This window comes from Arachis ipaensis, chromosome B9 (genome assembly GCF_059453495.1).
Source record: "Arachis ipaensis isolate K30076 ecotype BB chromosome B9, ASM5945349v1, whole genome shotgun sequence".
Taxonomy (NCBI): Eukaryota; Viridiplantae; Streptophyta; class Magnoliopsida; order Fabales; family Fabaceae; genus Arachis; species Arachis ipaensis.
In genome coordinates this window covers 155329211-155472607 of record NC_142444.1, presented here as the reverse complement: position 1 = coordinate 155472607, position 143397 = coordinate 155329211, and the positions used below count along the sequence as shown (strand labels likewise).

The window sequence follows — 143397 nt, the reverse complement described above, 5'->3', positions numbered from 1 at the left end:
ATCAAAATCCGATTCCTTCTGCAGTACATAAGGTCAATAATATCATCAGGCCACTATTTTGAAAAAGAATGCAAGGTGAAAATCTTCATAATATAGGTCATTTAACCACCTCGTCTTTGGGATCAAACATATTCTTTAACAGTAAGCATTCACTTGGAACACCAATTGTATCAATAGAGGAAATGGTAGGTGTGGGAACTTGAAGGCCTCCACCTGGCAATCCAGGTACCGTAGGAATAGAAGAAAGGGGAGAACCGACCATTGCAGGCATATTAAGGCCAGTGACGTTGACAGCAGCATTACCAGCTGAACCAGTCATGCTACAAACAAAAGCAAAAGAAGTGAGACTAAAGTGATATCAAAATATGACGAGCCAAATTGGAATGTACAACAAACCTAGGTGCAGTGCCACTGCGGTTCAACTTCTGCATGAGTAATGCTCGAGAACTGGCATTCAGGGACTGAAAAATATAAGAAAGGTCAGCTAAGAACCAGTACAAGTGCCACTTGCACTTGGGACAGAAGAGTGGGGGTTATTGTTAACTGCATTCAATTAAATAATAACCACAAATCCACAATAAAATACTAGCGAAATATGATTATATTTATACTAAATGTGGTGGCTCCGATGCAATCATGGAGAAGCAGCCTTTATGGGAAAGCTGAGAAACATAGTAACATTTAAAGATATTATACGCAAATCTTCAGACAAAATATATCACTTACCAAGCCACCACCTTCATCATCATCAAGATCACCAGTATTTCCTCCAACTTCTTGCATTCCAGATTGATCAGTAATAGCGGACACCTAATCCATAAATAAATAAATAAATGCAATCAGGTCATTCTATTTAGATCCTCTACACACAAAGATCATAAACAGAATATCCATTTTGTAGCAGTCATTAGCATCCAACTTTTATTAATTTATGGACACTGAAGATCATATTTAGTTGTCTATTTTCCTGAAAATTAAGTAATATTCCACAAGCTGAGTGCTCATTTTGATATTTTAGTAATGCACATTCTCCAAATATAAAACCTAACTTGAGTCAAACAAGGACCACTAAACTCAGATCTAAGGACAAAACAATAGTACGTACCTTGATTGTCCTGCCACCAATTTCCAATTGACCATTCAAGCTCTGTGCATTTCTCGCATCTTCAAGGCGTGCAAACTACAATAAACAATGGTTCAATCAACTGACACTGCTAGAAAAAATTGCAATTTTATAGAAGACTAGTCTCTCAAGTCCTGCAGACTGCAGTTCAATACAATCAAAGCTTCCGCATAGAATATGGGCAACCTCTTCAAATATTACTATAACATATAATTTTAGAAAAGGAAGTTATAAAAACATAAAGGAAGAGGCAACCAAAATTGAATGCATTTAACCAGACAAAAAAGTCATGATTAATCACCTGCACAAAGCCAAAACCTTTGCAGTTCCCACTTTCATCAAGGGGCAGCTGGACAAGCTCAACCTGACCAAATGCTTCAAACACCTAAAAAATGAGACCAAGGAAGACAAGAGAATAACATAGGCAATTAGAAGGGAAAGATTGGACTCAAAAATAATAAATCAATAAACTGTGAAGGAAAAACAAGATCCTAAGTTCAACTAATTGACAAAGAAAGGGAAGAGAAACAAAAACACTAGATACATTCTAAGTACATGAGTCTAGCTCATTCTACAATCAGAATTGCATCATATCATGACGACCCCTTGCGGTCTATTAAATCTAGAGACTCATTTAGAAGTGACGAATTGTACATAGGCCAAAAGAAAAATAAGTGCTCACCGTCCGAAGATCAGTTTCGGTCATATTGAAATGCAGATTGCCTACATATAGCCTTCTTGCTCCCCCTGAATATGGGCCTATAGCTCCAGCAGGTCCAGTAGCAACAGATGTTGTGGACTGAACCAAATTTTTTTCTGCTTCTGATGGCTTCACCATCACTGGTTGACCAAGAAGAAATTGGCCAGAAAGTGCTATTGCCATGGGGACAGACATGACATCATAGAACTCAATATACCTGTAAACATAAACAAAAAAATATTAATTATATAAACATAAAAAGCCATTGAAAGAGCAGAGTTATAAAATGTAATTTTTAATTACAAATGCACTGATGGCCCATTAATTGAGATGGTGAAAGTTTTGTAAAATCACTGTACATAGAGAAACAGATTTCGATACATATAGAAAGGGGGAAAAGATAATAGACCATTATTACAATGAAAACTTGGCAAAAACTATGCTTGTTAATTCCACAGTTCCCTCGCATCATAAATATATCAGTATGTATATTTGTCAACCCCTATGGTGGTGTTCGGTGTTCATAAAACTAGCACACAATTTTTAAGTTGTACAAATTCACTTGAATCAAACATGATATACAAATTCTCAAGATATAATGCCATCCTTCATTCATTTATTTAACAGCCAACAGCACCTGTTTCATGCTACTCCCCAGTTTCCATAACTATAAACAGAAGTTAGCATTCAAGATTCTTAAATGGGAAAAGTATGATAGTCATTAATGGCAACTACATGGCATAACTGAGAAGAGAAACAATGATTTAGTTCTGTGCACAGGGATGTAATGCATACCCAACACCCTTAGAGCGTCTTGAATTGCGGTCCATAATTAACCGAACATCTCGCACCTGAATTTGATAAAAGAGAGATGTCAGGAAGACCTAGATTAAAATAAATGGGACCTTGAAACCAAAAAGACCAAAATAAGAAAGTAGAAATGCATAGCAATTGAGATATTATAAGTTAGAATTTTGTCCAAGCATCACTGCAGACTTCTATATACTATTGGCGTTAGGCAAGAAGGTGCAACATCAATCATGAACGTTACACTTTTAGTAAAAGTTCTTAAATTACTTGGCAGCTCACAATTTACTACAGTGTAAATCTATTCATCTCTTCATAATGATCTTTAAATTATGTTAAGTTATTAATAAGAATGGATGTAGTCACACTGACAGCAAACAATCTATACGTTTACAATCTATATTTCATCAGGTAACGTTGTTTTTTAAGGGAAACAGAGATATACTAGATTCAAAGGTCAGAAGGAAACAGAATCTAATCCATTTAGAAGGTATTTCTTCACATTTATATATTATACTACATGGTTCCATTCAAACTAACAGAAGAAAGCAACTCTAACGTTACATAAGAAAGTATATGGAGTATCATGACCTTGCCCGCCCTTGAGAAGAACTCATACACATCTCTTTCATCTGCTTTCAGAGAAATCTGGGGAAATGGGGAAATGCTTTGACATATTAGTGCTTGCGATAAATGATGTCAGCAAATAGAACATCTGGTTGCATTCCAGATATATCTGGATTACCTGATAAGCAAACACAGTTCTTTGATCTCTTTCAGGATCAACCTCAGGTTCTGCTGCCTCTTCCTTTTTCTCTTTATGTCTTCTGCAGCACAAGAAAAGTGCAAAATTATGGCCCATGTTATTCGAATATGTGCATCTCTTCATAGCAATTCAGATATGAAAAAAACAATAACATATGGATAACAAACTATTGCATCAACCATATTTTCCCGACACAAAAATTTCATAATCCTTAAATTTGAAAAGGAGCAGATAATTGGCCTTAAATGTATAAAGTCCAATTCCACGTTACAAAGGCCTGCAGGGAACTAGATTAAGTTAACATGAAATCCTTAGGTAACAAGTTTGAATTCATCACTTTGCTTGTTTAACTCAAAAAGAACCAGACCTAGAGATTAATGGAAATGGTAATTAATGCTACTGACACAAGATTTGTACCTTCTACAAATAAAACAAAATCTTATATTGAAACAGCATCGCCAATTTGGATTGATAGCAGTACGAAGGTTTGAGGGACCTAATTGCATTAAGTTGAAACCTGTTAAAAGCTTATATATACTTGGTAAGAGAAACCACACAAGCATAAAGAATGAAATTACTTTCATATATAGTTTATAGTTTTATAAAAGATGTCCCTAGTGACGAGACTAAATTAAAGGTACTAATCACCAATAACACGATGGAACATAGCACAAAAAATCCATCATATCCATGCTGTATAGAAATGACAAGAATCAAAGTGTACTGAATTTGGTTTCATATTTATCACGTTAAACAAAACTTAGGTGTCAAAGATGTTATCATCTGAGAGTCGCAAAAGTCATTCACTCAGAACCCATGAACCAATTGATATACAAGACCTGGACATTAATTATAGAATAGCCTAGAAGTATGATATTTCTTGAATTAATAACAACTACACCCATTACAAAAACTGTGACTAACATGCAGAACATTGTTTTTGCCCAAAGGCATCAGAAGATGAGATAGCTTCTCTTAAGCATAGCCCATTACTCCCTCACCAGCATTTCTGCAACATAATAAATGCAATTAAGCAACTAAGCTCAAAAGGGAAGATAAATAACATGCATCACTGCAGCTATAACAAACATTCAAACCCCCAAAAGCTTGCAATGCACTCTTTCCATATACACTCCAGAAGAGAGAAACTTTTGAAACCCAGAGCTGAGGTTCCAGTGTCTGGCCCAATTGCCAGAAAGACCATCTGTAACTGCTCTACCATATCTGCGAGTTCCCAGAATCTAATATTCAATATTCAGAAGCTTAAAAACTGGATAACAACAAAACTAACTATATAGAACGCAGAATCACTATTTCCATCTAGCTTAGAAAATAATTTAATACTACCTTTAAGCAAATTTACAATGAGTTTCACAGTACAAAGGAAGGCAAGCATGCCATAGTCACAGACAAGGGTAATTTAGTTAGATATAAAGTCATTCGTGTATATTTGTCCAACAACTTAAATTCTAGGACAAATGATTCATAACATGATGTCAAAGCATTAAACCAAACAATCCAATCATCCTAGCTCCCTTCCGCTCTTTCAACTATATATTAAATTTCAGCACAAAGTAAGGTCAAGCCATATTTGTTCATGCTACCTAAGAGGATAATGTCTTTCCTGTCATCTAAGCTTAACAGAATTATGAATGGAAATATATCTGGTTTTGTAGTAAGTTTGCAACTCCTATTACTAGCTGAATTTTGACAACGATTTAATTTTAAAATGACACAAGTATAGAGACTAGAAATCCAGGAGTCACATTTTGAAAGCAAATATGACAAACATCAACATCCCCAAAGGATTTTTTATATATAAAAACAGAGGCAGTTTAGTCATATAACAAGTAACTTTCAAGTGGAAAGCATATCTAATCCTTTCCATATCCAATGCTTTGCTAAAGCACCAGCTTATAGTCTTATATGAATAATCATCCACTGTTCTCAATAGATGTTGCAAGTTTAAAAGAACCAACAAACCAGCCATCTAGGTAGGCAGCTAAACAATTAAACACTGCCAAAAAGTATAAAATTGAAACAACAGAAGGATACCTGCTTTCTCTATCCCGTTCCCTGGATTCCCTTGCCCTTTCCCTGTCTCTGTAATCCTTATCCCGGCTCCTTTCACTGTCTCTATGCTCCCTGTCACGACTCCTCTCTCTTTCTCTGTCATCAGGATCACTCTTACGCCTTTCGGATTGACTTCTGCTTCGCCGTGAGCTCTCTTTCTCCCTGTCCCTTTCACGGTCACGTTCTCTGTCTCGCTCCCTTCCATACTTGTCCTCATCATCTCTGTCCCTATCTCTCTTCCCATCCCTGCTGCTCCTAGAGCTTCTATGCTCATCCTTCTCCTTGTTTCCATCTCTGGACCGGGAGTGACGACGCGACGAGCCTCTTTCCTTGTGCTTATCGTAATCACCACGAGAACCATCGCCAGATTTTGAATGCTTAGAGCGGTGATCCACATCATTATCATTATCATCATCACCATCATGATCATCCTTATGCCTGGAACTCCTACTATACCCTTTCTCTTCTGATTTGAAACCTCCACTCCTGCCATTAGCGGCTTCCTTCTCCTTCTTAAGCTCGGGATTCTCAACTTCTTTCTCTAAGTACTCATATTCATCGAAATCCATCATAACTCCAACACTGCGATTACAAAATGCTCTTAGTTTGGAGTTTTGAGGCGTTAATATTGTACGGGAACGTTGCAGCGACGGAAATCGAAAATTGAACGTTGAAATTAATATGAAAAGTGAATGATTGTAAGAAGAGAATCAGAATCAGAATCAGAATCACCTTGCTCTTTCTTTGACTTAGGAGGCGTTAGGGTTTGCGGTTGAATCTAGAAAATGAAAATCAGGTCCAAGAATTTACCAGTTACCACTTACCACTATCAAATCAATGCTTTTGCTCACACTCACACTCACTCTCAAAAAGCTGCCTCGTCCTTCAAACCAAAACCATAGCTTAGACGATGTTTTTTCTTTCTTTTCTGTTTTGGTGTAGAGATGGGCCTATTTGGATAAAATTAATCCAAAGCCCAAAGTTATTGAGGAATTGGGAGCAGCCAGCTTACTAGCATATTGTGATCAGCACGTCCAAAAAAAAAAAAAAAGAGCATATTGTGATCAGTGATCACAGACCCTACAAAAAGAAGTATTTACATTACGGTCCAAATAAAAAAAGAGAGTTAAGTACATTTATCTACGGGGAGAACCAACTTGGGTTGGTCTCACTTGTCTACCTAACTAAGGGTTTGTTTAGATGCTATTTTCAAAAAAAAAAATTAATGATATTTTTTTTTTAATTTTATAAAAGTAAAAGTGATTTTATGTTTGGATATCTTATGTAAAAAAATTTTTTTATTTATCAATTATGTTTGAGTAAAATAAGATAAAAGTATTTTTTTGTTTATTTATTATGTGAAAAATATATTTTTTTAAGAAAAAATATCTTTTAAAAAAAGATGTAAATTGTAATTTCTCAAAAAAATATTTTTTTATTTTTATTGTTTTTTACTTTTATTATTAGAAATTTGCCAAACACACTAAAAAATAAAAAAGATCTTTTTTTATTAAAAAAAATTATTTATTGATCTAATAGTGCCCAAACAAGCACTAAGTGTCGGAAATTCAAATATCATTTTATGTATGCAGCAATTTATTGGTCAGTAATAAACTTTTAAATGAAGTTTAAATTTGCGGTGAATTAATTTTAACCTGTCGAATTGAAAAATACTGTAAAAAAGTTCTTAGAGGTAAGATCCAAAGCTTCTTGAAATTGGAAAATTCTTATTTATGGTGTAAATTGATTTATTTTCTTACTCTATCATCTATCAGTTTTTCTCTCTCTTATTTTTTTTTTCTTTTCTACATTATTGAAATTCTTTTGAATAAATAGATATAATTACTCGATAAAATGCAAAAAAATTACTCCATAAAATATGAAAGATGTCTGACTCCTTGAAATTTTCGTGCAAGAAAAAAAAAACACTTGTTTTGTTAGGATAATGTATAACAAAGAATCAGAAATGTTTGTTATATATTTCATATTGACTATTATTGTCCATAAAGTAGGAATCTATAAGCTAGATTACAATATAATAATAAGTTTATAGGAGATTTATATATAGCAATTTTTCATGTTAATCTATCAAACACAATAGTCAATATATATATATCCAGGATGCTACGCATCTATGTAACTATGTAACCAAGTTGGTCCAATATAAAAAAAAATCCAATACCATTAAATGAAATGTGAAATACACGTGCCCAACACATACAAAATCGCTCTTGGCTAATACTTTTTCTCCCCCACTTCTTCTTCTTCTTCTCTTTTCACGCTCGTTTACACACGGAGCGTCTTCTTCTTCGCGTTCCTCCTTCTCCTTCTTTTTCGCGTTCCTTCTTCTTCACATGTTTTCTCTTTATCGTCATTCTTTTGTTGTTGTTGCTGCTGTATTTTTTTGTCTTTTCCTCCTTCTTTCTGGTGAAAAAGCAGTAGAAGGTGAGGAATAAGAGTTTTAAATAGTGCAGAATGAACCGAACACAGTACTCATAGTGAACCGAACATAGTACTTATGGTGAACCGAACACAATACAATTGTATAGTACTGAGTGAACGAAATATAATCCATTATATAAAATCAAATTCAAATAACCCTGCCTATAATTTACATATTATCAATTCAATTCAATTCAATTCAGTACACCTCCGTCCATTTAATTCAATTCAAATTAGCAATTGCATTTCATTCAATTCGATTCAAAATTTAATAATCCAAACTTTGTCAGTTTGATTCGTTTCAGAAGAGTAATCCAAATCGCTCTCCTGATTTGAAGTTGAGTCATTTATTGTTTCGATTCAGAAGTACAGATCGAAGAAGAAAACGAAGAAGAATAGGAAGAAGATAAATGTAACCAGATCGAAATAAGAAAACGAGAAGATGAACGCGACCAAAGGAGAACAACGAAGGTAATGCAGATCAATAAGAAAGAACGCGAGTAGAGAAGGAGAAGAAGAAGAAGGTTTGCGTTGCAGCAAAAAGTTTACGTTGAGCAAAACTTTAGGTTGCAGCACATTATATGTAGCGTGTGTATGACAAATGAGTGAGGAGTGAGAGACGCGCGTGTGGAGAAAATTACTTAGTTAACAACTATGTAAAAAATACATGAATACATAATTTTTCCGATATATATTATATAAAGCGATTCTTGTTGTGGAACTACTAGTGATAGATAAACCACCGGGCGAGTTAATTATTTCTTTCTCAAGTCGTATAAAGCATACATATTCCAATATATTTATTTAATTTCATTATTACTTATTACTTATTATAGTATCAGTATAAGTAGTCTCGTTCTCATTCTCGTCCTGGGTTGAACGTAAAGGAAATATGCATGGTTACTAGATTGCCACCAATGCTGGAGTAATAATACAGCACATACGGTACTGAGTTAGGTATTTTCAGCTAGCTAGAAATTAAAACACTTCTAGAATCAGCAGATATATAATTTATTTAAAATTCTTAGTCTTCTTTGGTCAGTCACTCAGCAGTTCAAACTACGTGTTATATATATGTAATAATTTATTGACGAAGCACACTCATATAGCATTTGTTTTTGGGACTAGGATTAGAGAATTAAGATTTAATATTGTATTTGATAGTTAAAAATTGTAATTAAATTTTAGTCTTAAAATATAAAATTTTAGTCTCTTTAATACTTTTGAAAGTAGAGATACAGTAAATCAAAATTTTTTTAGATAGAGATTGAAATTTTAATAATATATTTTTTTAAAAAAACTACCCTCATTTAATTTTTCAAATTCTAAATCTATCCCTTAATTTTTGTATTTATCTTAAATTAAACATAATACTGAGATATAATTCAGTATATTTTATATCAAACACAATACAGATCAGTTTCAATCTTTTTTCCAAACGCAATCTTAAAAAACACTTAATAACTACGAGTCTAACATTCATTATTAATAAGGTGAATCTTCAATAAGTATTTTCTTATAAGAATCTTTTATAAAGATAAATAACTTTTTTTTTACCAAAGATATGAGACTCGAACCCGCAACCTCTTAATTGAGTATGGGAAGACTATGTCATTTGAGCTATTACTCATTGGCATAAAGATAAATAACTTATTATAATAAATGTATGATATAATATTAGAATTTTATAATCATAAAATTTAGAATTTAATATTTATTTACTTTAAAAAATTAAAATTTTAGTAAAAATTAAATAAAAAAAGAGTAATTCTTGTCTGAAAATTTTAAACGTATTAAAATATATAATTATTTATATGTTCTTTCCAATTATTTTTGAGACAAGTAATTTCAACACATCCATCCATAAAAAATACTAAAGTATAAGTAGTTATCACGACTATTTTATAAGCTTCGAAACTAAGAAAAATTAGATGAAACGTCCCTAGTAAAACCCAATTAAAGAGTGCTAAACACTTGCATTATATATATTGTTACACAGATACACACGTATATTAAATTTAAATGCATGCCATCATCTTTAATTGATAATGATTGTTTTCAGGTTTATATATCTCTCTCTCTTACCAATGCAATAACCTTTCCTAAATATAGAATAGAATCCATTCAATATTATAGATTCAACTTTTAATTTGAACAATCAAAAGCACCCTTTTGAGGAGCTAAAAGAATAATTGATCATTGCATTATTCAAAATGGACCAAATTAAATAGTGAGAGAGAAGCAGCATAGCATATATATCGTTGTTCGTCTTTTTCTTATATCGTCATTGCCAACATCATTAGGATATATATTGCGATCATCATGTATGTAATTTAATTTGACCATTATTTAGACCATTTTGGATCCCTTCTACTCTTGCAATGCTTACAATATCAAGAAATTTATTGTTATATGTATAAAAAATCAATCATTAAATAAGATATTTAATTATAATATATATTAAAAATAAATTAAATAATATACATATTCATATACAAATACACAACATTTTTATTATAAAGGCTTAATTATTCTGTTGGCCCTGTAGTTTTATTAAATTTTTAATTAGGTTCTTATATTTTTTTTCCTTTCGATTGGGTCCTTATATATACTGCTTTAATTTTGTAATTTAGTCCTTCTTAATGTAAAAAATATTAGAGTTAACTACATATTTTGTTCGCAAATTAAAGGTATATTTATAATTAAAAGCTTAATTAAATCTTTGGCCGCATGTATTTTGGTAAAAATATTACGTTAATTTTAACATTTTTAACATAAAAAGAACGTAGTTACAAAATTAAAAGCAATGTAGGAACCAATTGAAAGAAAAACAAATATAGGGACTTAATTAAAAATTTGATGAAACTATAAGGACCAACAGAATAATTAAACCTATTATAAACACACATACACACACATATATATATATATATATATATATATATATATATATATATATATATATATATTCTCTAGTAGTAAATTAAATGTTAGATTATAAGAACGTTTTCATGTAATAAATAAATATATGTATTAATTCGATATAATTTGAATAAATAACTCACATTACTAGAATAAATTAATAGTTATATAATTAAAGATAAAATATATTTTTTCGTAATATTTGTAATTTTTTTTAATATTTCTAACAATTAATTATATTCAAAATTTTTAAATATTTTTTATTTATTTATTTTTGTTTTTATATAATATTTTTAACTTGTGTCAAAATGATCTGATCTTTAGACGGTTTTAATTTTGTTGTTAACGTTTTAGATGGAGTTAATATTCATATATAATAATTTTAATATAAATAAAAAATATTAAGTATAAAATTAAATTATAAAAATATATTTTAAACAAATCACAAATATTATGGAAAAAAAAAAATTTTACTTTGCTTATTAATTAATACATGTATGATGTATCCCTGCCCATGTCCTTAAGACTCACATGGAATGGGCTCCAAAACTTAGCTTTCAGTGAAGCTGTGATCTAATGCGTGCAAATCCTTCTGTGGCCAATTTCATATATTATTATTAATAGTTAATCATAAATTGTCACTTTCTTTTTTCTTGAATACATGCAACATCATAATATAATTCCAACTTAATTAGTGGTATCTAGCAAGCTAAGTGTGAACTGAAAACATTGCCGGCTAGCAAGCTAAGCTACCCAAAATAATATTCAAAAACACATAAATAAATAAAGGTTGAACCGTTGAAGTGATGAAAACATTGAAAACTAACCTAGCTAGCTAGAGATAGCTTATTATTAATGTGAAAGGTTGGGTTTCGGAACTATCTATATATCTAGAAATAAGAGGTTGATTTTTGTAGAAATAAAAGAAAATTGTGTGTAATACACTGGGATGATAACGTGATGTGTGTTTTTTTTTTAATATAGATGTTAATTTTTTAAAATTTTAATGAAAAATTTAACTCTCAAATTTAAAAAATAGTAAAATTATTAAATAAATTTGACTCTCAGATTTCATAAACACAAAATTTTAAAATTTTGTAATTCGATTTGTATATCTTTACTATAAAAAAATGTTGAGTACCGTTAAATTTAATATCGTATAATAGCGACGAATTTACCGGCAATAAAGGTGTCGAATTCGACATGTTAAATTATTATCGGCAAATTTACGGTTCTGACGGTAAATTCATCGATAATAATTGGAGGAAAACAAACAAAAATAGGCACATAAATTAATATCGGATTTACCATCGGATAAATTGGTCGATAAACTCATTTAGTAAAAACGTTATGTTTTGGTGACCCCCAAAAATCGACGGTAATTTTGTCCTAAATTCAAAGTGCGAACGATTTCCCCCTTCATTTCGAATTTCTCTCTCTCTCTCTCTCAACTATTTCTTCTCCCTTTCTCTCTCTAACCCTCTCCCTTCCTGCCGCTCCATCAGCCCCCTCTACCGCCTCCTCAATTCGTCTTTCTCTCTTTTCTTTCTTCTTCCACTCTCTCTCTAACCCTCTCCTCCCCGTCGCTCCATTAGCTCCGCTGCATGCCAGCCCCGCCACCGCATCCTCTCTAGTAGCCCCTCTCCCTCTTGCTACCATCCAATTCTGGCAGCCGCCACCAATAGCGCCGACCACCATCAATATTCTCCCGTATGCTTATGGATTTGCATTCTTTGGTAAATAATTTATATTTTTGTTTTTGTTACATTTATGATTAATTTAGGTTTTAGTTGTTAATTAGTATAATAATTTAATTAGAAATAATTTTTTTATTTAGTGAATTTACGTGGTTAAGATAGGATTAGGTTAGGTTATTAGACTTTTGTGAGTTCTAATGCTGTAATAATGTGATATTGTTGTTGTGTTGTTGATTTTGAATTGGAATTGAATTTACTAAATTGGTGATGCTCAAACTTGAATACATATACTTCACATAGTTCAAGTTATTCTGTTCAAATAGGCATATTGCTAAATATTTATGAAGTTGGTTAAACTTACTTTTATAGGGGTCAATGTTTGGTTAAACTAATTTTATCTATGTAATTAAATAATTAATTCTCTATCATTCTAGTAGTTCTTTATTTTATGCATAGTCAGTGTAATTAATTATATTATATTATTCGTTATGATGTATATATTATTATTATTATTATTATTATTATTATTATTATTATTATTATTATTATTATTTCCTGCATGAGTCAACAGTCAACAAGTTGATTAAAGACTCCAATAATAAGTCACATTAATTTTCAATATGTTTTAAGAGTGAAATGACAATAAATTAAAAAAAAATTAAATATGAGATCATTTTAAATGACTCATGGATGATTTCTTATTTGCACACGGACAAAATTATACATGTAGTAATATATATTGCTAAATGTTTGTGAAGTTGGAATGTGACTTACCTCTTTTGTTTTATTTGATTTTAACGGATAATATATTTCTTTAATTAAGTTTAACATCATTTATTTTGATTAAGCATTTTGAATGTTGTTGTGAATATGTTTAGCACATTTTTAAATGGTATGCTCTTTGCAGACATGACAATAGGTAGAGGTATTGCAGATCAGCCTAGTGGTCGTGGTCGTGGTAGAGGGAGGGTTTCTGGCAGTGCTCTTGGAAATTTTGGATTCCTCTCCCTCTAATAATCCGACTACCCCGGTGTCGTTATAGATTGTGGGGGCATCGGAACAACCGTTCATCATGGTCATGGTGCCTAATCCTAACTACGTCCCTGCGCCTACGACGATGAAGCCGCCTCTAGTCGCTTAGCAGCCCACTGTCTCGGCGATGCTGCCTCCAACAACGGACATCGCGACGCAAAAATCCTCTCACAAAAGCCATCCAGTTGATGCCCCATCATCACCTCCCATCGTACGGTTGACGATTTGGCCTGATGGCGGAACGGCGCAAGTACTACTTTAAGTCTTTTATATCCTGAATATTTGATATATCTTGATTGTTGATTCTTGATTATTGATTCTATTTTCAATGGATTTAGGATTGTAGGTTTGAACTGTTGAAAATGTTTGATATATTTTGATTATTTATTCTTCATTATTGATCATAGTTTAGTGGATTTATGGATGTTGCTTCTTGATTATTGACTGTTATTCATTTATTGTTGACAATTGATGCTATTTAAGTTCATTGTTGATGGATAGAGTTTGTGGCGCATTCCAGTTAGATGAAACTCTACCAAAATTTCTAAAAAAATCTCTATATATTATGGTTATTTACTTCTGAAGTTTTAATTTATATTGTCATATTAGTTTGTTTGTGAATTGTTGATAGGTTTGCACCAAATAACAACGCATGTACTCAGGAGATAACCAACGTCATCAAACTGATGTATGACTATTCATGGCCGAGCTACAAGAAAATCTCTCTGAGACTAGAGAGCGATGGTTTCAGAAGTGGACGGTAAAAACTTAATATAGTCAAATCTTATTAACTAGTTTATAGCTTATATTTTGTTTAATACGATATATTTTGATTAACTAATTTTAAAGTTTCTTTGTGCAGCTGAACTTTATATGGGACAAAGAGCACGATGCCCTCATCAGGAAGATATACGACCAACGAATGGGTAGACGGCTGCAACAGATGCTGGAGGATCTACATGAGAGGTGCAACCACCTCATTTTCTAGCTCCACCCAGAAATTAAGAAAGCTCTGTGCGTTTATTGGGAGACCGATGGGTTCAGGCATCAACGTCTCACAAACATAACAAACAGGAAATCAACCATGTCGTCCAAGTATACCAGCGGCTCAACAACCTTCATGAAGACTAAGGTTAGGCTGGTATGTAACTTCTCTAAGTTTCTTATTAACTTAGTTAAATTATTTGACATATCATTAATAAGCATCCTAACATATTGTTTTAATACAACATGCGTAGTTGAAATCGTTGGATTACGATGCAACATTGGCAAAGACTTTTAAATACACCCACACTTTGAAGGAGAACAAAGAGAGATTTACTGATAAGTGGTCTACGAATCATTATGTGAATAAACATCTGATCTTATGATATACAATTTTTAATTAACTGTACAATTGTCGTCGTAATAATAATAACATGTGTTACACAAGAGTCTTACACACAGAGATCGGAGGCTGCAACTCAGCAATTTCGACAAAGTGGGAAGGATGCCAGTAGCTCTGCTGCTTCAGTCGTTGATTTCGATGCGGTTTGGCGCGAGACTATCTCAATGATGTACAAAAATTGCGTATACTTAATTTATCATCAAATTTTATTCGTTTTTTCAATGATACTCACCATTTTTTTTTTCGTAACACCTAAAATTTGACCATTCGATTTGTTGATATTCGAGTTTACACCATGGTACGTAAACCACACTAATAAATTCCAATAACACTAGAAAATATTATTGTTGGTCCAATATTAAAATTAAAAAGTAAAAATGGGACAATATGATACAAAATTTATAAATTAATTAATTAAGACTGTTCATGTGAAGGTGGGTGCTGGCTGGATTCACAATTTGGTCATGGAATTGAATGTTATTTATGCGAGTGCTTTGAAACTTCAACAACTTATTAACCTTTCGCTTTCTCATGCCAAGCAGGTCTTGATCTATAACTAATTAAGCTAGGCACCATATATAGACGACGAAGACGATGATGATGATTATAAAATAATACTAAAAAATAATATTGGATTGACATGTGCCTCCTTAATTTGACTGAATTATCGATAATGACAAATAAATTCGCTTTTTATAATATATATAAGATTGTAGATTTGACATTTCAAATCTATTATTATGTGTAGTACAACTTTATTATAATTATTTGAACCTCACATCACATATGCAATCGTTGGGTTACGGTCACACACATGCACATGCACACTCATTATTAACTCATAACTAATAATAACTGCGTTTAATTAAAAATACTAGTATAATTATATATATCTAATAATCAAGAGAAACTATAATAACCGAAAGGCAAATTAGTTAATCTTATATAAGACATGCTTAATTAGATAGTATGTAGCATCTGATAACGTAACTTATTTACTTCATGTATATGTTCCTAATCATATCGATCGTTAAAAATCACCAATTTAATTATAAGTGTTAAACATGATATTATCCTTATTCTTGCATGCGTGTGGACCATATATTTTTTCATGAATACAGAAAAAAAAATGACAAACCTAGGCTAAATACATTGGTTCTGAATAGAGACATGACTACCTGATATTATTATTATTATTAGAGGAGTGTCGAGAATCTAACAAATTTTGTAATTTATAGTCATTAATTAATTATTATTGATATTTTTAATAGTATAAAATTTTATTTAATAGTATAAAATTATTCATTTTTTTTATTTGATTAAGTGCTGATCAAATTTTAATAAAAATGCTGATCTTTTAAATTTATTATTATTATTATTATTAGCTGAAAAGATATATCGACAGATTGAGTTCCCATTCTTGTGACGGTGGTTGCCTATGACAAGAAGTCTCAACGAACCTTCCTTATGTATATATTACATTCCAAGCTCAAATTAAAACTAGACTCAAGTATTAAAATTTAATTTTATGATACTGATAAATTTAATTATAAAAAAAATTAAAATTAATTTGTGATTATAAAAAATAAATTTTGATAAAAAAATTTAAATTATTCTCCTAAATTATCTTAACTATTTTTAAACTTTAACTCTAATTCATTTTTAATCTCTAATGTTTTTTTACTGTCATTCTTAATATTTTAATTTCTTTTTCAAACTCTCTCTTTTGTAGTCTTCTTTTACTCTAATATTTTAGAAAACTTGTTTAAAATGTTAGGAATTAAAATTCATTCAAAAGTTATTTTTTTTTTCTTTTAGAACTAAAAATAATTTTTTTTTTAAATTCTAATTCTTATTTTTTCCATTGTAAATCTATCAGATAAAGAAAAGGCTATTTTCCAAAACAATTCTCGCATCTTTTAAACTTAATAAATCAAATGTCAAAATATTTTTGTTTATAATTAATAAAATAATTTTACCAAATATAAAATTGTAAACAAAATTTTTAATTCATCTAAAAATTATTCTAACCTAAAAAATTAAATTTATTTTTATTAATATATTGTAGTCATTTTAAATTATAAAATTAAATTTTAAATAAAAATAATTAAAAAAATAAAATGCTTTTTCCATATCAAATATCAAATGGTTTTTTAAACAAGTTCTTACTCCCAATCCGTCTCTCTTTTACAAAATTCAAATTGCCAACGAATTAATGAATTGTCACTCCATATGACATTCAATTTACACGTGATCTTCTCTGAAATGGTGACTAATATTTTCATGTCCTTTTCCCTCCCTAATATGAAGACTCAAAAACAGTGACTCGTTCACCGAGTCAAATCGAAAAAGGTGGAAACTCAGGTGCAGTCGACTTCACGTGAAGTTAATATTTGAAAGCCATTAGATGATTTGACTAAATTTTTATCTAACAACTCTCGTATATCAACTTCACATAAAGTCGATTTCACTTGAGTTTTCACCATAAAAAAAAAAAATTTCTTTCCAAGTCATTTCACTCCTTTCCCTTTTTACATGGCTGTGGCGTTCGGTGTTGGTTTTGATTTTAAGAACGATATATATTTACAAAACTTCTGAATTTTTGATATTATACTATAAAATTATGTATCTCAAAAATTTAAGTGAATAAAAAAATATATATATAATTAATCATATTTTTAATCCTTTAAAAATTTGCTTATTATATTTGAAAAACTTAAATTAAATGTATATCAAAATTTGTACAACTTGCATTGCTATCATACACACATGATATTAATTGCGAATCTTATATATCTATACAACTACATATATAACATTTGTGCGCACGTGTGATCGCACGCACGCACGCATTCATAATTAGAATATTCCAAATTAAATATCACTCATCAACTTTTCCAATTTCCGAAATCACTTAGCCACTTACCTTATTATTATTATTATTATTATTATTATTATTATTTATTGTGTTGCAAGTGTGAGTATGGGATTATCCACTAAGAAAAAGAGCCATATATATAATATACATAGTAATATAGTATAGTAATAACAATAATAATATACAGGGAGGCTAAGGGAACATAATGAAATAAAAGGGATGTCTTATTCTATTCACGTGGCGCACTTGAAGTTAAAGGGCATTCAATAGGGGTAGGGTGCCTCTGCCTCAATCCAAATCCAATTCCAATAATGCATGTTAACATAAGAATTCTAAGTGTATCAGATATATTACTAATTTAATAATTTTAATAGTTAATTATAATTATAATAAATATATATTAATTAAAATTAACAGTTAAAATTATTAAAATATTAATATTTTAAATATATTTAAAAACCTAAGCTGCAAAATTTTTGAAATTGTCCTTGATTGTCTTTTTATTATTTAGTTTAGGGGTATAATTGTCATTTTGATGCTCATTACAGGACAAAATGAAAGGTTGCAACCAGAATCATACATGACACAATCGTAAAAGTGGAGCACCTGAAATGCTTCCAATATTATTACCCCACCACTACATACACCTTCATTCTTCGTTTTTTTTTATATGGAAGTAAAAGTGGTGATATACTTTAATATTGTAAGTTTTAGTATTTTTTAAAATTATAAAAGATATACAAATTAGAGAATCTGATTGGGTAAAGTATATTTTTTGTCCCTGAAGTTTGATAAAAGTTTCAAAAATACTCCTAAGTTTTATTTTGTTTTAATTTTGTCCTAAAAATTTTCGATTTGCATCAAATATACCCCAAACGGCTAATTTTTCAAAAAATTTAAGACCAATTCAACAACAATTTCATAAGAACAACCCTCAATACAAGCAAATCAAGCATAGTTTTTATGCATTATTATTAGATCGGTCTTAATTTTTTTGAAAATTTAGCCGTTAAGGGTATATTTGACGCAAATCGAAAACTTTTAGGACAAAATTGAAACAAAATAAAACTTAAGGATATTTTTGAAATTTTTACTAAACTTCAGTGATAAAAAATATACTTTTACCAATCTGATTTTTACACTTTAAATTTTTTAATTTTTTTAAACAGAAATCTCTCGGTTTGATTTCTGTTCTTTCACAAATTCTTCGATCTGATTTCACAAATTCTTCGGTCTGACTTTACAAATTTCTCAGTCCGATTTCTGTATCCTCACAAATCGGACGGTCCAATTTCTGTACTTCTCACAAATCGAACGATATAATTTTTATTTATCTAATTAAATGGTGAAAATAACACCTCATCAATCCACATTTTAAAAAAATACTGTTGCTACTCCAATATCAAAAACAAAATCCGTCATTCTTCAGCGCTTTTAATTTTTTTTAATTTATATATATCATGCTGCAACAAAATGACAATTGAGTTTTTATTATGATGAGATTGGGTTGTCACAATGTGACACACATTTAATTTTTATATAATGTTAGGTAAAAGATGCATATCTGTTCCTGCTCCTTCTGCGTCCCATTTTTTTTTTCTTTTAAATTTATTATTTTTTCCCTTTCACTTATCATTATCCATTCATGCTCTCAAAATCAATAACAATAATAATATAGTAGCCAACAATATAATTTATAAAATATATATGGTCGATAGAAAATTATTAATATGATGTACTAGATAGAAATGGCATGCTCGCTCATTATTATATAATTTTGTAACACATAACGTACGTGTAACACAACACACCCCAAAAATTAAATTAAATTAAATTAGGATTAAACCTTCCCCAGAAAATGTTGTATGTATATATATGATTGATATGGATAAAGGAAGGTCATTGGAAGCTAGGGCGTGCAGGTTTCCTAAATATGATGGCATGCATGTCAAGTTTAAATGATTAGGTTTTTGAATTGTGGAAAAAGTACTATACATGATTCATATATAGTCAAGTCTATATATATAGGAAGATCCAATTAAAGAAAGATACATATGTCATGGTAACACTATATATATGATTTTTACTGCATGGGTGTAGTTGTAATTTCACATGTTTAATAATAATATTAAAATTAAAAGTTAAAATATCGCAAAAACTTTGTAGCTTGGTTTGCATTGACACTTTGTTTGGGGTAGAAAGAAATAGGAAGGAGAGAAATTGAGTGAAGAAAAATAGAAAAAAAAGAAATTAAAGTGAAATTTAATTTTTATAGGTGTGTTTGGATGGAAGGAAAATACGATAGAAATATATTGAAAGATAAATAATTTATGTTGTTTGTTTGGAAAGAAAAATAGAAAAAAAAATAAATTAAGTTATATAATGATAATATTATCCTCTATATTATATAGTTATGTTATTATGTATACAATTATGTAAATATTCATAAATGTGATTAAATAATAACAACAAAATTTAATTATATTTATAATATAACAAGTTAGGAATATAAATTTTATATAATAATAATAATAATAATAATAATAATAATAATAAAAAAGTTAGCGTGATCTAATTAGATAAAATATAAATTTTATTTTTGTTTATTATTCATCTCAATACATAAACTGGAAATAATTTTAAGAAGAAGAAATATCTAAATCAATAATTATATGTACATGATTTTAAAGAGGCTAACCAATCACATTATATCATTTGATTAATATATTATGCCTTATATTACACTTACAAATACACATAAAAAAAGTCTTACACGATCAAGTCATTACATATGAAACTAACAAACTTAATACAGGGACCTCTTTGATCAAGTCATTACTAATAGCATAGACTTTTTTGACTAACTCATTACTAATAGCATAGTTAACAATAGTTATAGTTATGAAAGTCACAAAATATAAAGACATGAGGTATTATTATTATAAGCCTTAATTAAGTCATAGATATGTTACCCACAAAATATGAAGATACTTGTACCTATCTTGATCTTAAAGTTATATTTGTGCCAGTCTCAAAATATTAGCCACATTATTAGGACTATTGTTCCTAGAGTGCACCTGCTTCTTTCATCAATTTATATAATGTGGCAAGACGTACGTCAGCCGGAACACCAAAAAATTCCCTCTTAGTTCTATCTTCTCTGCATAAAAAGTGGTAACACCTCATGCGCAATTCTGGCATCACACCTAAATTCTCTAACTCAGTTCACACGTCATTTTCAGAGTAAATGCGAGGCCTAATTTGCTCAAGAATCACAAGACCATTTTCAGCTATTCGCACTTGTTGTTTAGCAATTTGAACTTGCTCCTTAGCTACCTACACTTGTTCTTCAGCTGTTAATACTTGCTTTTCAGCAATATTAATTGATCTCTCATAAAAATGATTCCCATCTTTCATCATGTCAGTCAATGCTTGAATGCCTTTACTCATTGTTTCCATTTCTGATTCTAATCTATCACTCATGGTTGTTTTGCGTTTAGTACCTCTTGATGATGTTCCTTGAGAGCCAGTTGATTGGTTAGATAAACCAATTTCAGGACTATGACCCATTGAAAAACTAGTAGCATGAGGAGTAATTGGATCCTCGTTCCACTCCTCTTCCATATTTAAGAAACTATCATCATCATTCAAGTTAATTGTTTCTTTATTCTTTTCCCACCTCTTCACTTTTTCTTTGGCACTTTCAACATGTTTTTCTGTTGCCCTGTCTGTACCATATATCTCAAATAGTTTATCATAGTGTTTGATTGGAGTACACATCCATTTTTTTACTTCTGATTTTGCCTAAATTAAATAGAAGAATATTTACTATGATTGTGTTTATATGTAAATATATATTATTGAGATACTACTTCAATAATTACTACTGACATTTAATACCAAAAAAGAGAGTAAATGCATAAAGTATACCTTAATCAATTCTTTCCAAACTTCAGCTTCAGCCTCAAACATCTTTGTAATTGGATTCCAGGAAAATCCACTAAGCCCATGAAAATTATTATAACAAACTCCAAAATGATCCTTTAAAGTCTTTGAGTCTATTCTTAAGATTCTCTTTGCGGATGTGGTTACCATAGATAGATCTCAAAAGTGAAAGTATGTTGTCCTATGCCATTGTAGTAAATGTGCCATCCACTCTATTACTTTTGCGACATTCTTCAATCAAAGTATTAATGAAGGTTGTATCCATTTCGTCGGTCCATCTTAGGGTATCCCGACTAGTGGCCTCACCTTGGCATGATGCTCTCTTTGCCATTAACACTTCTCAATCTACAAAACAAGTGGATAGAAATAACATCTATAATCTTAAATCAAACTATTTTTGTAAACTATCTTATCAATTATTCAACAAATAAAGATTCAATACACTCCATAAGTACAACATGTGACAGAGTGATTCAATAATTGCACACCAAATTTCTCAAACAGAATATGATAACACTTCAAGAGGTAACATGAATTCAATAATAACAAATCATAGTTATAAAATCAACTCAGCGCACAGATAATACAACTAATAACATTATTTGCAAAATTTTGTAAATGAGTGATTAAAGCCCTAGTTGATAGTCAGCCCACATTTGAGCAGCTATTTCATCCCTTAACATGGCCCCCCGCCTATAGTCTTCATCTTGTTCATGTCGAACTACTTCATCCTCTTCTGGATTATTTTCTTGTAGTTCTCGGTCAACTTGAGCTATGAGATGTGGATCAGGATCTACACCCATTAAAAAGTTATGTAATATGCAACAAGCTAGAACAATTTCAGTCATAGTCTCAAAGTCATAATGTGGTTCAGTGCCACTTGTGATTATTGCAAATCTTTTCTTTAAAACTCCAAATGACCTTTCGAAAACATTTCTCAATGAAGCATGACGAAGATTAAATAATTCCTTTCCATTTTTTGGGCCACGTCTTGCATACTCTTTTAAGTGATACCTTACACTTCGATATGGGGTAATTAATCCATACTTCAGCATAAATACAGCATCTCCAAGGTAAAAATTTCCTACAAAATCCATCATTAAAAATGATTAAATTAGTATAAACACACAAACTACTAATCTTTACCTACTAATGAGACAATATAGTTTTATGTACATGCTAACCTCGTGGAAGTTTAAGATTATCATCCCTCGATAATGCATTCTTAAGAACTTTTGAGTCAGATACTATTCCTTTCCAACCCGTTAATACATAAGTGAACTTCATATCAAAATCACATGCAGCTAATACATTCTGTGTCGGCCAGTCTTTTCTCCCTCGAAATTTAGGTTGATCCGCTATGGGTACTTTGACACGAAAGTATGTTCCATCTATAACTCCAATACAGTCCTAAATAATAGTCCATTATTTAATAAAGTAACATGAAATTGTATATATCAATCAAAATTATTTATTCATGTAATTGTACATGTCTATACCTTGAAATAAGGATAAAATCTATGATTGTGAAGGATCGCCGGAGAAATAATGGATGCAGATGGTTGTCGAAGAAATTCATCTTCTAGTAAAATAATTGCCCGTAACACAGCATGGAAGTGGCGGCTAACAGTTTCTCCAGACCGGTGGTAGAAAAAAGAAACGGTTCTAGTTTTCACATTATGAGCTATTATATACAAGAACCTAGCAACTTGCTCCTCTACTATAACATGTTTTGTATCCCTCACTTGACGTGTTGCTCTTAATTTCTCACACAATTGAAGAAATGCATCAGGGCCCATGCGTAGGATGTCACGACACCTATGAGTTTCTCTTAACTATTGCATTAAAGTAGCTCGAATTTGTTCTCGCCCAACCAATGTATGGGAGATGGATTTGTCAACCCGCGTAGACATAAATCTCAATAAATATAACATGTGCACAATGTAATATATCAGTATTATTGTGCATAATTTCTGTCGTCTTTTCCAATCCTTCCTCAAAATTGTTAATATATGTTCTTGGTTTTCAAGGGTTAACATATTTTCCTGATTATCGACCCCGAACTTAAAGGAAAGGTTTAGTGGGAAATCACAATTAAAGATGTCTTTCATATTGGGGACCAAAAAACTTTCTTCATGATCAGCCTTATCCATTTAACAAGCACTTTGTAGTTTCAAATGTACATATTGTAGATTTACAGCACCACAAAAACAAAAAAAATATAGCATCATATGTAAAACATAAGCAATGCAGTTAAATAACTAGTATTCATATATATGACCTCCTAATTGAAGAATATAATTAAGTGTAAAAGAATCTCAACCAATTAAAAGATAACAATTTTTTATACCTTTCAAAAAATTTAAACATAAACTACATATGAAAGAAAAAATAAAAAAATAAAAAACACAGAAAATGAAAGCAAGTAATAGGTGTTAATGTGGTTTTGGGTATAAATTTACATAAAAAAAAAACTTATGGATATATAGAAAACAGTATTTTAGAAGAAAAGTATTAAACAAGAGACCATATTGAAGATCTTATCTTAGTGGAAAACAAGCAGAAAAATCTAAGCTAAACTTGAATTTGGACAGAGACGGCATATGCAAAGTGTCTTGCAACTTTCCAAAGTTATTTGTTGAACTTGAAACAGATAAAGTAATGGACTCTTTGATAGTCATCCCGAAAAAGGATATTTTTTTTTTTAAATATAAATACTATTCACATGAAGATAATAATTAATTTGTTATATGTTATATCATAAATTAACTTAATCAAATCTTTTAAAATTGCTTAACGTTTTTTTAGTTGTCCTTTTTAGATTAAAAAATTATTTTAATCAACTTCAACACCTATCCATGTGAGAATTAGTTATGAATTTTGTGTACAAGTAAAGAAAATAGCTGAATAATTATAAAAGTGTAGATTATAGAGCAAATTTGCGAACAAGTGCGGTGGAACAAGTTTACTTTGCGGTGAAAGGTAAGTTGTTAATTTCTATCGTTTTTAATAACTGAGCTCCGAAATAATAATAATTTCTGTGTGTCCTACGAAATCAATTAGTTTACCTAAACCAAGTTTACTTTAGCAGTTATATTTCGATTGGAGCATTTTATCAGACAGTTCATAGACATAAAAGTTAACAAAGTATGAATCAGCATTTTTTCATTGGAGCATTTGATCAAGCAGTTTATATACATAAAAATTAACAAAGTAATAAATCAAACCAAAATATAATCTCTGTCCATATATTGCAAAATTAAATCACAAACACAGATCCATCAATATATAACGTCAAATGGGAAATAAGAGCAACATAAAAAACTTATCTATAGTATATACACACATTAATTTTTTCAACTCTGATTAACTTATAAATAAGTACCTTTGCATGTTTTCACTGGAGCATTTTATCAAACAGTTTACAGGCATAAAAATTAACAAACTCATAATTCAAACTAAAATGTAATCTTTGTTCCTATACTGCAAAATTGAACCTGAGACCCACAGATCTATGAATGTAATAAAGAATGAAAGGTGAAATAAGAGCAACATAGAAAACTTACCAGATTTGACCCATAGATGCAAGATGTCGTGACCAGAATGATTGAGAAGTGGTGGAGGAATGGACTGTTAGTAACACTTGCACTGGTTGATAGTGTTAGAAGTGGGTAGCATGCACAGCTGAATCTCAGGTTGAAGAAGAGTCTTCAGAAAAAGAGGAGGGTAGGGTTTGGAAATGATGCAGTGGAACGAGTTTTCTTTCCATTTTCTCACCTTAGTTGGAGAGAAAAATTTTTAGTGGGTCCCTTTCACTTTTTGCTACTGTTGTATTTTTCCTTTACATTTTCTTTCATTTCCAAACATGTGAAACTTTAGATTTCTTTTCTTTTTCTTTCCGTTCATGTTCAATTCCCCCTAATTTCCATCTAAATAAACACAGCGTGAGAGCTAGAATCCTGCTAGTGAGGGATATATTATTGAAGCTTCAGGTGACTCCATCTTTGTTGATAGGAGTTTCTCCACAAAACATCATACTAATGATGCTATATATTTTTTGAAATGAGTTTTGTATCATATTGTTAATGTTATTATAGTATTATAACACTCTCCTTAAATAAGAGATTTTTTTTTTAGTTTATGTGAATTTTTTATAGGATTTTTTTATTGTTAATTTTATGTTAAATTTGTTTTTTAAAATCAGCATAAATCAAATTCTAAATTTTTAAGTTATAGAAACTCTAATATTATGTTATATACTATTTTTTTTTAAATTTAAACTAATTTTTGGGCAACAATACAAAACTTATTATTTATTTGTTAGAGGATGGCATCACAAAAACGATAAAAATAAGTGTCAAAGAGACTATAGTACTTTTTCCTGGTAGATAGATCATAATGAAGTTTAATATAGAGTTATAATCGATCGGTTAAGTAACTAGTTTGTTAAGTGGATTTTTAGGGAGTTTGGGTGCTGACTTTTAATATTTTTCTATTAATAAAAAAAGTTGGAAGACAATGGACATTGCTATGAAGAAACATGCATACGACACAATTAAGGTATAATCTTAACTTTTGTAGCTTTTTATGTTATTTAAAATGATATTTATGTCCTTATTTTTTGTTACCTTCATATTCATCACATTATGTCTGAAATTTATACCAGACCTTTCAGTATGAGGAGGATGAGAACAAAAAAATAAAGCGAGTAAGATTCAAATGATAGAAAAAATCTGAAAGGAAACAAGAAATAACTTATTTTATAAGTTTTATGACGAGAGAAAGAATTTAGAAGAAAATGTTAAGTGTAAACCATTAGAAATAATCGAATAAATGGACAGCAGTAAAAATGGTACTTTCAATATCGTTTGAAGGAGTCTACAAAAGTAATTAATATTAAATTGGTATTTTATTTAACATACAATTTTAAATATTGTGAATACCTGAATAAAATGATTAATTAACTGTGATAGCATTAAAAACCCAAAATATCCGTCCATTATGTTTCTAAACTTTAAAAAAATAAGGGTACTATTAAGGAGTCACAAGTTGTAAAATTTATTACATGCTCAATTGTATTGTATCTTTATTTATAGAAAAAATGTAGACAAAATGCTTTAAATTAGTTGAAGCAACTTTATACACATATTGGGAGCTCCAAGATATTGGCAAGATAAAAGGATGAAGAAGTAATTATGTGTCTATTATTTTTCACATATTTTTCGTATTTTGTGATATTCATTTTTTAGATGTATGATTGTGAAAATATTTAATGTGGTTATAGGAGAAAGCACAACAAAGACATATTGGTAGAGGAGAGGTATGGACTATGGTTCATAAAAAATGATGGCTCGTATATGAATGATGATACGCATGTTGTTGGAGTAAGTATTGTGTTATAATTATTTACACCTGTTGTTCTATTCATGTTGCTAATTTTGAAATCACAATAACCCAATTCTAGTATATCTGTAGGAAGTAATTGCGAATATCGAGAGTCAAGATGGTTCCTCGAAGGAATTTTCACATAATGATTCGTTTGCACGAGTCCTTGGAAATGAGCATTCAGGAGGAATTTGGGGATAGGTTTTGGACCATGTCTAACTGAAATTATGAGTTATACTACAAAACAAACGGATTCTGGAGTGCAAATTAAGGAGTATCAGAAGGAGATTACAGAATTGAAGGCAGCAACAGTAAAACTAAAGGCAAAAATAGCAAAAGAGAAGACAATGAGACAGATCACGAAGAATATGTTGAGATACATAATCCAACAGTAAGAAGATATTTTGTCATCTGATGTCGCTGCAGAACTGAAATCTTTTGAGAACGCAACAAAATAGATAAAGATCTTTTAACAATTTAATTTTTTTGGTTTACTTTATGAATAGTGCACTTTAAAGACAAATTGCTATTAACTTTTTTTTTGGCAGTTATATATATAATTTAGATTATTCTAGCCTTGTTTTTTACTTGAATTATGTTTTTATTATAATTGAATACATAATCAGTTAAATTAGTATATAACTTCTCAAACTAAAAGATAGAAAAATGGTAATTGTGATTTGAAATGAAAATTCAAATAAACGGAATAAATAGAAAACGAAAATAAGAAGTTTAGCGGCAGATTTTCTAAAACCGCCACAAAAACTACTAAATTCGAGACATATATAGCGGCTGTTAATTAACCTGCTGCGAGATGGGCATCAATCAGTTTTGGACAATAACAACGGCCGTTAATCGCCACAAAATTTTTTTATCGTAAAATACAGTTTAACAACGATTATTTCTACTGTCATATAAAACCACCATTAAGAATTTACTTGCGTCATATTTTTTAGTGGTCAATTAACCGTTGCTATATGCTTAGCGACGATAGAAAAACTGCCGCTATCTGAATAATCAATTGAAACTATCTGCCGATAATGTTGTAGTGTTATATTGACGCATAAGTGAAAAAATTTTCTTTTAAACAAAATTTATTGAACTATACGTAAATTGGCGTAAAAAAAGCAAACACCTTGATCGGCACTTATCTAATAAATATGTGTAAAATTTATATATAAATAATATGGCCGTGTGATGATAGTAACAATTAGCCTAGCTTCTGATTTACTGAGCCAACTATTTTCTTCTTCTTCTTTATTTTTTTTAATAGTCTGATAGTCATTGTCATGTGGTGCTAACAAGTCCAATAAGCTAATTAAGGGTGGGTTCCTAATAGCCTCGTTGATTTCATCATTTGTTTGTAATAATATAATTATACACATATTAAGTTTGAATTTGGATATTTGCATATATACATCCATTGACAAAATTATGCTTTTAAGATTATATATATATTTTATTCTACATCAAATGAAATTAAATATGTCTTAATCTTGTGTGGAGAAAAAGCATTACCCTAATAATAAATGCATGAAACTATTAGGTACCAAAAGATTAAGGATGAAGAGAATAAAGATTGATGATGAAAGATGATGCAGAGAGGGTGTAGCAGTAAAAAAAAAATGTAGCAAAAAAATGTAACATATTATACAGGATCATTTTAGTATAACTATATTATGATAATAATACTATAATTATAATATTTTAAAAAATACGATTAAAATTAAAATAATAATTTTATTATTAAATAATATTTTTTTTAAATATTACCAAAAAACAGAATTATAACTATATGGATCTTGACTTTCTTGCTGCTCAAGTTATCTCATTAACTCTATTACTACTATATTCAACAGAAACAAAGCAAGAAAAGTCACTAGAAGCTCGATTACGTGTGTTCTTATGAGCCAATTAAGTTATTCATCCTTTTAAAACTCTATTTAATTTTTTGTATCATTATGTTTTCGTTATTTATTTATTTATAATATTACATGGTGTGTTCCACAAAAATTAGACATTATCTACCTGAGCACATCTTTCTATTATGTGTATTTGCGTTGTTTTTTTATTATGACGTGAATATAAAAAAAATCATTAAATCAGTAATTTGTACATAATATATATTAAAATATAAAATATATATAAATATATACAATTAATTTAATGAGTTTTTTTTAATATGCACAATATTTTTTTATTTTTTCAATGTTTTATTTAATTATGTGGTCTTTGATCAAGGAAAATTCAAAAAAATTGACAAACTAGATGGAATGTGAATTATATTGTTATCACTACAAGAGAACCGGCAGATAGTAGCGGTTATTTAGTTGGTTAGCAGCGATTTTTAGCCGCTACAGAAGAGATAGCAGCGGTTGTAAATCTGCTAGAAGATAGCGTGCGGCTAAACGGTTAGCAGCGGTTAATTGTAACCGCTGAAATAACTGCTGTTAGATGGTATTTTGCCGCGAAATATTTTTGCGGCGGTTATAACCGCTACTAAACAGTAAACTAGAGTACTTGGAGATGGCAGCGGTTAGTAACTGTTGCAAAATGCCATCTTCCAAAAATCAGTTGTTCTAATATAGCAGCGCACTTTTAACCGCTGCTAAATGTGTTATTATGGTTTTGTTTTTGTTTAAATCCGAATTACCATATATAATCGTTATTTTAATTCCTGTTACGTTCTTCCACTACGTAAGTTGTTTTGATTTATTAAAACAACAAAGAACTAATCAAATTAAAAAACACAAAATAGTTAAAAAATATTTACACAAAAAACAAATATTATAAGAAAAATTTGTCTTCAGTACATCAATGTCTGTAAACTAGAAATTAAAAACTTAAAAGTCATTAAACAACAAACAATAAAAAAAGTTTGTAAACTATAAATTAAGAACTCAAAAGTCATTACACAACAAACAATAAAAAAGTGTTCAGATTCAAAATTTTTCTATTTCAATTGATTTGACTCTATGATATTTCATTCAGATTATTAGTGCTAGAATATATTCGAGAATTATTATGGTTGCTATTGTGATTTAAGTGTGTTTGGTCTGATAATTATTATAAACATATATTTATTATTTAGAACTTAAAAGAAATAACCATCGTCATGAATTTACTTATTATAATGTTATCTAGAAATAAAAATAAAAGAAAGAATGTTGGCTGATCCGTCAACCACCAGTCCACTCTTTGATGGGGTGGAGTAATAAATTCAGCTTATATTAATTTGGCGGAACAAATTGGCCCGTCTCATTTTGTGACGGACTTTGGTGGAAGAGTTAATATATTTTGTCACTCCTAAATTTAAGTGAATTCTATAAATTTACTTAGATTCACGAATTTAACAACTTTATCCCTAACCAACTATACTAGATTAAGCTACTTCTTTAAGAAGTGTAGACTAATTTTACTGTTTTTGTTTTTTTATTAGATTTTTTTCTAATTTTTTACCTATCATAATTAAATTGAAAATAGACAAATAATAAAATTTGTGTATAACAATATACAAGAATAGAGTTAGAAAAATTCTTAAGAGGAGGCTATATAAAAATATAACTTTAAAAAAAATTAAAAACTTTTTTATACATTAAAAATTTTAATTTGAGGTCTATTATCCCGCTTAGCTTACCCTAGCCTCTGTGCCTGACAATGTAATAAAAACTTAATATATATATTTTTTATTTATATACATAAAGGATTAATTGTGTCTAATTTTTTATATATACATAATATAATTAAGAGTATATATTTAAATAAGTTCTTAAGAAATTTTTAATATATCGAGATCTACTTTATAAAAATAGGATATATAATTTTTTATTTTAGTTAAATTTATTATTTTATTTTTATAAAGTTTAAAGATTGTAATAAAAAAATTTTAGAAACAAAAACGTTTGATAAAAAAATTTTTAGGAATCTATTTAAATATAAACTCTATAATTAATTAATTTTTTTTTCGTTTTAAAACAATTTAATTATGGTATCGAGAGTTGTTAACCCGGGAATCTTATCAACTAACTATCAATGTCGAAGGTGAATTCATCAACTCAAAACTTAGCCCCACTTCATCTTCCAATTAATCGGTTAGTTTGTCAATACTTTAATCAAATCCAAGGCGAGAATATAATTATATAATACTTCCCCTTTTGTGATACCATGATCCCAGTCTAAAGAAAACAATAGTTTGGTCAAAACGAATATTTCATTATTTTCTAATTATGAACTTCATTCCACACGAGATGCCAAGTGGGGAAACAAACCTATAATATATTTGTATGCCAAGACAAGCAATTTACTAGTTTTCATCTTATTTTTTTAAATATAAGTAAACTACAAAAAATATCTCTAAATTATTGTTAACGATAAAAATATTTTCAAAATATTTTTAAATTAAGACAAGATTAAAAAAAGTATATAATTTTTGTAATCATATTTACAAAAAATTATATTAAAATTTGACCTTTAAATAATCTTTTTTCAAAATATGTTTAGTGATTGGATATTTTTATCGTGCTTTAAGATATTTCGAAGATATTTTTGTTGTTTAAAATTTTTAAGGATATTGTTCTCAGCAATTTGATAATTCAAAAGTATTTTTTGGTGATCTACTAATTATATTTAGTTAAAAAGATGTATTTTAAAGACACATATTCAAAGTATATAATAATAAAAATTGTTTAAATTTTTATATATTTAATTTCAAAAATAAAAAATATTTTTTAAAAAGTTACTTAAATATATATATATTTTATTTATAATATTTTTTAAATATATTCTTCTTATGACACAACTTAATCATTTCTCTTGGAACAAATTGTAGTATGTTGGATGTTAAACTGATTTCATCTTAGAGTATGTTTCTTTTCGAACAAGTAAAATATTTTAATTTAAAATCCTTTAATTGTATGTTATTGATTAGAAGATAAGATAATATACAAACAAAAAATATATATATATATATATATATATGTCAAAATTATGTTCCAGCCATTTTATCCGTACAACTGAGATCTAATTTCAACATAAAAACTGTGAAACCTTTGACTAAATAAAACTCTTTCTCAAGAAAATGACCAAACATATTTTCGTAAAATAGAAGTAAAAATCATTAATAGAGTTACGTGATATCATACTAATTATTGTTGCTTAATTATACAAGGTATAGGTAGAAAAAGGAGAAGAAAAAGATAATCCCGTGATTAATTTTGGTGCCATTAGTCAATAATCAATCCGAAACCACAAATTTATTTCAAACATAATTCGTAGTAGTAGATGTAAGCATGCATTTTTATTTATTAATTATTATAAAGAGTCATTTATTACAATGTTAAATTCAACGAGAAGATTTTAATTTCTCACCAAATAAACCTTTTGGTTAGACTTTTTGTTACCAAATACACAAATATTAGGAGTTAATATTTTTTATTAATATTAATTGTCATTTTGGATTAATATATTATTTTTATAATATTAGTGTTATGAGGATTATCTAAAATATTGTCTGAGGTCTAGACTCCTTTTAAAGCAGCATCCGACTTGTTCTTTCGTTGAGGTGCTGCCGTTTGAGTTTTTCGTGAGAAGGTGGGAAATGGTATCTACAAGAGACTCCGATACTTAAGTTAACAAATATTTTATGTCGGTTTTTAGTAGATTAGAACATGAATATATCTGAGATGTCAAGTAGGGTTGTTGACCATCTTTATTGAAGTAGTTTCACTTTTATTGATGTATAATTGTTCTACTTATCTTGGAAATTTGTTAGGATCTATCTTTCAGGGGAGATAGAGATAATTGGGAAAATTCGCAGAGACAGTTACTTGCTTGGACAAGTAAGGCTGAGCTCCTTTTACGATGTCTGAAGAGGTCGGGTATACGATAGAGGTGTTCAAATTCAAACCGATCTAAATTAAACCGTTCATTCAATCCAATCCAAACCGAAAACCGATTAAAACCGCACTAATTCAGATTTGATTGGATTCTATTTTTTACAAACTGCTGGATCGGATCGGATTTCGGATCTACTTTTCATAACCGATTCAATCCAATCCAAACCGCATAATGTACTATAATATTATTTTATTATTATATTTACAATTATACTTATAACATGTTCAATTTGTTATATATTTTTATATTATTCAGTATTATTATTATTTAATAAATATTTTATGTTCAAAATGTTATTTATTTATTTATTTATTTTAACTAACCTATAATTTTATTTCTATTATTATGTTATCGTTGGCTTTTAAAAATATTGTTGAGACTTGTTATGTTATTGTTGATTATTTAAAATTTGATGTTAAGACTTGTTATATGTATTTAATTTTTTTAATTTACAAAACCCAAATCCAATCTAATCCAAACCGCTTGAAATTGGATTGAATCGGATCGAATGAGTTTTTGACTCAAAACCGATCCAAACCGTACCGCGAACACCCATAATATACGATAAAGACCACCTCTTTTAGTTGGATTTTTTATCCTTATTCATCCTAACTTTATTTGTTGGATGAAGATATGAATAATTAGAATATAAAATTTAATATTTAAAATTTAAAATTTAATTTTTAGTATTTAAAATTAACTAAATATTTATTAATCATGTATAATTATTATAGTAGTGAAAAATTATTTTGTACGTGTAACTTTTATTTTTAATTTTTTTTTGTTTGGGTGACAAAGTCAGTACAATCGAATTTTGTTCATTTATCGTTGTGAGTTTGACTTTAAGTAATAATTGTTTCACCAACATTAATTAGTAATTACTACTCAATTTAAAAATATATTTACATGTGTTTTTTACTGTGTGGTCAACTGGTGATTGATTAAGATATGTTTGATTGTGTTTTCTTCTTTCATTTGAGGCTTTGGTTTAACAAGTGCTTAAGGACATTTATTGTGGAAGCAATAATATATCTTTTAAATTTAATTTCATATTATATATTACAATTTTAAAAGTTGTTATTTATTTTTTATCTATTTAACAAGTATTCTAAAGATAACTATCAAAATTCCTTTATGCTAATTTTTCATAATTTTGTAACAAGTGAAAATAAGTAAACAAAAATATATGAACGATAATTTAAATAAATGAATCGTTAATCAACTATATATTAGGTGTATAGTAAAATGACTAAAATCAAATATCAAATTTAATTATTAATAAAATATATATTAAAATATAAAATACACATTAAAAATAACATAAATAACATATATTTATATATAAATATATCGTAATTAATTTTAATATACACATCGTATTTTTGTTTTTATTTATTTGATAATAAATTATTATCCAATTATCAATATTTATATAAGTAAAACAAATTATTTTTTATTCTAATTTTTTAAATAATTATTTAAATAAATGAATAACAATCAGACAATAGTATCATTTTTGTCAATAACTTATAATTCAAATGACATATTCATTTTATATTTATTTAGAAATCGTAGATTTAACTCTCACTCTTAACTTTAAAAAAATTAATTTTTTCTTACTTTATAAAACATTAAAACTCTTTATACAATTAATGCATTATAATTAAACTCCAAAATAAGTATTTAAAAGAGAAAATTATCAAAAAAGAAAAAGAAAATGTGAATAGTAAAATGACCAAAGAACCCCTGAAGTATTTGATTGACCCCTCACTCTTTGTCCATTGTAAAGTTTAGTTGAAGAGTGAAGTGATGTGGACCCCATTACTGGACCTTTGCTTTGCTGGCTTCAAACCCCTCTCTTTTTATGCCCTCTTCTCTCTTTCTCTCATTTCTTCAGAAAAAATAGGATTTCACTTCCTCCAATCTCAAAAGTCTTAATCTTTTTCTCTTTCTATTTAAAAAGAGAAGAGAAAAATCCAATCTTTTTTTATTTTCATGCACCTCTTATTGCACAACAATTTCATCATCTTCATATACCATTCCACCACTCATCTTTGATGGATCCATATAGATTGAGATAGATCTAATGCTCTTAACACACCCTTGATTACCCTTTTTCTTCTTTCTAGATCCTTCTTGTTCTTCTTCTGTGGCGGCTAATACCTTTCAATCATTAGTCAAAATTACTGGGTGAGATCTCTCTTTCCAAATTCCAATTTTTTTCTCTTAACTCCTGCTTTGTAGATATGTTATGGTTTTTCCTAAATATGCTTTGTGCTTGTTGAAAAAGTTAACTTTGTTGCCATTTTTGGATAAGATGGATACTAATTATCCGTGTGAACTTCAGGGGTACCTACGATTTTCCAAGGAACTTACTTATCTTAGAAAAACTGGGTTTTGAACATTTGGAAGAAAAACAGAACAGAAAAGAAAAATTTCTAACCGCCTTTTGTTGAGTTGAACTTTTCCATCCTTAGCGGCTGCACATGGTTGTAATTTTTGTTTGATTGTGTTGTTCATTTCCTATAAAGTGGTAATAAGCCTCTTGTAGGAGTTATATTTTGGAGTTGGAACTTGGAACATTATTGATTTAGTTTTATGTGTTTATTGATGTTGTTGTTGTGGTTTGTAGTGGAGCATCATCATTGTGGTGTGATTGGTGGAGAGTGTAGGACTGTTGTTACTTCAGTGGATGAAAGATCTTGGGGTGGAGTTGTTCTTGGGGAGGTTGATAGATGTGGAAATCCTCGAAGGTTGTTTGGTGAGATGAGGGATGTTATCGGAGTTGATGAGCTTTCTGAGGGCCTGCTTTCGGCCGAGTTCGGAAGGATACACGCGTGGAGGTGCTGATGCTGGAGGCAGACAGGATGGACTATTGTGGTACAAAGACTTGGGGCAGCAGTCGAATGGTGAATTTTCGATGGCGGTAGTACAAGCCAATAACCTGCTGGAGGATCAGAGTCAGCTTGAATCAGGAACTTTGAGCTCCAATGAGTCTGGCCCTTATGGTACCTTTGTTGGCGTCTATGATGGTCATGGAGGGCCCGAGACATCACGATTTATCAATAATCACCTGTTTCACCATCTCAAGAGTAAGATACTACATTAGTCGTGCATTTTCTTGTTAGTTTCATATATTTTCCTTGGCATTCCAATTTGAAGCATGTTCTAAGTTGTAACTAACATTTGTTTTCGAACTTAGCGACTAGCATACAGTGGGATTGCCTTAGGAAGATTAAAAATAGATGTGTTCTGCTGCTTGTTTTTCATATGTGAGAGATAAGATTTTTGCTACTTGTCTACAAAATTGCCTTGTTTATACCTATTTATCTGCATATTTGCCTTTTATGGATTCATCTGCACTGAAATTTTACTCTCTACATGATAATTGATCCAAATATTATGTTCTTATTTAAATTTCAGGATTTACAGCAGAGCAACAATCGATGTCACCAGATGTAATTCGCAAGGCATTCCAGGCAACAGAAGAGGGATTTGTGTCACTTGTTGCCAGACAGTGGCCATTGAACCCACAAATAGCAGCTGTCGGTTCATGCTGTCTAGTTGGTGTTATTTGTAATGGAACCCTTTATGTAGCGAATCTTGGTGATTCCCGGGCTGTTTTGGGAAGAGTAGTCAAGGCAACTGGTGAGGTTTTGGCCATGCAGTTATCATCAGAACACAATGCATCTATAGAGTCTGTAAGACAGGAGCTGCAATCTTTGCACCCCGATGATTCGAATATCGTTGTTTTAAAGCATAATGTATGGCGCGTGAAGGGCCTCATTCAAGTAAGTCACTTGTATTTCATAATATTCATTTTCCTGTTGCTAAAGCAAGTTTATATATATAGCCTTTTCTAGCCGAAACATAACGCCTTGTCGGATATTTCATTTCTATTCTCGATGCTACCTCTTAGCTTGTCATGTCTTGTTATTATTTATCATGCCGAACAAAACTGGAAATATTGTTGTCTGTTGAATTGGACTACATCATAACTTCTAAAGCTATTCACCTTGCAGGTTTCGAGATCTATTGGTGATGTATATTTGAAAAAGGCTGAGTTCAATAGAGAACCTCTATATGCTAAGTTTCGACTCCGTGATCCAATCAAGAGGCCAATTCTGAGCTCAGAACCATCAATATCTGTGCATCAATTGCTTCCACAAGATCAGTTTGTGATATTCGCATCGGATGGTCTCTGGGAGCACCTTAGCAATCAGGAAGCAGTTGATATAGTTCAAAATAATCCCCGCAATGTAAGACTACATGTTCAGATTCTACCATTTAGTGTCATACCATTGTTAGTAAGACTAAAGGGAAAAATTCATATGCAGTTGTTTTTATGTGAAGTTGATAATTGAGAATTGTTAAATGATAATTTAGTCAAACATGTCAAATCATCTAACAGATCTCAACTATCAACTTTATATAAAAATAACTATATGTGAGCTTCCGCCAAGACTAAAATGGATGCATTTTTATGGCTATTTAAGACTGAATTTTTTGTTTGATTAGATATTTCAAGTTCCTCAAGAATCTTGAGTTCCTTATTTCAGGGAATTGCAAGGAGGCTGGTCAAAACTGCGCTACAAGAAGCAGCAAAGAAAAGAGAAATGAGATATTCGGACTTAAAGAAGATCGACCGTGGAGTTCGCCGGCATTTCCACGACGATATCACCGTGATTGTTGTCTACCTGGATTCGAATCTCGCTAGTAGGGCAAGCGCCGGCAAGTTTCCTAGTGTTTCTATCAGAGGGGGTGGAATTAACTTGCCCCCTAACACACTGGCACCTTGTACTACACCAACAGAGAATGGTGGTGCCTGAACTAAGAAGAAGAAGTTGCATCCATCTTTTTTATCTTCTTTCTTTGTTGTGTGAATACCAACCAGTTTATCTTGAAATAGCAATGAGAGGAGCAGCACTTCAATTCTTTTGAATGTGAACTGTAACTTGGTAGAAAACTAATATACACTCATGTTTAGGTTCTCTCTCAAAACCAAAAAGGGCAGAAGAGATTTGATAATGATGATGACCATTGTATGTAAGAGTTTCATTTTGTCAAATGTTGTTAAGTCCAGTAATGCTTTCATTTTAGCTATAGATAATTGTTTCAGGTCCTAGATATGATATGATATATATATATATATAGAGAGAGAGAGATGAAAATCACCATGTAAATATCAAGCATGTTTTCATGGTCAAATGACTATCTTACACTCCTCAAGGAATTGCATCTATTTCAAACTACTATTTTATATATAGTCAAAGATATAGGAATACCTGTTAATAATTATAATAACATAAAACTATAAAAAAAAACAGGTAAATGAGGTCCATTTAGTTTGTTGGGCTAGTCTGTTTAAAACTATAAAAATGAGTTCATTGTTAAAAAAAGATACAAATTTAAGTTTTTTTTTTTTTTAAATTTAAAAATGCTTGGCTGTTTAAAAGTAACAACTTTTTCTAAAAGCTAAATCTATATGATAAAATCTTAATTTTAAATTAAATTGATCAAATGGATTTGACCAATTTCTGATGGGGCCTAATAAATAAGAAGGTTATGAACTAAGTTAGCATTGATTACATTTAATCCTAGCCCTTGGCATTTGGCAAAAGCCCAAAGGGCTCTCACCCTCTATCTTATTATTATTATTATTGGAAATTGTTATCTTGGTTTGTGGGAAAGCCTTCCGATTGTTTGGTTTAGTTAGCATTGAATTAAATGAAATAAAAATAACTACTGGCCATTAAGGAAAGAAAACAGATTCACCCCAATTTAAATATGGATAAAAGAACATGAAGTTGTTATTATTAGAAGAGAGAAAAAAATAATATGGAATGTTTTTTTTTTTTTTTTTTTCAATTAAAAATGATAATTTTAGTTATTTTTACATGTCCTTATCTTTTATCCTATCTAAATACAAAACATAAATATATAAAAAAAAGTTCTATTTCTATCTCTATTATCTTAACCCTAAAACCAAACATATCTTATAATGTATCAAATCTAAGATCACACCTGAAAAAACTAGTGACAAAATCTAGTGGCAATGGCATAAGGCATATAGTGGGGCAGGAAAGGAGGTAAATTTGTGACAGTTCTGACACTGGCATTATCTACTTACTACTAACTACTCAACCCAAACAGAATTTAGTTTATGATTAAATATACAATTATTCTCTCATTATATGATTAGAAGACAAAGACTACCTTAATTAAAAAAAAAAAAAATCAAGATAGAGTGAGAGAGACACAGACACCATTTACGGACAAAACCATCCTGTGGTTAAGTGGAAAATGACTTTTTTTTAATGTGTTTGACTCCTCTTTTTACTCACAAGTCACAACCTCTTCCTCCATCTTCATCCAAACAATTTTTTTTCCCACTATTCTTTTTAAGATAAGTTTTCTTAACATTTTTAATATGATATTAACCTTTTTATTACTACTCCAAAATTGATCTCTAATAATTTATATGGTAATCTAACATTTAAAATAATAATTTATCTAAATTCAATATACATCCAAAAAATATTGTGTGTTAGAGAAAGATAAGCTAATGTAATTTTAATAAGCTAATTTCTCAGTCCAACTAATCAAGTGTATCCAACAATATTATTTCAGTCTAACTTCACCCTTGTTTTTAATCTCTCTGTGCTTCTGATGCTTTTAAACCCCCAGATCTTTATTAGTATTTATTGTTTAGAAACTTAAAAAATAATTTTACTATTTTTATATCATTTTAATTTTTAACTTACACCTTTTCTTTTCTCCCCTTCATTCATTTAGTATCCAAATATTGCTCTTTTAATTCTAAAGCTTAAATTGTCGCTTTTTACATAAAAAAAATTGATAAAATCTAACTAAAATAAGAATTAATCATAAAAAAAATTCACAATTTTTTCAAAGTTTGAAATTAGAAATTTAAAATAAATAAAAATATATTCTTAAAATATTTTGCGCCGGATATTTTTATCCTTAAAAAAATTTATTATGTTAAAGTTTTTAAACTTTATAAAAATAATACATGTAATTCATTCTATTATATATTCTAAGACCTGTTTGTTTAAATAAAAATAATAAATTTGACTAAAATGAAAACTTATATATATTATTTTTGAAAAATTAAAAAAATTTAATGTAATAAAAAAAAATTTATAGACAAAAGCGTTAAATGTCTAACACAAAATTCTTTAAGAATCTATTTGAGTATATACTAAAAAATATTATTGAATGAGTTAATGATAAAAACTAATTCTTAAAATAAAAAATATAAAATAAAAAATATTTAGTTATTTTCAAATTAAAATAATGAAACTTATAATATAAAATACAAATTTAACGATTTTTAAATTATACTTTCTTATCATATAAATATTTGAAAAAAAAAATTTCATTGGATGGTTTAGTATAGTAGGCAAGTGATCAAGTGCAAAATCTGCAAATTGCCAAACACTAGAAGCCTGTCTTTATGTCATTCTTTCTCTTTCTCGAGCCCCTACCTTCTTTTCTCTCTCTCTCTCTCTCTCTCTCTCTCTCTCTCTCAACTCACACACTTGCACTTCTTCCTTTTATTAATCATATTTGCTGTTAATGCTACTCTTTTCAAGGATTACATTATTTCATTGATAAGCTAAGTCACTAATATCTAATAAACTCTCATTTTACTATTTTTTTGTGTGTATTTTCCTTTTGCTTTTCTTGTTGTTCCTTGTAGCTCCATGCTATTGTTGTTAATGTTAACAAGTAAGAAGAAGAAGTGAAATAGCTGCTGAAAAAACTGGAGAGATAGATAGATGAAAAGGGTTGTAAGTTGTAACTATCTGCATTATTTTTTTTTTTTGCTTTTTTAATTGTTTGGCATGAACAAAAAGAGGAATGTAATGGTTTTATTGTCACACGTTAAACTAGGCAAAAGAAAAGAAAAAAGCACTTTTTTTTGTTTCTTTGAACTTGCTCCTTTTCTTTCTCCTTCTCCTTCTTCATATCTGGGAAAGCTCTCTCCTTTTCTCTGTCAGAGAAAACAACACCACATTTCATAAAGCAAAAACCTTTCTCCCTCCATCTTCCAAAAGTAGTGTTCTAAGAAAACACTTCAAACACCCCCCATCTTCTTTTTTCACATTAAGAGAGAGAGAATGGGGTGTGTAGCATCAAAACTAGAGGAAGAAGAAGAAGTGGTGTCCATGTGTAGAGAGAGAAAGAAGCAGTTAAAGTTAGCAGTGGACAAAAGATATGAACTTGCTGAGGCACATTGCAAGTACTTTCATTCTCTCTATGCTGTTGCTGCTTCCATTAAACTCTTTGTTGCACGCCATTCTTCTCCTTCTTCACCTTTCCTCATAACTTTCCCTCCTTCTTCTCCTCCTCCTCCTCCTCCTCCCTCTCAGAATGTGATAACCAACCCCATGTTCCTTCAACAGACTCCATCAGAGACAAAGCATGTTGAAGCCATTGCTGCTTCACCACCTTGTGGCTCATGCAATACTTCTTGTTCTGAGGAAGAGAGGGAGGACAAGGTTGAAGAAGAAGAAGCTCAATGTAAGAGAGAACAAGTGCAAGATGAACAACAGCAGCAGCAACAAGAACAAGAACAAGAACAGCAGCCATGTGAGTACTACTACATGCACATGCCTATGCCTATGTCTATGCCTATGGCAGCTTCAATGCCATCACCACAGAGGGATTTTGGGTGGGATTTCTTCAACCCTTTTGATGTTATGAGAACCAATGAGGTTATCAGTGGATACCGGGGGAACTCAGATGATGATTTGAGGGTGGTGAGGGAGGAGGAAGGGATTCCAGAATTAGAAGAAGAAGTACTAGAAAGAGAAGAAGAGGAAGAAGGAGAAGAGGAGGTTGTTGATGTGAGCAAGGTGGTGGTGAATGTTTTTGAAGAGAAGAAGAATAAGAAAAAGAAGAAGAGGAATAGTGCACGTGAGGAGCACGTGGTGAGTGAGAGTGTGAAGGGTGTGGATGAAGGTGAGCAGAGAGGGCTTGCTGTTCTTGAGACAGAAGGTGAAGGGAGAGAACTTCTTGAGGCTTTGAAGGACATTGAAGATCATTTTGTGAGGGCTTATGATTCTGGAAAGGATCTAACAAAGATGCTTGAGGCTAATAGGATTCCACTTCATTCTAGTTTGGATGAAATAAAAGGTGCCTCCTTCTCTTCACTGTGTCTTCTTTCTGTTATCTCAGAAAAATTTATGTGATTTGTTTATAGGAATATTTACAAAATACTGGGGTATGATTTATAGGGTATGATTTGTGCACTTTAGTTGCTTATTTCATCTCTATGATTCTTGAAAATGATACATTGATGCACTTTTTATGATCCTCTTTCACTTGCACTTCACTGTTATTTATGCCTTGAGAAAGTTTAAACAACATGTGATGTTAATGCAGAAAGTTCGACCAAACTTATTCAGGCAATAACATGGAAGTCCATGTCATCTAGGCCATCCTCATGCAAGAGTCTTGTGGTTTCGGATACGAAAAATTCATCAACTTGGGTGGAATATAAGAATGATCTCTTTGATGATTATGGTGGAATGGATTCAGGAAGTCATTTATTAACCTTAGGAAGGTTATATGAATGGGAAAAGAAGTTGTTTGAGGAGGTTAAGGTATGGTACTACTTCTGCTTGAAGTTATACTTTCTGTTTTACAATGATGATATCGCTTATAGTTGAATCATCTGCATTATTTATCATGTTCTGCTTCCTCAGAAGCATACTTAGAAAGGTGATGAAAACATATCCACAATAATTACTAGTTGGAATATTATAGCTTGTGTTAATATTTTGTGATCGATACTTTGGAATATGTAATAGATTTTACAATCCTGCTTCCTGGCCTTGTTTTCCTCTTTTGTCCCATCTTGCATTCGAGTTGACACCGAGAAATTTTCATTAGGCTGGAGATAACATCAGGAAAAATTATGAGAAAAAGTGTGCACAGTTGAGAAACAAAAATGTTAAAGGAGATGATGAAACTAGTATGGACAAAACGAAAGCTGCTGCGAAAGATCTATATGCTGGTATCTTGGTTGCAATACGTCGTGCAGAATCGATCTCAAAAAGAATTCAGAAAATGAGAGATGAAGAGTTACAGCCTCAAATTGTTGAACTATTGAAAGGGTGAGATAATATATACTACTGGAAACTAATGGACTCAACAATTTTGAGACTGGTTGGTTTCTTATTTTCCGTTTTCCTAATGCAATGTATGCAGTTTGACACAATCGTGGAAAGTTATGTTGGAATCCCATGAAACTCAGAAGATGATTCTTTCTGAAGTGAAGTCTTTCACATGTCCCACATTCGGGAAATTCTGCAATCAATCTCACCGGTTGGCGACTCTTCAGCTCGAAACACAGCTTCAAAACTGGCGAATGTGTTTTAGAGAGTACACTGCTGCTCAAAAGGCATATGTTGAAGCTCTTCACAGTTGGCTGAGCAAGTTTATAGTCCCAGAAGTTGAATTCTACTCGAGAAGCAAAGATGTACCCATGCCATATCATCAAGCCAATGGGCCACCACTACTTGTGATATGCAGCAATTGGTTAAATTCCCTGCAAAAGTTACCCGACAAAATGGTATCGCTTGCATTGAAAAGCGTGGCGAAGGATGTGAGAGCTCTTTGGCATCAGCAGGGTGAAGAGTTGCAGCAGAAAAGGAAAGTAGATAGCCTAGCCAAAGACTTGGAAAGAAGGTCGTTAAGTTTGCATAAAGATTCAAAGATGAAGTTGCTTGAGTTGCAAGTAATGGACCCGAAACCAGAGGCGGGAAGTAATCATGATCAAGATCAAGAAGAAAGCTTGATGGAGAAGAATGATGATCAGTTGGAGACACTGAGAAGAAAACTGGAGGTAGAGAAAGAGAAGCATCAAAGTTGCATGCAAGAAACACAAAGGATAACACTACGTGGATTGCAATCTGGATTCTCTTTGGTGTTTGAATCCCTAACCGAGTTCTCCAAAGCATCACAGAGAATGTACAATGAGCTTGTTGCTTGCAGTGAAAATGGTGACAAGGTTGGGAACATTGGGTATATAGAGGGTGATGGCTGCAATGCTGAAAATTGCAACAAAAATGGACAATAACTGCATTAGATTAGTGAGTAGTGAGGTTGAGATATATTTGTGTTGTAATGGTTTATGTAATTATGATACTATTATTTGTGTGGTGTTTGTGTCGAAGCAGCTCGCTGAGACATCAATTTTATTATTTAAGGTATTAGTTGGCACTTGGCATTTTTTTCTAGTTTAAATATTTGTATTATATTGTTCCCGTATTCACCATTAGAAGGTAAGAGATCAAGAAAATGCAGATTGTATGGGATTAAAAGGGTGGATATCTTTGAAATCTGTAGTAGCCAAGGTAGCATAGAAGCTCAAGTATAAAATATTATGAATAGTAGTGTTCTCCAGGAACCATATTTTTGCCATCTTTTTAAGTTACTAATCCAATTTCGCACCATCTACAAAGCTAACTTTCCTTTTGTTTGCTTGGGCCATTATAACATATTTTTGCTCATTTCTTTGATTGTTCATAAAAGATTAAAAGGTAATATTTAACGCTCCTTTCTGCCTAGAAAAACACTTCATACGTGAGGCATTATTGGAAACCAAATAATACATTTCAATTTCAAAAGATTATGTAAATACCAACACAAATTTTCAACCCACACCCAAACAAAATATGCCCCATATATATAAGTTTGCAAAATGCTTATTAAACAATAAAGAAATCAATATGGAATTGCAAAATGCTTACTAAACAATAATGATCATACATCTCCCTCCATCCAATATAAGTTTCATGGTTGCTAATTGCCAAGATAAGCAGCTACATTCTATTCAAAGTTTTGTACATATTCAATGATTTCACATCCTAAGGGGAGGGAAAAAGATTAAAGAAAAAAACTTTGGGTATGATCATGCTGCAAGCAAATAAATAATTACAATTTCACATTTTAATACATGGTCATGTGTTTTTCTATCTCTACCTTAGGTACAGAGAAACCAAGAATTGAGAAATAATTATGATTTCACTAACAACAGCAGCAGGGGAGTGAATGCCCATAAATGGGACAATATCTACCTGCAACCAGTTCTCTACAGCCGATCCTACTACTGCACCAGCTATGAGCCCTCCTATGGTAATAACTGTAGCCTTCCCTGCAAAAAATAGATAAGAACAATGTAAAAAAGAGCAAATTGAGAATTCAAAGAATAGTGGTTATGATAATCCATAAGAATTAAACAGAGTTGGAAGAAAGAGGCAAAAGGTCTGACAGGATCACCCACAGCTAGAAGCAACCATTTGTCATTTGTCAAGGTGATCACCTTTTTCAACTACATTAACTGCCACATTTATTTGATAGTTCTAACTTCTAAGTCCTCCAGAGACAACCATTTTCATTGGCATAATCTTCATGTTTAGTAAATAATGCCCTCCTCATGTGACATACTCTAAACAGGAGTAACCAACATTAAGATTAGCAGCACCAAAATTACAATCTTTTTCCTGTAAACCCAGTCTCTTTTACATTCAATACTGGAAAGCTGGAAGAACATATAAAATGAAGTCAAAACAATAGGTTGGTCTCATTCTTCGGATAAGGTCTGATGTAATAGCCACACTAACATGGCAGTTATTGATTGTGTATTCCAGGACTCATTACAATGCAAGAGGAAGTTCAGCACAGAAGGTGCTTTTATGGATAACTATAAGCTTAACTTATAACTTTCTCTAAATATTTTATCACGGATGATTATATTATGTAAAAAATAGTTGCATTAGGTCAGAAAGTAACCTAGACAACAAGCAGAACAAAATCCTACATCAAAAAACTGTTTTCAGAAAATCCAAGAGATGGAGTTAATTCATAGCCCTCATTGGTTTCATCTGCATATCAGTCTTCATTTTACAGTTTAAACAAAGTAAAGAAGGTAATAAAACTCAGAATTTTTCCTTTCCTCTTGTTTTCCCACACATTTTGGCCTTCCAACATTCAAGTCAATAGGAAATACTTATGAAACAGAAATTATTTTGCAATGTAACAACCTGACAATCAGTCTCCTTACCTAACTTAACATTCTTTTTGGTCATGAAGTACAGAGAAGCTCCAAAGCTACCAGCCAAGATAAGTCCAGGAACATCAGCCCCAGCATAACCAGCAGAGGGTGTAGAAGTCCCGTTGATATAGGTTAAACCCATCAATGCACCATATACTCCAGCTTGTAAGCCTAAATCACTAGTGGAAGGTGACACAATTGAAACAGGGGAATTCTTCATGGTGGATTGCAACCATTGAGGCATTGATCCCACAGCTGGGGACTTAACACGTTTGACATCAGCATAGCGAACACTGCTGTTCACTACTTTTCCTGCTCGCCGCTGGCTTAGGCTCTGCATAAGCAACATGTCATACGCGGCCTCAACCTAGAAAAAGAAAATCCCACCAAATGCATCGATAAGGGAGTACACTTCATCTAGATTCATAAGAGAGTAAACCATAACCGAAAAAGCGAGATATTAACAAATTCGATGCCAACCCGCGGCATAACAACACAAAAGTACTGACCTTATAATAAAAAAAAAAAAAATCAAAGGCAAACAGAATAGTGCATGGCTTCATGTTCATATAAACTGTAAGATGGAGTAATCCCCATCATTCCTTTAGGCCTCTTATTACACACATAACCCAAACACAGAGATTACAACGTGGAAAAAGAACGCCACAAAATAAAAATCACATTCATTTATGATATAGCTGCATAGAGACATTGTGTACTGATACTTCACATACATGTATTCAACCAAATTATTGAACTAACTCAACTATTAATCATTGGGCAATTGATTAACCATATAAATCAGCTGAATTATTCACATAAATTACACACTACCTAACTTAAAGAGTAAAGTTCCCTAATCCCTAGTAAATCTAAAATCAGTTAAAGCCGTTAACCACTCATCCATCCAATTTTTTAACTCCCTTATCATGACAACATAATCTAACGCAATTTAAACCACTGCAAGCAAATTCAGACCTATAAACCAAAATCTATAGTTTTCTAATATATACCACACAATAGGAGGTGATTATTAAAATGCGAATGAGAATCACCGAATAACCGTTTCGAATTATCCTAAACTCGCGAGAAAATTAAAAACAATCAAATAAATCGAAGAAAGAAGAAGAAGAGAACCTGCTTGATAGTTTCGTGGTCGCCCTTGCAGGAAGCGACGATGGAGTTCTTGGCGCGGAGTATGTCCTCGAAGGAAGCTCCCTCCGACACTCCGAGCAGCTTCAGCGCGCTCTCCACCGACATCTCGAACGGCGCCGACGAGTCGTCCGCTCTCGACCCGGCCTGCACCGGCGCCACCGTCCTCGCCGGCCGCGCTAGCCTCCTCCAGTACCTCGTCTGCAGGGGAGCGGCGCCACGCCATGGTTCGGTGACGATCGGCTTTCCGAGTGGAACTCCGTCGAGTCGGCGAACCGGATGTCCGGGGAAGGATGAACCGGATGAGAGGCGGTCGGGCCGGACGGAAAGTGTGGCAGCCATTTATTTTTATTTTATTTTAATTTTATTTTTGTGAAAGAAATTGAATTGAGAGTGTGAGGCTTTAACTTAATCTGAGTGAGAAAGAAAGAGAAGAAGAAAAAAAAAAAAAGAGGTGAAGTGTTGAAAACTTGAAATAGTTTTAAGTTTAACGGAGACGGAACGGAAGCATGTAGCGCCACATTTGGTTTGTTTGTGACCGTTGATGCTAATTAATATCTTCGTCATCATTATCGTCTTATTAAACGTTAACGCAAGTGGCGTCTTGTCTGTTATATCCACTTCTTTTGCTTCTACGTTACATGAATTTTGGTGTGTAGGAATATTGGCTTGTTTTTGTTTTGATGAATTTTTGGTTTTATATATATGTCATGGAAAAAGACTTTTAAGACGAGTGCTTCTACGGAAGAGAGCTCTACTATGAGGCGGACTTGGTGCAAAGGAGTACTAAGAAGGTTAAGGATCGGGAAGGGATAGATTTGAATGAGAGTGGGGACTATGGATACTACCATGGAGGAGCCAAATGGATCAACAAAAAACAGGTCAGTCTCGTACAAGGACTCGCTTTTATCTTCTCTGGGTATGATGGTCAGAAGTATCCCAAGAGAGGAGTAAACCCTTCGATCTGTGTCCGGTGATTCCTGTGTTTAAGGATGAATTTGACGAATGGTGTAAGACTGTAAGTCATGGAAGACGGTTTTAATGATGAAACTCCTTGAAAAGAGAGTAGGTCTTGCATTCATGGAGTAACGTTTTCATAGGGATTGGGTGAATAACGATACGATAAAAGCCACATACATATGGATCGTGACTATTTTTTGGTGCACTTTTTAAAAGAAAAGGATTATTCTCATACTCTCTTTAGAGGTCTATGAATAATTGTTATGTATTATCTAATCGTCCAACGTTAAAGGTCTTTTTCCTATCCGCGAAGAGTATGGTGAGAAAACTTGCGGTATAGGTCAGAATCCCTAATCTGCCAATTGAGTTGTATAACCACTGCTTTTTATGGAGGATTGGTTCTGTTATTGGTTATATGCTAAAGATTGATCAAACTACGTCCATTCACTCTAGAGGCAGGTTTGCAAGGATTTGCGTTGAAATCAATCTGACAGGGAAGTTAGTTCCTAGATCTCTGTTCTGGGAAATAATCTTACATTAAATATAAAAGTTTGCACCTTATATGCTTTTCATGTGGCAAATATGGCCACAAGGCGGATCAGTGCTCTGAAGTCGTCGTCATTGAGACCCAGCAACCGAGTTTGGTCGCTGCATCCAACCAAGGAGGGGATAGACCAGCGAAGGGATGGACTAGCTCTCTGATGGAAAACATCATTCAGAAAAGTCCCGATTTGGGGGAGAAAGTTAAGGCCAATCAAAGTCCTCCCGATTTTGGGCCTTGGATGATGTCAAACGACTAATCAGGAAGAAGCAAGAAAAGATTTTGACTAAAAATTGAAGGAGTAATTTCGGAAAAGAATCACACTCGAATAAGGCAAGTGCTAAAGAAAATTCGATCAATAGTAAAGAGAGGGATCGTGTTTTGATATTCTGAACGAAGAAAGAGGTGAATCTCGTAGTGACAAGGACATACGTGTACAAGGTACTCATATTGAAACCATGCAAGATGGGCCGCACCCAAAACAAACCCAAATAAAAGACCAAACAAGTAAGCCTGAAGTTAGAAAAACCTTATGCCTTGGTGCGGAAAAAAAATTCCAAGGTTCCAAAAAGGCTTGTTCCATAAAAAAAAATGCCAAATCCCAAAAAATGAATGAGAACTCCTCTTTGAAACTCAAGAACTCATACCTGATGGAGATGGAGATGGACATGCTTGCCAGAATGAGGAATCTCGAGAAGAAACAATAGGAAGCCTTCAACTTTATGAAGAAGAATCAAGCCGTCAAAATTAGCCACATGGACAATAACCGCCCCTCCCCCCTCCCCATCTAATGCCCTAACTCTTTTTTGGAAAGCTCTGCAAGACTTATGGATGGAGTTACCATTGGGCCACCAGACAAACCACTGGATGAGAGTGTTGGAGTGAGTAGAAAAAAGGCGAAAGGAAAGGAACTGATGTTCTCGGAAGATGCCTCCATGGAAATTGAATGCTTTTGCTTCGGTCTAATTTTGGGTCTTTAGTGGCTCGTCTTTACTTTCGGATAACCATGAATATTGTCTCTTTGAATTTTCGGGGAGCAAAAGGTAAAGGTTTTTCTACCCTAATTAGAGATTTGAGAAAGAATTATGATGTTAAGTTACTGATTCTGGTTGAAACGCACATTAGTGGTTTTCAAGGCAAAGCTGTGAAGGATAATATGGGGTTCAATGAGAGTTTTGTGGAAGAGGATAGGGTCAATCGGGTGGTATTTGGGTGCTTTGCGACAAAACTTTTTGAGATATTGAGATTCTTTACCATGGCTCTCAATTTGTGCATATAAAAGTTAAAGAGAAGAATTCTATTCAATGGCTCTTAATAACGGAGAACTTTGTTAGCCCACATATACATCTTAGAATTATTTATGGGAGAGCTTGCATGTCCTGAGAGGTAGTAGTAATCTCCCATGGTGTACCATAGGGGACTTCAATGCTCTATTGCATGACTTTGAGAGGACTGGTGGTGTTCCTAATTAGTTTGGAGGAGCATGTTATGAGTTTATTTCTTGTATTTCTAACTGTGGACTCATCAATTTGGGGTATTCAGGTTCGCCTTTCACCTGAAAGAGAGGAAGCTTAATGGAGAGGCTTGATTAGGGGTTAGCAGCGCTTGAGTGGCAAATTGCTTTTCCTAGTGCGTTCGTTCACCATTTTCCCATGCTTAAATTGGACCATTCTCCCCTCTGTTTGCAGTTACAGGTTCCTCCCTTACCCAATCGGGATAAACGACCATTCAGGTTTTTAGCAGCTTGGTTTAGTCATCCAGAGTTTGATAATATGGTTAAAAGTATCTTAAATAATCATTTACCTTGGAATGCGTGCTTAGAAGAGTTTCATAATTCTTTAAAAGTTAGGAATTCCCATGTGTTTAGGCACATACATAAGAGAAAGTATACTATTCTCAGAAGACTACAATGTATTCAGAATAGTCTCAGTGGAAGTCCTAATCGCTTTCTTTAAGACTTGCAAGGAAGGTTAGGGGATCAGTATGGGGAGATTCTTATGCAAGAGGAGCTTCTATGGTTTCAAAACTCAATGCTTAATTGGATTGAATATGGGGACCATAATACTAAATATTTCCACGGCACAATGATGGCTCGCAGATGGATAAATAATACTGAGAAGTTGTAAGATGATTAAGGGAATTGGATGCTAGAGCAAACACCTTTAGAAAATATCGTTACCAATTTTTATCAGAGACTTTACATGGATGACGCTCCGGACAGACCTTTTGAGATTAATTAAGCTTTTCCCAAGCTTAGTCCAGAAGAGCTTCTTAGTGTTGGAGCTAATTTCACTCATCTGAGATCAAAGACTCCTTCTTTAGTATGGGTCCACTTAAAGCCCATGGAAAGGCGACTTACAAGCTATTTTTTATCGACGAAATTGGGATGTTGTTGGATCTGATTTATGTCGTATGGTTGGTAAAATCATTGAGAATATGTCAGATGTCCGTAACATTAATGATACGCCGATCACATTAATTCCTGAAGTGGAGCTGGTGTCTCACCCATAGTTTTTGATTGCGGATGGCGGCTAATGGCGGTGAGCCAAAAATCCGCCATAAAGTTATAGCAGATGGCGTTACGGAAAATGGCGAAAATGGCGGATTACCTAAAATACACATATATATGCAAAAAAACATGCAGAAAAATTGCAAATATAATAAACTATAAAATCTATCTATATAAGCAACTTTCTAGTCATAAAACATCTAATTAATATAGCAAATATAGTAGCAAATTTAGCAAATAAATATAACATCAAGTTCAAATCATAACTCAAAAGTCATAAGCAAGCCATAAAATAGAAGACATAAAACATAATAACTATAAACCATCTACATTCTAGCTCTCATCAAATTCATCCAAATTAACACGATTATTATCGTGTCCCTCTACCCCCTCATCATCCTCTGATTCAGTATCATTGAATTGAATCTCCTCTTCTTGTTCTTCTTCATTTTCAGAATCCTCTTCATCTTCAAATTCTGGTTCTTCTTCCTCTTCCACAATTACTGCTTTTCTTTTTCCTTTTTTGAAGCCTTAGACCCACTTGGTCCACCCTTTGCACCACCTCTTGCAGTTGCAGGTTCTTTTCTTTTTTTATTTTGTTGTCTTCTAGTATATGTTGTAGGCTCATGTCCTCCCATTGCTTCAAAAACAAGGTTCCAACTCAAAGTGTTGTCATCTTGATGAACCAAATCAGCATCATCATCCATATTATCGTCATCTCGAAAGGTGGCAGTCCCAATTTCTCCCACTAACCACTCATTACACTCATCAATGTCATTGAATGCAATAGGGTCAACTTCATCTTTAAGGTTGTACCTCTCGATGAGTTGTTGGTTATACTTTATGAAGACCAAACTCTCCATCCTTTCATGATCAAGCCTATTTCTTTTCTTAGTATGAATATGCTCAAATATACTCCAATTGCGCCCACATCCAGAAGCACTACAAGTCAAGCTCAAGATCTTGATAGCAAGGTCTCGCATGTTTGGAGCCTCATGCCCATATGTCCGCCACCAAAATGCTATAAAATTAAAATAAATTTGTCTAAGCCTTTAATCGAACTAAATTTATAAAGTTTTGTAAAATTTATAACAATCTTACCGGGTGAAATCTTTTTCCTCTGAGATTTTGCAAAGGATGATCCAAAAAGTCCATAGCCGGCCTTATATAGTGTTTGCTCCTCCAATATCTTCTCTTGCACAGCTATACTTGGCACCAATCTAGTGATGCACTAAAACCATCCCTTTGTAACTTCTAAATCCAATTCAATGCGAGGATTATCATAAAACAACTCTGGATTCAGAAAATGACCATCTGCATGCAACGGACGATGAAGTTGGCAATTCCATCTGTTGTCAACGATTTTAAAAACTTCAGAATATTTGCTCACATCATTAGAAAATATTTTCATGATGCATTCCTTTGCCTTCTCCATTGCTTCATATATATAACCCATTGGCGGCTTCTTCTCCCCATCAACAAGTCGAAGCACCCGAACAAGAGGCCCCATGATCTTAAGGGTGTACTTGACATGATTCCAAAAGGAGGGCCTAATAACAATCTTTGTTGCCTCCCTCCCCTTTGCCTCCCTTGACAACTTATTCCTTACCCACTCATCCGAAGTGAACATTCTTCTTAGATTTCCTTTCTCCTCATAAAGCCTTTCCAAAGAGAGAAATGAAGTGGCAAATCGGGTGACTGCATGCCTCACCAATTCCTTGCCATTTGTGAATTGTCTCAACATGGATAAAGTGCTAGAATGGCTATAAGTGAAGCTAACCAAAGAAATAGCACTTTTTATGGTTTTTTGGATTAATGGTAACTTCCCAATGTCTTCAAGCATCAAATCCAAACAATGGGCAGCACACGGGGTCCAAAACAAATTCGGTCTTTTCTCCATCAGCAACTTACCGGCTAGAACATAGTTGCTCCCGTTGTCAGTTACAACTTGAACAACATTTTGTTCCCCAATTTCCTCAACAATACCATCAAGAAGCTCAAACATTTTTTCACCCGTCTTCACATAATCAGAGGCATCAATAGACTTCAAAAACATTGTCCCAGCAGGAGAGTTTACAAGAAAATTGATAATGCTCCGTTGTCTCTTATCCGTCCAAGCATCTGACATAATAGAGCAACCATAACTTTTCCATTGTTCCTTATGACCCTTCAACAAGTCTTTGGTGTATTCTAATTCCTCATTAAGGAGTGGCACCCTTAGAGCATGATAAGTGGGAGCAGGTAAATTAGGACCAAAGCTTCCAACAGCCCACAACATTTCTTGAAAACTCTTCAACCTTACTGGATTCAATGGAATCTCAGCTTGCTAGAACCATCGGGCTATGTATCGATGAACTCTACGAACCGCTTCCTTATTACATGCTTCCTTGATATTCTGTTGCCTCTGTTTCTCCTTTTTGTTTCTTGCAATGGCAGTTTCGGGTCTTTTCATAAACAAGTCCATTGGACCTCTCATAGAACTTGCCCCCCCTCTAGCTGCTGCCATTGGAGTTGGATTTGGAATTTCATCAATTCCTTGAGCATCTTCCTCGGACAATCCAAAACCCAAACTATCTAAATCAAGCTCCCTAGCATTGACACTATGTTCCTCAGTGCTTACCGGCATAGAACTTTGTCTTCCTCGATTTTTTTCTGGTTGTAGAACTCCCATAATTCAGCAATAACATCCTTTGGGACCATTTTACATCCAGCAACATTCCCAGGCTTAATCATTAAGTGCTCCTTTGCCCGTGTAATTCCTTCTCTCATAATTTTTCCACAAAAATTACATATGGTGTCATTGTTATTTCCCTCTTCTACAGCACTAACATATTTCCACCCTAAATCAATCCTAGTGGCACGGACAGCAGCTGTAGGACGAGCAGCAGTTCCAGCAGCATGGCCAGCAGAGGCAGAGGCAAGGGCAGGGGCAGGGGCAGGGGCAGGGACAGGGGTAGAGGCAGGGGCATCAGAATTACGGGCTGGTCTAGAAGTTGACATGGTGAAGGTGAACTGAGCTGAAAGGAAAAAAAAATTGGAGGAAGAGAGGTTTATGAGGGAAGAGAAGGAGAAGGAGACAGTGAAGTGAGTGAACTGAATGGAAAAAAAAGGGAACGGTAACTTCTACAAACCAGAAAAAAGAGGAAATTGTGGTGATGTGCGGTGGTGACCACCAGCGGTGACGGTCGGCGACGAACGGCAACAGGCGGCGGCGACGGGCGGCGACGAACGGTGACGGGCGGTGGCTAGGATCTGCGGTGCTGGGAGGCAGAGAGAAGAGAGAAAGAGAACAGAGAGAAATAGCCGTTTTGGACGTTTAGAGAGGAAGGCTCATTTTTGAACTGCAGCGGCTGAACGTGGGTTACTCTTTCATTTAGGGTTTTGCAAAATTACCCAATTACCCTCGAATTTTTTTGAAAAATCCGAAAAAACCCGCCATTTTCCGCCATTCTCATGGCAGACCACCATGGCGCCACCTCAATTGCGGCGCCTTTTGCCCCGCTGTGATAAGCACGTCGCGGTGGCCTACGTATGGCGGCGAGGCCAAATCCCGCCACGCCATTCCGCCATAGCGCCGCCATGGCCACTATTTTAAAACACTGGCCTCACCTCAAGCATATGTGCGTCCGATTAGCCTTTGTAACGTCTCATATGAGGTCATCATTAAGGCCCTGGCTAGGAGAATTAGAAAGGTGATGGAAAAGTTGGTGGCACCAATGCAAAGCAGCTTTATGCCGATGAGACATAGCTCGGATAATATAATTATTACCCAAGAATTCGTGCATTCTACGAGAATCAAGAAAGGCGAGAAAGGATGGATGACCATTAAGATTGGTCTTGAGAAAGCTTATGACAGGCTCAAGTGGAACTTCATTAAAGACACTCTTTAGAACATTGACTTTCCTTAGAACACGATTGACCTTGTCCATGCTTGTATATCCACTGCCAATATGAGAATCCTCTTGAACAGTGAAGCTTTGGATGAATTCCTTCTGACCAGAGGTATTAGGCAGGGAGACCCTCGCTCGCCTTACCTATTTGTGCTTTGTATGGAACACCTCTCTCATCTCATTCGTGCAGCTGTGGATATAAAGTTCTGGAAGCCTATAAAGCTCAATAACGAAGGACTTTATCTTTCCCACCTCTATTTTGCGAACAACCTCATTCTTTTTGCAGAGGCCACTGTAGAGCAAACAGAGCTAATAACGAGAGTTCTTGAAGTTTTCGGTGTTAGTTCTAAGTAGAAAGTTAGTAACGAAAAGACTCATGTCTACTTTTTTAACAATGTGGGAGCATAATGTGAAAGAAGAAATAAGCTCGGCTCTTGGTTTCTCTATCACTGATGATCTAGGAAAGTATCTCAGAGTCCCTATTCTGCACTTTGGAACCACCCAAGAGACCTATAAGGGGTTAATCAACAAGCTGCAATCCAGGCTTAATAATTGGAAAGCGTCCTCCCTCTCCCTTGCAGGAATAGCAACCTTGGTAAGATCTGTCCTTACTGTTTTACCTTCTTATACCATGCAAAATGCTTTTATTCCATCACATTCTTGTAATCTGCTTGATGCTCATTGTAGGAAATTCCTTTGGGGAGGTACAGACAATATACGAAAGATGCATCTTATAAGTTGGAACGTTTGTAAAGCCAAATCTTCAAGGGGCTTGGAGATCCATCATGCCAGAGACTTGAACCATGCATTTATGATCAAAACTAGTTGCGGCCTCATAGAAAAGAAGGAGAATCTTTGGGTTAAGGTCCTTCAATCCAAGTATAAGTGTGGCACATACATTATCTCAGAAATTCTGAGGAGAAACACGGATTCGAATCTCTAGAAAGGGGTGTGCAATGCTTGGAAGGATGTTGAGACTAACATCATTTGACGGGTAAAGAGTGGCTCAAGCATACGCTTTTGGAACCACAATTGGGTCCCAAACTCAAGAAGGCTCAAGCAATACTCCAGTCAGGTAATTAATGACACAGAATTGTCTTCGACTCTAAATGATTTTCTTTTGGTTTCTGGGCAATGGGATGAAGCTAAGCTTAGGAAGAGGCTCTCGGAAGAGGTAGTGAAGTAGATCCTTGCAATGGCTCCCCCGTCGCCCTGGAAGGCAAATGACTAGATTGCTTGGGCTCTCTCCTCCGGTGGCACCTTCGATTTGAAGACTACATACGCCTCCATCATAAAGACTATTCTCCTCCTTATCAAGTGTTTTGGTTAATTTGGAAGTGGAGGGTCGTGAGAGGGTTCACACCTTCCTTTGATTAGCTGCGAAAGAGGCTCTACTCACTAATGGTACCAAAAGTAGGAGATGCATGACCAACATCTCTTTCTATCTGAGGTGTCAAGATGCAGAGGAAACTGTCCTTCATCTCTTAATGGACTGTCCTTTTGCACGCTTGAATTGGAATCTCTTACTCCCCAACTATGTGGATTGAAATCTCTTCTTCAACTTGTCGAAACATAAATGATTGATTTATATTTTTTCCTCTACTAACGAGTGACCGATGGTTTTTGGGGTGAGTTTTTCATCACTGTTATTCTTTCGCATTAGGATGGTTTTCAAAAGTATTCACGTGAGGTCTAGAGTTGCAGTGTTCCATCACAGCGCGGTCTAATGATATTTTAAAGTTGGCTAGACATTCTTTAAATTCTCCAAGAACATATGGAAGCACAGGGGCTTAGTTTAGGTGGTTGCCGCCAGTTGAGAACACCATTAAATTAAATGTGAATGGCTCTTTCTTCGGTGTCAATAATAATGCTGCTTGTGGTGGGATCTTTTGTGATCATATGGGCCAATTCATTAAAGGCTTCTCCTGTAATTTGAAAAATTGTTCAATCATGCATGCTAAATTCTAGGACATCGTTAGAGAGTTACAAATAGCTGTTGCAAATGAAATGCATGATTTGATAATAGAGACAGATTTCTAAATGGCTGTTAACTTGATTAGAGATAGTTGTGCTATATTCTACTCCTGTTCAACCCTGATTCAAGACATTAATGTTCTTAAGAACTAAGTGATAAATCTCAGACGGAACTACACTCTTAGGTAGCGTTTAGTAATGAGATCTAGAGACAGAGACTAAGAGACAAAGATTGAAATAAATCTCAGTATTCTGTTTGGTGCAAAGTGAGAGACAAAAATTGAAACAAGAATGAAATTCTAATTTAATTTGTACAAAGGATAAAATTGAAATTAATTAATTGAAATGAAGGTATTTTAAGTATAAAATGTTATTAAAGTTTCAGTCTCCATCTCTAAAAATTTTAGTCCCCTGTGTCTCCACTTTTTGGAGGTACTGAAATATTGAAATTTTGAAAACAGAGACAAAAATTTTAGTACCAGTCTCTAAACCAACAAACATGATACTAAGTCTCAATCTTCCAATCTCTATCTCAGTACCTCAAAACAAACGCTACCTTAGAGAAGTCAATATCTGTGCAAATTTGCTTGAGAAGAAAGGTTAAGAGTTTTCGCTTGGTCTTCATATTTTCAACTCCTTCCTCGTGATATTTCTTATGCCTTGTTACTTGATTGTAGTAGCACTCTCAGGTTGAGAGGTGCTAATTATTTTTTTTTTTTTTTAATTTTCGGGATCTTACCCTTTTTTCCTCATAAAAAAAATATGTTATGAATTGAATAGATATAATTTTTGTCTTAATTCAATACATTATAAATTATTTTTCATATGTTTATCATTTTTTCTAATGGTATTTCATTTTCTGTTATCATTGTATTGTAATATGACTAATATCCATTCCTATGTCAAAGGAATTCTTTATTATTCATTCGTAATAATTGTATAATCATTCGGAATTCGGATGAGTTCATTAAAATTAAAATGATAATTAGGATAGCACTTGTTGTAGACACATTCGTTCTTTGAAGGAAACTTAATGGGACAAAATTGATAAAGACAATTTAATGTGCCTATTTATTTTAGGTTAGGTTTAATTATTCTCTTAGTTTTTATATTTTTATTAAATTTTTATTAATTTTTTATATTTTTTAATTAAATTTTTAGATTATTTTTTAATTTTATAATGAGATTTTTTATATTAAAATTAATCAAATATTTGTCTCAAAATATATACATTTAAAAATTTAGTTTAGTTTTTAATTATGAATATCTTCGATTTATAAAAAAAATATTTAATTAATTCTAACATTTTTCATACTAGAAAGGATCTAATTATAAAATTAAAAAAATAATATAAAGACTTAATTAAAAGAAAAAAAAGTATAAAAACCTAATTAAAAATTTGATAAAAACATAAAGACTAACAGAATAATTAAATATTTATTTTATTACCAAACTAAATAAAGTTAGAACAAGTTTGAATAAACAATTGAATTAAGTTATTTAAAAAAATTAAAATATTTTAAATCACTTTTTAAAAGGTCAAAAATTAATTTTAAAAATTATACTAAATATTAATATTATAATTTTTCATAAATTAAAAGGTAAAAAAGTCATTATGAGTCTATCTGTTCTGAGGTGCTAATTAGAACAAAGATAAATTTGGACTTCTTTAAATTAAGGTTTTGGTTTATTCGTTGAGATGATGGATTATTTGACGTCCTCACTTCGATGGTGGTAGAAAGTACCTACAAGGGACTCTAATACTTAAGTTAGTAAGAGTTTTAAGGACTTAAATGAATTTGGATTAAAAATACTTGAATTTAATGGAATATTTATAGAAGTAGATAATAACTTGGCTATCATTTTTGAGTTTCTCCACTTATAATAGTGGACAATTTCTTCCTCAGTATTTAAAAGGTTATCCTATGTTGTGGTGTGAACTGAATTGAGAATAATATTTGATATAGTGGATGCGTGATAAAGTCTTACTTACTATACAAGTCAAGTCAGTCATGGGTTACAACACCCGTATGGCTTCCTGGATTGATCTTGTGGGCTCCTATGGGTCTTCTGTGAAATTAGATTAGCTTTATTTGGACCATAACTTTATTTATGGGCAATGATATGCACGCTATCTAAACTATTCTTTAGTCCCTTAACAAAGTTGACAAATTTTTAATATGATAGAAACAAACAGAATATCAGAAAATTTGACTACTTAATATAGATTATCTCAAATAGAGAATATTTGATTATTTCAAATAAGTTTATGTGCCCTAAAAAGAGTAATTTTGAGACAATCATTATTTTTAAACCTGCTAATGAATTATTCTCTAACAAATTAATATAGAATATAGAATATTATTATTATCCAGAAGGATTATCTAAAACTAAATAAATGTGAGCCTAGACGTGAGGTCTAAATATTTTTGGGTTGAAGTCTCTAAACTTTTCACTGAATAGGAGTAATCATCTGTAGTTCTCGTGGGAATGAGAATAAGAGATACCTGTAAGAGATTTTGATACTTAAGTTGGCAAGAGTTTTTACAGGTTTAAAGTGAATCAGGATTAAGAAATACTTGAAGTTTGATGAGATATTTATAAGAGATAAAAATGACTTGGACATCACTTCTATATTTTGCACTTATAGTAGTGGATGGTATTTTTCTGGTTCTTAGGGAGATTATTCCACGTTGTAGTGGATGATGATCATCAGAGAATAATATCTGAACTAGTGCAGTGACAATGCCTACTTGCTGCGTAAGTCGATTTGTATATGGAATTAATACTTAAAATGGTCTCTGGAATTTGGAGATAGACTCAATTTAACTTCCAAAATTTCAATTGACTCAATTTGAACCCTCAAATTTGAATAAGTGACTCACGTTAGTCCTTCTGTTAATCTCCATTAACGGCACGCTTACCTGGAACATTAAGTGACACGTGAACTTGACAGGTGGCCTTATTAAACGATGTCGTTTTCTCCTTAGCGCATAATCTCTCTTCAAACGACAGCATTTTCCATTATGAGGTTAAAATTCAACAACACCAATGATCAAACCACTCAAAACAGGGAAACTCTTCTTCTTCTTCTTCTTCATTCTCTCGCATGCACCATACTGTGGAAGATTAATAGCGCTGCTAGTATAGGGCGCCGGCAAAGCTTGTCGCACGCGTTCTCGTTTGCTAGCACGAGGAAGAAGAAGCTGCGCACCACTGTTTTTCCAAAAAAGGTTAGTAACGCAAGCATTCTATGTTTGGGTTCAATGTTATGTTTTGTGTCTTCTCTTGGTTGGAGTTTAAAGGCCATTAATTTGTACTCTATTTGATGCTCAAATGGATTGGCTCCATTGTGAAAGAAGATAGTTTTAGTTATTGATCCTTTTCTGTTAGGATTTTTTTAAAGACTAATTATGATTAACGTTAACTGTGTTACAGAGAAGAAAGCACATCTAAATTAGTGAAGTCTATCACTTATTTATGTACCAGTAGATGATTTTAATAGCTGAGTTTTTTTCTAAAAATATAAAATGAGAAATTCATAAATGAGTAAATAGATTATGCTTATCAATGTGATAATGCGGAGCTGTTAATTATGGATAACAGAAAATTATGTAACTGTTGTTACACGGATAAATTTTATATATAAATTTTTATATTTTCTGTTCTGAAAAAATATTGATTGGCATGTTAATGTAGAATCATCTGATGCATGATATAACATGTCCAACATGATATCTTAATTAACATTTTTAACTTATGGCATTTAAGAGTTATAGATTATGACTAATTAAAATTTGAATCTGTAGGCATGCCGTGTGTCCATGCATGTGCAGCAATTTCAAGGATAAATAAAAATTCTGAAGACTTTTGTCATCATTGGTTGACTATGGAGGCATATAGGGCTACATACATGCATTTCCTAAATTCAATACCGGGTGAGAAACTATGGAAAAAATCTGAATACAACAGACCTCAAGCACCTAAAATTAGGAGAAGGCCAAAAAATTTTAAGAAGAAAAGGAGAAAGGACGCTGATGAGGAGCCTTCGAGTAGTAAGAAGTCTAAAACTGCAATAAAGTTAAAGAGAATCTACAAAGAATTTACTTGTACCTACTGCGGTGTTAAAGGACACACTAAAAAAAGTTGTGCTCATAAAAAAGCTGATGATATTGCATGTGCTCTTGCTGCTGCTGCAGCAGCTGTTGTAGCTAAATCCAAATCCCAAGATGGAGCTAATACAAATGCACCCGATGATGCTGCGACAACTGCTGGTATACAAACTGTGGATACTCCACAGACTTCGGAAATTGACATCACTCAACCCACTGTTTCACAGTCACAAATTATAGAGCAGGTACTATTATATAACATAATACTTAATTACATTTATGAAAATATCATGTGTTTATTCATTATCTATAAAATATTTCAAATTACATTTAGGTGCCTCCACCTCCACCTCCACCTCCACCTCCACCTCCACTCACAAGGCTGGATAAGCTGCCGCATAAAAGAAGAACAACTCCCGGTGTGAAACCAATGGAAAGAGTTAGTTCTGGAACAGCGTCAAAGTTTACAGAATTTATGAAATTTGTCCCACTCCGGGCTTCAAAGCACCAAGGAAGAAATAGAGATTAAATTATGTCTTTTGTGGATGAATTGATAAATGTAATCCAAAGTTATGTGTTTTGAGGTTATTTTGTGGCTATTTTGTGGCTGAAATTTGTGTCAGTGGCTGTTTATGTCTTTTGTCATGCCTTGTATAGGGCTTTGTTTTGGAACCTTTTAAAGAGCCTTTTTTATTTTGTGACTGTAATGATCACATTCTAAACATCACTCTTGGTTTATCATGTGTTACAATGGTCATTGTCATGACTATGGTTGACCTATGAAATCAGATTCAAGGTTTATTATTATAACTTATTTTGCAATTTAGATATTTGGTAGATAAATTACAAGTTAGTTTATTATTGATATTTGCAGATTTGTAATCAGTCTCTTGTTTATTCTTACCATTTTACTTTTTACAGGTTTAGTCACAACTTTTAATTTACAGAATCATACCTATTTGTAATATCCTCACTGAATTTGTAGGTTTAGTCAAAATTTACAATTTACAAAATAAATTTGTATTGAAAGAAATATAATTGTAGTGACATTAATTCAATTTTATTCATCACTTTCCTACACTCAAGGCATAGCCAATGGCTACAACTACAAACAAAACAAGAAAAAAACTCAAAATACTATTCCATACTTTTAAAATCCTAATTTCAGCTTCTATTGCACTAATCTTCCAACCCACGTTCATCTTCCAATACTCAATGCTATTTTCAGTTTCATGTCTGCCAGTCATGTCTTCTTCTTCCATGTTATTTGTCCACACAAAAAATCCACACCATCTATTTTCAGAGGTCTATCACAACAAGAATCACAAAATAAATTATGCATGTATTACAAAAAGAAGATGTAAATTCAAGAAGGAAGCAATTTAAGAACTCACATTATAGTTTGGACATCCAAAAATAGTCTCTCTGGATTTGCTTCTGTTCCAGACCAACGAAGAATGGGACGCATTTCACAACGACACCAGTGTGGAACCTTTCCAGATCTAGTTCGATTTGGATTCCTATCTAAACTTCCAAGTTCCATGTGAATGAGATCTGTTGCAGCTTCCCTTGGCAAGTGCTCCTCATCATCTTCTCCAACACTCAAACAATGATATCAATTTGGGAATTTGGCATTTGTTAGTGTTTTATATTTATTAAAAGGGGGCTAAATTGAGTCTAAAAATTTTTTTCCTATGTCAGCAAGGTTTAATAAGGCCACGTATCAAGTCACGTGTCACTTAACGTTCCAGGTAAGCGTGCCGTTAATGGAGATTAACAGAAGGGTCAATTTGAGTCACTTATTCAAATTTGGGAGTTCAAATTGAGTCAATTAAAATTTTGAGAGTCAAATTGAGTCTGTCTCCAAATTTTAGGGACCATTTTGAATATTACCTCTTTGTATATGGGTAGTGAAATTGATATCCTAAACAACTTGAGCTGACATATCTGGAATCTAGTTGGATTGAACGAATTAGTGGGTTTTCTAGGAGTGATCCAATCTTTGTAGAGCTCTTGGTCCAGAACTATTTGGGTCAAGGTATAAATAATTATATATCAATAAAAGAAAAATTAATTATTTTTTTACTATAAAAAATTCAGATATTAATAATACTGACCATGAAAAATTTAAAAAAATTACAAATGATAAAAAAAAGCAACTAAGATTATTATTATTGTAAGACTAAGGAGATAAATAAACTCCTTCGAATTTACATTTCACATAGATTAATCCTTAAAAAAAATAATACGAATAAAATTTTTTAAAATAATAAATATAAACACACTACCTTTAAATTAATTCATATAAATAGGTCAAAAATTTTTAATTTAAACTATTATTATCTTAAAAAAATTTATTAGTATTTTTGTTTTTTGAAAACTAATATATTCAAAATATAAATTTTCAAACTTTATTTGTGACTTTACTTTTATTACAATATTAATCTCCTAAAACTATGCTGAAAATAATATAGTCACGCAAAACACCCAACTAAAAGCATCACACCAACATTAATATTTGGTTATGCTTGGATTTTTATGATCATAAAGGGTAATTATAAAAAAAAAAGCTAATGACACTTGAATTATGATTTGTGCCAATATATATATATTTTTTTAAAATTCCACACATCAAATATAGAGATGTGATTCTTCATCCATAAACAAAAATTGGTTAAATCTCAAATGTCAAAAAGATAAATAAATAAAAGAAGGTTAAATCAATTATGTAGCAATCCATAGAAGACCATAGTGTATAAGCTGGTCCCTATTTGCTATTAAAGACACGTTGACTACTTATTAGAGGTGCTCGCATTCTATTCTAGCTTTCTCCAGAGGGTTAATAAGAGTAGCACTTGTCCCTCTCTTAACAACAATGATTGGCACTCCAATCATAAATTATTTAACCACAAGTTTAATGGCAAAAACGTGTCATCCTTAATCACCATAAAGAAAATCTCTCAATGCACCATCCTTTTATTATTATTATTATTATTATTATTATTATTATTATTATTATTATTATTATAAAAACATATTTTAAAAATATAGTAATAATAATTTCTATAAATATTTTATGCATTTAGACTGTATTTATTTTTTGGAATTAGAACATAATTTAATTAGAGAGTGAAATTAAACTTTCAGACATAAAATACAAAATTTTAATTTCTTTAACAAAAAATAAAAATATAATTAAAATTTGTTGAGACAAAAACTAAAATTTTTAAAATATTTTTTGTAATATTTTTATTTAAGTTTTTAAATTTTAAATTTATCACTTAATTTTTATATTTATTTTAAACTAAACATAATATTGAGACATAAAACATCTCCATCGGTGAGTGCCTTGTTAACTTTTTCTGATACAAATGAGTTTCTCACTGTTGGAGCAAAATGGAATGGGTCCTTGCACAAGGACCCATGAAACAAAGTCCCTCTGAATAGGGACTTGGAGTAACAAATAATAACTTGTCATTTGGCAAGCTTTTATTTAAATAAGTAATTATATAAAATTTTAATTAATTATATTGAATAATTATATTTTTATTTAATTAATGATTTATATTAATTATTTAAATAATAATTAAATCATAATTAATTTATTAATAATTATAATAATTAATTAGATTATATAATTAATTTTTATTTAATTAATAATTTATAATAATTATTTATGTCATAATTAATATTGAATATTATTTATATTATTATATTAAATTAGTCGTTGTAAAACTAGCTGTTGCAAAATTAGTCGTTGGAAACTAGTCGTTATTATGGTACTGTTATTATTAATAAATTAATATTTTGTTACTCTATATATACTAGTTAGATACACTTCTATTCTCACACTTTCTACTACTCTTTTTCATCTTCTTCCAAGTTTACGAAATCAAAGTTCTGGTAATATTATTTTTTGTTCGAAAAAATGGATCCAAACCAACTCAACTCTTTCTTCAATTACTTACGAAACTTTTCTCAAATTCCAAATGCCCAACCATCTCAAACCTCAAACTCTCAATTTCTAAATCAAAACTTTACACTACCGAATACATTTCAAAATTCAAATACACAAAATGTTTCTAATTTCAATTTTCAAACTCCTTATAATAATCAATTTCCTATATTACAACCGCAAAATCAAAATTCACAAACACTACATTTTCTATTTTCTTCCATATTTAACCCTTCTATTGGAAATGTTAGTCCAACTTCCTTGCCGTTTCCAACTCAATTTAGTGCATCAAGAAATAACTCATGGTGTTGGTGGCTCTTCTAACCCATCCTCTCAGACTCCTATACAATCTAGTCCAAATTCGTAATATTCAGATTTTGCCAACCCTCGTGGATTAGATGCTATCGACCTCAATGATAATGATACTAAAGATCGGAGGCAGGATAGTATTCAACACTGGCAGTGGAAAGAGGATGAGATGCTGATCAGTGCATGGTTAAATGTTTTAACTGACCCTATATTTGGTACCGATCAAAAGAGAGAAACATTTTGGAGTCGAATTCATAGCTATTGTATAGAATTTTGCTCCGACATGACAAGGGGGGTAGTTGCATGTAAGAAACGATGGTATAAGATCAACAAGACTATTGCACAATTTGCTGGTTGCTACGATCAAGCTAGTTGAAATATAAGGAGTGGTTCGAACGCTGATGATATAAAGGAGTTTGCCTATAAACTTTATTCCACAAATTATGGTCAAAAATTTACTTTTGAGAGGCATTGAAACATGCTTCGGTTGGAGCAAAAATGGAGAAACCAACTACCTACACAGAGTGGCGGCTCAAAGAGAACCAAGGTTAGTGCAACTGGAGCATACTCATCCTCATCAAACCCAGAAACATCGTTGGCTGACGAACCCGGTGTGGACTCTCCCGTTCGCCCACAAGGATCAAAGAAGAGCAAGCGAAAAGGTAAGGAAAAAGCACAAATGTCTGAAGATTTTAGCGAAAAAAATAATCGGTGGTTAAAAAAGTTATCTCTCATGGAAGAAATTAAGAATGTTAGAGAAAAGGAACTAATGGATAGGGAAAAAGAAAGAGAAGAGGAGAGGGAACATAAAGCAAAGATTATGGCAATCAAAGAGAAGGAGTTACAAATTCAAGCGGCAATGCGTGGTTATTGTGGGGTTGCAACCATAGTACTTGAGGTTGTAGCATCTTCAGACCTTTGGATATGGCATGCGTTCTTTGGAGTTTCTGGTTCAAATAACGATATCAACGTGTTAGATCATTTTCCAGTGCTCGATGATATTCTAAATGACCGTGCTCCGGAGGTAAATTATACTATTAATGGTAATAATTATACCATGGGATACTATTTAGCAGATGATATTTATCCTGAATGGGCCACATTTGTCAAATCAATCTCAAAGCCACAAGGAGAGAAACGCAAGTTATTTGCACAATACCAAGAAGGGCAAAGAAAAGATGTAGAGCGAGCATTCGGAGTGTTGCAAGCACGCTTTGCAATTATACGTGGTCCAGCTCGCTTTTGGAAAAAGAAGAAGCTTGCCAACATAATGAGAGCTTGTATTATATTACATAATATGATTGTTGAGGATGAAAGAGACACTTATGCAGGAAATTTTGCTCAAGGCTTAGAGTATGATGATGTCGAAAATGGCTTATCACAACCTCAGTTGAGAGAAGAAGATTTTGCACCATACCATCAATTTCTCCAAAGAAATGCCAAACTTCGAAATAGGCAGCAACATAGACAATTGACAAAGGACTTGATTGAACACATATGGCAATTTCACAATGCTCGTCGTCAACTATAGAGCTTAATTATATTTTTCTTTGTATTAAGTAATTTTACAAATTAGTGTAATTCCGAATTATATATTGTGTATTATTGTTATATATGAATTATTTAATATTAATATCTTTTAATAGTGAATTATTTTTAAATTTATAAATTTAAATTATATTATTGAAAAAAATTAATTACATTAATTTTAAGTATTTTAATTAATTAATTATGTGGGACCACAACAGGGACTAAAGTTAGTTCCTCTTAATAGAGAAGAGAGATGCTTTGAATTCCTATTTACTGTTTATGACGCAAAAGCTGATGTAGAGTTACTTTTTATGACAGGTGGACCACAAATAAAAATTGGGATGAGTTCCCTACTGGAGATGGTCTAATTCAATATCAATCTCTGTCTCTCAATTTTTATTTTTTTAGTTTCTATCTCTCAATTTCAATCTCCTTTTCAAAGAAACCTTTATGTACTAAAAATATAAAAACTTTATATTTTTCATAATAAATTTTAATCAAATATATTTATTATGATATTTTTAGCAAGAATTTTTTAATACTTTAAATTAATCCTAAAAAAATTGTAGTTAGACATTACAAAAAAAATCGTTAGACGTTTTAAATTTTAATAATTTTTTACTATTAAACCAATTTTTTATTTTTTATTTTGCGACCTAAATGAATCTTTATATTAAATTTTAGTTAAAAAAAAGTTTTTATTGATATTTAACAAAAATATAATAATTTTTTTAAAAAATCAAAATGATCAGATCAATTTATACAGATAAATAATTTGATATAAAAATTAGTTTATAATAAAAATTGATGATTAAAATTTGTTAAAACTAGACTAAAAATGTCTTAACACTGATTTGTATGGTAAAAACTCAGGTGCAGACGACTTTATGTAAAGTTGATACCTGAGAGTTATTAGATGATTTGACTGTTTTGACTAAATTTTTATTTAATAGTTCTCAGATATCAACTTCATATTAAGTCGACTTCACCTGAATTTTCACCAATTTGTATATTATTATTATTTTTTCACCCCTGAAATTTACAGTTACTACTCCTTTCGAAACTTCCAACTCGGCACGTAAGTACGTAACTATTACTATCATCCATTAAAAAAAAAAAAACAAAAAAAAAAGGTTTATTAACTAAATAAAAAATAAAATTAATATAAAATAATTATATTATTTCCCGTGTATTGTTAAAATTTTTTTGGCAAATTAGATCTGTGTCCCTCACTCATTCGCCCTCACACAAATCTCTTCTGCTTCAGATCAGAAGAAAAATTTTCGAAAAGCTCGTAACACAACTGGTATGATTGTCTTATTTCGGATCCATTTTCTTCTTCTTCTTCTTCTTCTGATTCTCTGATTCCATAGTCATGTCACTGTCTTAGCTTCTGTTAACTTCGATCCCACACTTTTTTCTAATCGATTTTCGCGTTTATCGATCTAATTTTCCCCCATTTGCTACGAGGTTTGAGTAATGAAATTGTATAACTTGCTCACGTTTTGATCATTTACCAAGCGGATTAAGACCCGTGGTGCGTTCGATTTTCAAGATTAAATCTGTTAGCTGTTCTTATGTGAACGGGGATTTTTTTATTTGTTATTTTAATTTGATTAATTTACTGGCGTTTGGCTTGGATTTTTGTATTATTTTGGGCACACAATTGAATTGTAATCTTGATGGTTCAAGTTAGATTTAAGTAAACTGTTGAAGCTTATTAAGATGGTTTTAGTGTTTATGTTTGTTAATGTCACTATCATTTTAAATTCATCTTTTGTGCGTTTGCTGTATCGGAATCATAAAGTGGAAACAGTGCATACTATGAAGTGAATTTAGTCTTCTGTATTTGGTTTGATACTTTGGCATGTATTGACTTTTGTATGATATGCCTTTTGTCTACTTGTTTGAAGTTCCAAAATGGGAGTGGATCAGAACTTTCAGGATGAGGAGGGCACCTTGGAGATAGGAATGGGTATGTATCTTGTCTAATTTACCCATCTTGTTAATTTTCTTTTGTGATAGGATTTCCTGTGTGTGTCTATACACACTGGTATTCATATAATGCTTGCCATCTTTAGGAAAAGATACAGTTTGCAAGCTATGCGAATGGATTGATTTATCGATCAGTATTGGTAACTTGGAGTTTCCCTCTAAATTGTATGTTTGTTGACTAACTTTGCAGAATACAGAACTGTATCTGGAGTCGCTGGACCGTTGGTTATCCTTGATAAAGTTAAGGTAATATGACTGTGTGGTGTCCATTATGCGTATTGAACATTGTTTTCTCTTTTATGTTTGCCGCTGAGGATGTCCTGATTTTAGTTCGGCATGACTAGTAAGTTTTTTATTGATCAACTGCATTAGGGACCCAAATTTCAAGAGATTGTTAATATTCGCTTGGGAGATGGGAGTACTCGTCGTGGACAAGTTCTGGAGGTTGATGGCGAAAAGGCTGTGGTTCAGGTGAGTGCTTCCTAATCATCTGTTGAACTTGTCTCTTATCTTTGACTTGATGCCTTTAACTGTACTTCTTCATTCTTTTATACATAACCTAAATATTTTAGGATTCCCTTGCCCGCTTTATCTTGCTGGGTAGTTTTCTTTTTAAGGAATGCCTCTTTCAACGAAAAATGCTTATGTATGCCAGCAAGTTAATGTTTATTAAACTCTTTTTCTTAATCTGTTTACCAGGTTTTTGAAGGTACATCTGGAATCGACAATAAATTTACAACAGTGCAATTTACTGGAGAGGTATAAACTATATTTGCTATTAATATTCACAAGGTTTGCCTGCTGAGTACTTTTGCAATGATTTGTTCTGGAGGGTTAATTTTTCATGTTATTAATCTTATATGTTACATGATCACTTTTTCTTGCCCTTTTTTATAAGTCTCAAACATTATTATTCGTGAGTATTGGATATTGAATTGGAACTATAAAAGTTTTGCTTCTAAATTTGTTCTCTAAATTTCTTTTGTGTGTTACTTTTATTGCATTGGAGTCAGTTCTTCCCTATTGTTTTTCCAGGTGTTGAAAACTCCCGTCTCACTAGACATGCTTGGGCGCATATTTAATGGTTCTGGAAAACCAATTGATAATGGCCCACCAATATTACCCGAAGCTTACTTGGACATATCAGGTATTTTCTTCCAGGGTGCTCTGCAGTTGGTGTTGATATCTGATCTTTTTCCCTAATATTTTCTATTAATGCAGGAAGTTCTATCAATCCTAGTGAGAGAACCTATCCTGAAGAAATGATACAGACAGGAATATCTACAATTGATGTCATGAATTCTATTGCTAGAGGTCAAAAGATCCCCCTGTTCTCAGCTGCTGGTCTCCCCCATAATGAAATTGCTGCACAGATTTGCCGTCAGGCTGGCTTAGTCAAGCGATTGGAGAAAACAGATAATCTTCTTGAGGTATATCTGATTTACATAAGTGCATTGCATCCAATATATTAATGTTGTTCAATTATAAATTTTGAAAAATTATGACGCTTTGTGCTCCAGCCGGGCATACCTATTTTTATTTCTCCCTTAACCAATGAACTTGTTAATGTCATTCCTTATTGAAGGTGGTCTTTTTTCTCACAAATTTTGTCTTGTGCAGCATGGAGGAGAAGATGACAATTTTGCTATTGTGTTTGCTGCTATGGGAGTTAACATGGAGACTGCACAATTTTTTAAACGTGACTTTGAGGAAAATGGCTCAATGGAGAGAGTGACCCTTTTCCTTAATTTGGTAATCTTAACAATTAGTATATTGTTGTTATATAACTCTCCTTAAATGAGGCATCTAGTGATAATTTTTGTACTTTTCTAGGAGGAGCTTATTCTTAGAATGTTTGTTCTGTTTTTACCATCTTTTACTGCAGGCAAATGATCCTACAATTGAGCGTATTATCACTCCTCGTATTGCTCTTACTACTGCTGAATATTTGGCCTATGAGTGTGGCAAGCATGTTCTTGTGATACTCACAGATATGAGTTCTTATGCTGATGCTCTTCGTGAGGTAATGTATCTTTACCTTTAATTTATTAGGAAGCAGAAGGAAGCAAAATGAGATACTGTTTTCCTTTTTTCTTTTGGGTAATTCTGTATGTATATAACAATCCTTAGAGGCTTTGGTACAACCATTTGCTCATCTCTTTCGTTTACTCGTGGACTATATGAGAAGTAATTGTAAAATGCCGATGTATCTCTCAATCAACTCGCCAGACACAAGCTATTGATCACTTGTTGATTATATAGGTATCTGCTGCCAGAGAAGAGGTACCAGGAAGACGTGGTTATCCGGGTTACATGTATACCGATCTTGCAACAATTTATGAACGTGCTGGAAGAATTGAGGGTCGGAAAGGCTCTATTACACAAATTCCAATTCTAACCATGCCAAATGATGGTAATGAAAAATCAGAATTTATTGGTCAACTTGCATAATGAATCCTCAACACTAACTGATGGTATTTCTTGAATTCTTCCATACAGATATTACGCATCCAACTCCTGATCTTACAGGATATATCACTGAGGGACAGATTTACATTGACAGGCAGTTGCATAACAGACAGGTAGGTTGTGTATAAGCTTTTGGCTGTAATGAATATTGTAGATGAAGGTTAATTAATTGTGAAGTTATAATTCTCTATGTCAGACACTTATTAGTTTCTCTCAACTAAATTCTATTTCTATCCTTTTCATTTGTCTTACAGTCTTAACTCTAAAATTATTTGGCTTATTTTGATATTGACACGTCAAGGTGGAATTCTGTAAAATAGACTTCACTTGTTAGGTTTACAGGAATTTTCGTTAAAAATTGTCGTTGCATTACTGCATAGAAGCAAAACACCGTTAACCTTATTTCAATTTCCAATGATCTACATTTATTGTTTGATTTGGTTTTGTGAATTCAATGTTGAAACCAAGACTAGACATTCTAATTCCTTTTAAAACTGAGCAGATATACCCACCAATCAATGTGCTTCCATCACTATCTCGGTTGATGAAGGTAATTTGATGTTTTATCTTTTGTTATCAAGGTGCTACCAAGGGATAAATTTTATGTTCCTTAAATAGAAAGCCAGTTTAGTAGTTTGCACCTAATGATTGAACATTGGTAACCTCTGTAGAGTGCCATTGGTGAGGGAATGACTAGAAAGGATCATTCTGATGTGTCCAACCAGGTCTGTTTATTATTTTTTGTCCAACTCTAATTACGCTTTTTTATAGCCATGGAGACATGTAGTTGTTTTAATGTTTATAGTTTACCTAATTGCCATTTCTTGGTTCTTTTCAGCTATATGCAAATTATGCCATTGGAAAGGATGTCCAGGCAATGAAAGCCGTGGTTGGAGAAGAAGCACTTTCATCCGAGGATCTGGTATCTACTATTTTCCCTCTCTAACTTCATTTTGATTAAGTGAAATTTTCATTGAAGTGGTACCAATGATATTCCTTTCAATGCCTCTTTTTATTAACAGCTGTATCTGGAATTCTTGGACAAATTTGAGAAGAAGTTTGTCACCCAGGGAGCCTATGACACTCGCAATATCTTCCAGTCCCTAGATCTCGCATGGACTTTGCTGCGGATCTTCCCCCGAGAGCTTCTTCATCGTATTCCAGCCAAGACCCTCGATGCTTATTACAGCCGTGATGCCGGTAACTGATGAGATATATCAAATTCCTAGACCTTGTTCTCCTGCAGAATCAGCTCCTTATGCTATCATCGGCAATTAATTTGTTTATTTGCTTTCTCGCCCAGAAGTCCATATTTCTCTCTAGCCTGCTTAAAATAATAAGAGGATGAGTCTGTTTGAGTGCCTCATATTTCGAGTCCGTTGAGTTAGTCAGAAAGAAAGACCCCATAGATACTGTGATTCCTATGCCATTTTTTCTATGGTGGGGGAAATATTAGTTTGGGATGGCGCGTTGATTGAATTGTGGGATGTTCACCGTCGTTGGTTGGTTCTTTTTTGTGTAGACTGCTTTCCCAATGTATGTTGCATGTTTTAGAATCTCATTTATATCTTGTAATTTGATGATTATTTAGGGTATTTGTTTGTAATGAGGATAGTTGTCAGCTGGACATGTATTTATCTATTTTTTGTTGATTAATAAGGGAAACCAACCTTCGTAGTTTCGGAATATTTGAAAGTCACCATCAGTTGTGTGTGATGCCACAATGGGATTGGGAGCCATATATGCTGCTAATTTTTACCGGACTCAATCAGTTTCACTTAGATTGTTTCTTTCTGTTTGTGTTAATGTACTCGCATGGAACGGAATTCAAACGGCTTATGCCCAAGCTTCTTAAAATTTGGACACTGAAGACTGCTTTAGAATGGAAATGGAGTGTGAATTTTAGAATTTACATTATCATGGGAAAAAAGCAGAAAAGAATCGTTAACAAATTTAGATTGATATTGAATAATAGTTAACAAAATTAATATGGGCTCTAAAGTTGTAGATATGTAGAATTCTACAAAATGGTTCAATAGGGTGAATTTCAGCGTTTATTTTTCTAGATATTGGTAAAACTCTGGTATAATACCCAGTTATTTTATGGTGTTTTTCAAATTATGGAAGGGACGGAATGAAATTCAATAATTGAGTGTAATATGGACATGGTTAAAAATGACTAAAATCTAGTGATTATAGGGAGACCAAAATTGTTAATAGCGATTTTGAGAGTTCAAAATCTCACGAGACAGCTTGAAAGTAATGTGACAATTCATGATTTTCTAGGTGCCAAAATCGCTATTTGTAACTTTTAGATATATTCCACATTTTTGTGACGCAAAATACATCTGTCGACGTAGTTTATTTGACTGTCGTATTCTTCGTAACCCCAACTGGCCAACTCACAAACGAACCCCAATAGGGTTAGGGTTTGGAGCTCCGTTAGGGTTTGCAAAAGCAGAGAAACCCACATTCCATCAGAGAATCCGCTCGGGAATCGGCAACAATGGACGCAAACGTGGACCACTACCATGTGCTGGGGCTTCCATCGGGCGAAGAAGGCGCCAAACTCACCGAAAAGGACATCTCAAAAGCTTACAGGAACAAGGCGCGTGAGCTTCACCCTGACAAGAGACCCGACGACCCCAACGCCCACTCCGATTTCCAGAACCTCAAAGCTTCCTACGAGATTCTCAAGGACGATAAGGCTCGCAAGTTATTCGATGATCTCTTGCGCGTTAAGCGCGACCAGCAGCGCCGCCAGGAGCAGCGCGACGGTAAGCGCCGCAAGATGGTCTCCGATCTCGAGCAGAGGGAACGCGATGCCTTTGCTCCTGATCCTGCCGCGAAGGCCAGGGAAGAGGAGGAGAGGATCGCGAGGCAGCTCAAGGAAGAGATTGCGAGGATTAGGGCTATGCTTGCGAAGAAAGGGGCGCCGGAAGCTGCTGCTTCTCCGGCGGCTAAGAAGACGGAGGCGAAGAGTGGCGGTGTTGGGTTGGAACATGAGAAGATTCTGAAGGTTTCGTGGGAGAAAACGGGCGAGGATTATTCGGCGAGTAAGCTGAGGGAGTTGTTTAGCAAGTTTGGTGAAGTGGAAGATGTGGTCATCAAGGGTGGTAAGAAGAAGGGTTCTGCTCTTGTTGTCATGGCCAATAAAGAAGGAGCTGTAAGTTTCTATTCCATTGATCAAGTTTCTTTCTTTCTTTTCTTAAAATGTTTTGGAATACTTCTAATTGTGATTAGAGAAGAGTTAGAGTATGAAGAATTCATGGGGAATTGTGAGAAAAAGACCTCATGATTGATCCATGTATGTTGGGAGGTATAAGCCTTGATTGTTGTTGCTGTTTCTTTTTTTGTGTGTTCCAATCTCTCTCTCTCTCTCTCTCTCTCGTGTGGAAATTTATTGTAGTTTTTATTTTTAGATAGTGTTTAACGGCTTGAATGTTGTTTGCTTTCTGTTTATGTTTTAATGCTTGTATTATTTATTTATTTATTTTCTTGTCTGTAATTCCTGCTCTACTCAGGTTAATGCAACAGGAAGTATGATTGGTCACCTCGCTAATCCATTGCTGGTCGTACCGCTCAAACCCATAACCAAAGCAGATTCTTCAAGTGCACCAAAGGCCGTGGAAGTTGATAGAATCAATAATCTGGTTGGGGCTGGGCATCAAGCTTTCGAGAATTCTGTTCTTCAGAAACTGCAGAAGGTCTGGCATTTTCATTCTCATTGTTCATTTGAATTGTGGTAGACTCTGGGATTTCTTCTATTTAGCTACTACTAGCATGTATTTCATCTACTGAGTTGCAACTTACAACTTCTTGAGTGGATATTGTCGTCTAAGATTCTATTTTATGGTCTGTGTTTTGAAGTCTCTAGTAACTGATGCTGTTGTGGAATTTATAGTAGTTTTCTTTTAAGTGGTTTTGGTTACTTGAATAATGGATTGCTTCATTGATTGATCCTTTATCTGGTCTCCTAAATTTGGTGTTTGCTTGCTTTCATCATTGTAATTGCTAGTCGGTATATGTGAAGACATAACTAATGCTACCATGGATATTGTTTTTTGAAGTTCTTAGCTTGACTGCCTGAAGCTTTTATTAGGCTTAACCTGAGAATTACAGCTCTTATGATGTTTCATAAATGGGTTTTCTGGTGATAAAATCTTATATTTCACACGTGTCTTTAATTTAATTTTATCAGGAGTTGCCATTGTACTGCTATTGACTATTGAAATTCCATTGAATTTTATCCTAAAAAAGATGTGATGAATGCTGATAAATAGCTTCGATGTAGAATTCTTCAAGCTTGGTGTTATATGTAGCCTGGATGACTGGATGCATTTCCTTTAGTTTTGTTCAGTTACCTGCTTTTCTATGCATTGTGTGCTCAGTGTCTCATAAATGCTTTTCTATGCATTTCCTTACTGGTATCGACATATTTCTGTATGCAGGCTGCGGAGAAACAAAAAGGATGATTTTGGATGTTAAACTTTGGGAATGGACTGTATGGCTCATGGTCATCCTGAACTCTAAACTTTAGGTACTGAACTACAGTTATCGCGATACAATGATGTATCATTTGTTGATATGTCAACATGCAACATTGTATCTAGATAGGCCGAATGTGGAAAAATACACCATAACAACCATAAAGAACACTTGTACTGTTTTAGCTTAGCCGAATGGCAAATTGGCAATACTATATTCAGTTGTTTTCATATGAATTGAGATGTGTAAAAGGATTAGTGAATTTCTCTGTCCAAAATCAAAATATTTACTTTTTGTTGTATTTTTGGAATTGGGAACTGTTGATTGCTCTAAATTAAATAGCATGATAGATTATGCACTGCAGAAACAGAAGCTATGCTATTCTGTGATTTGCGTTTACTGCATGCACTCTATTGATTAAACCTTCTATTGTGAACATTACCAATATAAGGGAACTGTGCCTAATAGCTAACCTTCTCATCTTATTTCTTAAACATTACGAATATATGTTTAATATATCTGGTTGTTTTCTGTCTCTTCTTTTGGGGATTTTTTTTCCCTATCAATGTTAAAGCACAATAGGGGGAAAAAAAGGTTTGACAAGCAGTGCATATTTTGGTAACTGATTCATTAACTGATGTATTCTACTTGATTGATTCTCAGGACTATGCAACCTATGGTGATATAATTCAAGGAATTTTCCTTTTAATGAAACCATAAACTTAAAGAGTTTTTGAAGCAGCTGTGGTTTTTTTTTCATGTTTGAGTCCATGACTCATGCTGTTGCTGCTGGGATGTGAACAGAAAGCAATTGCCGGTACATACAAAATCAGGGTCCTGCATCTTTCATGGTGATTTGTATGTTGGTGTCATTCCACTGTCTTTATTCAACAGTACATTGGGAATGGAGCTTAAAAGAGATTTAAAAGAATGGTATCAACATGGTGGACAAAGATGTTATGAAATGTACCTATGACAGTCGACATGGAATTGGAAGAAAAATATCCATTGATGATGATGGTTCTCTTACTCCCGATTTCCGAGAACAAGCAATAAGTTGTATTGACAGAGTGGGGTCTCTCGATAGAATAGTGCCTTTTGCTCCAAACGTTGTAATGCATGTTCAACTCTGTATATTCCATGTTTTAGTGTTGTTCATAGTGAATGATTACCGTTGCCTTTAATCAAGACACTTACTTCTTTTACCAATGAGTTAGTTACTTGTTTGTGTGGGGACTATCAATTTGATTTTAATTTCTTTATTTTCCATTTAGCTGAGACTCGGTTTCTATGGTGATTATTACAAAATAGTGATGCTCATGGATAAGTGTTTTTATAACTTCTTTTTCCGTGTTTTTGCAGTACAAAAATTTTTGGAGAGCATAGAAATTTATTGATATAGCACAAAACATAATACAAATTTATTAATATAGTACAGAAAGTTTTGATTTTGCATAGTACATAAATTTTTGCCGCAAACAGATTTTATTAGTTAAGTGAGTCAATGTTATAAATATGTAGTCTTTTAAAAATTGTTGCATACCAAAATTTTTGTGATATGGAGAAGGCTATGACAACGATATCGAAGGAGGAGTTAGAAGGAGAAGGGGAAGAAGTAGCAGCATGAAGAGGCAGCTGCGTCCGCACAGCGCGTTTGGATGCCTAGCTTGACTGATTACAAAAGTATTATAATGATCCATAAAGCCTTGATTTTGGGTGCCGACATCATTAATTATTATACCAGTTAATAAAGCCTTGATTTTGGGTATTGAATTTGGTCTTTAGCCCTCTGGATCATGTAACACACGTTGCTCACAATAACGATATATCTACTGCCCCGTAAGGTTTGTGAATGAGTGCCACAGTATCATTCTTAATGTTAATATTCACTCAAGAATCAAGATCTAGCCAGCATAGATAGAATAGAATATATATACTAAAATAATTCTGATAGCATATATAATATTATTTTTTGTGACAAGGATGAAGCAATTATTGATGGGCATATGAAAGCCCAAACAAAGAAGCAATGAAGCAAAGTGAAGGGCTCCATACCAAAATAACACAAAAACATAATGGAGCTTCGATAATTGAGAGACCGAAAGAAAGAGGTACTAGTAACCAGTAAGTAACTAAGTATAGTAGTAAGTGTTGTAGTAATAGTAGTAGTAGCCAGAGAATAAGAGAGTGATAGACCCTGATCTGACCCCTCTTCTTTGCTGGCAGAAACAAAAAGGTTTTGAGATTATTTTTGTGTTTTGCAACAAACAAAACAAGCGAAAGGGGTGGCGTTGCGTTTTATTTAAAAACTCGTGTCGTTTTTCTGCCCTCGTTTTTGCGTTGCGTTGCGCCAGCTAATTCCTCTTCCATTCCTTCTCCGCAGCCTCCACCAAACGCCACCACCGCGCCGCCCTCCCCGTTCTCTCCTTATTCCGGTAGCGATGGCGGCGACTGCCACGTGGCAGCCACAGGAGCAAGGGTTCAAGGAGATCTGCGGCCTCCTCGAGCAGCAGATTTCGCATTCTTCTTCCGCTGACAAGGCTCAGATTTGGCAGCACCTTCAGCACTACTCTCAGTTCCCCGACTTCAACAATTACCTCGCCTTCATCTTCTCTCGTGCTGAGGTTTCCATCAATTCTCACTTCTCAGCTCTTTTTTTTTAAATTTAATTTTTTGGTGTTAACTATGGTTTTTGTTTCCAATGCTCAGCTGGACTCAGTTCTAATTTTTGTGGTGCTTAATTTCGCATTGGTATTGAAAATACTAGGGTTTATTGTATTGTTTCTTTTGTGACCTTTTATCTTTTTTTGAATGATTCGTTGCTTTTTTTTTATGCCTTCAATTTTGACTGGTGGATGCACTTTGGATTTCACTGATATGCTTTGATTTTGGTGTGAATGGATGATGAGGATCGCCTGCTGTTGTTTTTGGGATGAGGGAACTTTTATATATGTTTGTGATGGCATAGGCTGTTTGTGTTGGAATCTTTTCAATTTGAACGTTCTAAATAAGCTCTAGTAGCGTTGGAACTCGTTGATGAATGTGATTATTTGGTTTTCAATAGGGAACATCAGTGGAGGTTAGGCAAGCTGCGGGTCTTTATCTGAAGAATAACCTCAGAAGCACATATAAATCGTTGCTACCTGCATACCAACAGTATGTGAAATCCGAGTTGCTGCCGTGTCTTGGAGCAGCAGATAGGCACATAAGGTCCACTGCTGGAACTATTATTAGTGTTGTCGTTCAATTAGGTGGAGTTTCAGGCTGGCCTGAATTGTTGCAAGCCCTTGTAACTTGCTTGGACAGTAATGATTTGAGTCACATGGAAGGTGCAATGGATGCATTATCCAAGGTATGTTCTTCATTTTAGATTCAGGATAATGTATCTTCAAAAAAAATTGAGGTATTTCTATTGTGTAGTTACCAGAAGTTGGACTTCAGTGAAACTATAGAGATGATTTAGTCATTTTTGAAGAATCTAAGAATGACTTTGTTATAGTCTAAACTGACCAAAAGTTGGACATCAGTGAAACTGAAGAGATGAAAAGTGTAAATAAAACCTATAACTAAAGTGAGAGTATGTCCATCCAGTTTCTCTTTAGCTGATCATTTTCCTTCCTGCTACCCATAATGTTGAATCACATATGAGATTTAGTCTTAGAAGCTTGATAACAGAGATGTCCTGTCATTTCTTGAGATTTCCTGCAAATTAAGTTCTTGCAATTTTGCCTTCAGCTTTTCATTTTTGCTATAGGCTAATGCCATACATAAAATTAGAATATTAAACTTGTGAGCAGAGAGGTTGTGTATGTACTGACTACTGAGTTTTTAACTAGTTGGAGATGTTCCAGTTTCAGCAACTAATACCTCAAATTTCATAAACATTTATATCCAATAACACCTGTGTCTGTCCGTTGCAGATCTGTGAGGATATTCCCCAAGTACTTGATGCTGAAGTACCTGGGTTAGCAGAGCGCCCTATTAACATATTTCTCCCCAGATTATTTCGGGTAACATCAGTATTTTATTCTTTATGTTTTGTTTTTGTGTACTTTCTGTACCTTTATCCTCAATCCTCTTATTTACCCTTTTTTTAATAGTTTTTCCAGTCACCTCATGCTTCATTAAGAAAGCTGTCATTGGGTTCTGTAAATCAATACATTATGTTAATGCCTACTGTAAGTATATTAAGAGACTTTATCACCTCAGTTATGTGGTTATTAAATATAGTATTGGTGTTTAAAATTGTATTAATGATCTAATCACTCTTTTATAGGCCTTGTACGTATCCATGGACCAATATCTCCAAGGTTTATTTATCCTTTCAAATGACCCTAATTCTGAAGTGCGGAAATTGGTTAGTTCTTACCAAAGATATATATTTTAATTTTTCAATTTCGTTATTGCTGAATTATCTAATGCTTCCTCTCTATCCAGTATATTTTTGTTTGTCATCAACTTTCACTCTGTTTGCTGCATATTCTACTTTGTTGTATGTGAATTTTATATTTATGACCAAGGAGTGTCAAGACTAGCACTAGACCCTGTTAATTTTTTTTTATGTTGCTATCCTTTTAATTTTTTACTGCTTATTGCAAGGAGTTGTTTGATTTTTTCTCTTATTTGTTGTGGATTTTTACTGTTACTGATCAATGTTAGAAACAATGAATCAATCCGAGTTTACATTGATGTTCAGGTTTGTGCAGCGTTTGTCCAGCTAATTGAAGTTCGTCCATCTTTCTTAGAGGTGAGCATCTTGTTTTGATTCCCTGAAGTTTTACTAGCTAAATAAGAATATGTTAGAAGATAACGTGGGGAATTTGTTATTTGCTTAAAATTTATGAGTGTTAACGTAGCATTTATGAGACTTCACTTAATATATTAAACTTTTGGGGTAGGTGTTATATGACAGAAATAATGTATTTCATTTGGAAAGGTTAATGTCTAACTATGTAGCCATGTTTTTACATTCTTATGTTGCATCTATGCTTTATTTTCCTTAAGTACATTTCTAATCTTCTCTTCGTCTCAGTGATATTCTTCTTTTATCAAAAGATACAAAAATTCACCCCACTTGAACAAGCAAGGACTAAATGTCTTGCCTATAGCCAGATGTTTTCCACTTTTCCTTAAAATTAATACTACCTGTATCATCTCCTTTTCTGATACAATTGTCCTCTGCACTGCAGCCACATTTAAGGAATGTGATTGAGTACATGTTGCAAGTCAACAAGGACACAGATGATGAAGTCGCCCTTGAAGCCTGTGAATTCTGGTACTCTTTTATTTGTGGTTGTTATTTTCTCAAGTAAATTTCTGCCCTTTAAATATTTGGACGTTTGGTTCCTTTTCTTTTTAACAATTCATATTGCAGGTCTGCATATTGTGACGCTCAACTGCCACCTGAAAATTTACGAGAATTCTTGCCTCGTTTAATTCCGGTAAAAGTGGTTACACTTGTTTCCTTAATAACTGCTTTACTGCCTGTCTTTGAGTTTGGTCATTAACTTTATCTGTTGCATCATGTAGATTTTGTTGTCAAACATGGCTTATGCAGATGACGACGAATCTCTTGTTGAAGCTGAGGTTCTCTCCTTTCCTTCTCATTAATAAGTCTTTTTTCTCAATATATTAAAGAACGATTTTTGGTTAACTTTATCATTCTTTTTGCCATGGATTAGTTTTTATTTCTACTTTTTTTTGTTTCCTTTTAGGAAGAAGGATCTCAACCAGATCGAGACCAGGTATAATTGCTTATTGATTGAGTTACCGGATCTTCTTTGGTTTGAAACTATCTTTTTTCCTCATTTAATGGGTTAATATCACAGGATCTTAAACCGCGATTTCATGTATCAAGGTTTCATGGATCAGATGAAATCGATGATGATGTACGTTTTATCTGATTCTTCACTTTCCTTTTCTCGGTATTTGATTAATATTTTCAATTCTAACTCTACATTTCCCTCATCTAAATATGTATTTTCTTTCTCTCATGTTTACAGGATGATGACGTTGTCAATACATGGAATCTACGGAAATGCAGTGCTGCCGCTCTAGATATTCTCTCAAATGTGTTTGGAGATGAGATCCTTCCAACTTTGATGCCTATTGTTCAGGTTATATACATCTTGTCATCGTGATTTTGGAACAGGTTCAAATTCTCATAATGGCTAGAGAATGAGTTGTCCTGCTAAACTGGTAGTCATCAATCCAGAATATGCATGATGTAATAAATCCAATATGAAAGTAATTATGTATGTGAGATATTGATAGCCACCACTTTTGTTGGTTAGTCTCTATGTGGACATCGTAGTAACTAATAGAGTTACTTCTTGACGTGGAGGCACTATTTTAGTAATTCTGTACAATGTATGACTCCATTCTGAGATATACTAAGTTGGCAAAGAATATGTGGCTATGTGCAGGCCAAGTTGTCAACTGGTGGTGATGATGCTTGGAAAGAAAGGGAAGCTGCTGTCTTGGCTCTTGGGGCGATAGGAGAGGGTTGCATCAATGGTCTTTATCCTCATTTGGCTGAGGTATTCTGTTGTTTGGTTCTGATGACTTTAATCCTTGGCAGAATACTTTGTTTGAAGTTTGATTAAATCATGCTATCATCAGTTTGTGTAATTTTTGTTTCAATACTTTGGTAGTGTTTGGATTGTCTCTGAGATAGAAATACAGACACAAATGGATAATTTTTTGTTTCTACTTTTAGAAAGTATAGTAAATATAAGAATTTGGACAGAAAAAGTGTCTTTGTCCCTATATCCACAACCGAATGAGCTTATGAGTCCAATGTTTCTGTATTTTCTGTCTACAGTATTTGTAGCTTACTGTTGTTTCGATAGGTTGTCTCCTGACTTGCTGACTAAGACTTTTGCTGCATTCTAGATAAATTTACCCTCTTAGCAGAGCTGCTCCTATCCAAAAACTAAAAATTACAACTTGCACTCTGAAAAACTCTTTGTGCTGTTGTTTCTTCTTTCATGCTACCTGATTTACACACAATTATGCTGCTGTGTGTGAGTTTCTGTATGTTAGTTTTCTGAATTTTATTCATTTGCTAAAAAGAGGTAAAACATTTTTTTGATGCTGGTTAAATTCCAGCTCTTAACTGGCATTCATATCTGATGTCTGATGGACCCTTGTTTTATTTTATGATCTAATTTATTTATTTCTTATGCTTATTCACTCATGAAAGCTTTTCAATTTATTCTCTTAAGTTTATCACTTATTTCTTGCTCACTGATGCAAAGCATTAAAATAATTCATTATACTGCATTTGTAGATTGTGGCATTTCTAATCCCCCTTCTTGATGATAAGTTTCCTTTGATACGAAGTATTTCATGCTGGACACTCTCTCGGTTTAGCAAATTTATTGTTCAGGTATGAATAAGTTTCTGTTCCCTCCCCTGCAGTTACCCAACTCTGTTCCTTGGCACTTTTTATTATTGTTATTATTATCAATTATCATTATTATTATTATTATTATAGTTAAATAGTTTCTGGATTGAAATCAGAAAACTACTTTCTACAAGGATCCTTAAGTGCTATTGGTTAGCCAACTTATTAAAAAATAGAAACAAGATGAATACTTGGCGAATTGATATCCAATGTTTGTTGATACATAAATGGATAGATATAATGGAACCTGTTATATGTGTATTTAGTTGTTATTTTTCTTATTGTTTGAATTCTTACATGTGCCTATGTTAGGGTATTGGACACCCAAAAGGCTATGACCAATTTGATAGTGTTCTTATGGGTCTTCTTCGAAGAATTTTGGATGATAATAAGCGGGTGCAAGAGGCTGCTTGTTCAGCTTTTGCAACACTTGAAGAGGTTCTGACTACAATATCTGTTTGTTTTCGCCTAATGAATCATATTCAGTTATCCAATTTACTTAATTTTATGTATGACCCACATTTGGTTTACTTCAAACAGGAGGCTGCAGAAGAGTTGGCACCACGATTAGAAATTATATTGAAGCACCTGATGCTAGCGTTTGGGAAATATCAGGTTATTTTCTGACATTCGTCTTTTCATTGCAATGACGATACACAATTCTTGTTTACGTTTCTTGCAAACTGAACTTCATTGGGATGAACACCACTTAATTGTTACTGTATCGTATCACTTTCCTCTTCTCATCGCATGCATGCTCATACATCTTCAATTGTGATTTCTTGTTCTAAACTTTAGAGACGAAATCTCAGAATTGTATATGATGCCATTGGAACTCTAGCTGAAGCTGTTGGTGGGGAGCTGAATCAGGTATGTTATTTTTAATAGCTTCCCATGGAAGGATAAGCAACCTTCGCTAAGTAGAAGTTTCTCTTTTTCTCTTAGATTATTTTTCTTAATTTATTATCGAGATATTTGAATTCTTGTGTGTCTAATGCATTTCCATATGAACTTGCTTCTTTCCTTGTTTTGCAGCCTGTTTATCTTGACATTCTCATGCCACCATTAATAGAGAAATGGCAGCAACTTTCAAATTCAGACAAAGATCTCTTTCCTCTCTTGGAATGCTTTACATCTATAGCACATGTATGCACCCCACTTTTTCTTATGTTTTATTTGTTAGGAGATGTCTTATCTCGTCTATGATATGTACTTTGAAAACATTTATTTCACATTTTGATGTCTCGGTATAGGTCTTCTGTTTTCTGTCAATTTTGTAACTTCTACGGTATGCTTTGATTTCCAGTTCTCACATGCATCTCTGAATATTTTCATGATTTGGTTGTAATAAATCAAAATAATTAAATTGGCAATTTCAGTACTTTCCTTTACTGCCATCATTACTAGCATGATCCAAGCAGCTTCAGAATTACAATTTTTGGTTTAAGTTTCAGTTGCTTTGAAAGTTGTGGCCACATTTGATTCATCTTATTAGTGCTATTTATGTTGATAATAAGCTCCAGTATTACACCTTTGCTTTTTGCATACAAGGTTCTACTACAGTCAACTTAATGATATGGTTTCTGCTGCATTTTATAATGATTTATTTCTCATACTGAAAGTTTAGTCCATATATTTTGTCTAAATATGTGTTTTCTGCTAGAAGTTGTAAGATATCATTCTCAAGAGCTATTTATACCTGCTTTAAGGAAATTTTCCTATAATTCTTAAAGGTTTATATGGGATATCTTTGTGGCATCAATGCATTTCCTTGCATCTGATATAAATTATTGTGTTTTGTTTGGAACAGGCATTGGGCACAGGATTCTCTCAATTTGCTGAACCAGTATTTAAGAGGTGCATAAATATAATCCAGACCCAACAATTTGCAAAGGTTATGGTCGCTTTGATTGATTCAATCAATTAATATTCAGTTTAATGTGAAGGTAATGGGTGCGATTTATATTTTCTCCTAACATGTCCAGTGTATACTTCTATTTTCAGGCTGATCCTGTTGCAGCTGGTGTTCAGTATGACAAGGAGTTCATTGTATGCTCTCTTGATCTGCTATCAGGACTAGCAGAGGGTCTTGGCAGTGGAATAGAGAGTCTGGTAACCATGAAAAAATCTATATATTGCTGAATTACTTCTGTAAATTTATTACAAAAACAGCCATATACATGGCGCCAATATGATATAGTGCTTTTTAGATATTTAACTTCACCTGTTCACTTCTTGTTCTGAGCATCAGGATTTACATTCAAAATAATTATGTTATTTTGTAATCTTGTTTCAGTTTTTAATGATCAGAAATTCTGCATCTTCTGGACTTTCCCATCTTATGCTGTTTGACACCTTGACATGTACACTTCTGCAGGTTTCACAATGTTCCTTGAGGGACCTACTTCTGCATTGCTGTGTGGATGACGCTCCTGATGTTCGACAAAGTGCCTTTGCATTGCTTGGAGACCTTGCTCGAGTAAGACCTTTGCATTACTCAAGCTACCAACAGGATTGGCTTTTTGGTCCTTATATTTTGTTTGACACACTTGAAAGGCTCAAATTATCTTCTTTATTATTATTAGTATTATTATTTTTTAAAAAAGGGTTGTTGGTTGGGATGGAACAGTTTTATTCTGTATCTTTGTTGACGATATTATTCTACTGTAATTTGATTAGGTATGCCCAATTCATTTGCACCCTCGTTTGTCTGAGTTTCTTGAGGCTGCAGCCAAGCAGCTGGTATGTGTATTTCTGGTATTAGTTTAGGGTTCAGCTGAGTGGTTGTATTTTTTCAATTATTTTACTAATGTACTATGTTATCTATACAGGAAATTTCTAAGGTTAAAGAGGCTATTTCAGTAGCAAATAATGCATGCTGGGCTATTGGAGAACTTGCAGTTAAGGTATGCTAATGTTATATGCTACACTCTAACTAAAGTTTGTAGAACTGTATCGTAGCTGGAATCTAATTGGCTTAGTCAGAGTTATGTGCATAATGTAGTTTTAAACTGTTTGTTTCAAAAGCCAATTAGGACAAATGGCTCTGCTCTTTGTGACTGCTATTTGGCTGTTATCTTTAATTTTCCACTTATGTATTTTTGTCTTATGAAATTTCATAGCAATATGATTGTTTTAGTTCTGGAGAGTATTTCAATTTATTTATATATTTAATAGGCATTTTTTAGATGGTTGGGATTATCTAGGTCCTGTCAGAGTTTTATGCATTCACTAAATTTTCTGTGATATGCGACAATTTCGGAAAGCATGTTATTTATCTAAACTGACCAAGAGTTGAATGGCACTCTTGTTAGACATTAGCCTTTGGATATCTTTGAAGAAATCACTATTGCTCCAGCTCCTTGTTTTGGAATAGATTCCTATAACTTGGCATTGGAGTCTCAGCTCAAATATTCTGCAAATTTTGTTATCTGATATTTATGTCTATGTGGTTTCTTTTTTCGACCATGAGTTTCCATTTTTTGTTTCTGATACTCTGTTATTAGAGTGAATAGCTTTTGACATTAATTATTTCATAGTTATTTATCTTTTAGATAGATCTGTTGACATAAATTATGATCTTTATGTCAGGTTCGTCAGGAAGTTTCTCCCATTGTTTTAACTGTAATTTCATGCCTTGTCCCAATTCTTCAGCATGCAGAGGTAATTTTCTAATCATACTCTTTAATAAACCTTGCATTCATGTATAGTTTCTGATTGTCTTCTTGTTTATTAGGGACTCAACAAGTCACTCATAGAAAACAGCGCAATAACACTAGGGAGGCTTGCATGGGTCTGTCCAGAACTTGTATCTCCACATATGGAGCATTTCATGCAACCTTGGTGCACTGCTCTGTCAATGTAAGTCATTGAAATTCCGTTGCCCATGACTTGCATCCATGATCCCCCTAACAAATATCTTTTGTTTTTTCTGTGTGCTATAACTTTAACTGACAAAGGTGTAATCACTATATAGAGAATATAGATGCTATGGTTGTATTTCTTTCTTGAGCTGGGCATTTAGCTTTATTTGTTTGTCTTAAGATCTGATATTGAATTATTGATGCTTTAGAAACTGGTAAATGGTGGCACCTTGGTCCTTTCTTGATATATAGTTTCTTGGTATATAGAGCGCCACAACATATAAAAGAGAGTAAAAGTGTGTCTACAGAATATCTTTACTTTAGGAATTGGGCATGCTTTTGCTTAATTTTCCACTGTTTCTCTGTAAGATATCATGTTTGTTGATTTAGCTCCCTGGATTTGTTGCAGGATACGGGATGATGTTGAGAAAGAAGACGCTTTTAGAGGTCTATGTGCTATGGTATGTTCCTCCTATTTGCAGTGAATGTTTTACATGTAGATTGCGAAAGTTAATATTTGAGCTCTCTGTTTGTTTTCAGGTCAAAGCTAATCCTTCTGGAGCTCTAAGTTCACTTGTGAATATGTGTACAGCCATAGCAAGTTGGCATGTATGTATTGCATGCTAATCTTAAAATTCAAAGTTTTCCAGGGTTTCTGGGTGTGTATAATAAAACTCTATTTCTTTCTGTAGGAAATAAGGAGTGAAGATTTACACAATGAAGTCTGCCAGGTTTTGCATGGATATAAACAGGTTAGTGTTGCGTATCTGAAAAGAACCCATCTGCTTAGGAATAAATTCATGGAAGCTGCAGTTTTTATTTTATAAAAAATGAAGATATAAATTTATGGAGTAGCACTTTTCACCATCTTGGTAGAGTTCTTTGTCTGTGGCCCTCTGGTGTAAAATTTGCTATTTTTAACAGTTTCATTCTTTAATCCTGATTTCCTAAATGGAATTTACATATCAAGAGGATATGAACTAACTGGTAAGGAATGTTCCATCTTATATGCTATAGATGCTGCGTAACGGAGCATGGGACCAGTGTATGTCTGCTTTGGAGCCCCCGATAAAAGAAAAGCTTTCGAAATATCAAGTATAATTTACGTCTGCATTGACATTGTTGGTCGTGTGTTGTCGAGCTATATATTGCTGTCATGAATCATGTTAAGCAGGAGCTTATTCTCAGTCCAAGTTTTCAGTCAGGGGTCTCAGTATTTATACAATTCGTTTTGAGGTTTGATGATTATTGCCGTTTCGAAGGCCTTGAAGACCTCATTGGATGGTGTTTCCCACGGGAAATGTACAGGGGATGACTTTCAACCTTTCGGAAATGCTTGATTCTTTGTTGTCTTTATAGTTAAAAGCCTTAATTAAAAAAGGCTAGGATTTTTACTAGACCCTCGTGTTCGTCATCACAGTTTTTCAAATGTTTTAGTTTGAGTTAATAGGTTTTCTTTTGTGCCTTTGTTACACAGTTTTGTACCACCAAAGAGAGGAGGGGGATGGGGCTTAAGAGGAGAGGGTTGGGGGGTTATTATGTGATCTGGCTACAGTAGTTTTCAACGTCTTTAGTTATTACATTTTTTGTAATGTGTAACTCAATTTGAAAAAGATTTCAGCTGTGTTGCCTTAGGCAACTCAGCATTTGATTTTTGATTTGAGACAATAAATATCTGAACTTATGTATATACTTCGTTGAACAATTTTTAACCTTCAGCGAAGAGGACCAAAATTTTGACATTAGAGATTGAATTTTGTGTCACGTAACTGAATAAGTATTATGTACTAAATAGCTTAATTTCTCTTGTTCAATGGACCATAATCATGTGATTTATATTGTGACTATATGATTTCATTTGATAACAGCAATTGTATTGAAATTGGATCAAAAGATAAATCTACTAGACTGTAAAGTTTATTTAACCGTTTTTGTATCTGTGGACAGGATTTTTCTGTTTCTAGAGAGGGATCATTGGAAAATTGTGAAAACTGAGAATGAATACCATCTTTCTTTGTATACTATTATGTGAAAAAAATAGAGGAATGAGAATGATTAGAAAAAAACTCAAAAAAGAAATTCTCACGTTGCTAGCACGAGTCAAAAGTTGTATATTATGTTTACATAATAAAAGTGGGTTTTGGCAGCACAAAGTTGCATACTAGTGAGAGACACATATAGAACGTTGTGGATTGAGAAATTTGTTCTTTGCAGCTTCCAATTCTAGGATCTCCCATCTCTTTTTTCTCCTGATATCAAGTTGGTGTGCCTCTGCTTGTTTATTTTGCATGTCAATGAGACCCTTTGTATAAAGTTCTGGGTCCATCTCTTCCAGCATCACCTTCACACTTTCTGTTAATTGCCTTACATTCTTGCTCCAGTGCCACTTGAGGTTCCTCTCCATCCCCTCTACTATCACCGGAAACACTTCCACCATCCCAATTGTCGCCATCTTCACAAACTGTTCGTTGTTCCATACATACAGCGCTCGCTCTGCCACCTATACAACATTCATTCATTAGCAAAAAACATTGGAACAACACCAAGTAATATGTAGTTTGTGGATCAAACCTGTGAATTCCAGCTGTTAATGCATTTAGTAATCTGTGTACAGAATGGCAAGGCCAACTTCCTATACTGATCAGGGTCAATATTGTCAACAAGATCCTCCAACTCCCCAATGAACAAGATCTCTTTTTGAGTGTTGGTTACAGGCCAATACCTGAGGATCCCTCTAACAACAACTGCACCAAGCATTGGCTCCTTCTGCACAAACTGCGAAACGCAATAAGCGAGTTGCCTATGGTACACCTGCATCCCCTTTGTCTTATGCAGGGGAATCAGAACTCTCATCAAGAACAGCTTGTGCTCTTCCTTGAGTGGCACGGTAAATCCATTTATGATGGTTCCCCATATCTCAAGCAACTCTGCAATCCCCGGATGCCTTTCTATCTCGAAAACATGGTTCAGCAACACATCTTTCATTGACTTCCTCATGAAGGAACGATCCGTGATGAATTTTGTGTATATCTTGTGGTAAACATTCTTCAAGCTCTCGCGTTCCCTCGGATCTTCTGATTGGAAGAGTGATAGGAGCTTGAGGAGGAAAGACTGATCCATGTACACTCTCAAGGCTTCATAGTCTATGGTGATGACAAGCCTGAGCAGAATTTCGTATACTATTTGGAGATGTGACCAAACTGGTGAGAATATGGAGACAGGATCTTCGTCGTCGGCGAGTTCACAGACGGAAGAAGAGGAAGAGGAGGAAGAAGAAGAACAAGAAGGGTTGTTGGCAGGTGGAGGGAGTGGCCTAAAGAGATTAGCTTGAATCATTGAGATCAATGGGGCCAAGATTCTGTGCTGCAATGGCTTCTTGGAAGATTTGAGTATGGAAATGATCCTTGAAAGTTGGATCCTCTTGGAATCTCTTTGTGCTGGAGATTCAAGAGGGTCAGTGAAGGTGAAGACAAAGGTGCAGTAAGAGATAGCAGAGAGAAGATCTTCATTCATGGGTGAAGTTGGAGAGTGTTGAATAATGGGGAAGAGAGGCTTCTCTTGCACAAACAAGTCATGGAGTGTCTTTGAGTTTCTCAAGCTACCCATCTTTTCTGATGGATGAACCCAATGTTCTTGCTTTCTTCTTTTATCACCTCAAAGAACCTTCATTCTTGAAACCTTGCTTTTAATATAATGACTTGGTTCTTTCTGTTTCTATGCAAAAGCCTCGGAAACTCCGGTAATGTAATCAGGCCATATGGACTGTGAAATCTTAGGTTAGTTTTATTTTATATATATATATATATTTTGGTATAGATGTAAGTCTAAAATTTCATCGTTAAATCCATGTAATAAAAGTAGTGCAATTTATAAATAATAAAGATAGACCCATTAGTATGCATTTCTAAATATAGGATTTGTATCCTCTCTAAAATGAAAAGAATTAATAAAGAGATAAGGTGAGAGTTAATTGCTATTAAATTTGTAAATTTGTGAATCCTACTGTCTTAATTTAAAGATGATTTAATATTTATTTTTTTACTTTATCAATTTTCTTACTTTATAGGAATTCAAATGTAATGTGTTAGGTTTTATGTTAACAAAAAATACTGCTGCAATAAAAATAAATTTTTTTTATATCAAATATAAGTTAGGTTTACATGACGCATGCTTATGCGTTTCGAACAAAAAATAGAGTCCAATTCCTTAAGAAATTAATTACCTACTATTAGAAGTAACAAACAAATTAACCTGACTTATATTTTTATCTATGATATTACAAAAAAATAATGGTTAACCTAATTAGCAAGTTACTCTTTTAGTAGGGGTGTACATGGGCCGAGCCATATCGGGTTTGGCTTAATCTAGACCCGGTCTAAAATATAGATCGTGTCTAAACTTTAGATTCTAACTCGATCCTAGACCCGATGAAACCTACGCACTTTCGGACCGGGTGAAAACTGGGTAAAAACCGAGTGAAAACCGAATTTTTAGTATGTAAAAATCACTTAATCTCCAACTATTATTTCACAATTCACATAGTAAAATTCACTTAAAAAAATACAACAAGAATCAATCCTTCTCTAAAATTAAAGCATAACCATAATCAATACTAATATTGTCTAATAACATCAAATATTTAAATAAATACAAATAACACAATATTATGCATTAATCTAAAGTCTTATGCATTTTAAACATAAAACATTAACTTATAATCTTATAATGACTAATAACACAAAATATTAAGGTTTACAATATTTAAATTCCACATGAGAATAGTAATCATCCATCACTAATAACACAAAATATTAATTGTGTATGATGACCGGGCCACCGGGTCGAATTCGGGTGACCCGAGCTATGGCCCGGACCCGACCCAAAATAATAACCGAGTCTATTTTTGAGACCCTTACCCGACCCTAAACCCGATAAAATCACACTAAATTAACCCCTAAAGTGTTCGGGACCAGACCGGGTCTTCGCGTCGGGTCGGGCCATGTACACCCCTACCTTTTAGATACGAATTATTGATATAAAATATAATAAATAAAGAGTTAAAATGTGTTTAACCTAATTTAGTATTTAAATACGAAAAAAGTTTAAGAGCTAGCAGAATTTATTGTTTTTAGACAGCACTTTTAGTTATAGTTCAATTTCTTTAGTTTAATTATCTAATAACATATTTTTAACTATAATTTTAAGCATTATTAACACGGTTGATAAAAAATAATAAATTCTAATAATTCTCCAACATTCTTATTTAAATATTTAGAGCCCTCATCATTCATCAACAAGGCTGTGGCATTTTTCAAAGAGGAGTTGAACAAGAGACAAACCTGCTTATAAATGTATTCATCAGCCACAAGAATAGACACCTGAAATTATTCTCTCACTTAGAGAATGGAGAGATTTTAACGATCTTGTTTCCATTGAGAATATGTTGTTCCCATAATGAAAAGGACACAAATATTTCTAGTGCTTATTAGCTCACGAATCCTAGTTGTTTCTTTGTCTATGTATAATGAAAAACAATGGATCTAAATCCAAGAATTGAGAGTAGCAATGCTTTAAAACTCTTAATTCAAGAATCAAGAATGATGTATTGGGTAAATATAAAAGCAGGCACTAAGCCGGAATTTGAATAAATAAGAGTGAACACAAGACTTGATAATTACTTAGTAGATCGTAAACTACTATGAAGTCAAAACTTGATAATTAGATCACATCCAAATTTAATATTTAATAATAGTTAGAGAAACTTTGTGCACCCAAATTGACATGTAATTTTATATGTTTGTTTTAAACTTAAGATTGTATTAGTGTTGTAATGCACATAATACAAGTATTTAGTGCTACAGAATTAGTAATTCAATTTGCTAATAATATATAAATAATATTGGATATTATAAAATATAAAAAAATTAAATATTATATTTGAGTAAAAAAATTTAAACCTTTATTAGAATTAGAATGGAGTTTAAATTTAGTATGTCCATTACTATCCCTAAACATAGAAAGAAGGAGCCACTCACATAAAGACATTAAAATATTTTTTAAAAATATTTTTTAATAATTAAAATTTAATACATGTAATTGATTAAATCGTATTATTTTTATTAAAATTAGACCGGACAAATCGATTTGACTAAAAAATTGATAAACCAAATTTTAAATTGGTCTAAATTAATATTTTTTATTTTTTTATAAAAGAATGACTACAATACTCTTATTATAAAAATAACTAATATATATATATTGAGAACTCTAAATCCCAACCCCTCTCTTCTCTCTATGCCGTCATAGTTTCTTTTTTAATATATATATTTTAGTTATTTTTTTATAATAAGAATATTATAATAATTTTTTTAAAAAAAATATTAATTTAAATCAGTTCAAGATTTGATTTACTGATTTTTCGATCAAACTAATTTATCTGGAATAATTTTGACAAAAATAACACAGTTTAATCGATTATATATATAGAGAATTTTAATTATTAGAAAACGTCTTAAAAAAAGACGTTTTAAGCGTTTTTATCGGAGTGACTCCCAAAATATATGAATACTAAGAGACAGAAAATAACAAAAAAAACTTGACATTTTTACAAACAATGGTTGATATGTAAATAAAACTAGTGTAAGGTGGTTTGAATATCTGGAAGATCAGAATTAACAGAGAATTCAAGCCATCTTTTGTGCTCCACATATTTCAAACAAGGCCTCAACACAAGCCCTACCATCACAGCTGAAATGCTGATAACAAAAACCTTGAATGTTGTAAATGCCAAAACCACAAATATTAGCAATGATGGCACCAAACACATCAAAATTGCTCCTTTACTCCCAACAGGCACCTTATAAGGCCTATTGAGAGTTGGAAACTTCATCCTCAACTTCACAAATGCAACAAGCTCCATAAGCATGCCAAAACAGTACAAGAAGTTCTCAGCAGCAACAATTTCTTGGAAGCTCAACCATGAAAGCAAGATCACCCCAGAAGCTGAGAACAGAATCCCAATAAGGGGTGTCCCAAAACTTGATCTTTTTGCAAAGAACTCAGGAAGCATTCCCCTTTCTGCCATCCCAAGAAGCTGGAATGAGTCACTACTCATCTCAGCCATAAACATTCCCATATTTGACAATGCAGATGCTGCTTGCACCCAAATTCTCAACCAAACTCCTCCAATCGATCTTGCAACATCCGAGAAGTAACCATCGGACCATAACTCGGGGTTCACCGGAACGGCGCCGGTACCAATCAAAAGAGGAAAAAGGTATCCAAAGACAACCAACAACACAGCATAGAATAGTGCTCTTGGGAGAGTTTTTTCAGGATCATCCACTTCTCCTGCCAAAGTACTAATTGAGTCCCAATAGTTCAAATTCCAGAACAATGTGTTCAAGTACAAACCCCAATTCACATTCTTCAAATCCACCATGATCCACCTTCTTGGCTTCAATCTTGGAACTGCTATAACTCCCATAACCATGAAAGGAAGCAGCGAAAAGATTCCGAGAAATATAGCAATCCAACCCACAATTGTTAAACCTCTATAGTTCATGTAAGTGAGTGCTAAAGTTAAGATTAACACTGCTATGATTCTTGGAAAACCAGATTCCAAAGCTGGAATAGCTGATTTGAGATAATCCAAGAACAAAACTGGGTATAAAGCATTGTCAATGACACCACTTAGCCATTTCATCCAACCCAATTGGAAACCCCAATAAGGACCCAATGCAGATGAAACCCAAACTACATAGCCACCATTTTCTGGAAACATTGTTCCCATTTCTGCAGTGATTAGTGCCTCAGGAACACTCCATATAAATGGGAACACCAAGAAACCAATGAGTGCTAACAATGGACCAGCTGCTCTTACTGTGTCTTCCACACCAAAGGGTCCACCTGATACCTCATAGAAGATCAAGAAGATTAGTGGTATGATTGGAACCTTCTGGAACTTCTCTAGATTTACACTGGAACCTTCTCCTCCTAGAGCTACATATTCAATAGAACCATTGGACTCCATTTCATGTGACATTTGTTACAACTCTGCAGCAAAATTCATAGAAATCAAGCTATAGTAAGAAAAGGAACCTAGTTTTTTCAAACTAAAGAAGCTCATTCCCACTTTGAATTTCACACAAATTTAGTAACTATTTAACAGATTCATGTATTCACCATAAGACTTAACATTTGAACATATACTGATTTATGTTCTACACTTCTACATTGTCTCTCTCTCTCTCCCAATCTTGTGCAAGAAAATTAGAGAACAGAAAAGAGAATACATATTACAGAATTTCATTCTTAAGCATATTGTTCTGATAAAATTAACACTGTAAAACAAAAGAAAAGAAAAAAGAAGTAAGAGTACATTGAATTCACCTTTTCATCCGTTGCATGAAAAAGAGAACAACATAAATGATCCGATGAGATAAAAGAGAAAAGGTGTTACTAAACAAAAGAGATGTTAATGCATGTAATGTAAGATAATGACTAACTAAACACGTGTCAAGATATTAATTAGCAAGGTATGAGTAAGCATAACACTTTAATGTGGTTCGGAATCTGAAAAGTTTTCATCTTTGTCTTGTTCCGACAACCCCACAACCATGATCATGAAAATTATGCCAAGTTAGCTACAAGTGTTGGAATGTAATTTCATTTTGTTTAATATGTAATATTCAAATATTAGTTTAATTGGATATCATTGTCACTTTTGGTGATTAGGGGTGAATAAAAAGAGATTTAATTTGCAAATCCAATACGAATTTTGCATATAATATCCGATTAGCAGAATTGTTGCTAATTTATCGTAGCTAGAGATAAAGATATTTATATGAGTAAGATTAAGAATAAAAAAGAAAATTATCAATTATGTAACAAATTGAGAAATAATATATATTATTAATTATTAAAATAAAAAATATGTCAAATATTTTATATAATTAAAAAATATTAAAAAATTAATTTATATTTTGAATTATTATAATTTATTTATAAAATACTTTATATTTTATATATATGTCGTATTTTCGTGTCTTATAAAAATTCTAAACTTAAGTATTCGTATGTCCTGTGTTGTGTTATATCCTGTGTCTGTGTATGTGTTTGTGTAATTTTATCTATGTTTGTGTATTATAGGTAATAAGTTTTAAGTATTTTTGTAGTAACAATAATAATAAACTCGATTAAAATTTGTATTAAAGGCTTAGAATAGTATCAAAGAAAATAATAAATATGTATTGAAATTATATTTTATAATTTATATGATACAAGAGTCATGCTATTTATAAGAATATTATCAACTAATTTTATAAATGTTCATCTATTAACTCTCAATTATTTATTAAATATTTTTTGTGTTGTTAATATGTTGGATTGATGGATATTGGTTTAATAATGTGACTGTCCTATATATATAAAATCTGACAACTATAAATCAAGAAGTCAAATTTAAGTGATATTTACCATGGAAAAAGATCAAATTCAAAATCATGATCAATTGAGCAAATGAGGGTTTTTTTTTTTTTTTCTTTTAAAATCTTAAAAAGGACATTTTTTAAGTACTTTGTTGTATAGAGATAAAGTTATAACTCTCCTTCAAAGTGATTTGATTTAAAGGGTTATGGTAGGTAATTAATAATTTGTTTTGAATAATATGAATAATCATCTGTGTACTAGTGAAATGAACATTTGATATATCTATTGTTCATATTGTTTAGTATTTTTATTGTCTACCTATACTTTTCCTGATTTAAATTCTTAAAAGTGAATTTAAATGTTAATCGTTTTGTTTTTTAAGATTTTAAAATGTTAGAATTAGTGATCATGAGATATTTTTATCCTATTTTTATTAGCATATCTTTTATTTTCCTTGTTACTTTATTAATAGTTTGTCAAAATCAAATTTACTTTCATCTTATGAGAGTTTAAATATTTTTCTCAATTAATGCTTATTTATTCTACTCGTAGAATATATATATATACGCTATATATATAATAATATTTCTATCATTAGATTTGCAATAAAAATTATAAAAATTTAACTGTACTCAATAATGAGTATTCTATCTTTTCAATTTTAAAAAATAAAAGATATTATTTTGAAAATAAATTATTAATTATTTATTTCTTTTATGATGAATTTTTAATATGAATAATCTTATCTTATTTAAATTAAATTATAGTTTGATTCATAAAATTTTAATTTAAAATAAGATAAGATAAAATTTAAAAATTTAAACCAATTATCAATCTCACACTCTATATATATGTCATACCATACATCCATTATTATTATTATTTATTACTATTATTATTATTATTAATCGTTGAGGAGTTGTTAGTATTAGGGTCATCTAAAATTAAACTTCAATGGAAGCTGCTTCATTAATAAGAAACAAGAAGCCTAATCATGGTGCCCCACTGAACCATGATTTTAAAGAGCCGAAGTTAGAGGATTCAGGCACAGATAGAGAGATGATGAAGACAAATGTGTTAATGCCAAAGGTCTCTCATTCTTATACAAGCCTAAGGGACATCATGCCAGTGCTGCAAAAAAATAACAGGAACAGTAATGGCAACACTGTTAGCTGGAATGAGATACCATTAAAGATCAAGAACCCTCTTGTGAAGCAAGCAGCCATGTATTATATAAAACCAATGTACACACCCTATAGCAGAATCTCCCACAGAGGCTTCTGTCATGTCTTCTTTGGTTGCTTTGGCTCCCTCCGTTCCCTTTTCCATGCCCTTTCCGGCTCTTCTCTTTGCTGCTTTTGTGGAACAAGTAGGACTCAAAATGCCAGGCGACGACGACGAGGACCACCATTAACATCAACACCACCACCGTCATAATGATGATGATAGAGGAGAAGAAGAGAAGGAAGATAACATTGACTCTTAGATTGACCAGTAGATATGCAATGTTATTATTATTATTTTAGTTAGTTTACCATCCTAGCCAAGTTGTAAATATTGCAATCATTTACTCTTCTCAATAACTTGCACATTAAAACACTGTTTGCTTCTTCATTAACTAAGGTTTAAGTGAGTAGAATCTTTCATTTAACCTTGCTTTGTTTTTTGAATGTCATGCATTATAGTAACTAATATACAGTTCAGTGGAAAAACTACAAAACTATAGATAGAGCCTAGAGGATCATAATGCTAGTATGCTAAGCACCGTTGACAGTTTTTAATCTCAAGACATTTAGTTGACAATGGACATAAAATTATATTATACATCATAGAGGACATAAAAACAATACGTGATAACTTCAATTTTTCATTCTTATCCAACTAATTGTTTTCTTTGAATAGTGTTGTATATACATATGTTCATTGGTAATTCTACTTTTCCCTATTTACACACACAAATGATTTCGTTGAATGGTGATATATGAGAGACCATCTACATGAAATTGATCATAGATTTTGTAGCACATCTGGAAAAGTATATACAAACTGCAATTACCAGTAGTCACCACAGGAGCAGTAGCCATCTCTGAAGTGGTGGAAGACTTTGGGGTCTCCCACTATAATTTCTCTCTTAGATATATGAGAGATCCTCTTTGCAGCAACATGACAATCTTCACATATTCTTGTGTTTTTTCTTACAAGAACAGGATCTCCAAGTTTCGTGGAGATGAGTCCAAAACATATGGCCAATCGTACACTGTGGTTCTCAGGCGAGTTTGCCTTTTTCCTAGCCAACTCTGATGGCTTGAATTTTGTAGCACTATGGATGCATTTTCCATGACCCATGTTCCTTGAAATGATATCTAGAATTTCATAAACCATTGCTGATTCATCATGAGATCTCTGTTTATTAGTAAACCTGTGCAGCCTAAATTTGGTTTCAACTGTGCTGCAAGGCAGGGTTTTCTCTAATCCTTTTTTCTTCATAATAGACTTTATGTGTTCCACCTTCTCCCATCTCCCAGCTTCAGCATACATGTTTGAAAGCAAGATGTAACATCCAGTATTGTCATGCTTTATTGACAATATCCTTTCGGCAGCGAGTTCAGCCAATTCTATGTTTCCTTTGTTTCTGCTAGCATTTAGCAGGGATCCCCATATGCGCGCTGTAGGCAACAGTGGCATTTCTTCTATAAAACTCAGGGCTTGATCCAAGTTGCCAGTTCTACCAATAAGATCAAGCATACATCCATAATGCTCTATTTTAGGCTCTATTCCGTAGTCTAATTTCATCGAGTTGTAGTATGCCCAACCTTCGTTTACCAGGCCAGAATTGCTACAAGCAGATAACAGGGAAACAAAGGTGCTATCATTAGGCTCAATTCCTCTACTCTTCATCTCGGAAAATAGTTCAATAGACATTCTCCCCATACCATGAATCGCATAAGCCATTATGATGGTGTTCCATGATATTATATCTCTACAAGCCATTCCACGAAAAATCCTGCATGCTAACGCTAGATCTCCACAACTTGCATACATATACATAATTGAATTTGAAACAAAAGTATTCAAGTGAAAATTCAATTTCATGATATAACCATGAATTTGTCTGCACTCCCTTAATGATGCTAAATTTGCATAGGCAGGAAGGATGCTTGCGATAGTAACTGTATCCGGTTTAAGATACCCACTCAAAAGTTCTTCAAATAGCTTTAAGGCCTTCCTGTACCAATCATTCTGCACATATGCAGCAATCATGGCATTCCATGTTATCAAGTTCTTATCCATCATTTGATCGAAGGTTACCTCTGCCAACTTCAGTATTCCAAACTCGCCATACATGTCGAGCAGAGCTGTTTCCAATACCGGATGAGGTAGAAAGCTTTTCCTTATGGCAAGTCCATGGATAGTCTTACCCTGCAAAACAGCTCCTAGTTGTGCACAGGAAGGAAGCAGGTTTATGAGTGTGACATTATCAACAGCCAATTTATCATCCTTGAGTATATTCTCCAAAGAATCAAAGGCCTGAATTGGTTGACCGTTCAGAGCATAAGCACCAATCATTGCATTCCAAGCAACAATGTTCCTCGAAGATATACTATCGAAAATCCTCTCTGCATAACTTAACAACCTACACTTGCTGTACATGTCAAGAAGCGATGTCTGGATCATAACATCTGATTCAAAACCAATCTTGAGCGCATAGCAATGCACTTCTCTTCCCCATAAATTATAAAAACAGTGAGAACATGCCTCCAGCGCATTGATTAAGCTGAACTTATTGGGGCAAATCCCAGCCTGGAGCATCGTCCTAAACCACTTCAAAGAGGTGAAATATTGTTGGACCATCAAATACGCGCCAACCATTGAGTTCCAAGAAACCAAGTCTGGAAGAGGCATTTCCTCAAACACCTTGACTGCAGAATCAATGTGACCAAACTTGCCATACATCCCAATGAGTGAATTGCAAACATAAAGATCCTCGGCCAAACCCATTTTAAACAAGCTCCCATGAACCTTTTCGCCTTCTCGGAAATCCAACAAGCCACCACAAGCTTTGAGGACAAAAGGGTATGTAAAATGATCGGCGGGAACCCCTTGAAAGCGCATTGTGAGATACAAGTTGAGAGCATGTAGAAAGAAGCCGTTATCCGTATAGCCTCTTATCATGAGGTTCCAATGAAAGGTGTTTGAGTGAGACATTTTGTCGAACAGGGAGTGTGCATGTTGCATAGACCCAGATGACACAGTATCAACTAGAGCCCTTGAAAGCCGAGACAAAGAAGAAGATGATGAAGCTCTGGAATGGTTGTGGGGGTGAGCAAAGGCGGTGGTGGGTTTCTTGGAGCGTTTATGGTGAATAGGGGGAGTGTTGTTGGTGGAGCTGAGGAAAATGGTGTGATGATGATGGTGACACAAGCCACCCATATTCACCATGCTCTCTTATTTTCTTCTATTCAACAGATATTAATAAAACCAATTCCTAAAGTGGTTTTGGAGAATTAGGTTTAGGCATCGTATTAGTCCCCAAATTCTTTTTGAGCATTGAGTCGGGAAATAGAGTACTGAACATACTCTCATGACATTTATTAAGCTGGACACTAGCGCCGTCAAAATGGGGGTGAATTCATGGAAGAGTCTGTTTATCTATTTAAATAGGTAGATTTTGTCTTTTAAATTAAGTTCGTTAAAATTTTAGATTAAATGAGTTGAACTCAATTAACTTACAAAAATAATAGGTTAAATGGATTAATATGTGATCTAAAGTGATTCGTTTATTTCTTTTTTATATTTAAAAAAAAAAAAGTAGTACTTTTAATCAATATTTTTTTTATTCGATTCAAAAATTCGACCCATCAACTACAAAAAAAGTAAACATTTTTTTTAAAAGATTTTTTATCTAAAAATAATTTTTTGTCAAAACATATTTTTTAAAAAATAAAATAAAAAGATTAACTGTCTGTTTAACCCATCAGACTGACCATAAAAAATTCAAATTAAAAAATTATAGCTCGTAAATAAAAAAGACTTAAACAGTCCAATCTATTTAATTTAAGGGTTTAACAGACCGCACTTAAATTGACCGGATTAGTATGTTTAATAATTTTATTGGACACTAAATTAAATAATGTTGTTTTTTTTGTGTTTAAATAAGATAAAAAAAATAAAATCTTTTTTTAAGAAAGAAACTAAGAGAAATAAAATGATTTATACATTATATAAATTCTTTTTTATTTTTTCAATTTTACTTTATGTAAGCACCAAAACCAATCAGCATTATTTAGTTATCTGTCTAATAACAATAAAAATCATAAATTTAAAAGACTACGTGAGAATTTAATCTAATTTTAATATGGTAAAAATTTATAGACTAACAAATAAAACTAATAATTAAGAATTTATTTTATATGTTTAATTAAATTAATATATATAAAAAAAAAGATGAGTTTCTATGTATTAATACACACACATGCAAGTGTACATTATTATTGTGCTTATTTTATTTTAGACTAAAAAGTCATTTCACTTTTTTCCTAAATAAAATAATAATAATATTGTGTTAGCAATAAGATTAAAATAACGATAAAATTACAAAATTATGGCAATAGCTAGAATAAATTTTCAATTATGCTAATTTATTACATGACTACCCTTTTAAAAAATCATGTTATTATTATTTAAAAGTGTTATATATACTAAAGTCTATTAAATTATGTATTTATATATAAATATATATTATTTAATATATTTTTATATATTTTATATTTTAATTGATTTAATAATTGACTTTTTTTTGTATACACACATAACTTTGTTAATTGTTATTAAAGGTAACAAATAAATTAGTAAATTGTCGAGTTTTATTTTTGTTTTGATTTTATTCAAAAAACTGTTAACTTAATTAGTTTTTAATTTATATATATATATAATTAACAAAAATTATAATATCCTTTGCTTAATAAGAAACTGTGTTTAAAGATAAGCAGTTACTCTTACATTTGTGTATATTAATAAATAGGTGAATTCTAATCTATTATTTTTAAAATAAAAGGTAAATTATCTCTTGTGATATATACAGTAATTATTCATAAATTATTTTTTTATCAGAGTTTCAAGATTCACGTTATCTTTTCTTTTCTTTTCAATTGATCGCGATGTTTCTCTTGAAACTTGATAGTAGTGTCATTTTATAATCCCACCAAATACACATCTTCTTCTCCAATTTTAAAACCATAATTCCTCTCAAATTCAATCACCATTTCTAATCAATTAGGTTAGGATTTTGAACTTGTTCATATGCTTTCAATCTCCCATTTCAACGAGCACATCTATTAATTTTTTAACTCTCTCCTTCTTAAGATTTTCTTTCTAATATTTTTCTTAAAATTCAGTTGGATCAACAATGATACTCCTCTTCAGATAATCAACTCTCATAACCTTGTATAACAATATAACAAAAACAAATCAAAATATTAATTAGTCATAAAAATAATGAGTCAATAATTACCATCTTAGAATTTTTATTATCTGAATAATGATTGAAAAATAATTTAAGAGCAATTAAAGATAAAAAAATAAAATAAAATACCTTGGTGTCTCCTTTTATGCACCAATTACCATCATTTTTAACTAATATATCACAAATTTCTATCAGTTTTTTAGCTCTCTCGTTTTTAGGATTTTATTAGAGATAGCAATCAGATTTGATGATCTCATTCGAACTTTGGAACTCTGGTTGAAAAATAATTTATCAATAATCATTGTATATGCCACAAGGGGTAATTTATCCTTTATTTTAGAGAGGGTACGGTAGAGTTCACCAAATAAATAACTATATGATATATGAATTCTCTTAAATAACTTAATTTATTATTTTGGAATATGATAAAATGCACTAATGCATCAAAGGCTAGCTAGAAGAATAAATAACCCAAATATATGGTAAAAACACAGTTTCTGTTCTCCTTTTCTTGTGTAATTTCATGTAGAAAACACATCAGCCCAAGTATGAATCCATCAGATTGGAAAAAACTTGAACCAAGAAAAAATAATAACTACTTAAGAATAATGAAGAAGATGAAAGCATAGATAGAGATAAGAAATTAATAATAAGCAGAAAACTCTTCAGGGATGCTTTGTAATGCAGGACTCCAACACTTGCAAGGTTTGGTTCTGTATGATGCATGCTTCTTCTTCCGTACAAGATGATTCAACCTTTCTTCAGCAGTTAAATAAGAAGAAGAAGAAGAAGACATTGTTCTATCCTGTCCTGCATTCATGGATTCCACTAACTGCTTTAGCTCACTCTTCTTCACCACAAGCTTCATCCTCACAACTCCTTTATTATCTTCCTCTACATATGAAACAACTCTTCCTCCATTTGTCTTTGAAACCATGGATTCCAATGCATGGATTCTGCTACTGTTGCTTCCACTCTTCTTCTTTCCATTGACACATTTGAAGAGCCTAAAGTACCCTTTACCCCTTAACTCCATTACAATAATAACAATTTTCTTTGTGAATAATATATAGCAATTTTATCACTTTAATTAGCTATATCAAAGTTTGAAGCTTCAATTCCTTGAGCTTTATATATAGTGTTGATGAGTGATTCTCAAGAGAATATAAATAATTGTCTCATGATCTGGCATTCCCTGCCTTATTATTATAATGAAAAAGATAACAAGTATTAAGAGAGAAAGAGCCTAAAGTAAAGATTATTAATCAATATATGCTATGCAATAAAGTAGAGTAAGGGGAATCATATACATATAATGCTACCTGGACATAAAAATTAAATACTAACTCTGTTAACTACTCAAACTCAAAATCTCTAAGTGGGAATGAGAAAACTATATGATTTGAACTATAACTTGTTGACATGTTTCGGTTGTTGCTTAATTGCTGCATTTGCAGAACTTGCATTGTTGGTTGGGCTAATTATAATGAAAAAAGACACGTTTGCATGAAATGTAAAGTTTTTCAAGCAAAGAACACAAACCGTGTTATCTTATCCCAAATGTTATTTATATATAAAAATTAGCCATTAAAATCAATTATTATATTTTTATATATATATAATTTAATTTATTTTAAATATATATTTTATATTTTAATATTTATTATACACTAAAAATTGATATTCTAATAGAAATAATTAATTTTAGTGTATACATAACATAATTTTATCTCATTAGAATAGATGCATAAATTTAGTTTTAGTATACTAATCATTAATCATACCAAACTCTTAAAATTGAAAATACAAAAATAAAAGTTCATAGTATTTTTTTTATAGGTATTTAATAGATATTATTCACAGGTCACAATAATCCTTATTTTTATTTAAATAAAGTATCATTTTTGTTTCTAATTTTTGGGATAAGTCTTATTTGTATCCTTAACGTTTAAATTGTCCTATTTGTATCCCTAACGTTTATAAAAGTGATTCAATGTTATCTTACGGTCAATATTATCCCTAATGTTGGTTTACTCTTTTTATTTTTAATATTTAAAGTTATAGATGAAATGAAGAACCTGCTGTATACTTGTATACACTAATAAAAGTGTATTAAATTAATGTGATTCAGAATTCTGCACAATTATTTTTGTTTGAATATTATAGAATGGCAAAAGCATAGTTGGCATACTTGGAGGTTACTGGGGAAGTTATTAGTCAATGTCTTAAAGATGCACCAAGAATGTGTGCCCAAATTTTCTCAATTATAAAATTTTATCTTATAATTGAGCTGTGCTTAATTATACTTTAGTCCTGTTTCAACTATATATATAATTCTCTTGAATCTCTGATATTATTGTAACTACGTTTGTTTGGTTTGGTATGGAAGGATTTCTTTATTAGTAGTTTGTATGGTTTTCTAGAGAAAAATAAAATACAATTCATTGTAGCTGTCTTTAGCTGTATTATTCATTACTATAGTTCAGGTTCAGGTTCACCGTCCTATGTACTTAGTTGAATTCAATCTTAATTTTAATTATATGCCATGTTATGTATGAACTACAAATTATAAACTATGGTTGAAGAACCAATTTAGGTTGGTCGAGTGGTCAGCTCAAGTGTCGGGGGTTCGAATCTCGCCTTGTGCATGCAGCAACTCATTGTCCAGCGACAGACCCTTAAATAGAGTTCCGATTCGCGACGGATTAGTACTTGTCCTGTCGGGCTGGAAGATACCTGGAAAACCAACCAAAAAAAACTATGGTTGAAGTTAATATAATTATTAAATATGACCCCGCGTAATTAAGATGAATGCTAGTTTAGGGTTTGTTTCTGGTTAATAAATTACTATATGCACAAAATAGAATTCAAACTATTGATACTTATTTAAGCGGACTAGTAAACTAACCACTAGACGAATTGAAATTAGTTCATGTGGTTTGGATATACAGTATATAGTTGAAGTGAGAAAAGGTTATTTTTTTACTTAAGAAGGAAACCTCGTTACGTTACTCCACAAAATTGGATCCAACAGTAGAAGTAGTGAGACAGGCATTTTGTCGAACAGGGAGAAGGCTTAATTAAGATGGTGATGATTGTGATCCAAGGCAATGTATTCTATTCTATGCATGACAAATTGACAATAGCATGTAACGTACCAACATAACAATAAGAATGTTTTTGCCACTTTTGTGTAATTAGTACATGTCAATTATTACGGTTTATTACGGTGTTCATTCAAACTTTAACTTTGTATTGAACTAATTAAATATATGATTATTTTTTTGTTTTTTAGTGTTTTCTAACTTGATAAACTAAAAATTAATTCGTTACAAATTTAAGTCTTTTAAAAATTGGATAAAGTATTATTTTAGTCTCTAACATTTGGTCCAAATCTTAATTTAGTTTTTAATATTTCAAACGTCTTATGTCTCTCTTGATAAGTTTCAAACAAATTTAATGTTATTCTACCATTAATTTTGATACTAATAGTTAACAGAATGAGTGGCGTAGACGTTAAAACGTTACTAGTTAAGTCATATCATATTCAATGTGTTAGAAAAATATAACAAAAACTTTTGTTGTAATACTTCTTCTCCTCAATTTCTTTTTGATACAAAACTCAAAATCCTAACAATCAATCATCAACGCTTCAAAATCAAAAGAAAAAAAATTTATATTAATGATCATTGGCGGATCGATTTTACTTACATACAGAAATCGAATGTTATTAGCTCTTCAATATGTGAGTGAGTTGTTTGCGTCAAATTTAATTGCGAGACAACATTGAACCCGCTTAAAAATGTTTTAAGGATTAAAATAGGATGTTTAAAAATTTTTTAGACTGAAATAGAAGTTTAAAATAACAGAAATCAAATTAAAATTCAATCCAAACGTTTGAATTTCCAATACTTATTTAAATAGACAGGATAATTATTTAACCAATTCAAGTAAGTATGAAAATAAATATATAATTAGTCAAAAATATTCGAAATTTGTCTTATTTAATATTAATTAATTATTATAATAATTAATAAATATTAAATAAAACAAGTTCGGTCTATTTTTTTTTTCTCTAACATTACCTTCCTAAGATCATTTATTCTCTGGTTTCGGAAGAATAGTGGTACATTTCATTTCATTTGAGTTGCAACAAAACAAAAAGTTTTATTATTAATAATTATGGGATAATAGAATACAAATTATGACACAAAAATGGTTAGACTAATCCTGGACTAGTAATTGATGCAAAGAGCAACACAAGAGTGGTAAACAAATCCATCCCCTTTTCAGGAAAAAACTCTTGTTAACAGAAACAGAAGAAGAAGATGATGAATAAAAAGAAGCTATTCTGGAATGCTTTGTAGCCCAGGGCTCCAAGACTTGTTGTTGTTGAAAGATAAATGCTTCTTCTTGTTCTTCTTCTGTAGCAGTTGATTCAATCGTTGCTCTGCAGTTACTCTTGAAGATGCTTTTGTTCTATCATTATTATTATTATTCATCACTTCAACTAGTTGCTTTAGCTCACTCTTCCTCACCACAATCTTCATTCTCACCACTCCTTTTTTGTTATCTTCCAATGCATGCATGCTACCACCACTACTACTCTTCTTTCCACCAACAAATTTTAACTCCATTATTATCAAAGTTTGAAGCTTCCTTGAGCTTTATATATAGTAGTGTTGATTGATTCTGATGAATAATAAAAAAAGAAAATAATGGTCCCATGATCTGGCATTCTTGATCTGTATTATTATAATGAATGGATTAGGAATGATGAGTAGTTAAGAGAAGGGAAGATTATTATGTTGTATGTCAACTAATTAAAAAATGGTGAAATGAAGTTGTCCACCTTCTCACATCACATGCATGGTTCCAGCATTGAAAGAGACACTTCTGCATGAAAATGTTAACTAATAATGGAGTAAGTTCTTCTTCTTTTGTCCTGTCTCGAATAATATAATTCTCTTCTCTTTAATCTCTATTCATTATTTTTTGATTGTCCACACTATCTTCCAATTTGATAGATTAATAATTAATCTATTGTAGATAATGTTTGTTTTTAAATACTAGAATTGAAATTAAGAGATAGAGACTTAATATTATGTTTGATAGTCAAATATAAAAATGTATATGGATTGAATAAAATTGAATTTGTTCTAACCCAAATTCTAATTCTAAATATATATCGGATCTATTTTTTAGATCCTTATCCAACCCTAGACCCGATAAAATCTATACACATACGGGTCACAATTATACTAGGTAAAAATCGGATAAAAATTGAACTTTTAATTATAATTTCGTACATCTTTGTATTTCTTTTCTAGTTTCACAATCTACTTTTATTAAAATAAATGGATAAATTTATAATTAATATAACACAATATTAGTTAAAGAACACAAATTCAAAACAAAACATATTATTTCTTAAATGATAATATAGAAAAATCTCTAAATCTTCAACAATTATTACATATGATCAAATTCATTTAGAAAAATATAATAAATACTAATCAAATTCTAAATTAAAGCATAATCATGAATCAATAATAATAATACCAAATATGTAATTCACATACAAATAACACAAAATATTATGTATTAGTCTAAAGTCTTATACTTCTTAAAAACAAAACAATAATTTTGGAATATATATCCTTACTGAGCCGAGCCGAGTGACTCAAACTATGACCTGGATCCAGTTGAGATATTTTTTTTTTATGTTATTATTTATCTTCGAGTCAAACCCAGGCCATTTCAAGTTTGGGCCAACATGTGCAAATTACTTCGGGTCTAGGCTGGGCCTTTGGACCGAATCGGACTGTGTACATCTCAAGTCAGATATTATAACTAAAGTTTTAGTCTTGAGATTCAAAATTTTAATCCTTTGAGTACTTTTAAAAAGTGGAGACACAAGAGAGCGAAATTTGTATGGACGAAGACTGAAATTTTAATAATATTTTTAAAAAAAATATTCTCATTTAGTTTTTTAAATTCTAAATCTACCCCTTCGATCTTTATATTTATCTTAAATTAAACATAATTCTGAGATATAATTCAGTCCAATTTATTTTAAACCAAACACAATATAACAGACGAGTAAACTGACCATTCGACGAATTTAAGTTGGTTAATCTCTATTCATTATTGTAACTACATTTATTGGTTTGGTATTGGAGGCTTTTATTCTTTATTAACGAGTTTCAAATTAAATATAACGTCTGTGTAGGGTTTCTAGAAAAACAAAGATAAAATACTACATATTATCGTAGGTGTATTTAGCTGTCTTTAATTTATTGTCATCGTAGGGTCACCGTTCACCACCCTACTTAGTTGAATACATTCTCTTCTCTCTCTGCCTGCATTTGATTAGAGTTTCCAGAAGACATACCTTCTGTTGCATGTGAAATTAAATATAAACTACGGTTTCAAGTTATGTTAATATAAGCTTTAGTTAACGGAATTTTCTACTCACACATTCTCAAAGGGCTTTAAATTAAATTTAGAGTGATATTATATGAAATTTTTTTTTTTTTTACTAATATCAGTTACTTTTTTTAAAATTATTTTATTTATCTTAAATTATATATCTTAAATAATCGTAAATTTTAAATTATAAATTTAAATCCTCAAATTAACTAATATTAACATGATTCCTTGGTGATAGTTGGAACGGTTAAGGCCATGTGCATGGATAAATAGTTCAAAGCATGAAAACGTTATTTTATAAGAAAGAAAGAAAGAAGGAAACCTCGTTACTCCAAAGACTTTTGAGTTTTGACAATAAAATTGGATATCCAACAAATTTCAAAAGCTTTATTGTTTGAGGACCTTTATTTCTAGATCATATAACAATTTTTTCATTTTATTATCCAAATTCCAATGACCAGCAGCCTTTTTGGCAATATATAATGTAGAAGATTTGAATCTTTTGTGTTTTATAATATTCAAACATTTTGTATTCACTAAGTTACTTATTTAATTAATTACATATGTACATTTTTATTTTTTAATATCTTTATTTAATATATTTAATTTTACTTGCTTATTTATTTGTTTTGCTATTTTTTATATTTTTAAAAATTATCAAATATTTGAACAAGTTTTAAGCCAAGATTAGTATTCATTTAGTAGTCTATACCAGATTGCAGATTTTGTTAAGAATAAAATCTAATCAAGTTAGATTAGACTTTGTATTCATTAAAAAATTTATAGCAGGTTGTATGTTTTATTATAGAATTCGACTCCTTTAAAATTATATTATCATTTTAGAGAAAAAAGTATATCATTAATAATCATTTTTGAATTAAGATAGTGAAACTCATAAATAATAAATATTACAAATTTAAAAGTAATTAAAGTACTATTTTATTATTTTATTAACATTGTTATTTTTAGAAAAATTTTTTTCATTACATACCTAGTCTATTAAAGAAAAAGTTTGATTTGATTTAATATGTTTTTATCCTTAAGTACATGAAAAATGAGTTTTTTTTTTTCTAAGAGTATTTTTTAATTTTATAGACTAAAAATTAATCTGCAATAAATTTGAATTTTATTTAAATATTTGCCAATAACTAATTAGTTGCTAAGTAAACAAGGCGATTCCAACCTAAAATACTTAAGTATATAACTACTTTTTTGTTGTTATCAACAGTATCTTGACAAAAGATTTGATGGTGTCAGAACGTTTGGACCATTAAATAGTTTCATAATAAAATATATTTTTTAAGTTTTTTAATAACAGTTAAATAGTCTTTATTTAATTTTAGTTATAAATTAATCATTTATATATTATTTAATTATAAAATTTATTTTTTATTTTATAAATTATTTTTTTATCCTTCATCTATCATGTTTATTAATAATAAAAAAAATTAAAACAATAACAAATTGGATCTTCTATTAATCGTAATAAATATTTTGCAATCTTAATCGATCATAATTTTATTATTGATCCGTTACATACATATTTGATTGAAAAAATTGTGTTTGTTAGAAATTCAATTGATTTGATGCACAAATCAATCGATTCAAATTCAGGTTTTTCAAACTTGAATCGATTTGAATTGATACATAATCGATTGAATTTTGCAAGGCATGTGGGATTTTTCTTATTCGATCGATTGTTCATATTACCCAATCGATTTAAGTCTTCAAAGCAATATAGATTTTCACAATTCAATAGATTGATTGTATTACCCAATCGATTGAATTGTGCAATTCGTTATATGTTACACTTCTCTAAATTTTTCTGCTCATGATTATAAATTATTATTTTATTATTCATCTATCTTATCTTTAAAATTCTATCTTTAATTTTTAAGTTTATATTTTGATTTAGATACTCTAATCTTATTTTTTTTTAATATTAAGATTATAAATTGGTGAATAATCTATCAACAATTACTCAATTCTATAATTAGAATCGTTTATCAATCTGATTGATTATCAATTTTTTCATTGTTTTTGTTTATTGTTTATCCATATACTTAATATCAAATTTTTTTTCATTATTTATCCATTTCTTTAGTATCCAATATTTATTCATCATTAATTGATAATCACAGTTGACAATAGAGATCCAATCAATTTTTTCACTCTAGTGTTTAGAAAACAATCCATTGTTTCGATTATAAAATCGAGATTAGTGAATATAATCTCTAATTTTGTAATTTTTTGTTTCGATTTTTTATTCATAAAATTGATTGGGTAATGAAAAATATTTTTTTTATCTTTTAGTAATGGATTTTTTTGAAATAAAATAAAAAATTATTATTTTTCAAAACCCAAATTTTCAACTTTAATTTCTCAAATACGAATTTTTTTTATGCAGAGCAAGGCGAATTTCACCCCAAATTCTAAAAAAATTGCTAACTCAAATTATTAAACATCACAATAGACAATGACAACTATTATCAACGTTTCCGGAGTATATAGGAGTACAATAATGAGTTTTTTTTTTAATTTATAATGAAAAAATTCTTATTAAATATGGTTTATTCCCGTGTATCTATGTATTTTTTAAATTGCTTTGATGATTTCAATCGATTGAATAAAAAAACCCCACATACCGTGCAAAACTCAATCGATTATGTATCAATTCCAATCGATTGAAGTTTAGGCTGAATTTCAATCGATTGGTTTGTGCATTCAATCGATTGAATTTCTAACAAACACGATTTTCCCAATCTAATATATATGTAAACGGATCAATGATAAAATTATGATCGATTAAGATTGGAAAATATTTATTACGATTAATGAAAGATCTAATTTGTTATTGTTTTAGTTTTTTATTATTAATAAACATGATAGATGAATGATAAAATAATAATTTATAAAATAAAAAATAGATTTTATAATTAAATAATATATAAAAGATTAATTTGTAATTAAAATTAAATAAGGACTATTTAGCAGTTATTAAAAAATTTAAAAAACATGTTTTGTTATAGGACCATCGAATCCGGTGCACAATATCTTCTAGTTTTATATATCAATGACTAGTCTGTCGCGAATCTGAGTTCTATTTAAGGGTCTGCTGCTGGTCTATAGGTTGCTTCCTGCACAAAGTGGTATTCGAATCCTCGATACTTGCTTAAACAAACGAGTAAGTTGACTACTTAATCAACTCAAGTTGGTTAGGCATATAACAACTTTTTTTTTTTGTTGAGCTCCATTTAAGAGTCTGTCGCAGGCCAATGAGTTACTGCATACATAAGGTAAGATTCAAACTCCCGATACTTGTTTAAGTGAAATAATAAGTTGACCACTCCATCAATCCAAGTTGATTAAGCATATAACCACTTAATCAAACTAACTTGGTCAAGTACTCAAGTGTTTTTTTTTTTATATGGTGGAGAGGTAAATAGCCAAAATAGTAATTGGGCCATCAACCCTGCCAACTGAATTGGACATTTGGGCTATCTGATGAGAAAGATTCATCAATAGCATTGGCCTCTTAATCTTATCATTGAAAAACATCCTATTCTTTTTCTCAAAAAACTATTCAACCCAAATTAATATGATTCGAGTTTTTTTTTTTGGTAGACAAAAAAAAAAAAAACCTAAAACAAATCAGTAGAATAAGTATTCAATAATTAATTGATAAAATAAATAATGTGTTTATTTTTTATTGTGAGTGACTCTGTATGACAATCAAATCATGGAACTAATTGCAGGATTTATAGGGTCAAAATGATATATTACTTTAGGAAGAGAAAAATAAAAGGAAAAAGAAAAAGGCCAGTGGTAGTTAAAGGAAGTAAACAAAAAAAAGAAGCATAAAATTAAAGTTAGCATGAGATTGCTTTTTGTTTAGATCTTGAATGTCCTGCAGTTTGCTTTGAATAAAGGAACCCTATGCAATGATCCAGTATATATATATTTTAATATCATGATTGGTGAACATTTTTAAGTACAATATTACAATTAATTACAATCTTGTTTGTATCTAATAATTAGAATAAAGTGATAAATAGATTTAAAGAATTACACTTCGAATATATTGATTTTTTTAAAAAAAATACTAATAAAATTCTCTAAGACACAGATATAGACACATTATCTTTAAAAATTAGTCCTATAATTATGGTAAAAATTTTAATTTAAACTAATTTATTCACGTTTGTTATCCTAAAAGACTTTATTAATTTGTTTTTTTAAAGACTAATCTATTCCAAATATAAATTTTCAGAAATTTATTTATCAATTTATTCTAATTAATAATTATTCACTCAACTAGCTTAGAGCCTAAGACAATTATTAACCAATTCAGTCCAATACTTCTTGTCATTTTCTATCAAAATTCAATAATTTGAAATAATCATTTCATTAATATCTAATTAACCGTTTCTTGTAGGAAACAGCAAAGGTCTATTTACGGATCCTGTTATTTTCTTGATATATCCAGTTATCCACTAAGTTTATTATGGGCTCAAGGATTATGATTATGATGCTATTATTCCTCTCCAATCACCATCATCTTAGTTTAATAACTAAAAAAAACTATAATATTAATAATCGTTCACTCAAGTAATAGTAATAAGATGCTTCATTATTACTCCATTGATACAAAAATCACTTGGTTACTCTAATGACCTGATTAATTTTCATTAATTCAAGTGAGAAGAATACTTATTAATTAGAACTAAAAAGAAAAAAAAAAGAATAATATATTATAAAAATCAGTTATGTATATTTATAATAGAAAAGCTAAGGCTTCTAAAAATTAAGTTTTGACTATTGAGTATAAATGTGAACAAATTGCAGAAAACAAACAAGGGATAATAAATTAAAAGTTGAAGGTGAAGACAAATATATTATTATTAGGGGAGTTTCCTAGTCTTGGCAATATCTGAAAAGCTAACATCATCACAATAAATAAATAATGCATGTAAAACAGTTTTGATTATCCATATCATATATATGTATATACATGTAACATTTTTCTTTTGCTTGTTTGTTTCTAAATAACCGTACCATATATATTCTTTTAATTATATATATATATATATATATATATATATATATATATATATATATATATATATATATATATATTATATTGAACTGAAATTGCAAATGTCATTTCGACAGAACATCCAAATTAAATAAATATATTGAATTATAATGGTGAGGCCCCCTTCTATAATAGTATATATAATAAGTAGGTAAGGAATGGTAATTATAAATTAATTGGTGGTAACTTTAATTAAGTTAATTAAAAAGAATTTAAGTGTAGAACAAATGATTGATGTGTTGGCTAATAATAATAAAGTTCTCTTTATTATTTGTATATATCTGTTTCAATAAATTCAATTTATAACTGAATATTTGAACCTTGAACCACTGCGTATGTAGTATACATTCATATATATATATATATATATATGATATTTATTTGCTTACGAAAATAAAATAGTAATATATATATATATATAAGTATTCCGAGAGTGAGTAAGTAATTTTATTCTAATAAATTTATTGTCTTTTATAATAATATCATAGATCTATAATTATTTTTAATTTTAAAATTATTAATAAAATAAAAATTAATATACTCCGAACACACACAAGAAGTAGGTAGGTGTTGAAAATGAAGTCCTAGGCAAAACGTGACGTGTACAATTAAGGAAAAGTAGTAGTGTCCATATAAATATTAAATTAATTTTTAGACGAAAATTCAGCTGTAGTTATTTTCAGTTCAAAGCTGTTAAATAATTTGATTAATTTGACTAAATTTTTATCTAATAGCTCTCAGTTATTAACTTTACGTAAAGTTGATTGCATCTGAATTTTCACATAATTCTTATATATTAACATATAAATATATATAGAAAACTAAGAGGGTACTAGCCAAAAATCAGCCAAATACTTTTGGGTGAATCCAAAACCTCTACGTTGATGGTGCTTATGCCAGACATTAGGATGTTTCTTTTATTAAGTATCAGAATGTTTCTTTTTCATACTAGATGGATGTTCTTTTATATATTTTATAAATTTTTTTATGTATTAAGAATTGGGATTGTTAGAAGTTCCGTGATTTTCGCCTCTATTTTTTTAACGTATCATTTAGAATTTTAATTTAGGGGTAAGAAGCAATTAATATCAAATATTATAAATTAAAAATAAATAAAATTAATTAAATATAATTATAATTTAATTAAATTGTTTACTTTTTTACTGATCACCCTCTTGATTTCATATACTTTTCTATATATTATTTAATCTATTTTTAATATATATTTTATATTAATAATTAATTTTAATATAACGCTAATAACATAATTATGGTATTTATTGAAAAACATTAATTGATTGAAGAATGGAAAGAAGCAATAGCAATGGATCCCCCACACACCATATGATAATTAATAAATGAATGTATATATATATGTATTAATGTGTTGCCAATTTTGTACGGTAAGGCACATAAGAGCAATGAAACTTGGGCAAAGTGGAAACAATACAAGAGAAAGCAAGAGCTTAGAAGCCACGCCTCTTTCGTCCTTTTTTGCTTTGCTTCCATCTTTACTCACTCACTCACTCACTCTATATATTGTGCAAACGAGCCAACATTAATTCCTTGAGTGACTACAATTCCAAAGAAAACAAGAATATGGAGGAGGGGTTGTTAGGAATAGTAGGAGGCTTGAGGCACCTTTTGGTTACAATATTCTTGACAAGTTTAGGAGGCGTAGTAACCATGCCGGTTATGACGGATATCTCAATCGCCGCCCTCTGCCCCGGCCAGGATCAATGCTCCCTTGCCATCTACCTCTCCGGTTTCAGCCAAGTCGTGAGTAATTCTATATTTAATTTTTTTTTCAATTATTTGAGGATTCTCAACTATGATATTCACGTAAGTAATTATTTTTTTTTTAATTTTAATATTTAAAATTTACTTTAACTAAACTTTGATACACAAATCTACATACAATAATGTTAAGTATGTATCTAGGAATGTATGTGCTCTGTTATCTGAACAACCTTAATTAGCTTCTTAATTCTGCTGAAGATTTTGTTTCATTCATAATTAATTATATAATACATGTTCGGCATTGTTTAACTTATCTCAAAAGGTTTTCAGGTACAACTTTTGGACCTACCTATGTTACATTTTCATTCTCCCTTTCTCTTTGGTAGATATTAACATATGCCATTGTTTTTCAGTTGGTGCTGTATATATTATAGGAAAATTTTTAAGTATATTGATATACTGTTGTTTTAGTAATTTTTAACTATTAATCGTAATCATAAATAAAACAGTTTTATTAAGTAGATAATAATTTTTATAAATAATATGAACAAAAAATTTTAGAATTGATCTAATAAAGTAAAAAAAATACTTTATCTTCATACCTAATAAATTAAATATTCAGCTATTATTAACTATGTATGAGTAAATCGAATAAAAAAAAATAATCATCTAATTAAAAATAATAAACATAATTATCTACATACTTATTAAATTAAATATCTAATATATTCATTGTTCATATTATTTAGAATTCTTATTGTTTATCTATATTTTTTTTAAATAAAATATATAATATATATTATTAAAATCAACATTAAAATTCATTAAATATTGATGTACCGATACACTTACAAATTTTCCTATAAATTATATAGTATAGATAATTAGTAGTTCTAACTCCGAGGCGTTAGATATAAAACTATATAGAAACACGACAAATGCGATGTGTTTAAAAACCATAATCTCCGCCCAACACTAATGTCTCCTTTTATGGGATTATCCATCCTTCCATTACCCTACCATGCAATGGAATGGGTCCCACACACTCATTTTATCTAGAATATACTTGTCCTTGCTTAACATTAATATTTTATTAAGTTTAATTTTAATATATTATTTAAAATATTTTATATAATCAAATAATTATTAAATCATCAAATGATTGGATATACATATAATTTTTTTAAAAATTAATAATTCATAGAACATTTAATTAGATTCTATGCTATTAAGAAAAGACGTGGGGCATAACAAAAAAAAATTAAAAAATATTATATAATTAATAAATATTATTTTTTTATCGATTAATAATAAGTTATACTCATATTTATAAACGTTTTATACACAAAAATATATAATTTATATTTATATTTATTAAAATTTTATATACATAAATTAATACAATTTGTATTCATATTTTTTAAAATTTATACACATAAATTAATAAAATTTATTTGTTAAAAATAATTTAATATTTATACTGCCTAAATAATGACTAATACCCAAGAATTTCTCAAAAAAATTTATCCAATAATCAATTAATAATTTAATATAAATAAATTTTAGATGTAAAAGTTTGTTGTAACTGTTCTTTTTCTAATTCTTCTAACAGAATCTTCTTATTTATTGGTAAAGCATTAAAAGGCATAAAAAAGCATTACAAACTATCATCTTCGGCAAGGGAAAAAGTGTTCATGTAAACCTATTTTTATTGGATGGCAAACCCATATTTTAAATATCCACCATTATATTGGATAAATTGTAGGTATTACGAATCGGTGGAAACTCAGGTGCAGTCGACTTCACGTGAAGTTGATAGCTGAGAGTCGTTAAATAAAAATTTAGTCAAATCAGTCAAACTATTTAATAGTTCTCAACTATCAACTTCACGTGAAATCGATTGCACCTGAGTTTCCACGTTACGAGTTATATACATAAACAATTTTAGTGCTCATATACACAATTTGCACAATTGTGTGGAAGCACGTATAGAAAACTATATATAATGCTACAAAAACTTTGTGTCATGCCACATCTTTTGACACAAAATTCCGGTAAACATGACTCATCACCATCCCAAAATACACATATTTTCATTTCTCACGGTGAAAAAATTAGGCTCCTTATATCAAACTATATCTATATCATCACTTTTTTCCTTCTATTTTTGGCTGAGAAAATTTGAGCAACCACTTCCACCAGAAAAAAACACACAATAAAACAGCCACGAAAGTAGGAAATTCAAATAATAAAGTGCGATGCTTTCCTATATGTATATAATTTAGTAATTAATATATTAATTTGTGAAAGTGACCGAAGTATATACAAATAATAAATTATAAATGACTTGATGTCTTACTTACAACCTAAGTTACGGTCTTTAGTTGTGCCGTCTTTCTTGCAACTTTTGACTTCTAACTTGTAAGACTTATTAATTACCTCATCTTCTATTATTACTTATTTTTATTACGGTCTCGCTACGTTACCAATAACATATTTGTCAATTTCTGTCAACTTTTATTTATAATTATATTTTATGAAAGTGTCTTTATGGATGTATTTAATAAAAATGTCTTTTTTATTACTGTGTTTAATAAAAGTGTCTTTATAGATATATTTTTTAGATGTGTCTTTTTATATATGTATTTAAAATATAATAATTAATTATTATTAACAATAAATTAACAGATAATATGTTAGTACCTTATACTTTTCCTTTTTATTATTATACTTTAGGCTTTAAGCCTTTAGAATATAGATAGCATCTCTCACTCACCCATACCCACTTAGAAATTAAAGTTGGCAAATGTATTAATCAACAATCACCCTAAAATTTAAAGCCAATATATAGCTTTGTATGGTAGATTATTAATCCAATTTAGTTGTTATATCTGATTCACACATTAAAATTAAAAGCTATATATAGCATTCAATGTGACCCAAACTAGCTTTAATTTATTATTATGTGACTACGACCATTCTTTATTATGGTCCATCTCTGATTTGTATCGTCACGCAAGCAATGTATATGTATATATATGGAAAGAATTTCAAATGCTCTTTAAAATATCCATATTCTCATCATTTTAAGCGTTGATTTTAATTATAAAAAATATATATTATATATTAATTAAAATTAACTATTAAAATTATTAAAATATTGATGTTTTAAAAATATTTTAAATAAATTTTTAAAAAATTTTTAAATATACCATCATATCAATGTATCAGTGATTTTTAATCGTTGATCTTAATTATATATATTATATATATTTTTTATAATTAAAATTAACAATTAAAAATAACTAAAACACCGATATGACTATGAGAGTACACTTCAAAAATTTCCTAAGTTTTATGTATAGTATGGTAGTTAGTTTTGTTACCTTTTTTGGTATTTTAATTACGTAACAATTGTGCATAAATGTGGAAAAGCATATGTGGCGTTATTAATGGAAGAAAAGAAAGAAGAAATGAAATGAAAGTTTTTGGATTGTAGATGAGTGGAGTGGGATCAGTGGTGATGACGCCATTAATAGGGAATTTATCGGATCGATATGGCAGAAAAGCTTTGATCACTCTTCCTCTTATGGTCTCCGTCATTCCTCAAGGTAAATAAATAAATCCTATTTCAACAATTAATTTTCGTCATATATAATTGAATTTGCTTGTCTAATCTAATTAATATAATTATATATTAAACTATATATGTATCACACTAACTAAAAAGTAGAGACAGTAAAAAAAGACAGGTTCTATGAATATTGAATAACAAAACAACAAATTGATGTGATATATGGGATTGCATTTGTTTACAAAGACAGGATATTGAGATGGGATATAAAGACATAAAATCGTATTTGATAAATGAGATATAAATAGAGACAATGTGTTCAAAAATATTGAATTAATGTGTCTTGTGTCCATTCTAATAGGAAGAATATGAAGACACTAACAAAAGACACAACTTATTTTTTATTTTTTTATTATTTTTATTAATTTTTTATAATTATATTTTTTATTATTATATTTTTCGTCTCAAATTATTTAAATAAAAAAAATAACAATAAATTAAATTTTTATAATTTATTATAATTTATCACTAAACAAAATACAAAAACATCAAATTTTATATTTTTTTCTTTTATATCTTGTTATCGTTACCTTATTTTATCCGATTCTCAGAAAGAAACGGAATCTAGAAGGCACGCATTTGTAAAAAGCATCTCATTTGTTCTTCTCCTTTATTCCACGCCCTGTGGAGTTCTTTTACTCATAGTGTTTGATGATTCCTTTTCTCCACTCTCTGTTTCCTATATTATCCCTTATTACTATCAATATTCTTTTTTTTTTTTTAAAGAAAAGGAGCAACTATAGCTGTATAAGTAGGTATAAAGAAAAAGTGTCATAAAATAATCATTTCATAATAAACTAAACTAAACTAATCTAATCCAGCCTTTAGAATCTATTTGTTTTCAACAAATAAAATCAAAATTAAAATTTAGTATTGTATTTAGTATTTAATTTTTTTAATAATTAAAAATTTTTTAATAAATATTTTTATTTTATATCTATATTTATTTTAAGTTAAATAAAATATTATAAAATTTAATTATGTATATTTTATACTAAATATAATACAAAATTTTAATTAAATTTTAATTTTTTAATTTTTGTAACTTTTTTTTAATATTTGTCTTTTCCAAATCTAAATTATTTTGTTAGTATTAATAAATTTTAATTATAAAATCTAAATTTTAATTCTAAATTTTTAATTTTCTAAAAAATAAAAACTAAAAAAAAGTATAATGAAATAATTGATTAATATTAGTTAATTAGAATAAATTTGTATCTTTTTTATCAATTATTTTTATTAATAATAAAACATGTAAAGAAAATATACATAGAATTAAAGCATAAAGAAATTTTCAAATGATAAAAAAACATCGTTATTCTAATAATTTGAATCATTAATTTCAATTAATTTATATTATAAATATTTTTGTAATTAAAATTAATAATTAATATAACTAAAATATGGATATTATCTACCTAGGCATGGGAGTTAAAATTGAAGGTTTGGACATACACACTTTTTCCATGTAGCTTGAAACAGTGTGACTCCCACATAAATGTTAGAGCTGTTGCCTAAATAGTAATTAACTAATTATTCATGATTACTGATCCATATTTGCCGACCCAAAAATATCATCCAACAATTCCCGATGTTACACACACACACACCAAAACACGACACATCACACATGCAAAACTGGTTCAAAAATCAAAATTAAAATAAATAACTCAACTTTGTCTGAACCTTTCAGTTCACCGCCTTCAATTTCTCATGTCACTCTTAGCTTTTCTTTAAAAATGGATCCTTCAATTTTTTTTCATTAAAAAAAAAAAGTAAAATATGATCTCACTGAGAATTTTATAAATAAAACAAAAAATATATAAAAAAATATTAAAAAAATTAAAAATTATATTTTATTTTTTCAATTTCAAAAAATTAAGAATTCTCCTTTTTTCTTCTCTTTAAAGATATTAAACACTCTTCGCTCTTCATGCATGACACATGCATACTCTATGAGCTCAATTTTTTCGTTATGGAATCTATGAATGTGATGTGCCTAGATATGAAAATAAGGTGTGTTAGATCAAATTATGAGACAGTTTTATGTGAATAGTAGGAGTTAGAACTTAGACCCTATAAATTTTGTATTGGCAAAAATTACTTAACAAATTGGAGGATCCGATTTGGCGGGGGCTGAAATTTGAATTTCACACCATGCAAATCGGACGGTGCGTTTTGTATATATATATATATATAAATTTTTGTATAAATCCATATTCTTAGCTACAACTCAAACCGTCTGACAAACTATGAAAAACTCGCATGGTCTAATTTGTGGTGTTCTGACACCACACACAGGTCAAGCATCTTTCTTTTCCATAACCGTGTCCAACCCAACCTTTGCCTCCATATTGAAATTAAAAAGCATACTCTATGCATTATCCTAAGTTAAAAAATAATTTAATTATTATACTACTTTTACTTTTATAATTAAATTTTTTTATATCAAATATATTAAAATTAATAAAATAAAATTTTTTTAAAAAATATATAATAAAAAATTTAATTATATTTTTAATTATACATATTTTTAATTTATAAAAATATTTAATTAATTTTAATATTTTTATTCTAAAACTATTTAATTATAAAATAAAAAATAACGTAAAAATTTAATTAAAAAAATATAAAAAATTATTTAAAAATTTAATAAAATTATAAGAATTATTAAATTTCAAAAGATCAATAAAAATTTTAAAATTTATTTTTCAAATGGCAACTTAAATATTTTGATTTAATTTTGTTGAAGTGATATTGGCATCTGGGAGGGACAGAAGATTCTACTATGCATACTATGTGGTGAAAATTGTTGCTCACATGGCAGGCGAAGGAAGCTTCCACTGTCTGGCTCTTGCATACGTGGTACTACTTTGTTCATTCCAAATCTCTGCCACTAATTAAATAATTAATTATGTAATCTGTTTTTAATTATGTGTTATACTTAATTACATGCTAGGCAGATAAAGTTCCATTTGAGAAACGAACATCAGCATTTGGATTACTTGCTGGTGTGGGATCAGCTTCATTTGTTTGTGGAACTTTAGCAGCTCGATTCATTCCCACTCATTTGACATTCCCTGTTGCTGCTGTCTTATCCATGATTGGTTTGGTCTACATGAGAATATTCCTTGATGATACTGTTCCTGCTGCTGCTACCATCAACCAACCTTTGTTGAAAGAGGATCACTCTTCTTCCAAGGACTCAACTCCAACATTCAAGAAACTCCCTTCACTTGGGGACTTTCTTTGTATGCTCAAGTGTAGGTACGTGTCACATTTTCATTCGATTCGATTTAGCCTGCTCAAACTTATCTTATTTTGTATTCATTGGAATAATTGAGTAATATTAGATGTAATAAGCTATGATGTATGGAACAGGATACGCCACGAAAACACGGTATATGTATAAAATATAAAGTATTTTTTAGATAAATTGTAATGATATTTTAGTATTTTATTGATATTAAAATATAAATTAATTTTTTAATTATTTTTAATATTTTTTTTATTATATAAAATATTTAAAATATATTTTGTTTTAATTAATAATATATACTATTTTTAAACTCGTTTCAAGAATATATGTTAAGAATAAGATTGGACACCTTGACACGTGATGGTATTTACATATGTTTAAACATGTCCATAGAATAATTTTTTATTAAGATACAGTTGGACACACGCGTGTCGAACAAGTGTCGATGTGTGTCGTGTCCGAAATGTGTCTGATACGAGGACACGAGTACACGAGAAATCAAGAAAGTGTCCGTGTTTCATAGGTAATAAGTATAGGTCCGTGTCACATTTTGATTGGATTTGATTGCTTAAGATTTAGCCTGCTCAAAGTTATCTTATTTTGCATTAGTTGGAATAATTGAGTAATATTAGATGTAATAAGGGTGTAATATTCGATTGTGTGTTATATAAAATTAAATTTTAGGAGGTTGAGTTACTTATTATCTTAGACAAGTTTAATAAATTTTGCAGCCCCACATTTTCACAAGCAGCAGTAGTTTTGTTCTTCAATAGTCTTGCAGATGGTGGCTTGATGGCTTCATTGTTGGTAACTTTTTTACTTTTCTCTAACAAGATTAGAGTCCATAGAGTAGTTATGGTTAATCTTGTGTAACTGAGAGATTAAAATCAATGACATTTGCCATGGGATGCAGTATTTTTTGAAAGCACGTTTCCAATTCGACAAGAACCAGTTTGCGGATTTGATGATGATTTCAGGAATAGGAGCAACGCTTACACAAGTAATTAAGCTTTACTTAGTACTCACACCCTCTTAATTATTCAAAATCAATAATTAAATTTCACTTTGGCATGCAGCTACTTTTGATGCCAATATTAATACCTGCTCTAGGAGAAGAGAAGTTGCTCTCAACAGGGCTCTTAGTTAGCTGCATCAATGTAAGTTTAATTTCCACATATTTCTTGTTTGATTTGTAACATAATATAATATAATACTAACAAAGTTTTATTAACAATTAATATGGTTATGCAGATGTTTGTGTACAGCATATCTTGGGCAGGATGGGTAATAATACTTTTCTTCCTTCTAAAATCTTCTTATTTTGCTTATAGTATTATACATTTCAAGAACAATCCTTGAAAACCATGCAGGTTCCTTATGCTCTAGCAGGTTGTTCTATTTTTGGGGTTTTTGTGCGCCCAAGTGTAAGTTTCTGTTCCTATTTGGTAACTTACAACTAACTTTGAAACAGTAATTTCATATCTCACATTGTGCTTGGTACAGATATGCAGCATTGCATCCAAACAAGTTGGTCCTAATGAACAGGTACCCTTACTCAAATTAGATATGAAAAATGAATCATGATTCAGTTTTAGCTTCTTATTAGTTTAACAGATTAGTGTACTTGATTTGATGCAGGGAATGGTTCAAGGATGTCTCTCAGGAGTTAGTTCCATGGCGCAAATCGTTTCTCCCTTAATATTCAGTCCACTCACAGGTATCAATCATAATTAGTTACCAAATTAACCACTATGTATTTGTATATAAATAATTAAATACACGTGTTGTTTCGCACATTTTTAATGTGTATTTTATATTTCAACATATATTCTATACGAATAACTGATTTTTTTGTATAGTACTACTACTAAGTATTAACAAGATTCTCTTCCAATTTTAACAATGCAGCATTATTCTTGTCTGAAGAAGCACCCTTTTATTTTCCTGGGTTCAGTATAATGTGCCTTGGCCTTGCAATGGTAAGTTGGTTAGAACGAATGAACCGGTTTCTTTTAATAGATATGTGATCCATTCATAGCTTATGATGATACCTACCTTGCATTTCAGGTTGTTGCATTTATACAGAGCTTGATGATCCGAGCCGCTCCTCCTATCGGAAAAATTAGCAGCGGCAGTAGCCGCTGCACGGATACATTGGTATGAGGTGGAGACATGATCTTGTTTTCTGCTTCAACAAAATTGTTCATACTTACACCCTATGAGACCATGAATTACAAGACAATACAAGCAACCATGTTTCATGTTATAACTAATGAGCATGGATTCAAGTATAGAACTATATACGTTGACACTAGGGGGGTAGGAAACAGAACATCAAATGCAAAGCGCAGCTAATTAATTCTCGTATGCATAGTATATATACACCTAGACATAGATTGTTTATATCACTAGATAGAGTAGCTTTTCTAATATTCCTTTAGATTACATTATAGTTTTTGCAGACAGGATCTTAGTCCATTTGACAGCTTTGTTGTAGAATGAGAAATCTGTCTAATGTAAGGACTTTGTAATTCCTATATTTTGTTATTTATGAATTATTAATGGTTGAATTTTGGATAAATTAGATGTGAATTGCATAATGCAACAAGTAGCTCTGATGTATAAGGCATGGAGCATTGCTGTAATAATCTAGGTAGAATTTTTTTAGTGTACATGATCATTCAGAATTCCTATAATTTTTTCTATAGTATCCTCTAATTCGCTAGGCTAAAGATTAATCTGTCGCAGATTAAAATTTTACTTAAAGATTTGCTGCTGGCAAGCACAAAGTGGAATTGGAACCATATAATTTGTTTATGCGGACTATTGGTCTAATAATTAGACCAACCTAAGTTTTTTTTTGGGGGTCAGAATATCCTCCAATGAACATACGTGTTGTTATAAAAAGCCCAATAAACTTTTGTAATCCATAGAAAAAAAAAAACACGATATTTAATGAAAAAAGTGGGTGACCTTCGTCTTGAAGCGTAGATAAGTGAGTTGCAGAAGCAGAAGAAGCAAGTTGAAGAAGAAGAAGAAGAAGCTTACAGCTTTGTTTTAATGGAGATAGCACAAAAGGTAGCACTTCCTCTTCTCCTCACAAAAGGTTCCACTTCCAGACACCACTCTCATTCTACCAATGCTATTTTTTCAACACCCACAACCTCCACACCTTCTTCTTCTTCTTCTTCTTCTTCTTCTTCTTCTTCTTCACCTCTCATCCACCACCTCAATTCCGACTCCACCTCCTCCTCCCGCCGCCGTACCTCCACCTCAATCGGCAAGTCCTCCGACCCCAACCGCGGGAAGCCTTGGTTCAATCACCACCGTCTCTCTCCTCCAGCTCAGCGTCTTCTTCAAACCCTAACCGACGCTCAATTCCACGATGACTCTCTCGAATTGGACCACCTTCTAGAATCTCTATTCGACCACCACCAGCAGCAACTTCCAAATTCCTTATCCTCTGATATTCTCGCCATAATCAAGGCCTTAGGGTTTCACAAGAAATACGACCTTGCTTTCTCCGTCTTCGATTGGGTTCGCCGCAGAGAGAAGGAGCAAGCTAACTCCGCCTCCCCTTCTCTCTTGTCTGGCTCCTCCATCGCCGTCATCGTCAACATTCTCGGCAAATCGGGTCGGGTATCATGTGCTTCCTCATTGCTCCACACTCTCCGGCACGACGACGGAGTCGAGGTAGACGTCTATGCCTATACTTCACTGATATCTGCTTTTGCCAGCAATGGCAGGTACAGGGATGCAGTCAATGTCTTCAACAAGATGCAGCAAGAAGATGGCTGCACTCCTACATTGATCACTTACAATGTCATTCTCAGTGTTTATGGCAAGATGGGCATGCCTTGGTCTAAGATCATGGCTCTTTTTGATTCCATGAAAAACAATGGGGTTTCCCCTGATTTATATACTTACAATACCCTAATTAGTTGTTGTCGTCGCGGTTCTTTGTACCAAGAAGCTGTGGAACTTTTTGAACAGTTGAAGCTTGCCGGGTTTTCGCCCGATAAGGTTACCTATAATGCGCTGTTGGATGTGTTTGGCAAGTCTAGACGCCCCAAGGAGGCTATGCAGGTGCTAAAGGAGATGGAGAGTAATGGATTCTCTCCCACTTGTGTGACTTATAACTCGCTGATATCGGCTTATGCCAGAGGTGGTTTGCTGGAGGAGGCTACACGGCTTAAGAACCAGATGGTGGAGAAAGGGATTAAACCGGATGTGTTTACCTACACCACCCTTTTGTCGGGATTTGAGAGAGCCGGGAAGGATGAGTTCGCAATCAAAGTTTTCGAGGAGATGAGAGCCGCAGGATGCAAGCCTAATATTTGCACCTTCAATGCTCTTATCAAGATGCATGGTAACCGGGGGAAGTTTGCCGAGATGATGAAGGTTTTTGAGGATATCAAGGTGTGCAAGTGTTCGCCCGATATTGTTACTTGGAACACCCTTCTGGCTGTGTTTGGACAGAATGGAATGGACTCCGAAGTCTCGGGAGTATTCAAAGAAATGAAGAGAGCGGGGTTTGTGCCAGAGAGGGACACCTTCAACACCCTGATAAGTGCTTACAGCAGGTGTGGTTCCTTTGATCAGGCAATAGACGTCTATAAGAGTATGCTGGAAGCAGGGGTGGCTCCTGATCTTTCTAGCTACAATGCTGTTTTAGCTGCATTGGCTCGAGGAGGGCTTTGGAAACAATCTGAGAAAGTCCTTGCCGAAATGGAGGATGGCTGGTGTAAACCTAACGAGTTGACCTACTCTTGTTTACTTCATGCTTATGCCAATGCTAAGGAAATTGAAAAGATGAATGCTTTGGCCGAGAGAATATACTCTGGCTCTATCGAGACACATGCTGTTCTTTTGAAGACCCTTGTACTGGTAAATAGCAAGAGTGATCTCCTAATGGAAACAGAGCGCGCCTTTTCGGAGTTGACGAAAAGAGGAATTTCGCCTGACATAACTACTCTGAATGCAATGATTTCAATATATGGGAGGAGGCAAATGGCAGCTAAAACCAATGAGATTCTGAATTTCATGATTGAGAGTGGATTCACTCCAACTCTGACTACTTATAATAGCCTGATGTACATGTACAGTCGTTCTGAAAACTTCCAAAAATCAGAAGAAATCTTACGGGAGATTCTGGAGAAAGGTATGAAACCCGATAGAATCTCATACAACACGGTCATCTATGCATATTGTAGGAACGGTAGGGAGAAAGAAGCGACACGGATATTTTCCGAAATGAAGGATTCTGGTCTTGTTCCTGATGTTGTAACATACAACACGTTTATTGGAACTTATGCTGCTGACTCTTTGTTTGTCAAGGCTATTGAGGTAGTTCGATACATGATAAAGCAAGGATGCAAGCCAAACCAAAATACTTACAACTCCATAGTTGATTGTTACTGTAAGCTCAATCAGCAAGAGGAGGCAAAAGAGTTTGTTGAAAACCTTCCTAATCTTGATCCACAGGTTTCCCAGGATGAACAGAGAAGGTTGCTGGAGAGAATAGCAAGTAAATGGCAGTAAGTTGTTCCATGTCCTATACCTGAAAGATGCACATATTATAATTGATGCTCTTCAACGGGTGGCAGTATGCATGTTTCTTGAGGCTGCTATAATTTAGCTATAGGGTTGCTTTATATATGTAAACAATATTCAATCATTTTATTGATGTACCATACTAGCTGTACAGGAACTTTCAGTTGTTCGTATGTGCAAAAACAGTGCAAATTGGCATATATGCCATCTTGGTCATGTCACAAGTTGAAGAAGTTTATGGTTCCTGTAACAAAATCCATCCCGTTTAATAGGAGTGCATAGAATGTGTAGGGAAAGAGAAGAAAAAGAAATATCCATGTAATGAATTGTACGTAAATAAACCATTGATGATTATACAGATGACCTTCATAACTATATTATGGACATTGTTGAAAGATCCTGTCTCCAACAAATTTTACTATAATGCATGAAAAACTAAACAATATACAAAGACACCTAAACTAAAATTCCATATGATGATATCATCAGACCGGAGAATATGTGGTGACCCCATAGCCATAAGCAGCCAATTCACTCATGAAATGGGGAATATGTCATCATCATTGTCTTCATCTATGTCCATAAACCTAAACTTGAGATCATCCCAACCATGTCCTTTATAATTGAAACTTGAATTCAGATAACAATTCGTCTCCTGAAATAAGTTCAAGTGATCCACCAGCTTATGATATGCATTGCATCCACAGCACTGCCAACAATTTCAGAAACCAAAGATAAAAAAGAAATTGTCACCAATTTAATGTACCATTTTTTTCAAATTTTTCCGAATAGAGATCCAGAATTGAGAGGCAAATTACCCGTAATGGATCCTCTCAATTATTAAAAAAAAATTGAGAGAATAAAGTGTGATTTCTAATTCTTTATTGCTTTCTCTCTCATGTTTTTTCTTGCTCTCACTTATAAAATTAATAGTGAGAGATTACACTTTACTCCCTCAATTGTTAAAAAATATTGAGAGGATCCATTTCCCAAATTACCTGCACAAACACAGTTCCATCAGTGTAAGCATGAGGATTGATAGCCCTTGTAGTTCGCTGGCCACAGATGGTGCATGTAAAAGCCACGAGCATTCTTCGCCGAGGCGATTTTGTGAAGAGAGACCATGGGAAAGTGGAGATGTTCCCGGTTCCTGATTCGCCGTCGTGGCCAACTGCAGGAACAGAGGGCCCTTCCATCCCTGACCCTGTTGTCCATCCTCTACCAGCAGCAGCACTTAGTACCAATCCCATAGCAGCATCCTAAACCCACAACAATTCTCAATCAAAATTGAATTCTTTTTAATGTTTTCAGGGCAAAAAACTTTAAAAACAGATATGTTTTTATCCATATTGCAAAAGGTTAGGCATTTAGGTTCAGAAACACATTGAAATAACAAAAATTGAGCTTCTTTTTTTTTCATGACCCAACAGAACTATAATACAGATACTCTAATAAAATTCGAGATATTTAAATTTGAAGAGCAAAATTACATCGAAGCTTAAAAATTAAGAAGGAAAGGGAATGAAAAAGGCACATACTTTCGAGAGCGGAGAAAGGGAGAGGCGGCGATCGCTGAGAACTGGGAGGAGGTTGGCGTTGGAGTTGTCGTTGTTGATTTCCATGGAATTGGATTGGGAGTTTGAATCATGGTCGTCATCACCTGAAAAAACAGAGAATGAATTTGAAAGATTGATGATGAAATCGAAAAATGATTATGGTGGAAAGTGAATAGAAGAAGAATAGGAGTACGAACGCTTGGAAGATAAACGAAAGTGGAGGGATTTGGGAGAAAGGGAGAATCTTCTTGTTGAGGGGAAGATGGAGAAAGGGGAAGAAGGAGATGGAAGAGTTGCAGAGGAAGGTGTAGCCAAGGTTTCCATGAATGCCACGAAACACAACAAAACAAAACAACCTCGTCTTCTCTTTTCTCTTCTCTTCTCTTGTCTCTTTATTTTCTTTTCTTTGCAGAGACCGCAAAAAATATCAGTGTCTCTCTGCAAATTATAATACTAAAAATAAAATCATGAGGTGATTAGTGATGACTGATGACTGAGAAATATGGTGCTACATTGGGCCCTTGCGTTTTTCTGGCTATTGATCTATTGGGCTTATTAAATCAGGCCCAAATTCTTTCACTGCCCAATTAAACACTAATAGTTAGCACCGCAAGGCTTGGTTGAGTGGCAATTATATTTGCCTTGCTCTAAGGTGCACCGGGTTCAAATCCCAGCTGAGGCTGGTTGTGGTTTAAAGAACCCATAGTACCCATGGTAGTGTGTGTGAGTGTGTTGTGTGGGTGTGTGAAACATGGGTGTAATGCCTAGGATTGGGGGCTGTCCAATCCGTTTGACCAAAAAAAAAAAAAAAAAAAAACACTAATAGTTAGTGTAACTGTCTAAGTTATAAATACCAAAAAACAAATCACTTATAAATTATAATACCAAAAACAAAAAGCAGTAAAAGTTAAAAAAATATATATATTTAAATTGAAAGTTTAATTTGAGTTAATATCGATCCATGAACTTGCACGCAATGCTCAATTTAATGTCTGAAGTTTTTTTTTATTTAGTTTCAATTTAATGTCTGAAGTTTTATTTTTTTTATGTTTAATTACTCTGCAGGTCTCTATAATTTTACCAAATTTTCAATTAGATCCTTATACTTTTTTTTTTTCAATTGGGTCTCTATACGTAAATTTTTTTTTTCAATTAAGTCCCTGCCGTGTGTATAACGTTAAAGATAACAGAATATTCTTAATAAAAAACGAATATTCTTATCATTTGGTTGGAGTGGCTAGCTGAACAAACATGTATTATTCCAAAATACCCAAAGCACCCCTTGCATTTTATCCCAAGGAAAAAAAGAAAGCCTAAGGTTCTCTGGGGAGAACGCGTCAGTCGTCTCCTGCTTCCCCTGTTTCGGGCCGTCGTCATCATCCGTCACTGGAGTCATCTGCAAGGAATGCTTGGTGGCTTGCCGTCCGTCGCCTCCTTTCCTCTGCACCGGTCTGCTCTGTTCTGTTCCGTTCAGAGGTGGTCAGCGCGTTTTTCCGTCGCGGTGAAGCCTATCGTCGTCGCTGAGCCGTACCGAGTGGAGCCTCGTAGCGCCTAGCCTCCTGTCCCCGCGTTGTGCGTCTACTCCATCTCCCTGCAATTGAACTGTTTGTCTGAACACAGGTTAGGAAAAAAAGCTTCTTTCTTCAATTTTAAAAGTTGATGTGTATGCTAATTTTTTTTTAATATGACATTGGTTGAATATCTATTTCTTGAATTGATTTCTGGATTGTTTTGATAATGGTTGATTTAGGGTTTACAATATGGATATTTCTGTACATGGATTTTGTTAATGGGTGAATTGAAATATAAATTAATTTTGCTAATGATAAATTTTGTTTATTCTTGATTGTAGCTGTGATGATGTTGCTTTAAATGGATTTGGTTTCTGTTTTTATTAATGTAGTGATGGGAAATTCAGAATTTACTATAGACATACATCACGGTGGCAAGTTTCATTGTAACATCCTAATACTTTTAAACTGAGTTAAGCTTTATTTGAATTATATTTAGTAGCTGATATTCAAAACCTTGCAAAAATTTTTCTTTTTAAAACAAATATGAAATATTTGTATAAAATAATTTATATATAAAAACATCAAATAATTAGTTTTTATTAGAATAGTTACTAGTTGAAAAATATAAGTGGATCTGAAAATACTAACATGAAAAACGACGTGCTAAATTATGAAGGCACAACAATGACAAGCTTTACTCATACCAATAATCACAAAAAGAAACATCATAATTACAATTGCAATCACTTAATAAAGATGAAACAAGACACCTAAGAAATCCTAATTCTCTTAACTTGTTTAAATATGACTGAAACAATAGCCTATTCTTTCTTCTTAAGATAAACGCTTAATGTTTCGTATCTACGTTCTTGATGGCTCGCTCCTAATAGTGCACTTGTCTTTTCACCTCAACTAAGCAGTGTATTGCTTTGTGCCGCATTCTTCCTGAAGATGGTACGGAGAGAGGGGTGAGAAACAAAAGTTCTTAGTAGTTTATCTATATGGTGTCATCGTATCCATCCCCAGCCACTCCGAGTTTTAAAATAAAAATAGTGATAATGCAATGTTGTTCAATTATTATTTTCAAAAGTTCTTATTAGTCGGAGTGGTGTGACTTTTAGATGCTTCTCATTTACTTATGTTATGACATGTGTAATGCAGACAAAATACCTATAGCGTTAAAACATATAAATATAAACTCATAAACTTTGGTATGATGTCCTCATAGGCCATAAAGCAAGGCAACATAAATAATAAACAAGAGAAAAATAGTAACATTGGCATAACTAAGTCAAATAGAATAGATCTGAATAAAATAAAGATCTTAAACAATATCACCCATCGAATTAAAAAGAACTTTGGATAAAAGAAGGATCTTTAAATGAAATAATAAACATACCCATAAATTAAAAAGGATAAACGAAGAACAATCATTATCACACTTTTCATTGTACTTTTCATTACTTTTTCTCGTAGCTTTTATGGAAGGTATTGAGTTCAAACCGGTATAAAAAGTGGGAGTCCCCTTCCCTTATTGAAGGCTCTTATCCCAAATATTTTGGCGATCACATTCCCTTACCGAAGGATCATCTCGATCGATCACCTTCCCTTACCGAAGGATCATATCGATATCTTGTCTTTGGGGGTCACCTTCCCTTACCGAAGGATCATTCCCTCAGTTCAATTTACAATCAAGGTTATTTAGACATACACAAGAAGGGAGTCATATCAAAAAAAGATATATTATTATATAAAATTGATGGGATAGTTCCTTCCCTTATCGAAGGTTCTTATCCCAAAGGTTTGCTGATCACCTTCCCTTATCGAAAGATCATCTCGATTATCTTGTCTTTGAGGGTCACCTTCCCTTATCGAAGGATCATTCCCTCAGTTCTTTAATGCACATAAGATTGTAATTATAATGCATAATGCGTATGAAGAAAAGAGACATTATATCAATACGTGTAATGCTAACATATATGTTCAAAAACATTTAAGATATGACCTATAAAAATTAGCACAAAATTCCCTACCTCGAGTAAAGTTCTGATAGGTGTTCCGATGCAAATAGATGCGGTTTGTTAGTGAAGAGAGACTTGTTCCATAACTAGAATTTGTGTATACTAGAATGTTTTGTATAGAAAAAGGGAATAGAATGAGAAATGAAGGATCAAATAGCTCTCAGGTATGTGCAGATTATGTTAGGAGGCATTTAGGAGAAATCTTCAATCTGGATCGTCACTTTGTGAGCCCTATAACTTTTTCTACGTTTGAAATTTGGAAATATCTATTAGATACAAATTTATAGAGAATTGAATTAGCTTTAAAACGAATCTTAAACAAAGTCAATCGGATAACCACAGCTTGAGATATTTCCGAAAGAGGAGTGCTAGGGGCCAGCAACTTTTGTGATTTATAGCCATCAAATATCCATCAATGATGATTTTAATAGTGTGAGATTGGTGTGAGATTTCATCCAATGGCTCACTTTTCTTTGCTGGTTAGATGCTGGCCAGAATTTAGAAAAGTTGCTGGCCCCCTAGACTTTCCCTTTCCGAAATACTGTTAGTATATCAGGCTGGCTGATAAGAGCACGATTTTCTACTATGAAAATTTGTAACCGATTTATCTACCTAATTTAATTTGAATTTGATTTTATACTGAACTTAAGGAATAGAGCTAGTATTCTTATCTTTTCATATAACTAAATATCATTCAAATCTAATAAATGTAGAATTAGTTATGACTATGTTTTAAAAGGTTGTTTACTGTCGGTTAGAGATTTACTACCACTAGTGCTTTCATATGTTTAAATTTTAAATTCAAATATTAAATCATTACCATTTTAATTAATTAATTAGTTATTAAAAAAATGACTTGATTTAAAAAGTTGGGATGTTACATTCTCACCCCCTTAAAAAAGAATTTTGTCCTCAAAATTCGTGTCTCCTAAGAAGATACTAATTCAACCTGACTTATCCTAGTAGATTTTATCTACATTTTCTTTCTATAGGGATATATCATATATGATAGTTCCAACATAAGTAAGTTCAATCAAGAAAACACAAAGACAATAAAAAAAACACAAAGACATGCATGTACTCTCGGTAAAAAGACCTTAAAAAAATGAATTTGCATATGAAAACTTGGATGATAAACATATTGTATGCATGTAAAAGAAGGAAAGAAAGGAATAATGCTATAAAGATAATAGAGCATCATACGACAACAATATAAATGATAAATAATAGAATAGAACATGACGCATACCAAACATATTTTTAATATATATATATATATTGAGAATGTCTCATGTGCATTTTTCTATGTCTTTAAGTATGAGTAGGGTGTTTTTAGACAATCCATATTTTGACCTTTAACACATGTATATTTTGATCAAATAGTTATGACAATAAGGCTCAAACAAAAATATTTAGGGGCACACTAACTTTGACTATTAGATGATTACATATCACATAGAAAAGATTTCATTGTATAACACTAATTATAACTTAATGATAATAATTTAATCTGACAAACATAGAATATGGCCCTATGGGATCAAATTGCTCTGATACCAAAATGTAACACCCTAATACTTTTAAACTGAGTTAAGCTTTATTTGAATTATATTTAGTAGCTGATATTCAAAACCTTGCAAAATTTTTTTTTTTAAAACAAATATGAAATATTTGTATAAAATAATTTATATATAAAAACATCAAATAATTAGTTTTTATTAGAATAGTTACTAGTTGAAAAATATAAGTGGATCTAAAAATACTAACATGAAAAACGACGTGCTAAATTATGAAGGCACAACATGACAAGTTTTACTCATACCAATAATCACAAAAAGAAACATCATAATTACAATTGCAATCACTCAATAAAGATAAAACAAGACACATAAGAAATCCTAGTTCTCTTAACTTGTTTAAATATGACTGAAACAATAGCCTATTCTTTCTTCTTAAGATAAACGCATAATGTTTCGTATCTACGTTCTTGATGGCTCGCTCCTAATAGTGCACCTGTCTTTTTACCTCAACTAAGCAGTGTATTGCTTTGTGCCGCATCCTTCCTGAAGATGGTACAGAGAGAGGGGTGAGAAACAAAAGTTTCTCAGTAGTTTATCTATATGGTGTCATCGTATCCATCCCCAGCCACTCCGAGCTTTAAAATAAAAATAGTGATAATGCAATGTTGTTCAATTATTATTTTCAAAAGTTCTTATTAGTCGGAGTGGTGTGACTTTTAGATACTTCTCATTTACTTATGTTATGACATGTGTAATGCAGACAAAATGCCTATAGCGTTAAAAACATATAAATATAAACTCATAAACTTTGGTATGATGTCCTCATAGGCCATAAAGCAAGGCAAAATAAATAATAAACAAGAGAAAAATAGTAACATTGACATAACTAAGTCAAATAGAATAGATCTGAATAAAATAAAGATCTTAAACAATATCACCCATCGAATAAAAAAGAACTTTGGATAAAAGAAGGATCTTTAAATGAAATAATAAACATACCCATAAATTAAAAAGGATAAACGAAGAAGAATCATGATCACACTTTTCATTGTACTTTTCATTACTTTTCTCGTAGCTTTTATAGAAGGTATTGAGCTCAAACCAGTATAAAAAGTGGGAGTCCCCTTCCCTTATCGAAGGTTCTTATCCCAAATATTTTGGCGATCACCTTCCCTTACCGAAGGATCATCTCGATCGATCACCTTCCCTTACCGAAGGATCATATCGATATCTTGTCTTTGGGGGTCACCTTCCCTTACCGAATGATCATTCCCTCAGTTCAATTTACAATTAAGGTTATTTAGACATACACAAGAAGGGAGTCATATAAAAAAAAATATATTATTATATAAAATTGATGGGATAGTCCCCTTCCCTTACCGAAGGTTCTTATCCCAAAGGTTTGCTGATCACCTTCCTTTACCGAAGGATCATCTCGATTATCTTGTCTTTGGGGGTCACCTTCCCTTACCGAAGGATCATTCCCTCAGTTCTTTAATGCACATAAGATCGTAATTATAATGCATAATGCGTATGAAGAAAAGAGACATTATATCATGACGTGTAATGCTAACATATATGTTCAAAAACATTTAAGATATGACCTATAAAAATTAGCACAAAATCCCCTACCTCGAGTAAAGTTCTGATAGGTGTTCCGATGCAAATAGATGCAGTTTGTTAGTGAAGATAGACTTGTTCCATAGCTAGACTTTGTGTATACTAGAATGTTTTGTATAGAAAAAGAGAATAGAATGAGAAAGGAAGGATCAAATAGCTCTCAGGTATGTGCAAATTATGTTAGGAGGCATTTAGGAGAAATTTTCAATCTGGATTGTCACTTTGTGAGCCCTATAACTTTTTCTACGTTTGGAATTTGGAAATATCTATTAGATATAAATTTATAGAGAATTGAATTATCTTTAAAACGAATCTTAAACAAAGTCAATCGGATAACCACAGCTTGAGATATTTCCGAAATACTGTTAGTATATCAGGCTGGCTGATAAGAGCACGATTTTCTACTATGAAAATTTGTAACCGATTTATCTACCTAATTTAATTTGAATTTGATTTTATACTGAACTTAAGGAATAGAGCTAGTATTATTATCTTTTCATATAACTAAATATCATTCAAATCTAATAAATGTAGAATTAGTTATGACTATGTTTTAAAAGGTTGTTTACTGTCGGTTAGAGATTTACTACCACTAGTGCTTTCATATGTTTAAATTTTAAATTCAAATATTAAATCATTACCATTTTAATTAATTAATTAGTTATTAAAAAAATGACTTGATTTAAAAAGTTGGGATGTTACATTCATGATATAGGGAATGGGCTAGAATATTTGGGGAGAAGGGTGTTGGAAGATATGTATTTTGAGCTCGATGAATGGAGTTTGCAAGAAATAGTTAGTGAGCTGCAGAAGTTAAGGTACAAAGGGTATACTAAGATATGGTACTTTGAACCAGGCTGTCAATTGAGCTCGGGTCTTAAAGAGTTGATGAGTGATGGAGATGTAATGAGAATGGGTAGGTTGTTAGTGTCACTGACTCTTAAGCATTGCTCAGTGTATGTTGTTGATGGCTACAGCGAAAGTAATAGTGTTGAGATATGTTCGAATGATAAGGATTATGTTCTAGACGAAGCTGAGTACAGTGGCAGTGGTTTCATAGAAGTAGAAGTTGAAGGTGAATCAGAGACATCTAGTGAGGATGATAGATTTGATGACAGTGCTGATGATGGAGACCATGAGGATGGATTATTTTGGGTTTGATGTTGAAGATGAAAATGATGGTGGAGCTGGAAATGCTTTTGGGGGGTTTGATGGCCCGTTAAATAAACATGACAATGCTCAAACTGCTGGTGCTGATGCTGCTGTGAATGATGCCACTGTTAGGGATGATGTTGAAGTTGGAGACATTTCTGAGGGTTATGAAACTGAAGATATTGATAGCTATGAGGAAAATTCGAATGATATGATTAAGAAGAGAAGATATCCTAAATACAATGAGGCTGAGATGAGTAGGGAATATGTGTTTAAGGTGGGGCTGGAGTTCAAGTCACTTGGTCAGTTTAAGGATGCTATTAGAGAGCATGCTTTATTGAATGGAAGGGACATTAGGTATATCAAGAATGATAAGGTTAGATGTAGAGTGGGCTGTAGAGGAAAGAAAGGGAAGTATAGGTGGATGGCGTTTGCATCCAAAGTTGGTGGTTCCGATTGTTTTCGGCTGAAGATCCTTAATGAAAAGCACACTTGTGGACGAAATTACAGCGGCAGGCTTGCATCAAGTAGTTGGGTGTCTCAGAAGATTGTTACCAATATTAGTAGGGGAGAGGAGATGAAGATTGCAACAGTAATTCAGACCATTCAGGATAAATACATGGCTAATATTTCAGTCACAAAGGCTTATTGGGCGAGGAGAAAGGCGAGGGAAGAAGTACATGGCAGGGCTATTCTGCAATATGGCAAGCTGAGAAATTACTGTGTAGAGATTATGAGGACAAATTCCGTGTCTACTACTCAGATGTTGGTTGACAGGCCTTCAATTACACACCAGCCAGGGTTTATGAGGATGTACATGTGTCTAGATTCTGTTAAGCAAGGCTTCTTGGCTAGTTGCAGGCCTATCATAGGAGTAGATGGCTACCACTTGAAGGGTGATCATGGTCAACAACTCTTGGTGGCTGTTGGAAGAGATCCAAATGATAACTATTTTCTATAGCCCAGCAACCTATGTTGCAACTTATGGTAAGTTAGTTTCTCCAATCAATGGAGAAAATATGTGGCCGAAAGTTGAGTGTGATACCATCATACCTCCCATCTTTAGAGTGAAGCCAGGAAGACCACGGATGGTGAGGATCAGAGAACCCGATGAGAATTGTTCTCAGACAAAGCTTAGGAGAACGGATACATCTGTTACATGTAGCAACTGCAGACAATATGGACATAATAGAAGGCATTGTCCCAATCCAATAGTGTCAAATATTAAGCAAATTTGAATATAGAAACTGCTGTTTTACTATTTTCTTTTCAAAATTATAGGGTGTTTAATGTGTTTAGTGGATTAGGTTGTGATAGTATAACTCTAAACTCTTACAAACCACATTCCAATTATTAAGACTAGCAAAAACATAAATAGCATATTTTGCATTTTACATTGAATTTTCATATTGTCATCCAATCTCCCAACTTGTTCTTGGAGAATATTGAACTCATCACATAATCTACCCACACAAGCATCTACTTCTCTGGCTTCAACAATTAATCTCTCCATCTCCACGTTTAGTCTCTCTATCTTTCTTTCTTGTGCATCAAATTTTCACATTTCACCCTCCAACTTAGCAAAATTTTGTGTTCCAACAATTCCAACAGTAGCAGCAGACACGTTACTTCTTGCGCCAACTTCATCAACCCACTCAAAAAATTTGCATCTTCTGTTAGGGTAATAAATAAATCTTCTATTAGGATTCTTTGTTGTTCCTGAAATTTGAAGACCCAGAGTGTCACCACAAAAACAGTGAACTCGCCTTTCCTTTTCCTTCAGTCACCCATTCTTTGCACCGTCATCGACCTCAATTCACTCAAAATCATCAATCCACTCAAAAAAGTTGCATTTTGGTATCTTCCCACAAGTAACATACCTCCTACCATGGTCAGAAATATAACGACCCAATTTTCAATATGTCTAGATCATACCAGAAACTAAGCGCTACCAATTTGTCTTCCTAATTATTATCTATTATTTATCATATGAGCCTAATTCGTTGTTAAAAGCGTAGTTAATTTGCGAGGTGTATTTTTTTTTAAAAACGTTTGGATTAATAGACGAAATCACTCATAATCAATTCACAAGTAATAACAGATAAAACAGTTATAAACAACCACACATAAATACATCACGAGTAGCTAGCAACATTCAGTTATCCAGCCTTTATTAGAGTATAGACCTTTAGTTAGAACATCCCTAGATATAGCTAGATAATAACTATATACATATACATACATACAACATCCTAGGTCCTGACCTGTTCAAGAGGTCTCTAAGCTGGCACCTAGGCTAGCCTAGATTCTATACTCACCTAGTCCCTCTAAACTACTAAAGCTAGGGAAAGTACATTCTAAGTCTTCACAACTCAAGTCAGGTGGAACATCATCAAAAGATAGAACATCATCTGCTACTCCTCTGCATGATCAGACTTTTCCACAGAATGTCTCTCTGGTACCTCATGAAGTAACCACACAACAGGAATCTCGTACACAGGATTTAGGTTAAAGTGCGTATACGAACGGGGTGCAGACGTTGGCTGGTCTCACAGTATATACATATAAACAGAGAACGATATTCACCCTAGACTCAGAAGACTATCTAGAGCAGAATCCTCTTCTTGTGAACGGTCATCAGCGAACTATGGTAAGGTACTCTTACTTCCATCTGAAGGGGGAAGGGAGAGAGAAGGGGTAAAAACTGGGGAGTTCTTAGTAGGGTCGGGGTTATTAGTTAAGTTCATTAATTCCGTATTGTTTAGCAGACAAATAGCAAAATACAAGAAGCAGTAAATAGAAGATACATATAAATAGAGGAAATAGAGAAAATAGAAAATAGAACACAAACAGAAAAATACAAGAAAATACAACACAGACACAGAGAATAGAATACAAACAAGGAAAGCATACATTCATACAACAATCATAACAGAGAAAAATGCACAGCCAAGTATGATGCATGTCTAGCCCTATCGCAGGTAATGAGCTCATTTGTCGGTTACATACCCGCTCCCAACATTACCCGGAGTCCTCTGACCAGGTAAGGCTTCCCTGTTGGCAATGCCCCTCGCAAGAGTCCTTTGACTTGTGAGGCAAACCACTGCAAGAGTCCTTTGACTTGCATGGCGGAGCTAGTTAACTTATATCTGCCCAACACACTCTCTGTAAGAGTCCTTTGACTTACAGGAGTATATGCTAGTCGTGTGTTCTCGATACCTCTGTAAGAGTCCTCTGACTTACAGAATAGCATTATAGCTAAGTATCCCAGGAAAGCACTCTCAGTGGTCGTACCACCATCTATCTGACTGCCTTCACGCAGCAGATCATCACATAATCATTCTCATTATCATCATTCATTATCATTCTCATTATTCATCATCACTTTCATATTCTTATGCAGTACCTCTTTCTTTCTCTGTTCAATCATGCTATACAAACTTTACAGCTTTTACTTTTACAACATCGTAACTCAAACCATTTCTCTTTATCACATTACTCTTTTCTCTTTGTCTTTTTACTCTGCTCTGATTACTCTTTTTTCTATATCTCTTTACTTTTCTCTGGTTACTCTGTTCTCTGTGTTTCTTTACTCTGCTTTGATTTCTCTTCAAAACATATGTATTTAAAGCTTATGTAAATTTCGGTATGAATAGTTATCCTGTCCCAAGTATAGGTTCATTAAGTCTATACTGAAACAATTTAACTTTTCATATAATACCTAACCCTATTCGCAACTCAAGGACTAACTATGTTGCCCTAGTTCGTTCACTAATCTCTGTCTGTTTTTCTGTCATTAAAACTTTACAGACTTTTCTTTGGTTTCTGTCTTTTCTTTAACTTTTTATCTTTCATTTATCTTTGCCTCACTAATATGTTCTTACCACTCCCTAAGTGTTTTATGAAGGTAATTATGAGATTCTGCGCTTAAAGTTGTCTTTCTAAAGCTTTTACAAAAAACTACCTTTTTCGTATTATTTTATTATTTTTATTAAAATATTATTTTTAATTAAATATTATTATTTAATATTTTATTATTATTTATTATTTTATCATTAAATTTTCAAAAATTACCCCTTTTTAACTTTTAACTTTTAAAATTCACTTTTTACCACCCGTAACTTTTAATATTTCTACTTTAACCACCCTAACTTTCAAAAATTACCAAATAACTCCTCAAACACCAAAATAATTACAACCTTGCCCTTTCTAAGATCTAAAAGGTGTTCTTCAATGTTCTTCACCACACTCAAAGTGTTCTTCATGTTCTTCGTATATTCTTCAAATTCTTTCTCTGTTTTTACCCGTTTTTCAGTCTTTTCAGCAACCGATTTTTACCAAAATTCAAAATAAATTTCCAGCCACTAAAACCCCATCTTTTCTACATGATTTTAACACAAATTGAACCACAATTTAGGGCCTAGGTTTTCGTTTTCCAGCAGCCACAAGAACACACATTCATAGCTTGAATTTCATCAAAATTTCACCAAGAATCAATCATATATGCAACCAATTTTTAGCACAGCCAAATCATACAACATTCACACAACTCAAACACAAATATTCAAGATTAATTTCGTGACACCCTACCTTGATTTGCTGCTCCAAATCCGGTTACTCTTTGAAGTGTTCTTAAAGCACTTTTTCCTCCTAAAACACATCAAGAACAACTTTTAAACTCTAAACCATCAACTAAACAAACTTCAGCAGCATCTTAGGAAGGTTATCCTCACCTTAAACGTGCAGGAAATCAAAGATCTTTGGCCCACAAGTCAAGCTAAGCAAGAGATCTAAGGAAGAACATCAAGAAAACACTTGTTTAAGCATGTTTCCTTGAAAACCGAATTGAAAGGGAAAAGGAACAGCCATCTCACCTTATTTCCATACTTGATAAGTTACATGGTTATGTAGAGGAAGAAGAGAGGATCATTTTGGTGAAATCGGAGTTTTGATTTGAGTTTTAGTTCAGAAGAAATCAAGCTTTGAAGATTAAGTGTTCATGAAAGTTTCTCTCTTGTTATTTTCAGCCAAAATGATGAAATGAGATAGCCTTGGAGGTCTTGGAGGTGTAGGGTGAGTTGTGATTGGTTGGCTTGGAGGTGGGTTAAAATAATA

General features: G+C 32.2%; 14 protein-coding genes and 2 pseudogenes across 26 annotated transcripts in view; 9 read left to right on the top strand and 7 right to left on the bottom strand.

The window, feature by feature from the left end:
• Positions 1–6367, bottom strand: part of LOC107617310 (Splicing factor, CC1-like protein) — a 7092-nt gene extending 725 nt beyond the window's left edge. Inside the window, exons 1-13 of one of the 8 annotated variants that reach the window (XM_016319046.3) lie at positions 6202–6367; positions 5452–6051; positions 3814–3892; positions 3376–3457; positions 3222–3278; positions 2619–2674; positions 1806–2040; positions 1425–1508; positions 1106–1180; positions 727–810; positions 397–461; positions 110–320; positions 1–18 (exon numbers count right to left, since the gene is read on the bottom strand). The exon at positions 1–18 is cut by the window's left edge and continues 71 nt beyond it. In XM_016319046.3, coding sequence (XP_016174532.1) covers positions 1–18; positions 110–320; positions 397–461; positions 727–810; positions 1106–1180; positions 1425–1508; positions 1806–2040; positions 2619–2674; positions 3222–3278; positions 3376–3457; positions 3814–3892; positions 5452–5962 — 1557 coding nt within the window. In that variant the 5' untranslated portion in view covers positions 5963–6051; positions 6202–6367. The other 7 variants (XM_016319045.3, XM_088500002.1, XM_088500004.1 and 4 more) reach the window with 7 other exon arrangements.
• Positions 6368–34835: 28468 nt separating this feature from the next.
• LOC107618215 (putative protein phosphatase 2C 60) lies at positions 34836–38134 on the top strand. 2 transcript variants are annotated; one of them, XM_088497997.1, is made up of 6 exons: positions 34933–35242; positions 35400–35541; positions 35685–36144; positions 36476–36843; positions 37075–37311; positions 37612–38134. In XM_088497997.1, the coding sequence occupies exons 3-6, from the start codon at positions 35826–35828 to the stop codon at positions 37879–37881; spliced, it is 1194 nt and encodes a 397-aa protein (XP_088354123.1). In that variant the 5' UTR covers positions 34933–35242; positions 35400–35541; positions 35685–35825; the 3' UTR covers positions 37882–38134. The 2 variants fall into 2 exon arrangements, with proteins under 2 accessions (XP_016175699.1, XP_088354123.1); XM_016320213.3 differs by lacking the exon at positions 35400–35541 and having other exon boundaries at positions 34836–35242.
• Positions 38135–40564: 2430 nt separating this feature from the next.
• LOC107619782 (protein ALTERED PHOSPHATE STARVATION RESPONSE 1-like) lies at positions 40565–44300 on the top strand. Its single transcript, XM_016322068.3, has 4 exons — positions 40565–42214; positions 42464–42684; positions 42974–43197; positions 43292–44300. The coding sequence occupies exons 1-4, from the start codon at positions 41197–41199 to the stop codon at positions 44160–44162; spliced, it is 2334 nt and encodes a 777-aa protein (XP_016177554.1). The 5' UTR covers positions 40565–41196; the 3' UTR covers positions 44163–44300.
• Positions 44301–44815: 515 nt separating this feature from the next.
• LOC107619134 (chaperone (DUF3353)) lies at positions 44816–47811 on the bottom strand. The gene is made up of 3 exons (XM_016321359.3): positions 47277–47811; positions 46149–46506; positions 44816–45239 (listed from the first exon to the last, which is right to left on the bottom strand). Exons 1-3 carry the CDS (start codon positions 47631–47633, stop codon positions 45064–45066), a joined length of 891 nt encoding a protein of 296 aa, XP_016176845.1. The 5' UTR covers positions 47634–47811; the 3' UTR covers positions 44816–45063.
• A 1768-nt stretch (positions 47812–49579) lies between these two features.
• On the bottom strand, positions 49580–54085 carry LOC148546882 (uncharacterized; annotated as a pseudogene).
• Positions 54086–66019: 11934 nt separating this feature from the next.
• On the top strand, positions 66020–67072 carry LOC107616204 (uncharacterized). The gene has a single exon (XM_016318195.1). The coding sequence runs from the start codon at positions 66020–66022 to the stop codon at positions 67070–67072; it is 1053 nt and encodes a 350-aa protein (XP_016173681.1).
• A 1165-nt stretch (positions 67073–68237) lies between these two features.
• LOC107617059 (V-type proton ATPase subunit B2) lies at positions 68238–73223 on the top strand. Its single transcript, XM_016318881.3, has 15 exons — positions 68238–68377; positions 68985–69046; positions 69257–69312; positions 69439–69537; positions 69766–69825; positions 70102–70213; positions 70288–70496; positions 70687–70818; positions 70952–71089; positions 71329–71479; positions 71566–71648; positions 72038–72085; positions 72207–72260; positions 72374–72457; positions 72558–73223. Exons 2-15 carry the CDS (start codon positions 68992–68994, stop codon positions 72741–72743), a joined length of 1467 nt encoding a protein of 488 aa, XP_016174367.1. The 5' UTR covers positions 68238–68377; positions 68985–68991; the 3' UTR covers positions 72744–73223.
• A 576-nt stretch (positions 73224–73799) lies between these two features.
• Positions 73800–77232, top strand: LOC107617060 (DNAJ heat shock N-terminal domain-containing protein). Its single transcript, XM_088498049.1, has 4 exons — positions 73800–74701; positions 75060–75242; positions 75987–76075; positions 76687–77232. Exons 1-3 carry the CDS (start codon positions 74042–74044, stop codon positions 76008–76010), a joined length of 867 nt encoding a protein of 288 aa, XP_088354175.1. The 5' UTR covers positions 73800–74041; the 3' UTR covers positions 76011–76075; positions 76687–77232.
• A 748-nt stretch (positions 77233–77980) lies between these two features.
• LOC107617061 (transportin 1) lies at positions 77981–88984 on the top strand. Of its 4 annotated transcripts, none has more exons than XM_021110967.2 (30): positions 77981–78134; positions 78407–78647; positions 79088–79375; positions 79944–80033; positions 80124–80201; positions 80300–80380; positions 80720–80770; positions 81213–81298; positions 81398–81464; positions 81553–81609; positions 81738–81767; positions 81852–81911; positions 82026–82139; positions 82449–82562; positions 83315–83413; positions 83744–83869; positions 83972–84046; positions 84230–84301; positions 84467–84577; positions 85242–85325; positions 85436–85543; positions 85809–85910; positions 86111–86173; positions 86263–86337; positions 87023–87094; positions 87168–87292; positions 87704–87755; positions 87835–87903; positions 87987–88046; positions 88312–88984. In XM_021110967.2, the coding sequence occupies exons 2-30, from the start codon at positions 78465–78467 to the stop codon at positions 88393–88395; spliced, it is 2676 nt and encodes an 891-aa protein (XP_020966626.1). In that variant the 5' UTR covers positions 77981–78134; positions 78407–78464; the 3' UTR covers positions 88396–88984. The 4 variants fall into 4 exon arrangements, with proteins under 4 accessions (XP_020966626.1, XP_088354174.1, XP_016174370.1 ...); XM_088498048.1 differs by having other exon boundaries at positions 77999–78147; positions 80133–80201; XM_016318884.3 differs by having other exon boundaries at positions 77999–78147.
• A 365-nt stretch (positions 88985–89349) lies between these two features.
• Positions 89350–91060, bottom strand: LOC107616964 (serine/threonine protein phosphatase 2A 57 kDa regulatory subunit B' beta isoform-like). The gene is made up of 2 exons (XM_016318820.3): positions 89866–91060; positions 89350–89794 (listed from the first exon to the last, which is right to left on the bottom strand). Exons 1-2 carry the CDS (start codon positions 90898–90900, stop codon positions 89456–89458), a joined length of 1374 nt encoding a protein of 457 aa, XP_016174306.1. The 5' UTR covers positions 90901–91060; the 3' UTR covers positions 89350–89455.
• Positions 91061–93739: 2679 nt separating this feature from the next.
• On the bottom strand, positions 93740–95753 carry LOC107616815 (putative polyamine transporter At1g31830 pseudogene; annotated as a pseudogene). The gene is made up of 2 exons (XR_015899777.1): positions 95686–95753; positions 93740–95349 (listed from the first exon to the last, which is right to left on the bottom strand). The product of XR_015899777.1 is annotated as a putative polyamine transporter At1g31830 pseudogene (transcript).
• Positions 95754–98569: 2816 nt separating this feature from the next.
• Positions 98570–101340, bottom strand: LOC107619622 (Tetratricopeptide repeat (TPR)-like superfamily protein). Its single transcript, XM_016321924.3, has one exon. It carries the CDS (start codon positions 101161–101163, stop codon positions 98776–98778), a length of 2388 nt encoding a protein of 795 aa, XP_016177410.1. The 5' UTR covers positions 101164–101340; the 3' UTR covers positions 98570–98775.
• A 14757-nt stretch (positions 101341–116097) lies between these two features.
• On the top strand, positions 116098–125927 carry LOC107617796 (uncharacterized). Its single transcript, XM_088499663.1, has 13 exons — positions 116098–116492; positions 119953–120064; positions 122840–122952; positions 123047–123354; positions 124078–124153; positions 124260–124346; positions 124423–124503; positions 124598–124630; positions 124717–124770; positions 124850–124891; positions 124985–125063; positions 125255–125325; positions 125414–125927. The coding sequence occupies exons 1-13, from the start codon at positions 116313–116315 to the stop codon at positions 125507–125509; spliced, it is 1332 nt and encodes a 443-aa protein (XP_088355789.1). The 5' UTR covers positions 116098–116312; the 3' UTR covers positions 125510–125927.
• Positions 125928–126406: 479 nt separating this feature from the next.
• Positions 126407–129294, top strand: LOC107617795 (uncharacterized). Its single transcript, XM_016319664.3, has one exon. The coding sequence runs from the start codon at positions 126407–126409 to the stop codon at positions 128885–128887; it is 2481 nt and encodes an 826-aa protein (XP_016175150.1). The 3' UTR covers positions 128888–129294.
• Positions 129202–130933, bottom strand: LOC107619347 (Zim17-type zinc finger protein). Its single transcript, XM_016321605.3, has 4 exons — positions 130653–130933; positions 130438–130559; positions 129898–130158; positions 129202–129608 (listed from the first exon to the last, which is right to left on the bottom strand). Exons 1-4 carry the CDS (start codon positions 130777–130779, stop codon positions 129435–129437), a joined length of 684 nt encoding a protein of 227 aa, XP_016177091.1. The 5' UTR covers positions 130780–130933; the 3' UTR covers positions 129202–129434.
• A 6953-nt stretch (positions 130934–137886) lies between these two features.
• LOC148546881 (uncharacterized) lies at positions 137887–139243 on the top strand. The gene is made up of 2 exons (XM_088499417.1): positions 137887–138205; positions 138249–139243. The coding sequence occupies exons 1-2, from the start codon at positions 137887–137889 to the stop codon at positions 139241–139243; spliced, it is 1314 nt and encodes a 437-aa protein (XP_088355543.1).
• Positions 139244–143397: the final 4154 nt, after the last annotated feature.

Coding starts and splice junctions, on each gene's coding strand:
- LOC107617795 (XM_016319664.3), top strand. CDS start 126,407: ATGGAGATAGCACAAAAGGTAGCACTTCCTCTTCTCCTCACAAAAGGT.
- LOC107617059 (XM_016318881.3), top strand. CDS start 68,992: ATGGGAGTGGATCAGAACTTTCAGGATGAGGAGGGCACCTTGGAGATA. Junction 69,313..69,438: donor TTATCCTTGATAAAGTTAAG/GTAATATGACTG, acceptor CAACTGCATTAG/GGACCCAAATTTCAAGAGAT. Junction 70,819..70,951: donor TGACCCTTTTCCTTAATTTG/GTAATCTTAACA, acceptor CTTTTACTGCAG/GCAAATGATCCTACAATTGA.
- LOC107619622 (XM_016321924.3), bottom strand. CDS start 101,163: ATGGTGAATATGGGTGGCTTGTGTCACCATCATCATCACACCATTTTC.
- LOC107617060 (XM_088498049.1), top strand. CDS start 74,042: ATGGACGCAAACGTGGACCACTACCATGTGCTGGGGCTTCCATCGGGC. Junction 74,702..75,059: donor TGGCCAATAAAGAAGGAGCT/GTAAGTTTCTAT, acceptor TGCTCTACTCAG/GTTAATGCAACAGGAAGTAT. Junction 75,243..75,986: donor TTCTTCAGAAACTGCAGAAG/GTCTGGCATTTT, acceptor TTCTGTATGCAG/GCTGCGGAGAAACAAAAAGG.
- LOC107616964 (XM_016318820.3), bottom strand. CDS start 90,900: ATGGGTAGCTTGAGAAACTCAAAGACACTCCATGACTTGTTTGTGCAA. Junction 89,795..89,865: donor TTAACAGCTGGAATTCACAG/GTTTGATCCACA, acceptor AATGTTGTATAG/GTGGCAGAGCGAGCGCTGTA.
- LOC107619134 (XM_016321359.3), bottom strand. CDS start 47,633: ATGGCTGCCACACTTTCCGTCCGGCCCGACCGCCTCTCATCCGGTTCA. Junction 46,507..47,276: donor ACCACGAAACTATCAAGCAG/GTTCTCTTCTTC, acceptor TTCTTTTTCTAG/GTTGAGGCCGCGTATGACAT. Junction 45,240..46,148: donor CAAAAAGAATGTTAAGTTAG/GTAAGGAGACTG, acceptor TATTTTTTGCAG/GGAAGGCTACAGTTATTACC.
- LOC107618215 (XM_016320213.3), top strand. CDS start 35,826: ATGTTATCGGAGTTGATGAGCTTTCTGAGGGCCTGCTTTCGGCCGAGT. Junction 36,844..37,074: donor GCGTGAAGGGCCTCATTCAA/GTAAGTCACTTG, acceptor TTCACCTTGCAG/GTTTCGAGATCTATTGGTGA. Junction 37,312..37,611: donor TTCAAAATAATCCCCGCAAT/GTAAGACTACAT, acceptor TCCTTATTTCAG/GGAATTGCAAGGAGGCTGGT.
- LOC107619782 (XM_016322068.3), top strand. CDS start 41,197: ATGGGGTGTGTAGCATCAAAACTAGAGGAAGAAGAAGAAGTGGTGTCC. Junction 42,215..42,463: donor TAGTTTGGATGAAATAAAAG/GTGCCTCCTTCT, acceptor ATGTTAATGCAG/AAAGTTCGACCAAACTTATT. Junction 42,685..42,973: donor AGTTGTTTGAGGAGGTTAAG/GTATGGTACTAC, acceptor AATTTTCATTAG/GCTGGAGATAACATCAGGAA.
- LOC107616204 (XM_016318195.1), top strand. CDS start 66,020: ATGCTTCGGTTGGAGCAAAAATGGAGAAACCAACTACCTACACAGAGT.
- LOC148546881 (XM_088499417.1), top strand. CDS start 137,887: ATGTATTTTGAGCTCGATGAATGGAGTTTGCAAGAAATAGTTAGTGAG. Junction 138,206..138,248: donor CATAGAAGTAGAAGTTGAAG/GTGAATCAGAGA, acceptor ATTTGATGACAG/TGCTGATGATGGAGACCATG.
- LOC107617796 (XM_088499663.1), top strand. CDS start 116,313: ATGGAGGAGGGGTTGTTAGGAATAGTAGGAGGCTTGAGGCACCTTTTG. Junction 124,504..124,597: donor TCTTAGTTAGCTGCATCAAT/GTAAGTTTAATT, acceptor ATGGTTATGCAG/ATGTTTGTGTACAGCATATC. Junction 124,892..124,984: donor AAGTTGGTCCTAATGAACAG/GTACCCTTACTC, acceptor GATTTGATGCAG/GGAATGGTTCAAGGATGTCT.
- LOC107617061 (XM_016318884.3), top strand. CDS start 78,053: ATGAAGCAAAGTGAAGGGCTCCATACCAAAATAACACAAAAACATAAT. Junction 81,768..81,851: donor CTCAACCAGATCGAGACCAG/GTATAATTGCTT, acceptor TTAATATCACAG/GATCTTAAACCGCGATTTCA. Junction 87,756..87,834: donor TTAGAGGTCTATGTGCTATG/GTATGTTCCTCC, acceptor GTTTGTTTTCAG/GTCAAAGCTAATCCTTCTGG.
- LOC107619347 (XM_016321605.3), bottom strand. CDS start 130,779: ATGGAAACCTTGGCTACACCTTCCTCTGCAACTCTTCCATCTCCTTCT. Junction 130,159..130,437: donor CCCTTTCTCCGCTCTCGAAA/GTATGTGCCTTT, acceptor TTGTGGGTTTAG/GATGCTGCTATGGGATTGGT. Junction 129,609..129,897: donor ATGGAACTGTGTTTGTGCAG/GTAATTTGGGAA, acceptor AATTGTTGGCAG/TGCTGTGGATGCAATGCATA.